The sequence below is a fragment of the Schistocerca nitens genome, chromosome 12 (assembly GCF_023898315.1).
Source record: "Schistocerca nitens isolate TAMUIC-IGC-003100 chromosome 12, iqSchNite1.1, whole genome shotgun sequence".
Classification (NCBI taxonomy): domain Eukaryota; kingdom Metazoa; phylum Arthropoda; class Insecta; order Orthoptera; family Acrididae; genus Schistocerca; species Schistocerca nitens.
In genome coordinates this window covers 97,851,128-97,995,306 of record NC_064625.1, presented here as the reverse complement: position 1 = coordinate 97,995,306, position 144,179 = coordinate 97,851,128, and the positions used below count along the sequence as shown (strand labels likewise).

Genomic DNA, 144,179 nt, shown 5'->3' with positions numbered 1-144,179 from the left:
TGGTCCCCGTATTCTCACGGGGAAAATAAGATAGGGTTAAGTAGAAACCGACGATATTCTCGGAATAATAATGTTTCAAACATTGTATTGTAGATTGCCGTACTGATAGCTTACTTCAAAATATTTTGAACAATCATGAAGATGACACCAGACACAAACCCAGTGTTAAATTTCCAAGTAAACTATGTATTGTTGAATTTCGTTCTTAAGGCTTATTTGAACTAGCAAGTTGTTTAACAATATTAAAAATTTTGTCGTTTGTAGGCGCAGGTATTTTAAAATGTAAAAGGTAAAAATGCGTACAGAGCAAAAAATGCCGCCTCCCGTAAGGTGGCGCCCCTACGACCGTCCCTAGTGGGCCTATATGTAAATCCGCCAATGAGTAAGCGAGAAACTTTTTCATCATTTTATGGGAAGTGTCAGCAAGGAAAAGTTTCGATAAGGTTTGTACCTAAGTGTAAAGTTTGTTGGAAGCCGCTAAGTGCTCTCAATCTCAAATATTGCTGGCCGGTGTGGCAGGCCGGTCCTAGTCGCTTCAGTCTGGACCCGCGCTATCGCTACAGTCGCAGGTTCGAATCCTGCCTCAGGCATGGATGTATGTGATGTCCTTAGGTTAGTTAGGTTTAATAAGTTCTAACTGCTAGGGGACTGATGACATGTGCAGTCCCATAGTGCACAGAGCCATTTTAACCATTTTGAGTTAAATGGTACGTGTTTATATAGAAAAATTGGAAAAGGAATATCCATGGCTAACATACGTCAATAACAATTCAGTCGAGGCGAAATGCATAAGTTGCAGCTATAATTACAGCTGTCACTACATATATTTATTTATTTATTGTTAAGAATGACACGAAACTGTTGACTAATGACAAAGAAATACGATTTCGTCAGATTTCGTCAGAGATTAGTATCAGGATGGAAACATACGAGGGTGAGTCAAATGAAAACCTTAAATTTGTAATAACAAATCGAAATTTGAGGCCCTTATCCTGTAAGTTGGTAAGCGTGCTACAAACAGCGTACAGAATGGCTTGTAGGTGGCAGCATAGTGCAGATGCACACATACCGTCGCAGTATCAGTATAAAGATGGCCGCCCCACTTGCGACTTGCACCAGGGAAGAACAGCGTTTTGTTAACCGGTTTTTGCGTAGTGAAGGTGCGAAACCTACTGAAATTCATCGACGAATGAAGGTTCAGTGCGGTGATACTCGTTTGTCACAGCAGCAAATCTACGAATGGAGTAGGAAGTTCGCAAATGGTGTGACTTCAGTGGAAGATGTTCCTCGTCCAGGTCAGGCACAACGAGTTGTGACTCCACAGAACATTGCAGCAGTTGAAGCCATACTGAAGGAAAACCGCCGAGTGACACTAAATGACATTGCAGCATGTTTACAGATTAGTCATGGGTCAGCACACCACATTGTGCACGATGTGCTCCAGTTTCACAAAGCGTCTGTAAGATGGGTGCCACGGCAGCTGACTCCTGGAATGAGAGAACGACGTGTTGATGCTTGTGATGAACTTCTTCGGCGCTTTGAACGAGAAGGTGATGGCTTCCTTGCAAGAATCATTACAGGGGAAGAAACCTGGGTTCACTTCCACCAACCGGAAGCGAAGAGGGCCAGCAAGGAATGGCGCCATTCCTCATCACCAAAACCAAAGAAGTTTCGAACAGGACCATCAGCAGGGAAGGTTATGCTGACTCTCTTTTGGGGCGAAAAAGGCATCATATCAGAGCATTACATGCCTAGAGGGACCACTGTCACCAGTGCATCATACACAGATCTCCTAAAAAATCATCTGCGGCCTGCAATCAAATCAAAGCGACGTGGATTGCTGTCAGCAGGTGTCCTTTTGCAATGTGACAATGCAAGGCCCCACACTGCCCGTACAACAGTTGCAACAATCACAGGCCTGCATTTTGAGTGTCTTCCTCATCCACCATACTGAGCAGACCTTGCCCCAAGTGATTTTCATATGTTTGGACCACTCAAAGACGCAGTGGGAGGAAAGAAGTTCCGTTCTGATGAAGAGGTACACAATGCGGTGCATGAGTGGTTACCTGAACTACCAAAAGAATTTTTTTCTAAAGGAATTTATGCACTTTGTAAGCGCTGGAGGACTTGCATTGAGCGTGGGGGAGATTATGTTGAAAAGTGATACAGCTTTGTACTACTTCTGCACAATGAATAACATTTAAAAAGACATTTAAGGTTTTCATTTGACTCACCCTCGTACAATTACACCCAGGGTCTGTTCCAGAATATTTTTCCACAGTGGAGACCTTTTATGTTTCGTCCCCCTTCCGTCCCTACACTTTCAACCCTGTCAGTTTCCACTGCTAATCGTGATACGCCTGTATAGAAATCTTAGAGTCGTGGCGCTTATGGCACCACCCTCAGCTTGGCGCCGCAAGCGACGTCTTATGTCACTTGCACTTCAACCCGGCACTGATTATACTTTTAAATGAAGAATTTCAAATTCCATCATTAATTATCAATATGAAACAAGGCAACATTGCTTTAATTTATTTTTGGAATAATGTTGTTGTTGTGGTCTTCAGTCCAGAGACTAGTTTGATGCAGCTCTCCATGTTACTCTATCTATCCATGGTCCCCAAATAGCAAAACTCATTTACTACTTTAAGCGTCTCATTTCCTTATCTAATTCCCGCAGAATCACCCGATTTAATTCGACTACATTCCATTATCCTCGTTTTGCTTTTGTTGATGTTCATCTTATATCCTCCTTTCAAGAGACTGTCCATTCCGTTCCGCTGCTCTTCCAGGTCCTTTGCTGTCTCTGACAGAATTACAATGTCATCGACAAACCTGAAAGTTTTTATTTCTTCCCATGGATTTTAATTCCTACTCCGAATTTTTCTTTTGTTTACTGCTTGCTCAATATACAGACTGAATAATATCGGGGATAGGCTACAACCTTGTTTCACACTCTTCCCAACCACTGCTTCCCTTTCATGCACCTCGACTCTTATAACTGCCATCTGGTTTCTGTACAAATTGTAAATAGCCTTTCGCTCCCTTTATTTTACACCTGCCAGCTTTAGAATTTGAAAGAGAGTATTCCAGTCAACATTGTCAAAAGCTTTCTCTAAGTCTACAATGGTAGGAACGTAGGTTTGCCATTCCTTAATCTTTCTTCTAAGGTGATCCGTAAGGTAAGTATTGCCTCACGTGTTCCAATATTTCCACGGAATCCAAACTGATCTTCCCCGAGGTCGGCTTCTACCAGTTTTTCCATTCGTCTGTAAAGAATTCGTGTTAGTATTCTGCACCCGTGGCTTATTAAACTGATAGTTCAGTAATTTTCACATCTGTCAACACCTGCTTTCTTTGGGATTGGAATTATTATATTCTTGTTGAAGTCTGAGGGTATTTCGCCTGTCTCATACATCTTGCTCACCAGATGGTAGAGTTTTGTCAGGGCTGGCTCGCCCAAGGCTGTCAGTAGTTCTAATGGAATATTGTCTACTCCCGGGGCCTTTTTTCGGCTTAGGTCTTTCAGTGCTCTGCCAAACCCTTCACTGCAGTATTATATCCCCCATTTCATCTTCATCTACACCCTCGTCATCTTGGATTAATATATTTTAATTATTGTAACTTTCTTTGTTACTTGTTTGTAGTTTCTTCTCCGTCCTTTGTATATATCATTTATACTGCGGTGACAGAAGTCGTGGGACACCTCCTGATATCGTGTCGGATCTCCTTTTGCCCAGCGTAGTGCACCAACTCCACTTAGCATGAACTCAAAAGGTGGCTGGAAGTGCCTTGTAGAAATACTTCACATCCATGCATAACTGCAAAACTGTTTTCGGGGCAGGATGTTGTGCACGGACTCACCTGTCAATTATGTGCCATAAATGTTCGATGGGATTCATGTTGGGCGACCTAGGCCGGCCGCAGTGGCCGTGCGGTTAAAGGCGCTGCAGTCTGGAACCGCAAGACCGCTACGGTCGCAGGTTCGAATCCTGCCTCGGGCATGGATGTTTGTGATGTCCTTAGGTTAGTTAGGTTTAACTAGTTCTAAGTTCTAGGGGACTAATGACCTCAGCAGTTGAGTCCCATAGTGCTCAGAGCCATTTGAACCATTTGGGCGACCTAGATGGCCAAATCATCCGCTCGAGTTGTCAAGAATGCAAACCAGTTGCGAACAATTGTAGTGGCATGGTGCATTGTCATCTATAAATATTGCACCATTGTTTGGGAACATGAATGGCTGAAAATGTTTCCATTCAGTTGAATCAGAGGACCCAGTCTGTTCCATGTAAACATAATCCACACCATTATGGGAACCACGACCAGCTTGCTCAGTGCCTTGTTGACAACTAGGGTCCATGGTGACACACTCGAACCCTACCATCAGCTCTTACGAACTCAAATCGGAACTTACCTGACCAGACCACGGTTTTCCCATCGTCTAGGGTCCATTCGATATCGTCATCAGCCCAGGAGAGGCGCTGCAGGCTTGTCTTGCTATTAGGCCGGTATTACACTATCAAATTTCTTTGTCAAAGATTTGATCAAAGTTGTGTCAAATATGCGTCAAATATATTTGACAAAGATCTTTGACGTGGCGCTAAAAAGGGGTATTACACTGTCATCATATTTTTCGTCAGAGTTCAAGATGGCTGACAACAGCAATTTATTAACCATAGCAGTTGCATGTACCACAATTGCACACTGTGCGCACATGCGGAAGAGAAGTGGGAGGGGGGGGGGCGGAAGGAAGGAAACGTACCTGGGTGAAGCCGTGAGTCTTACTACGACACGATAAAAGCATTCGACAAAACTTGTTACATGAGCTTATAGTGGAGGACGTCAAGTCATACATCAAATACTTAAGAATGGATGAGCATAGATTTCTGTGTGTGCTCAGTGAAGTGTGTCCTCATATCACAAAGCACAATACTCACTTAAGAACTGCTATATCTGCAGAAGACAGGCTCGGTGTAACACTCCGATTCCTTGCTACAGGTGAGAGTTGGGTTAGGTCAGGTCAGGTCAGGTCAGGTCAGGTCAGGTCTCCAATCTTCTTAATCTGTTTTTGTATTCAGGGTGCCTCACGTTGTAAAGCGCCTCATCAGCTCAAACATCTCTATTAATTTTGTAGTTGTCAGTACACACCAATTGTATTTACCGGCAATATTCATAAAAACACTACAGATGGCAGAACGGTGCAACGATGCTAGCGCTCCTCGTGGTAACATGTCACATTGCAGTGAACAGAAGACAAGCGACTTCTTTGATCAAATCTACAGCGAGGCCCAAGATTTGATCAAATATTTGACGACATTTGACAAAGTTCTCTATTACGCCATCAAATTTCTTTGACAAAGATATTGGACAAAGAAATTTGATAGTGTAATGCCGGCCTTAGCAAGGGCGCACGCAATGGTAGTCTGCTGCCGTAGCCCCCAAATTTCGGCGCCCTGTCCTAACGGATACGTTCGTCGTACGTCTCACGTTGATTTCTGCGATTATTTCACGCAGTGTTTCTTGTATGTTAGCACAGACAACTCTGCGCGAACATCGTTGCTCTAGGTCGTTAAGTGAAATTTGGTATTCTCAGCACACTCGTAACACTGTGGATCTCGGAATACTGACTTCCTTAACGAATTTCAAAATGGAATGTCCAATGCATCTAGCTCCAACTACTATTTCGCGTTCAAAGTGCATTAATTTCCGTCGTGCGGCGATAATCTCGTCAGAAACCTCTTCACATGAATCACTCGAGTACAAATGACTGCTCGCCAAAGCACTGACCCTTTATTGTTTGTGTGCGCTATACTACCGCCATTTGTACAGGGTGTTCAAAAAGTCTCTCCACAGTGCCGTATGATTGATAGCCGAGCGTGCCGTATGATTGTTCGCCTGCCTGGGTTAATTCCCTTCAAGTGGACTCTCCCAACATTCCACTGTTTCATTTATCTCAGCCAGCGTCAGTAGTATCGTTGGTGTGTGTCGTTACGTGTTGACGTAAACGTTTTAAGTTTAGTTCCTATGTTCATTTGTTTCGTTTTCGTCACGGTTAAAATGCTAACCATTGAAGAACGTGTGTTTTTAGTCTAACAAGTGTCGTCAAACATTTAATTCAGTTTTCCCGGAGACAATACTCCCATATCGCGATACTGTGCGAGATTTGACTAACAAATTTCGGGTCTAGTGCAGCAGGGGATACAACCCGTCGGCTTTGAACAATGACGTCACAAGTCGCCAGAGACCATGTATTACAAAGATGAAACAGCTGAGGAAATGTTGAGAAACAAAGGAATGCGAGAGAGATAAACATTGATCTTGTCAAAAGCCGAGAAGCGATTCTTCTTAGTGTTGTAGCTCTCTTCAGTAGCTGATAAGTGTTTTTTGGCTTTAAAAAAAAATCTCACGAGATAGAATAAACTGATCCTACTTTATTAAGCAATCAATAAAAAAACTAAACTAAAACATAACAGCAAAAGCTGTTATGTTTCAGTTTAGTTTCTTTATTGATTGCTTAATAAAGTGGGATCAGTTTATTCTATCTTGTGAGATTTTTTTTTAAAAAAAGCCAAAAAACACTTATCAGCTACTGAAGCATCTGTATCTTAGGATCAGTTTATTCTATCTAGTGAGATTTTTTTTTAAAAGCCAAAAAACACTTATCAGCTACTGAAGCATGTGTATATTCTAATGGGTGCGGGAGTTCCGACTCCTGGGGAGGTGGGTGGGTGTTATGCATGGCTAATCTATTCTATTTGCAGTTTACCATTTTCGCTTTTGCTGTTATGTTTCAGATTCGTTTTTTTTTATTGATTGCTTAATAAAGTAGGATCAGTTTATTCTATCTCGTGAGATTTTTTTTTAAAAAAGCCAAAAAACACTTATCAGCTACTGTGCCTTGGACGCTAATATTATCCCATTCGTTAGTTGAGCTATATAGCTATACGCAACATTTTTATCTTGCTCGCGAATTGACATATATAGTGTCAGTGTAAAGGCGAAGTGAAGTACGGGATACAAATTGTAGTTGTGTCGTCAGTGTAAAGGCGAAGTGAAGGATGTTGTTGTGATGGGGTTTCGGAAGTACACATTCGAAAATGTCATGCTTATACTAGAGCTGGAAAACGAAAAAAGATCGCCAGCTCCCAAATTTCTGTTACGTACTTCGCAACACGGAAATACACATATTGGTGGAATAAGAAAGTGAAGTATGGCAAAATAGTGAAATATAGATAAATAAGGAAATGGAAAAGAGAACTTACCACACGGAAATATCGACGAATAACGGAAGCTCGCCTAAACAGACAGTAATGAAAATCACATACCCACACTCACAACAAACACATTACGAAATCTCTCTCTCTCTCCCACACACACACGCACACACACACACGCACACGCACACGCGCACACACACACACACACACACACACACACACACACACAGACATTCACCAACCCCCTTCCCCCCCCCCCCCTCCTCCCTCCTGAAATTAACTGAGATGTTTGGGACGGTACATTTTGCCCACATGTTTAATGAAACATTTAAACGGGCAATGTGTCCGCGGAATGCTTTGTCTCCAAGAATACTCATCTAGATGGCTTTGAAGAGTTGAAATTTGGCGTTTCCCTTTCCCTATGAGTGATTTTACCGCTGACCAGTACCCCTCTATGCTGTTAGTACAGGCGCCTGTCGATAGAGATCTAAATTCAATACACTACAAATTGTTCTATAATAAAAAATTAATAATCCACATTACCTCAATATCATTACGAAAAATATTAAGTACCGTCCGAATAAAAAACAAACAATTAAGTTAATTAAATCACACGTTTAATGATGTACCGAATATCAAGCGATCGCTTTTAGATTAACATTCAATTATTTTAATGATAGTGCTTATTAGAACACAGAACTGCTTTTTTATCTATGCCTCGAAGTGAAGACATTACGATCTATGACTAAGGAATGACGTCATTGTTCAAAGCCGATGGGTTGTATCCCCTGCTGCACTAGACCCCAAATTTCGAAGTACCGGTTCAAGTGACAGATGCACCGAGAAGTGGTCGTCCTAGCGTTTTATCTGACGATAAAGCACTCGATATTTATTATAAAATGTCCATGAGTCCGAACAAGTCAGGAAGAAAACTCGCCCAGGAAATCGATGTTAGTGCCGGAACGACCCACACAGCTGTAAGCAAAAAATTAGAACTTTTCCCATACAAAGTGACAATGCAAGAACTGAAAAATACTGTAAAATACTGTTCATGGCAAGAGACTGCATTATTGTTAATGGTTCAAAAATTTCTTTCAACAGAATGGAAGGGATATTCTTAATGAAACGTTTTTCACTGATGAGGCGTGGTTTCATTCATTCGGCTACATGAACTCGCAAAATACTCGTATGCGGAGTACTGCAAATCCATTGTGTATTCATGAGGAACCACTTCATTCTGTGAAAATAGGAGTCTGGATTGCAATTTTTAGACGTCGGATTGTGGGTCCCACATTTTTGGACGAAACAATCAACCCACAACGATACTGCAGTGATATTCTGTGCCCATTCATAGCTGAACTTATGTTTAGTGAAATAGTGAACGGTAACTTTCAACAGATGGTGCAAGCACATATAGCTCGTGTTTCAATGTCACTTCTTGCTGATGTTTTTGGTGATCACGTAATTACACAGTGACTTTGGCCTCAACGGTCGCCTGACCTAAAACCACCTGACATTTTCCTTCTTGGGTGCAGCGAAAGCAACTGTCTATAAAAGCCGTCCAAAATCCATCGAAAACTGCAATATCCACTTTCACTGCTTCTTTTACAGAAGAAATGTTCAAATGGTTCAAATGGCTCTGAGCACTATGGGACTTAACATCTGAGGTCAGCAGTTCCCTAGAACTTAGTAGTCCTAAGGACATCACACACATCCATGCCTGAGACAGGATTCGAACCTGCGACCGTAGTGGTCGCGCGGTTCCAGACGGAAGCGCCTAGAACCGCTCGGCCACAACGGCTGGCTGAAGAAATGTTACAGCTTGTGTTTGGAAACATGATTAGACGAATTGAATTTTGTATTTTCTACAACAGGAGGGATACTTTCAACATTTAATGTGACAATTTGTAAGTGAATATATTGAATATATTGAATATTCATTGAATTACTCACAAGGGAACCTCCCCATCGCACCCCCCTCAGATTTAGTTATAAGGTGGCACAGTGGATAGACCTTGAAAAACTGAACACAGATCAATCGAGAAAACAGGAAGAAGTTGTGTGGAACTATGAAAAAAATAAGCAAAATATACAAACTGAGTAGTCCATGAGAAGATAGGCAACATCAAGAAGGATAATGTGAGCTCAGGAGCGCCGTGGTCCCGTGGTTAGCGTGAGCAGCTGCGAAACGAAAGGTCCTTGGTTCAAGTCTTCCCTCGAGTGAAAAGTTTTAAGTTTTTATTTTCAGACAATTATTATCTGTCCGTCCGTCCGTCCGATGCGATCACTTTTTTGGGAGTGATTATCACATCGACAAGAAAACCTAAATCGGGCAAGGTAGAAGAATCTTTTTACCCATTCGCCAAGTGTAGTGGTGGTGGTGGTTAGTGTTTAACGTCCCGTCGACAACGAGGTCATTAGAGACGGAGCGCAAGCTCGCGTTAGGGAAGGATTGAGAAGGAAATCGGCCGCGCCCTTTCAAAGAAACCATACCGGCATTTGCCTGAAACGATTTAGGGAAATCACGGAAAACCTAAATCAGGATGGCTGGAGACGGGATTGAATCGTCGTCCTCCCGAATGCGAGTTCAGTGTGCTAACCACTGCGCCACCTCGCGCGGTTCGCCAAGTGTACAAGTTAGGTGGGTCGACAACATATTCCTGTCATGTGACGCACATGCCGTCACCAGTGTCGTGTAGAATATATCAGACGTGTTTTCCTGTGGAGAAATCGGTTGACCTATGACCTTGCGATCAAATGTTTTCGGTTCCCATTGGAGAGGCACGTCCTTTCGTCTACTAATCGCACGGTTTTGCGGCGCGGTCGCAAAACACAGACACTAAACTTATTACAGTGGGCAGAGACGTCAATGAACGAACGGACAGATCATAACTTTGCGAAAATAAAGAAAGTAAAATTTTCACTCGAGGGAAGACTTGAACCAAGGACCTCTCATTTCGCAGCTGTTCACGCTAACCACGGGACCACGGCACTCTTGATCTAACATTGTCCTTGTATTGCTTATGTTGCACATGGACTACTCAGTTTGTATATTTTGCTTTTTTTTTTTCATAGTTCCACACAACTTCTTCCTGTTTTCTCGATTGATCTGTGTTCAGTTTTTCAAGGCCTATCCACTGTGCCAACTTATAACTAAATCTGACAGGGGTGCGATGGGGAGGTTCCCTTGTCAGTCAATTATCCTCGCTGTTATCATTTCCGTATCAGCAAGCAAAAGAAACACTAACTACAAATCTTCTGTCTGCTGATCGTAGAGACATCCGACAATAAATTGAAAATTAATAACCTGTATTTCACTGAGTTTCATTTTGGTATATTCACTGGGGCATACGGCACGCGCGGCTAACAATGACAGGGCACTGCGGAGAGAGTTTTTGATCACCCCGTGTATGTGCGCGTTGTTTTCCCATTACTTGTATCACTTCAGTATATTGTGGCACCAGAGGATCTGCAGTAAGAGAAGCAGTCGGATGTCTCTACGATCAGCAGACAGAAGATTTGTAGTTAGCGTTTCTTTTGCTTGCTGATACGGAAATGATAACAGCGAGGATAATTGACTGAGTAATTTATTTGCATCTCAGTCACAGTAGGTGAATCATAACCATTACATGTCTTTTATTGTTCTCTGAGATGTTTATGGTAACTCTTTCGTATTCCGTGAATGAGGGGAATTTGTAGGTGAAGCTAATCGGTACTATTTCCTATAACAAGATTCATAATTTTTTTTCTTGAACAATTCCTAATCTCAGAGATTTCTCGACACACTTCTTCTTGTCGATAGCAAAATGGCAGACCAGTGGCGAGGTCTCCAATAAGAAGCATAACCGCATACCTTCAGTTCGCAATATGGAAGCAGTTGCAGACATTTGCAGAGAATTGCTACTAGCCCGAAAAATTCTTTCGCAACAGATGTTACACCTTCATTTTGTCATTCTGTGCATAATTTCTCATACGAACGTTGCCGCATTTCTCGTGTTCGGACATTCCTTCCAGCTGATATGAATTCCAAGGTTATGTATTGTTAGTGGTTACTTAAAAAGAACTTTTACTGGCACTGTATTTTATGTGGTGAAAAATTGGGGAGATATTTCACCTTGTGCAAGACATTGTTTTACTTTTTCCGAACGTGTTTAGCACTTTTTGTGCTATCTACAGTGGGAGTTTTTATATTTCAATCTGAATATTATGTACACCATTTCACACAAAACCTGGCCGGTGGCCGGCCACCGCGAAGTCGCAAGACCACGCTGATCGCGACAAGGGACAAATACCCTGCCCTTGATGATAAGCCTCTAAGATTGGCTATCTGCACAAACAGGGAACAATGTAGACTGCGGCAGTTCCTGGAGGAAGTCTTGTCTTCTGGCCGAAGCATTCTGCAATGTCTACGGCCAGTATTACACTAACAAATATCTTTGTCTAATATCTTTGTCAAAGAAATTTGATGGTGTAATAGGGAACTTTGTCAAATATTTGATCAAATCTGGGGCCTCGCTGTAGATTTGATCAAAGATGTTGCTTGTCTTCTGTTCATTGCAGTGTGACATGTTACCACATGGAGCATTAGCATTGGTACAGCGTTCTGTCACCTGTAGTGTTTTTATAAACATTGCTGGTAAATACATTTGGTGTGCACCAACAACTACAGAATTAATAGAGATGTATGAAGCTGCTGAGGCACTTTACAATGTGAGGCACTCTGAATATAAAAACAGATTAAGAAGATTGGAGACCTAACCTGAGCTAACCTAACCTAACCCTCTCCTGTAACAAGGAATCAGAGTGTTACAGTGGGCCTGTCTTCTGCAGATATAGCAGTTCTTAAGTGAATATTGTGCTTTGTGATATGAGGATACACTTCACTGAGCACATACAGAAATGTATGCTCATCCATTCTTAAGTAATTGATGTACAACTTGGCGTCCTCCACTATAAGCTCACGTAACAAGTTTTGTTGAATGCTCTTATCGTGTCGTCGTAAAGCCCACGGCTCCACCCAGGTACGTTTCCTTTTTTCCCCCTCGCTTCTCTTCCGCATGTGCACACAGTGCAATTGTGGTACACGCAACTGCTGTGATTAATAACAAGTTGTTGTTGTCAGCCATCTTGAATTTTGACGAAAAATATGATGACAGTGTAATACCGCTTTTTAGCGCCACGTCAAAGATCTTTGTCAAATATATTTGACGAATATTTGATCACATCTTTGACAAAGAAATTTGATAGTGTAATACCAGCCTACGGCTGGATCAAGCAGTAAACTGCGTATAATGTGAGTCCAACGTCTGGCGGTTGAGACCACTTGTCATCTAAATTTTTCTAGGACATTTCGTCTGAATGCTGTAGTTATGAGTGTAATGGGAGAGAGCCACTTAGAGCAGTCTGTGCGAAAAGCAGCTGGCTCTAATGTCCACATCAGTAACACGCATTGTCTGGCTTTGTGCTTTGTTTATGGTCATGAAATGACATAACATAAAGCTCACCAGGAACTGTACATGTTTAAAGCGAAATGGTAAATTGTTAAGAATAAGCGCCGGCCGGTGTGGCCGTGCGGTTCTAGGCGCTACAGTCTGGAGCCGAGCGACCGCTACGGTCGCAGGTTCGAATCCTGCCTCGGGCATGGATGTGTGTGATGTCCTTAGGTTAGTTAGGTTTAAGTAGTTCTAAGTTCTAGGGGACTGATGACCTCAGATGCTAAGTTCCATAGTGCTCAGAGCTTTTTTTTTTTTTTTTTTTTTACTTTCGTAAACATATCTGTCTCTGTTTTTTTTTTTTTTAATTCAGACTAGCAACCTTGATGATAACTTCCACCCTCGCAGGCATACGTTCAATCAGATGCTGGAAGGTTTCTTTGGGAATGGCAGTCCATTCTTCACGGAGTGTTGCACTGAGGAGAGGCCTGGCACGATGTCGGCGTTCCAAAACATCTCAAAGGTGTTCTGTAGGACTAAGATCAGGATTCTGTGCAGGCCAGTCTATTACAGGGATGTTATTGTCGTGTAACCACTCTGCCACAGGCCGTGAATTATGAACAGGTGCTCGATCGTGTTGAAAGATACAATCGCCATTCAGAATTGCTCTTCAACAGTGGGAAGCAAGAAGGTGCTAATCAGTGTAGGCCTGTGCTTTGATAGTGCCACGCAAAACAACAAGGGGTGCAAGCCCCCTCCATGAAAACACAACTACACCATAACACCACCGCCTCCAAGTTTTACTGATGGCACTACGCATGCCGGCAGATGACGTTCACTGGGCATTCGCCATAACCACACCCTGTCATCGGATAGCCACATTGAGTACCGTGATTCATCACTCCACACAATGTTTTTCCACTGTTCAATCGTCCAATGTTTACTCTCCTTACACCAAGCGAGGAGTCGTTTGGCATTTACCGGCGTGATGTGTAGCTTATGAACAGCCACTCGACTATGAAATCCAAGTATTCTCACCTCCTGCCTAAATGTCATAGTACTTGCAGTGGATCCTGATGCAGTTCGGAATTCCTGTGTGATGGTTTGGATAGCTGTCTGCCTATTACACATTACGACCCTCTTCAACTGTCGGCGGTCTCTGTCAGTCAACAGACGAGGTCGGCCTATATGCTTTTGTGCCGTATGTGTCCCTTCACGTTTCCACTTCATATCACATCGGAAACAGTTCAGGAGTGTGGAAATCACGCATACAGACGTATGAAACCCAATCACGTGACCACGTTTGAAGTCCGTGAGTTCCGCGGAGCGCCCCATTCTACTCTCTTACGATGTCTGTTGACTACTGAGGTCTCTGATATCGAGTACTTGGCATTAGGTGGCTGGACAACGCACCTAGTATGAAAAACGTATTTTTCTGGGAGCGTCTGGATACTTTTGATCACATAGTGTACGCACCTCAACATAGAATGTTGAGGTCGGTGGCCTGCCAGTTGTGTAAAATAGGGTAGGCGATCTCTGACGGATATGATGACAGAGTATAAAGCTTGTGCAGACTCAAGTGTTTCAAAGCACAGTGCTCAGTGGGCAGGGCTGACATAGGGTTGTGCAGCAGACAATGCCTACGTGTTCCCATCTCAACCTAACAAAACTCAATTACTTCGATAAGGATAGAAGCTGAAGTAATGATAAAATTGAGACTCGGTATGTTTGCAAGAAAATTTAGTTTCATCGAGTCAATAGACCACCTAGCCTGAGGTACAGGCAGGATTTCCCCATTACCTACCTACAAAAGCTGGGGTGCCATTCCAATATCAGAGAGCCTCGACAATACTGACAGTTTAAGAAGGAGAAAGTAAAGGTGGGCTGAGGTATGACTTGAAGTTCGTGTTAGGGAGGGCATTGGACTACTGTAGCCCGTGCCAGGGAGGTGTAGTTGATAGCACATCCACCTAGCAAGCAGGAGAACTGTGTTCAGGTCTCAGTCTTGGCACAAATTTTGATTCATTACTTTACCTTCTATCCTTATCAAGAATGAAGTTGAGACTCATTATGTCACCAGGAAAATACACTCCTGGAAATGGAAAAAAGAACACATTGACACCGGTGTGTCAGACCCACCATACTTGCTCCGGACACTGCGAGAGGGCTGTACAAGCAATGATCACACGCACGGCACAGCGGACACACCAGGAACCGCGGTGTTGGCCGTCGAATGGCGCTAGCTGCGCAGCATTTGTGCACCGCCGCCGTCAGTGTCAGCCAGTTTGCCGTGGCATACGGAGCTCCATCGCAGTCTTTAACACTGGTAGCATGCCGCGACAGCGTGGACGTGAACCGTATGTGCAGTTGACGGACTTTGAGCGAGGGCGTATAGTGGGCATGCGGGAGGCCGGGTGGACGTACCGCCGAATTGCTCAACACGTGGGGCGTGAGGTCTCCACAGTACATCGATGTTGTCGCCAGTGGTCGGCGGAAGGTGCACGTGCCCGTCGACCTGGGACCGGACCGCAGCGACGCACGGATGCACGCCAAGACCGTAGGATCCTACGCAGTGCCGTAGGGGACCGCACCGCCACTTCCCAGCAAATTAGGGACACTGTTGCTCCTGGGGTATCGGCGAGGACCATTCGCAACCGTCTCCATGAAGCTGGGCTACGGTCCCGCACACCGTTAGGCCGTCTTCCGCTCACGCCCCAACATCGTGCAGTCCGCCTCCAGTGGTGTCGCGACAGGCGTGAATGGAGGGACGAATGGAGACGTGTCGTCTTCAGCGATGAGAGTCGCTTCTGCCTTGGTGCCAATGATGGTCGTATGCGTGTTTGGCGCCGTGCAGGTGAGCGCCACAATCAGGACTGCATACGACCGAGGCACACAGGGCCAACACCCGGCATCATGGTGTGGGGAGCGATCTCCTACACTGGCCGTACACCACTGGTGATCGTCGAGGGGACACTGAATAGTGCACGGTACATCCAAACCGTCATCGAACCCATCGTTCTACCATTCCTAGACCGGCAAGGGAACTTGCTGTTCCAACAGGACAATGCACGTCCGCATGTATCCCGTGCCACCCAACGTGCTCTAGAAGGTGTAAGTCAACTACCCTGGCCAGCAAGATCTCCGGATCTGTCCCCCATTGAGCATGTTTGGGACTGGATGAAGCGTCGTCTCATGCGGTCTGCACGTCCAGCACGAACGCTGGTCCAACTGAGGCGCCAGGTGGAAATGGCATGGCAAGCCGTTCCACAGGATTACATCCAGCATCTCTACGATCGTCTCCATGGGAGAATAGCAGCCTGCATTGCTGCGAAAGGTGGATATACACTGTACTAGTGCCGACATTGTGCATGCTCTGTTGCCTGTGTCTATGTGCCTGTGGTTCTGTCAGTGTGATCATGTGATGTATCTGACCCCAGGAATGTGTCAATAAAGTTTCCCCTTCCTGGGACAATGAATTCACGGTGTTCTTATTTCAATTTCCAGGAGTGTATAATTCCATCAGACTGTCAATTAAGATTGCAATGGACACTGCATTATGAGGATTGGACAGTGGATCGATAGAAATGCATCCTCTTGTCGAATTAATCATATTTTTTGTCAAATCAGGTCAATGTTCATGTCCAGATAATGCCTCGTCAAGAAGGATGGCTGCTCAAAACGAGCACTGTGTCACGCACACAGGCAATTGAAGACAATATAATGCTATGGGGGCATTCAGCTGTGATTCCATGGGACATATACTGGTAATCAAAGGCACCATTACAGCTGTGGACTATGTGAACATTATTGCAGAACACCTATGTCCTTTTGTGACTGATGTCTTCCCCAGTGGCAATGGTATCTTCCAGGAGTATAACGGCCCTTGTCAGAAGTCCAGAATCGTGCTACAGTAGTTTCAGGAGCACAATAGTGACCTTACGTTGACGCCTTGGTGACGAAATTTGCTTAATCAAAACCCTGTGGATATATCTGGGACATCATCGGGTGACAGCTCCGCATACATAAACCACCAACCTGTAATTTAGGGAACTGTTTCATTTGTGCGTAGACGTCTAGTGCCATTTGCCTCCGGTAATCTTCTAAGGATCTGTTGAATCCGTGCACACAACCACTGCTGTACTGCATTCTGGAGGTGGACCAACGCGTTGTTAAGCGGGTGGCCATAATGTTTCGACATAACAGTGTATCTCAGTATAAGTGAGTTAGTCCAGTACACGGAACATAATAGTTATCTTTGAATCAAATGGCTTTTGACTATGTAGATAAAGTGTATCATTAATTCTCATATGCATGTAAATCTGGAAGTGGAAACATATTCTGTTGCTGCAGATAATTCAAAACATACATGAAATGCTAGTTTTCATTAAATTCATATTCAGATTCTTTATTTACTATTCACCACATGTGGTGGAATAGGATTTACTTTGATGACAAGATACAATAGCAATCACTATATTAATTAATGTTCAGATGACATGTACAATTACTTATCCTACATTAACTAGTTGTACAGAATTGCAATCATAATCTTGTGATTCAATTTCTGCAACAAAATATCCAAGAATTCATCTTAAGCTGCAGAATGGATTGTCTATGAACCACTTATATAACTTATTTTTATAATTATTCAGAGGTGTATTCAGTGCAGTTTATTAAATAATTTCAAACAGTTCACTTTGTAAGAGTTGCTTGTTTTTGTCAGACTATGCCTAGGAATGTCAATACTCTATTTCTTTCTGATGTCATGACAGTGCTTATTCACTCTAGTGTTAAACTCGTTGTTTTTAGCATACATCTGAGATACATAGATATAAAGCTTTACTGCTGTCAGTATTTTGATCTTAGTCAATAAAAAAACGGCAGTGTTCCCTTGGACCAACTTGACACATTAATCATAATACCATTTTCAGAATCAGTAGCACATCACTACGTGACACAAATGACCCTAGCAACAGCCCATAAGATATGAGAGATTGAAAAATTCCAAAGACGTGCTTGATGTGGGGTTGCCAGTTTAGTTTGGAGGCAGTATGTATTCCAAGCAGTTTTAGAGATTTTGATTCTATGTCTTTAGCTATTCACATCTGCACTGCCGAGTTTTTTCTGCATAACATAGTAGTTTGTTAGATAACAACCAGTGTAGTGTTACAGAGAGTGCATCCTGTGATTTTCAGCATAACCTTGACATATGTTGATCTGTGGTGATTAAAATTGTATCATCAGTATAGCAGATAGCTGACTGAGCCTGACATAATGTGGCAAATTGGTGATTGCAACAGTGAAGAAAAATAGTGAAAGAACTGAGCCCTGAGGCACACCTGATGTAACTTTCTTCAAGGAAGAATGCCTATTTTGAATTGACACGAATTGCCTCCTATTATTTGGATACAAATTAATTATTTTTACTGCTGTGTCATTTGTTCCATAACACTGTAGTTTGGTTAGTAAGATGTCAAAGGGGATACAGTCAAATGCCTTATTCAAATCACATAGCTCAAGAGACTGTATTCTTATTTTCAAATTCAGTTAGTGTCAAATTAACAATTTCAAGGAGAACTACACAGTAATTCTGATGATGAGCCAGATGAGATCTTTAATTGAGGATTAATGAAGAAGAGACATCTCATGTATTCACAATCACTTTATTTATCTAAAATTGACATTTTATTTGTAGCTTATAAGAAACATGTACTAGACAGTAAAATATCTTAAGAAAACAATTTACTAAAATACGAAATTCAGTATTGGCCTTTAAAGTTACTGACACTGTTTAGCAAACACTGTGCTGAAAATAAGTTATTTTACAGGTAAAATCTCACAGATAATAAAAGAAACAGCCAATCACTGTAAATAATGCTAGTTATTAAGAACAGATAACTTTTTTGCAAAATAGTTATCTTACTCATTAGGTATTAACTTTTTGAGAGAAAAATTTCATGGTTGTACGCATTTTGTGTGTAGTGTAATCACTCTAACCCCCTGTGTTGCAGCCGGTTACCTGTGGTTCTCCTTCCGGGCAACTATGTAACTTCCTACAACACTGGTGAGTATGCTGTATGTGAACATACTCTCCTTTATTTGTGAGCTGGAGAATTTTGTCTGAGTATATCAAGAATTACATGATGTCTTGAGTATTAAATTTCAATTGATAACGCGGTCTTAGAGTCTGTACATTCGAGCAGGTGTTATAATCTTTTTACAACAAAAAATTTTCCCCACTCGCTTGTCTCTTATTGCAGTCAGTTGTCTGTCTAGCTCTAGTGTCATTAGTAATCTATGTTAAAGGTTCATAGCTCATAGAACACACAATAGCACTCACATTTTCTGATATCCCTCAGAAACAGGAAACAAAGTAGATCCCTGTCCTTCATAAGCTACCAAAAATTTTGCAACTTGTCCTGTAAACGTAATGTACACTCACACCTGATTTGGAGAAAGGAAGCCATATGAGGCACAAATACTTGTTACTACCCATCTAACCTCTGTCTCTTTCTTGAACATTTATGCATCATTTATCATATGTGTTAGCATATCTAACATAAAGGTTACACTTTGAATACAGTGTGTTGATTCCAGATAGAAAATGAGTTACCAGAAAATCAGTAAATCAGTGGCAAACTTTTTGAGAAGTACTTGCTCTCGTAGCAGTGATAACGTTGATCAACATAATGCCAGTTACACTGAACATGAAATTTTTGGTGCTTCCCACCTTCATTCACAAATGCTGCAAATGTATGACGGTTAGAAACACAAATAGAAAAGTTCTTCACCAATGTGACAGTCATCTTTTGATAGACATTGCTACCAGCAAGTTCATGAGGTTTGTCCTCTCAAAATAGTTTTATCCACTAAGAAAGCTAAATAAACCTATAATAATTGTTGACTTCGGAGTGTCCAAGAATATATTGTCACAACTTTATGTTAATTTTACATTAATATTGTCCTGGGTTGCAGTCTTTGTGTTGAACACCCACACCCATCATCATGCAAGTGTCAGTATCCTGTGTATAAAGCAAATAGATGAGTGTGTACTCCTGCATTGGTGGATCCTACAGAATCCTGAGTATCTCCGCATAATAGTCACCCTGTGAAAATAAAATTTGTGTTATGGTATTTAGAAAACAATAAAGACAATAGCAATATACACATGCACACCTGGGTTTGCTCCTTCAGGCATCATGATGTCTTCCTCTGTGTGTTTTGCGCATTAGTGTCTGGATATTCTTTTGGGATATTATTCAAAAATATTCTCATCAAACAACCATATTGTAGCATCCATCTGAGGTCTAATGCAAATTTCACACTTATTCCCAGCTGAAGTACAGTTTTATATCCTTCATCCTTGTTTTTTTTATACTTCTATGAAAGGAAGAGTGGAGAAACTTCATAGCTGCCGGCCGGAGTGGTCGAGCGGTTCCAGGCGCTACAGTCTGGAACCGCGCGACCGCTACGGTCGCAGGTTCGAATCCTGCCTTGGGCATGGATGTGTGTTATGTCCTTAGGTTAGTTAGGTTTAAGTAGTTCTAAGTTCTAGGGGACTGATGACCACAGATGTTAAGTCCCATAGTGCTCAGAGCCATTTGAACCATTTTTGAACTTCACAGCTTCTTTGAGAAGATGAAAGACTTAGAAAGGCCCACTGGTTCTGAGTGTAGTGTAAGGCTTTAACCAGAGACACTGGAAATTCTATAGCATGTTAGGCTGTGATTTTCTAGACTTGTGCCATAGGATTGAGAACTGCAGGGCATGGGATATGCAACTCACTGAAGCAGTGCCCAACTGAGACTTGCACCAGGCCATTTGGCCACACAAAATTATTATTATCCAGGTATTGAGGAGAACCTTCCATGTATTATTTTTTTTCACAAGAAATTTTAGCTCATATGTACAAGATAAACATCATAAATGAGTTTTAGTTTCCTTTTACTCCTTTTTTATGATGTCCTACTTACTTTTTCTAGTACAAGAAAGGTTCAAACATTTCACCTTAGAGTTTAACCTTTGAGCTGGTATCAGTTAATGTTTGTTTAATCAACTGCCTTGTCTTTCTATCCACTTTAACTCTTCTATCATATTAAACAATGGGCGTATATTTATTGAATCACATGATTTTTTTTTAAGTATACAAAGATGATCACGATTTGCCTGCCTTTGTGGTTTTGTAAGACCATCTTGAGATAAAGACTTTGTTCCAAACGGGATCTATCTTTTCTAAGACAGCTCGATATTTGCTAATTAAATGGTCCGTTTGAGGTTCCAACTTTTCAAATATTATTTGGAAATGATTGTGTAAGTAACTGGCACCTATGAAATCTGTCTGTAGTTATTTTATATCAGTTCTATCACCTTTCTTGTGTAACACAGGCGAAAGAAAAAATTTTTTTGAAAAACTTTTTTGCTTTCATAGCTGATCTTTATAGATTTTTATGAGCTGAATCCAAATCTAGCCTTAGCTTTTTGTATCACCCATAGTTTTCAAGCAATATGGTTAGTATATAGTATAAAAATCCTGTCCTATACAGTAAATGGGGAAATTAATGAAACGCTTTGTTACAAAATAAGCATGGTTTGTATTTACATTAAGCTACTTAAAACAATTATATGTGTTAATAGAGGTTTCATTTGTCAGCTGGGTTTGTATTTTCTTTCTCTTCTTTCTTTGAAGCGTTTTTTGTAGCTTTTTCTATGATGAGTTGCTTGCTGAACTTCTTGGTGAAGTGACCAACAGTAGTCCCCCATCATGTTGGTGTTCCAGCGGCCTTAGTAGCTTTATTCCATCACTTTAATGTCCTAGTTAAAAACGTTCTCCTTGCTCCTCACTAACATCTCTTATTTTCCACATTCTGCTAGTATTCGAACTTTCTCTGGGGCTTTATTGTTTTTATCTTCAAGCATTGGTTCATCAACTTCTTCTGGGGCTCTGATTTGCATTTGGTCCTGGTTTTTCAAATGTCGATTATTAATACCAATAATATTAGTTCATCTGAAAACTTTTTCTTTAAAGATATATTAGTGATTACTGTACTTGCAAACCACATGAAGGCAATATTTTCAGTGAACAAATAGTTGTTATTTCTAAGTTGGTATAGTTCTTTGGCAAGCCCTGTTCTCCTCTTTCCAATAGATGTTTTATTTTTTCCAAAAACCTTAAAGTTTAAAAGTTACACATATTAAAAATTATCATGCTCCAGAAAGTTCTAATCTTAATTGATGCTTATTTCCCAAATTCAGTACCATGGCTTTGCAATCCTTATTTTTCTGATTCCAAAAATGCCTACTTTTATTAAAATAAGTTGTTAGTGTGCTAATTATTCCAATTAGACAATTTCACTTCCTCAAAACTTTTTGGTGGGCTTTGACAATTCCTGTGTACCTTACAAAATAGTAACTATTATATTTGCCATTTTCTGGTTATGCTGATCTTTTGTCATTGTCTATTGTGTCTTTGACTCTTAATTTTCCTGTTTTTATGTCATTACTTAACATATAATAAGAAATAAATTTTACCATTTTGTGATTTCTCATCCAAAAAATGGGCATGTCACACCATGCCACAGTCAGTACATTTAGATATCAAAATGTAAGCATCATGCAAATTGTAGTTCAGTAGTCATTATGCCAATGTCACGTTCGCAGTCTTTATTTAGCTATCAAAATGTGGAATCCATATCCAGATCGTGTAAATTAATGTGTCTGTTTGCCGTTAGAGAACTTTGTGATGTGATGCTTATTATGTAACTTGCTAAACTGATTGCAGTATTTAGACCCTAGCTTGTTACATAGCTGATCACCTGACAGACAACATTGTTTGTAAATAAATAAAAAAAGATAAACGATCAGCTACTGCAATTCAATGTACTTTATTTAACATATGTTTGTCAAATCCATTAATCAAATCCATTAACAACTGGAGGGTAACAGCAAGAGGCCGAGAGAGGACTGAGGCTAAGTGCCAGGTTATGTAACTTACAATGTTCATTCAGCGAGGCTCGAACTGTGCCCAAAATGCAGGAGCCGTCTCAATGATGCCAGGAACGTTGCTGTCTGGCAGGGGCACACCATCTGACTTGATTGAGAAGTTCTGCATGAGTGTCGAGAACGTGAGGAACAAGTTCTGCCGGGCAAAAGTCTCTCCTGCACACAGCCGCTTACCTGCAACATGAGGGGACGTGTGGACATACTCTTCTTCCATTGTGGGCGAATGTCTAGCATGTCTCAGATGACATACACTAAGGTACAGATCAAAAGTTGCGGTGTCACTGTGACAGATTTTGCGGGCGAGAACTTAAATTTAAAGTACAACTAAAGCTAAAGCTCATTTTGCAATACAGAATCTCTAAGGAGTGATGCATATGCTTGCAACTATCATAAAATGCATCAATGTTACATTAACTTCAGTGTTATAATTTATTAGTTAGGTGAACCACAGGCCCAAGAGCACCAGAACATGATATTTTTGTCCATTGTTTTCTTTTGACTGCGTTAACTTAGAAGCTGAACTTTTTTTACACCACAAATGGACCATAGACCTAAGTGTGTGTCATAAATTTCAATGTGATACCTCCACCCATTCCTGAGTGAAAGGCATCTTAATAGATGTACAGACACTCAGAGTCAGACAACAAATGACAAAAGAAATATTCTCTTTTGTGTGGTATTATTACAAATTAATACTTCCAGATCTCTTCCTTTACTTTCACTGTGAAACCTTCTTGCCAATTTTTATGATTCTAGCTCAACGGAAAGAACACCGTAGGTTTAGATAAGTGAGTTTTCAAGTATGAAAATATGACATAAATGGCCATAAGTTTTGATTGCATTGACTTAGAAGCTTCAATTTTTTACACCAGCAAAGGACCATAGACCTTAGTATGTGGCATACATTTCAACATAATATGTTTACCTGTTCCTGAGGAAAAGGATTTTTACAGTCAGACAGATAGACGGACAATGAAGTGAAGTGATTCTGTAAGAGTTCTGTTTTTACCAATTGAGGTACAGAATGCTAAAAAACTTTGAGATTTAACAAAATATGAGAAATGTCATACTGAATTTTGAGGTATGAACAAACTTAGTGTTGAAGTTTGTACTAATATGACATCCACTATTTACTATGATTAAATACATGCTGAACAAAGTTGTAGGTTATTGTTCACAATTAGTGATTGCAATGGGATAATTTTTTACCAGAGGCAGTGTACTTTAGTTCTTTGCTTGTCTATAGATTTAATTTGGGCCAGTTTGTTGTGACATAAACATCTTTAGTGGTAATGAGTGATCACTCTCTCTTAAACAGAGCTTGTAATACCTTTCTTGCTCTGCTGCTTTCGTCAATGGGTAGCAGTTGTACTGTATCATATTCTTGAAAAATCTAAAAAAAAAGTAGGACTAAAGAAGCAGTATACACACCAGCCCCAAATGGCAAAGTAAAGTCTTTCTTGCTGAGTTTTCCATCACCGTCCAAAAACCTCTCAGGCCTGAAGGTCTTCGGGTCACCCCATAGATCTCCGTCCATGTGCATGCTATATAAGCAGGTTATCACAACGGTACCCTGCAACAAGAAAATCACATGTTCAGTTTCTTCACACTGTTTATTAATGTGTACCTTGTATACAAGTGAGAAATTAGTATTTTGACATAAAAGTCACTCTCAAATGAAGGTGAGGCACCATCAGGCTCTTGCTATACACACAAGCTTGTAATGTAATTCCTTGGGTCATGTTAGTTACTATAAAAGACTGTTGTTCCAAGAATGTCATAAAAAGGGCCAAAAACAACAATATACCAATTTATACAAAATGCACTGGATCAGCAAGTAAACTAACCCATGATGACCACAAGTACATTATTCTGATATTGAAATACACAAATGTTTCTTATATAAAAAAGGTGCAGCCATGTGTGCAGTACTACAAAAATTTGGCCCTTCATTGTTCATGATATAACTGATATTAGAATCCTGACAGCAAGATCTTTCCCATACATCCTCCCACCACCACCTACTCCAGTCCGGTTACTAACATCACCTGTCTCATCAAAGGCAGGGCTACCTGTGGTCTACAAGCTGAGCTGCAACCACTGTGCTGCAATGTATGTAGGCATGATAACCAACAAGCTGTCTATCTGCATGAATGGTCTCTGACAAACTGTAGCCAAGAAACGAGTTGACCACCTGTTGCTGAATACACTGCCAAACATGATATCTTTCATTTCAGTGATTGCTTCACAGCCTGTGCCAAATGGATCCTTCCCACCAACACCAGATTTTCTGAATTGCGCAGGTGGGAACTTTCCTTGCTATGCATCCTATGTTCCCATAACCCTCCTGGCCCCATCCTTCATTGCTTACTGTCATCACCCATCCAGCCCCTTCCCTGTTCCCATTACAGCACTACACAACCATCATTCCACCTCCACACCCAGTCTCTTTATTTCTCTCCTTTTCCACTACTTCCCCCGCTCCCCCTTCCCACCACTCCCTTGCCCTCCATCTAACCTGCAGCAAGCACTCCACTATCCACCACCCCCACCATACTATCCCTCCCCCTCTCTGCCCCAGCCTCCTCCTTACCCCCCTCCCCCACCGGCTTCCCCGTTGCCACTCCCATCATGCACTGGTGCTGCTGCTCACATTGTGGTTTCAGTTGCCTAAGTCTTCAGTCGTATGTATGAGTTGCGTTTGCATGAGTGTTTGTGTGTGCATACGTGTGTCTATTGTTGACGAAGGCCAGTGGCCGAAAGCTTTAATTGTGTGAGTCTGTTTGTAAGTGCCTATCTGGGACTCGGCATTTCCGCTATATGGTGAGTAGCAACTTTCCTTCTCCATAATATTGTTACATTCCAACCTGGATTTGCCATTGTTTGATGATGAGTAATTTGTTTAGAAACAATGTAAAATCTGTTATGGAGTAACAACAGCATGAATGAGGATAGATTACTACACAGCATATAAAAGAAACATTGATTGGCAGACAGACACTTTTAAAAGTAGATTCAGCTACCAGAGAAAGATCTTGGTCAAATTTAGTAATGCACAACTTGCGCACACACACACACACACACGGCAACCATCATCTCAAGGCACTGAGGCTCCTCTTCAGGGAGTAGTGATCTCCATTGGGGTGGGCAGTAGCCTTACAGAGGAGGTGTGGAGTGGTCTCTGAGACGACAGTCATCATATGAAAGTGAGTTGTGCATGTATGAATACATGTGTGTTTCTCTAAATCTAATGGCGGACTTTGTCCAATAGCGTAGTGCACTTTCAAATGTGCCTGTCTGCTGCTCAACAATTCCTCTGTGGGACTATTAACAATCTATCCTAATTCATATTGTTGATAATAAATTGTTAAGGAAATATTTATAAATGAAGACTCACATAAACTTTGTGTACGTAAAAATCTGATCCCAGAAATAATTTTTTGTTTTGGGACTGATATATCCTATTTAAAAGTTTTGAATTCCTTCTTTATAAAGGAAAAAAATCTTTTCTTTGGTGTGCCCTGTGTAATTTAAGAAACATATTTATTCAAAATTATTGTTGCAGTAAGAATTCAAGAGTGTCTGACTATTAAGGAATGTAATTGTTCCAAAAATTCAGTGTTACTGTTTTGTAGCCCTAATCTGTCTGTTTGCAACAATGCAACATTTTACTGCAAAACATATTAGTCAATGAAATATTTCAAATATAAAATTTGGGTTTCTGGAAATTTGAGGAGAAAAGAGTGCCCCCAGAATTCATTCATAAAAATAGAGCCTACTGTAAAAGCCATTTCTAGAACGTAATGGCACTTATCACTCAAAATAACTTAATGACCTAATGTGTAAAAGTATTACTAAAGTTTTCTATCTTTTATGTCGCTCCTGAATATGTAACTCTGTATATTGTAATTTTGGTACAGACTTTCCTATGCCAACTTTTAACTAGGCATGGTATACAGTGCCACAAGCTGTCTTCATAGTTAGGCATGGTACATGGTGCCAAAGGCTATCTTCATAGTTACCAAATGTAATAGTCAACCTCAGAATAGGTGTTTAGCATTCAATTAGAAGTGTTTTGTAAAGTCAGTCTCGGTTTAGCCTGCAATGAGTAATAAGCTGTATAGTCAGTCTGTAAAGATAGTTCTCGAGAAATTTTCAATAGCATTTAATCTGTGAAGCTGACCTCTTATTAGAATGACTCTGAATAAATCAAAAATATCAATGGATACAGAATAGGTGAATTCATTTAAATATTATCCTAATTATTAATATTTGTATACACAATTTGATTACTCAGAATTCAAAAATGAAAGTACTAACTCCAACAATGAGTGTGGCTAATTTACATCAAGAGTATCTTTGAAAAGGTAATTATACTTTCTTACATTAGGATTATGCTACTTCGTTGTTGTTGTTGTTGTTGTGGTTTTCAGCCTCAAGGTTAGTTTCCTGCAGCTCACCTTACTAGTCTACTCTATGCAAGTCTCTTCATCTCTATATAACTAATGCAACCTGTATGCACTTGAACATACTTACTCTATTCATGCCTTGGTCTCCTTCTACAATTTTGCTCTCCACACTTCCTTCTATTACCACACTGATAGTTCCTTGATGCCACAGGATGTATTCTGTCAACTGATCCCTTCTTTTAGTCAATTTGTGCCATAAATTTCTTTTTTCCCAGTCCTATTCAGTACCTCTTCATTAGTTAGGTGATCTGCCCATCTAACCTTCAGCATTATTCTGTAGCACCACGTTTCAATATCTTCATCTTCTTGTCTGAACTGCTTTAGACAGACATTTTACTTCTGTACAAACTACACTCCACACATAATACCTAAAAATATCGCTAAAACTTAAATTTGTATTGGAAGTCAACAAATTTCTCTTTTACAGAAATGCTTGTCTTGCTATTACTAATGTGTTCTTTATATTCCCTCTGTTTTAGTCGTCTTGCATTATTTTGCAGCTTAAACATCATAATTCATTTACTACTTTTAGTGGCTCATTTTCTAACCCAATTCTCTTAATGCCATTTTATTTAATTTGACTCCATTCCATTAACCTTGTTTTACTTTTATTGGTGCTCATCTTATAACCTTTTCTTAAGACACTATCCATTCAGTTCAACTGCTTTTTCAAGTACTTTGACCTCTTTGACAGAACTGCAATGTCATTGGCAACCTTAAGGTTTTTGAAACAGCCTCAAATTTTTTGAAACTTCCTGACAGATTAAAACTGTACTCGAACTCGGGACCTTTGCCTTCTGCAGGCAAAATCTATTAATAGAAAGGGAAACTGTTTTTTAGCCTCATGTAGGGCAGAGTACTTTCCCATGAAAAGCAATGGTCCTGAGTTCGAGTCTTGGTCTAGCACACAGTTTTAATCTGTCAGTTAGTTTCATATCAGAGTGAAAATTTCACTCTCGATTTTTTTTATTAATCACACTGAACTTTTATTCCCTTTACATACTTAATTACATAAGAATGAAGACTGCCACCTGATTTGACTGACGACTTGCTGTACTCCAGTAGTTTTGTGTTAAAAAAATTTCTGCCCTGCTTGAGGCTAACAAAAGAACAATTTGCCTCTCTGCTTAACAATGCCAACATATCAAAAAATGATCTTTACTGTGCTTTGCACATCAAGTCCCTATTGCAGTCTGTTATTAAATATCAAATCGAGATAGAATAAGTTGTGAAATGTTACGTACAATATTAAATTATGAGATATGTTTGAACACGAAGGGTGTATTTCAATAGATTACTCCATAGAGGAATTTCCATTATTGGTAGTCAAATACATATTACAGTTAGAGCTGAACTGTGTTTTAGGCAACCGATCTGTACCATCTCAGTATTTCATTAGTTCACCACATAAATTAGTGAATTAATTTTGAGAAATATTCAGTATTATACACATGTGTGATTTTAAAGTACATTTTGTTATATTTATCTAAAATTGTAAAATTTCAGCTGACATGTAGTTTTTTGTTCAACATACTCTCTGCAAAATTAAACAAACAAGAAAGACTTACTTTGGGCACACTGTAACCCTGTAGAGTAGTGTCTTCCATGGCCTTATGGGGAATAGAGATGGGAGTGAGGGTCCGGATCCTCATCACCTCCCGTATCGTCGCTTCTGTGTAGGGCAGACTGCAGGAAGAAAGAAGCTTTTTGTTTTCATGTGACATCATTTAAAAGGAATTTCAAATTTTGTAACTGATGGTAAACTTAAAGAAATCTAACAAGTTCACTGAGATCACTGGAGTATTGCCACAATGTATGAGATCTATTCGTATTATACCAGATTTAGATCTGTAGGGTGTACAAGGAAGGCTAGGAATATTTGTCTGTGGAAAGTTTGAGCAATGCAGTAGTGTCACAGCTACGATAAAGGAGCAGAAATGGAACTCAATTGAAGGTCTGGGGTTAAGTCATGGATAAGATAACATGTAAAGGGTTGTGGCCATTGAATGTTTTTCACCCTTAACAGTGATGCTACATGCTCAGAGGTGCTCAAAGTAGTTCTGGTATACACCGTTATTGTTGTCAGTGACTTTGACAGAGGAAGCTTGTTCCGTTGTTCTTTAGTAGAAACTACTCTGATTTCCAGTCATCTGACGTAAAGTAAGTCATTTATATTATTCAAGTTAGTTCAGTGATAAGTAGAGTAACACTTCTTTTGCAACTGGAATATCGGAGTATTGTGTCTCACTGTTAGAGGCACAAAATGCGTGGGTGTTTTCAGCTCGTTACTAAATGCAAATAAGTAGGAGGCCGAGTTGATAGGAGCTGAAGGAGTCCGGGTTGCAATAATATGCGGTACGGCACACAGTTAGAGAGAAGGATTATTATTAAAGAAACACATAGTACAATGGAAATTACTTATCTTCAGTAGTTTGTAGGACTGCAGCACAAAACATGGAATACCATGAACTAATACAACATATTCTCAGGGACTAAGCCTGATGGGCTCTCCTCAGAGAATCAATGGAAACATTACAGAATTATGAAAGTGCGTCTGTCTAGGCTGAAATCTAGCTAAGAAGTGAACGAGGCACACTCCAGTTCCGTCGAGCTGCACAGCCCGCTAGAGTGCGCTGTGCTCGGCAGACGACGGGCTGCCAACCTTGTTTTGGCGCAGCATTGTAGTAGTATCTGTGGCAATGATACTACACAGAGTTAAAACAATGTCTTTTGCCCACCCACCAGATATACACTCCTGGAAATGGAAAAAAGAACACATTGACACCGGTGTGTCAGACCCACCATACTTGCTCCGGACACTGCGAGAGGGCTGTACAAGCAATGATCACACGCACGGCACAGCGGACACACCAGGAACCGCGGTGTTGGCCGTCGAATGGCGCTAGCTGCGCAGCATTTGTGCACCGCCGCCGTCAGTGTCAGCCAGTTTGCCGTGGCATACGGAGCTCCATCGCAGTCTATAACACTGGTAGCATGCCGCGACAGCGTGGACGTGAACCGTATGTGCAGTTGACAGACTTTGAGCGAGGGCGTATAGTGGGCATGCGGGAGGCCGGGTGGACGTACCGCCGAATTGCTCAACACGTGGGGCGTGAGGTCTCCACAGTACATCGATGTTGTCGCCAGTGGTCGGCGGAAGGTGCACGTGCCCGTCGACCTGGGACCGGACCGCAGCGACGCACGGATGCACGCCAAGACCGTTGGATCCTACGCAGTGCCGTAGGGGACCGCACCGCCACTTCCCAGCAAATTAGGGACACTGTTGCTCCTGGGGTATCGGCGAGGACCATTCGCAACCGTCTCCATGAAGCTGGGCTACGGTCCCGCACACCGTTAGGCCGTCTTCCGCTCACGCCCCAACATCGTGCAGCCCGCCTCCAGTGGTGTCGCGACAGGCGTGAATGGAGGGACGAATGGAGACGTGTCGTCTTCAGCGATGAGAGTCGCTTCTGCCTTGGTGCCAATGATGGTCGTATGCGTGTTTGGCGCCGTGCAGGTGAACGCCACAATCAGGACTGCATACGACCGAGGCACACAGGGCCAACACCCGGCATCATGGTGTGGGGAGCGATCTCCTACACTGGCCGTACACCACTGGTGATCGTCGAGGGGACACTGAATAGTGCACGGTACATCCAAACCGTCATCGAACCCATCGTTCTACCATTCCTAGACCGGCAAGGGAACTTGCTGTTCCAACAGGACAATGCACGTCCGCATGTATCCCGTGCCACCCAACGTGCTCTAGAAGGTGTAAGTCAACTACCCTGGCCAGCAAGATCTCCGGATCTGTCCCCCATTGAGCATGTTTGGGACTGGATGAAGTGTCGTCTCACGCGGTCTGCACGTCCAGCACGAACGCTGGTCCAACTGAGGCGCCAGGTGGAAATGGCATGGCAAGCCGTTCCACAGGACTACATCCAGCATCTCTACGATCGTCTCCATGGGAGAATAGCAGCCTGCATTGCTGCGAAAGGTGGATATACACTGTACTAGTGCCGACATTGTGCATGCTCTGTTGCCTGTGTCTATGTGCCTGTGGTTCTGTCAGTGTGATCATGTGATGTATCTGACCCCAGGAATGTGTCAATAAAGTTTCCCCTTCCTGGGACAATGAATTCACGGTGTTCTTATTTCAATTTCCAGGAGTGTAGTTCCTTCTTGTTGTTTTTTTGATCTCATAGTTCCATCTGTGAACCATTAATGCCAGCATGGTGTCCAGTGGGGATAAGTGGCCACACAACTATTCAGGAAAAGTGACCAAAGTGTTTACCTGCATTAGAGTTACTTACTTGCAGATATAATGTGTAATACTACAGATCAGATCGACTTCTAAACTCTTTCATACATAAAGCTATCATCCATCACTCTACCCATTTGTTATGATATTGAATTAATTTATATTATTTAAAGCTGTCACTGTTCTATTATATTTGGCCTAGTGCAAAACTCAGATAGTAAATGGCCCGCTGCAGGCACTTGTTATTGATTTAGATACCAGGACAACAAGATGCATAGGAAATATGTTTGTAATTCAGAATAATTAAACATGGGGTCCTGCTGTGATGGCACTGACGACATAATCCCCTTGCTAGGAAAAAGCAGCTACTTTGTAAGTCTTTACAAAAATGCGTATGGTTCCTGTGTATTATTTTCTCTATCAGTTGAAAATATTTGATATGACATGCAGATTTAAAATGTGTAAGTTGCAATGTTCTACCAATAACTATGGTTTAGTGAAAACTCAGTTTCTCATTGCGTCCACTTTACTCCACTTTCCCCTAAAGAAGAGCTTCGAAATAACCAGAAACACAAGATTCTTCAGAGAATCAAATGCGCTTGTGTAAAACAGGTTCACTTCTGACTGATTTACAAATGAGTTGTAATGCGTTAAATACAATCTGAGATAAAAAAATAAAAAAATACGCATCATGAAGAAGTTGCGCAGATGGGTCACAAATATTCATAAGGTATCGATGGAGAATGCAAAATTGTAAACTTTGGCGGCCAATCGATGTATGTGTAATGCTGCAGTGCAATTTCACTGCACAGCTGACAAGGATAGTAAATAGGGGACATGTCGATTAAGTCTCTTCGAATGCTGGGCAAATTTGGCCTGCAATCTCACTGACTGACGTATAATTGTCTTGAATGATGAGTCATACTTCGAACTGAGCCCTGATGAACAGCAGACAGCCTGGAGATGCCCCGGACACTGATGGGCCACGAACCTGACCGTTGCCCGCCGTATGGCCTGACATCCAGAAGCCACGGTCTGGGATGCCATTTCTTTTCATAGCAAGACTCCTTTGGTTTTCATCCGCAGCATCCTTACAGCACAGCAGTACGTCGAAGATATTCTACGCCCCGGACCAGTGGATACGTTAAAACCAAAAGGTGTACTGCGTTCGTGATGTGTTTCCTGTCTTCCCAGTTGTTAATCAATTATTCAATGGCATTTGTGATAATTACTTTCAGCGTGAAGATACACTATAAGATAAACAACACACCACGAAAGCATTAACCGAATGGGATGGAAATCGGTAGAAGTGATGCAAGTGTACAGACAAACAAATGCTTAAAATACCTTCAGAGAAATTGGATGACTTATTCAAGAGAGAGAGCTTCACAAATTGAGCAAGTCAATAATGCATTGATGCACCTCTGGCCCTTAGGCAAGCAATTATTCAGCTTGGCATTGATTCATAGAGTTGTTGGATATCCTCCTGAGGAATAACGTGCCAAAACCTATCCAATTAGAGCGTTAGACCGTCAAAATCACGAGCTGGCTGGGGAGACCCTGCCCATAATACTCCAAACGAATGGAAAGGGACCCAGCGACCTTGCTGGCCATGGTAGGATTTGACAAGCATGAAGACAAGCAGTAGAAACTCTCGCCGTGTGTGGGCGGGCACTATCTTGCTGAAATGTAAGCCCAGGATGGCTTGCCGTGAAGAGAAACGAAACGAGGTGTCGGATTGACATTCTATTGCTATTCAAGATGTCTCCATACACATCTTCGGCCTGGAACCTCATTGACTGGAGTAGAATTGTCTTTAGTGCTGAGTCCCACTTCAAATTCAACCTCGATGACCAGCGACGGACAGCGGTGGGGTAGAAAATGCACTGTCACCCGCCATACAGGCCGACAACCAGCAGTGATAGACAGGTGTACCATTTCTTTGATCTAACACGCCAACTGGACGCAATTTAGCATAATACCTCTTAGGTGGACATCAAACAACTTGGTTAATCAATGCCGAGTAACTACTTGTATAAGGGCAATTGGTGGACGAACGCGTTATTGACTGCTCAATTTGTGAAGCTCTTTTTCTTGAATAAATCATCCATTTTTTCTGAAATTATAATCATTTATTCACATACAGATAAACATAACATCCACTGATTTAGAGCCCATTTGGACAATTCCTTTGGGGCGTGACTCCTTTTTTACTTCAGAGTGCATATGCGATACCACTGACAGTGTCGATCTGTAGCAATGATCTGTAACAACAGTGTTAACTGATGAGAACAAAATCCAAAAGCGTCCATTCACAGCCCAACTGGTCCGCTGACTCGCTTGCTGACCTGTCTGACAGTGTGGACACAGGGACTGGTAGGTAGCGGTCGGGGCAAGCAGGTAGAGGTCGCCAGTCGAACCGACGGACCTTGTTCATGGACTCGACAGTGAGTCCATTCCCTCCCCCCCCCCTCCCCCCCGACACACAAGTGAATGGGTTGAGACAGACTCATTTGTTGGATTGATCAGCAGACTCATCCACCTCTGTATGTGGGCCTTTACTGTATACTTCTAGCTAACATTGATAATTCTATTCGAGTTGAAGAACATTGGGGTACGTGGTATGAGATGTGTTGATTTGCTTTATGACTTCTATTGGTCAGTAATTTTCCTTACATGAACAGTTATGGACTACTGTATCGATATTGAGTTACTACACTTGGACTGCATTTATAGAAATGCTATCTGAATACCTGGCATTGCCAAGGATGTATTTATTTCTTTAGTCCATCTCCCCCTAACCCTCCCTGTCTCCATCTCCACCACCTTCTTCTCTGTCCATCGTCTTCTCCCCCTCTCTTTATCCACCTCCTTCACCCTCACTCTCTATCTCCTCTAGTATCTCTCTCTCTCCGTCCGTCTGCTCCTGTCCCACTCTCTTTACATCTGCTATTCTCTCCTCTCTCTGTCCATCCGCATCTCCCCACTCACTCTGTCTCTGTCTCTCTTTCTCTCTCTCTCTCTCTCTCTCTGTCCATCTGCTGCAACCTGCTTTTTTTCTTAGAAAAAAAGAAAAACTATTAGACCTTCATGATGATGTAGCATTTTTTCATTTTTTCAAGCATCCCATTGTTTTACATCGTAATCTCTTCAACTATGTGTTGTACAACGATATATTTGTGTAGGTGCATTCAGCGAAATATGTAGATCCCCCTGCCGGCAGGGGTGGCGGAGCGGTTCTAGGCGCTACAGTCTGGAACCGCGCGACCGCTATGGTCGCAGGTTCGAATCCTGCCTCGGGCATGGATGTGTGTGATGTCCTTAGGTTAGTTAGGTTTAAGCAGTTCTAAGATCTAGGGAACTGATGACCTCAGCTGTTAAGTCCCATAGTGCTCAAAGCCATTTGAACTATTTTTGTAGATCCCGTCAGTGAAATATGTTGTGAATGAATAGCAAAGAAGTAATAAATTTAAACCCTATGCATGATGGGGTAGCTTTTCATGCATCTCGGTGTTTGTTTTCATATCGCCTGAGCTAGGATAGGTGGGTGATACTTACCCAAACAGCGATCGTTACCTGACAGTGGTATGTGTAACGAGTTTGGTTGAAAACAGGCCAGTGGTTTAGGAGGAGGCGTGGAAGATACACACATACGTACGTACATCCATTTTTATAATATTTATGGATTATCGAGCGTCGTCTGTTGCTGCCTGTTTATCTGTATCGAATTTCAGTATATGAGACCTGAAGTGGCCATAAAGAATAGTTCAGATAACATAGTATTTAAGTTGCCTGAGCTTGAAGTAATGGTGTGGATTTCATTATTCAAAATATCCTACAACCACCACCAAAATTTCAGCCACTTTTCGATGGTAACGCAGGCCACCGAGTGTTCAAACAATGGCTCTGAGCACTATGGGACTTAACATCTATGGTCATCAGTCCCCTAGAACTTAGAACTACTTAAACCTAACTAACCTAAGGACATCACACAGATCCATGCCCGAGGCAGGATTCGAACCTGCGACCGTAGCAGTCGCGCGGCTCCAGACTGAGCGCCTAGAACCGTTAGACCACCGCGGCCGGCCACACCGAGTGTTCAATGGTGATTCAAATGAAAACCTTGAAAGTGGTATAATATTTGTAATTGCAACAGTGAATGAAAAACTTACATGTCATTTTTCGACTTGCTCTCCCTGACAAAAAAATGGTTAAAATGGCTCTGAGCACTATGGGACTTAACTGTTGAAGTCATCAGTCCCCTTGAACTTACAACTACTTAAACCTAACTAACCTAAGGACATCACCCACATCCATGCCCGAGGCAGGATTCGAACCTGCGACCGTAGCGGCCACGCGGGGTCAGACTCAAGCGCCTAGAACCGCTCGGCCACAGGGGCCGGCACTCCCTGACACTGAATGCACATACAGCTTCGGAACTTGTTAGATACCTTGATGAAAGAATTCTTTTGGTATAGTATGTAACCAGTCGTGCTTTGTCACTTCTGAAACGCCTGCCTTCCATTACTTCTTTAAGTGCACCGAATAGAAGATAGTCAGTAAAAGCGATATCTGATAAATGAGGAGGATGTACAAGATATTAAAATTTAATTTCCTGAGTAGTTTCAGCTGTCTTACAGGCAGTAAGTGGTCGGGCGTTGTCATGCTGTGACAAAACCCTTGAATGAGATTTTCACTCTGCAGCGGAGTGTGCGCTGATATGAAACTTCCTGGCAGATTAAAACTGTGTGCCCGACCGAGACTCGAACTCGGGACCTTTGCCTTTCGCGGACAAGTGCTCTACCAACTGAGCTACCGAAGCACGACTCACGCCCGGTACTCACAGCTTTACTTCTGCCAGTAACTCGTCTCCTACCTGGCAGAAGTAAAGCTGTGAGTACCGGGCGTGAGTCGTGCTTCGGTAGCTCAGTTGGTAGAGCACTTGCCCGCGAAAGGCAAAGATCCCGAGTTCGAGTCTCGGTCGGGCACACAGTTTTAATCTGCCAGGAAGTTTCAAAACCCTTGAAGTCAGAAGTCATTGTCGTTTACTCATGATTGCAGGGGAAAGTTGATTTTTCAACACGTGTGAATAAGAATTACTGGTTGCTGTCACTTCCCTGTCTGTGTTATGCCCCAAAATTGCTTCATTTGCATCCCAGCAGATGGCTGAGTGTGGAAATTTTCTGGTTTCAGCGATGAGCTGTGGTACCATTCCTTGCTTGACCTTTTTGTTTGTAGCTGGTGATAATCTCAGTGCCCGTAACAGCTTTTTCCAGAAACGCAAGACCATCAACATGGAAAGTTCTTCACAGGTGTCGATGCAATGGTCCTCCAACTAGGCAGTCAACTGACATGGCATCCATCTCGCAGACACCTTATTGAAGTGCAATACATTGTGATCAGTATTCTGTCCTGAACCGGTACTAATCTTCAAGCTTGTGACTATTCCATTCAGAGTTTTGCGTCTGTTCTCCTTTATAAGCTCCTCCACTTACGCAGTGTTCTCGTCTGTCACTACTCAGTGAGCCTGCCCTGGCCTTAGAACATCATCCTCAGAAGTTACATTGCTTTTAAACTTCCTACACTACTCGTACACTTGGTGCAACGACAGACACGAATCACTGTTCTGCGATGAATTTCTACTGGTTTGACACATTCACGGCACAAAAAACGCATCACAGATCGCTGCTCAATCGTGGTGCATGTTAACAGCAGGGCGGCCATCTTGCCATGGACGCTACTGCCTTCTGGTCGTAGCATCACTGTGACACCTGCCAGTCTACTTGCTGAACCTCAAAGAACACTGCTGCCCCCTACCAACTCCACCACACAACTTTTCGAAATTTTGTGGAACTCTTGAAGTTATTTTTTTAATCACCCCCGCACTTTCTTTACTGTGTCTAATGCCTGCAACACCACCGGATTGCGTACACTGTGTGATCAGAAGTATCTGGACACCCCCAATGACATACTTTTTTCATATTAGGTGCAGTGTGCTGCCACCTACTGCTAGGTACTCCATATCAGCGATCTCTGTAGTCATTAGACATCATGAGAGAGCAGAATGGGGTGCTCTGCGGAACTCACAGACTTCGAACATGGCCAAGTGATTGGGTGCCACTTGTGCCATACGTCTGTACGCGAGATTTCCACATTACTAAACATCCCTAGGCTCAATCAGCATTTAATCTGTATAATCTGTGTAAACATACATTAGCGCAAACCATTTCAGATGAGAATAGCTCCAGCTTGTACCTAGACCTTCACATCTGAAATAGAAATAGGCCATTTCTAACCAACATGCTACTTAGACTGTATTACTCATCCAAATACAGCATATCACTTCCCTCTATATTTTAGAAATTATTCTTAACCACGCTCATTGTGTTACATTTTTTTTTCTTTGACATTTGGATTGTATAAATTGTATTGTCATCAACTATGTAGTAACAAATTATATAGAACCATTTTAACAATTGTTAAGCATTAATCTTTATATATTATGTTCTTTAAATTATTTAAAAAAAAGCATTAACAACTATATACCAATAAGCCTGTAACAATGAGAAGTCTTTGCTATTAGATTCAGAATTACACAACCCACCCTACATTTCAAGGTGGTGTGTTACTCTGTACTGTTAAATAAATAAATAAATAAATAAATAAATAATCCCTGGGCCCACTGTTTCCGATGTGATAGTGAAGTGGAAACGTGAAGGGACACTTACAGCACAAAAGCGTACAGGCCGACCTCGTTTGTTGGCTGACAGAGACCGCCGACAGTTGAAAAGGGTCGTAATGTGTAATAGGCAGACATCTAGCCAGACCATCACACAGGAATTCCAAACTGCATCAGGATCCATTGCAAGTACTATGACAGTTAGGCGGGAGGTGAGAAAACTTATATTTCATGGTCGAGCGGCTGCTCATGGACCACACATCACGCCAGTAAACGCCAAACGACGCCACGCATGGTGTGAGGAGCGTAAACATTGGACGACTGAACAGTGGAAAAAACGTTGTGTGGAGTGACGGATCACGGTACACAATGTGGCGATCCGATGGCAGGGTGTGGGTACGGCGAATGCCAGGTGAACGTCATCTGCCAGCGTGTGTAGTACCAACAGTAAAATTCGCAGGCGGTGGTGTTACGGTGTGGTCGTGTTTTTGATGGAGGGGGCTTCCACCCCTTGTTGTTTTGGGTGGCACGATCACAGCTCAGGCCTACATTGATGTTTTAAGCACATTCTTGCTTCCCACTGAAGAGAATTCGGGGTTGGCGATTGAATCTTTCAACACGATCGAGCACCTGTTCATAATGCACGGCCTGTGGCGGAGTGGTTACAGGACAATAACATCCCTGTAATGGACTGGCGTGCACAGAGTCCTGACATGAATCCTGTAGAACACTTTTGGGATGTTTTGGAGCGCCGACTTCGTGCCAGGCCTCACCGACCGACATCAATACCTCTCCTCAGTGTAGCACTCTTTGAAGGACGGGCTGCCATTCCCCAAGGAACCACCCAACACCTGATTGAACGCATTTCTGCGAGAGTGGAAGCTGTCGTCAAGGCTAAGGGTGGGCCAGCACCATATTGAATTCCAGCATTACCGATTGAGGGCGCCACGAACTTGTAAATCCCTTTCAGCCAAGTGTCCAGATCACTTAGTGTACAGTGTTTCAGTGGCAATGATCAATCTCTTGAATCAAAAGTGTATGTCCAATTGTTTGATTATGGGTTGACTCTCGTGAATACAAAGTGCTCAACCTCACTCACTTGGGACGGTCATCCAGCGTGGGGAGCCTCCCGCGGCCCACGACTGCGTCCAGCTCCTCCTGCACCCTTTTCCGCACCTCCGGGTGGTGGACCATGTAGATCAGCGTCCAGGTGAGGGTGGCCGACAGTGCGGAGGCCGCCGGGAAGAAGAAGTCCAGCAGGATCAGGGACAGCTGCTCCACTGCAACAGCCCGCCACACGGGTATACGTTAACGGCACCATACGAGGTGTGGCTAGAAAAAAACCGGACTAGTACTGGTGAAACAATAAAACGAATGCAATAAGGCTGAAAGTCGCGTGGCCTGTCACGTGACTCTCGCTCCGCCTACTGCTCGAGTTTCATCTGCCTCCTGCACTCAGTCTGCCCGTGGCGTCTGTTTCAAGTAGTTGACGTTTTGTCTGTGTGTCGGAAAATGTTGAGTGTACAGAAAGAACAGCGTGTTAACATCAAATTTTGTTTCAAACTAGGAAAATCTGCAAGTGAAACGTTTGTAATGTTACAACAAGTGTACGGCGATGATTGTTTATCGCGAACACAAGTGTTTGAGTGGTTTAAACGATTTAAAGATGGCCGCGAAGACACCAGTGATGACACTCGCACTGGCAGACCATTGTCAGCAAAAACTGATGCAAACATTGAAAAAATCGGTAAACTTGTTCGACAAGATCGCCGTTTAACAATCAGAGCAGTGTCTGAGTTAACAGGAGTTGACAAGGAAAGTGTTAGGCAGATTCTTCATGAAAGTTTCAACATGAACAAAGTGTCTTTACTTAAAACTTCCGGGCTGATAGGCCGTGGTCGAAGTATAAAACTGTCTCCTAACGTTTCGTCTCCGACTGCGGGAGACATCTTCGGAGGTAAAGCGGCGAACTGCAGCAGACAGTTTTATACTTCGACCACGGCCTATCAGCCCGGAAGTTTTAAGTAAAGACAATACCGGCCGTGAAAGTTTACATTGTATGATGAACAAAGTGTGTTCAAAAATGGTTCCAAAGTGTCTCACAATTGAACAGAAGGAACGCCGAAGAATGATTTGTTCTGACATCCTGGAAAACATTGAAAGTGATCCCACCTTCTTACAAAATGTTATTACTTGCGATGAATCGTGGTTTTTTACTTACGATCCCGAAACTAAACGCCAATCGATGCATTGGAAAACTCCTGGTTCTCCACGACAAAAAAAAGCACGAATGTCAAAATCGAAATTCAAGGCAAAGATGATTGTTTTTTTTTTGACATCAAAGGGATTGTGCACATTGATTGGGTACCAGAGGGACAAACAGTGGATCAGCATTACTACATTAGCGTCCTGGCTACCCTACGTGAGCGAGTACGGAGAAAACGGAACGATTTGTGGAGAAAAAAGTCATGGATCCTTCACCGAGACAATGCCCCAGCTCACAGTGCGTTGTCAGTGAAGAAGTTTTTGGCAAAACACAACATTCCCATCTTAGATCATCCACCCTACTCACCTGATTTGGCCCCCTGTGACTTTTTTCTTTTCCCTAAAGTCAAGTCAGCTTTGAAAGGAACTAGATTTGAGACTGTTGAAGCAGTAAAAGAAAAAGCGACGGAAGTAATGTATGGACTTACCGAAAATGATCTGCAGCATTGCTATGAACAGTGGAAAATTCGTATGGAGCGGTGTAGAGACCGAGGAGGAGAGTACATTGAAGGAGATAACATGAAATTGTAAATAATTGTAAATAAATATTTTTTCCAGCATCAGTCCGGTTTTTTTCTAGCCGCACCTCGTATCCTTGACTCGATGCAGCTGACACCATATTTATTTTGGCGTATTTAGCTGTTTTGTATTATAATCTGCAGTTGCCATTTCAAACAACAGTACATTCTTATAAATAAATATCAGTTAATGACACACAACACTATAAGCCTTCAACAGATACTATGACATCCGACTCAAAAGACGAAAATTAGAAGTCTTTGCATTGCTGGACATTCTTATGAATGCAATACATGTACGTTCTGTAATTTTCGATGTTATTTACATTTCCCTCTGTTTAGAAAACGAAAGACGAAATAAATGTTAGGCTTCTTATTTCCAAATACAGTAGAGTCTAGATTATCTCTGATAGCTGGGGACTTGATAACCACAGATAATGGAATTCTGTGGATAAACCACAGTTCAAGTACACTGTAACATATTACTGTTATTCAAAAACAAAAATTAATCACAACGTCATAATTAGAATCGCTTAACTAATCTTTATAATACATTCTACTTTAATCATCATACACTGAAGAGCCAAAGAAACTGTTACACTTGCCTAATATTGTGTATGGCCCCCAAGAGCACGCAGAAGAGCCTCACTATGAAGCAGTATGGACTCGACTAATGTCTGAAGTAGTGCTGGAGGGAACTGAGACAATGAATCCTGCAGGGTTGTTCATAAATCCGTAAGAGTACGATGGGGTGGAGATCTCTTCGGAACAGCACATTGCAAGGCATCCCAGATATGCTCAATGTCTGGGAAGTTTAGTGGCGAGCGAAAGTGTTTAAACTCAGAAGAGTGTTACTGGAGCCACTCTATAGCAATTCTCGACGCGTGGGTTGTCGTATTGTTCTGCTGGAACTGCCCAAGTCCGTCGGAATGCACAATAGACATGAATGGATGCACGTGATCAGACAGGATGCTTACGTACGTGTCTGCTGTCAGAGTCGTATCAGGGGTCCCATATCACTCCAACCGCACACGCCCCACACCATTACGGAGCCTCCACCAGCTTGAATAGTCCCCCGCTGACCAGCAGGATCCTTGGATTCATGAAGTTGTCTCCATACCCTTACACGTCCATCTGATCGATACAATATGAAACGAAACTTCTCCGACCAGGCAACATGTTTCCAACAGTCCAATGTCGGTGCTGACGGGCCCAAGCGAGACTTAAAGCTTTGTGTCGTGCATGCAGCCATCTAGGATACACGAATGAGCCTTCGGTTCCGGAATAGCATATCGGTGATATTTTGTTGGATGGTTCGCACGTTGACGCTTTTTGATTGCCCTGTATTGAAATCTGCAGCAATCTAGCAATCTGCGGAAGGGTTGCACTTCTGTCACATTGAACGATTCTCTTCAATCGTCGTCATTCCCATTCTTGATGGTTCTTTTTCTGGCTGGAGTGATGTCGCAGATGCGATGTTTCATCTAATTCCTGATATTCACGGTACACACGAGAAATGGTGGTACGGGAAAATCCCCACTTCATCGCTACCTCGGAGATGCCGTGCCCCATCGCTCGTGCGCCGACTATGACAGCCGGCCGCGGTGGCCGAGCGGTTCTAGGCGTTTCAGTCCGGAACCGCGCGACTGCTACGGTCGCAGGTTCGAATCCTGCCTCGGGCATGGATGTGTGTGATGTCCTTAGGTTAGTTAGGTTTAAATAGTTGTAAGTTCGAGGGGACTGATGACCTCAGATGTTAAGTCCCATAGTGCTCAGAGCCATTTTAACCATTTTGAGTTAAATGGTACGTGTTTATATAGAATAATTGGAAAAGAAATATCCATGGCTAACATATGTCAATAACGATTCAGTCGAGGCGAGATGCATAAGTTGCAGCTATAATTACAGCTGTCACTATATATATTTATTTATTGTTAAGAATGAGTCGAAACCGTTGATTAAAGAAAAAGAAATACGATTTAGTCAGAGATTAGTATCAGGATGGAAACATACGAGGGTGAGTCAAATGAAAACCTTAAATTTGTAATAATGTGGTGTGCGTACTGTAAGACCTTCAGTACACACACAATCAGATTATTTGACTTGTCGCTCTAATGAAGGAGGCGAGTGTCAGCATTATGTCTCGTGGTCTTATCGTGGCGTGTTTATCTTCTGCCGTTAGGTCAGACAATAGAAACGCCAGTTGCACGCTTAGAGTAGCAGATTGACGGTACCAACTTTAAACAGAACTTGATTAATTTTCACACACATTTATTAAAATAATATAAAGCATAAAAATTACTTAACTTGGTTCTGAATGCTATTTACAATTGACAATCTGAAGTTCCTTTGGTATTGGTACGTTAATCTTATTCTCACATATATCTCTGATACTTGACAAAAGTGTCCATACATTTATCTTCGTGGCTATGTACAGGAATATGGTAATCTTATTAGGCGCAGACTGAAACTTGACTATATACTGGTACAGACTAATGTAGAACTCGTACAGACTGGTGCAGACAAATGCAGACTGACTAATCGGAAGTCTGTACACTCGTTATAATACCTCGCGCGTTCAAGTATCACTGTAAGAGTGTGATCCACGAGGAGAAGGGGTTCTACGTTAGCAGCAATCTCATTGGCTGTGTTACATATTAATACGCGGATCGGCGGAAGCAGAATTTGGTCCGTCTCTATGGCAGCGCCATCTCGTAGTGCGGAGACGGACGAGCGCTGTGCCTGCGCTGTTGTGCTAAGCGGGGCGCGCTCTAGTGGGAAAGTTGTGTACGCACTGACTACGCAGAACTATGTACACAAGAAATAACAAATTGAAATTTCGCGCTGTTATCCTCTAAGTTGGTAAGCGTGCTACAAACAATGTGCAGAATGGCCTTGCTACAAACAATGTACAGAATGGCCTGTAGGTGGCAGCATAGGGCCGGGGCAGTATCAGTACAAAGATGGCCACCCCACTTGCGACTTGCACCAGGGAAGAACAGCGTTCTGTTACTCGGTTTTTGCGTAGTGAAGGTGTGAAACCTATTGAAATTCATCGACGAATGAAGGTTCAGTACAGTGATGCATGTTTGTCACAGCTGCAAGTCTACGAATAGAGTAGGAAGTTCGAAAATGGTGTGACGTCAGTCGAAGATGCTCCTCGTCCAGGTCAGGCACAACGAGTTGTGACTCCACAGAACATTGCAGCAGTTGAAGCCATAGTGAAGGAAAACCGCCGAGTGACACTGAATGACACTGCAGCATGTTTACTGATTAGTCATGGGTCATCATATTGTGCATTGTGCACAATGTGCTCCAGTTTCACAAAGTGTCTGCAAGATGGGTGCCACGGCAGCTGACTCCTGAAATGAGAGAACGACATGTTGATGCTTCTGAAGAACTTCTTCGGCACTTTGAACGAGAAGGTAATGGCTTCCTTGCAAGAATCGTTACTGGGGACGAAACCTGGGTTCACTTCCACCAACCGGAAACGAAGAGAGCGAGCAAGGAATGATGTCATTCCTCATCGCCAAAACCAAAGAAGTTTGGAACAGAACCATCAGTAGGGAAGGCTTAGCTGACACTCTTTTGGGACGAAAAAAGCGTCAATTTGGAGCATTACATGCCCAGAGGGACCACTGTCACCAGTGCATCATACACAGATCTCCTAAAAAATCATCTGCGGCCTGCAATCAAATCAAAGCGACGTGGATTGCTGTCAGCAGGTGTCGTTTTGCAACATGACAATGCAAGGCCCCACACTGCCCGTACAACAGTTGCAACAATCACAGACCTGCATTTTGATTTCCATATGTTTGGACCATTCAAAGACGCAATGGGAGGAAAGAAGTTCCGTTCTGATGAAGAGGTACGCCACACGGCGCATGAGTGGTTGCGCGGACTACCTAAAGAATTTTTTTCTAAAGGAATTTATGCACTTTGTAAGCGCTGGAGGACTCGCATTGAGTGTGGGGGAGATTATGTTGAAAAGTGATACAGCTTTGTACCACTTCTACACAATAAATAATATTTTTAAAAAATATTTAAGGTTTTCATTTGACTCACCCTCGTATGTTAGTGTTCTACGTTCAACTTTTTGAATGTTTTGCAAGTGTTTAAACATGCTGTGTACTGCTAACGTTCAAAACTATTAATACAGTATTTCACAGTAAATTGATTACATGCATTTTCTGGTTACTACATATTGCGTGTCCTTCGCTCAATAATAAGAAGTTGGCCAGGTGGGTGTGAGTAAGACTCGCGCACAGACGGTCTGTGTTCTGTACGAACTTAGTCGTGTATATACACAGTCCATCCATTCTGGGATTCGAGGATGGCCGGCAGGTGTGGCCGAGCGGTTCTAGGCGCTTCAGTCTGGAACCTCGCGACCGCTTCGGTCACAGGTTCGAATCCTGCCTCGGGCATGGATGTGTGTGATGTCCTTAGGTTAGTTAGGTTTAAGTAGTTCTAAGTTCTAGGGGACTCATGACCTCAGAAGTTAAGTCCCACAGTGCTCAGAGCCATTTGAACCATTTGAACTCGGTTGCAGTCATCCTCTGTCCAGTGGCGTTGCGCGCGGAATGCTCCCACGCGGTTAGAGGCGCCTTGCCTCGGTTCGCCGCCCCCCCCCCCCCCCCCGCCCCGGTCGGAGGTTCGAGTCCTTAGCGTAAGTTAGTTTATGTAGTGTGTAAGTCTAGGGACTGATACCAATTATTTGATTCCTTAGGAGTTGAGATGCACGACCATTGTACCCCAATACTTTTTTATCTCCTTTCACAGTAAGTAGTTCTAAGTTCTAGGGGACTGATGACCTCAGATGTTGAGTCCCATAGAACTCAGAGCCATTTGAACCAATGGAGGATGTTGATGTTTTTGCCTGTTGTCGGCACTGATACGGCAAGATATCGGTCCCAGGTTTCCAAAACTTTCGAGAATGTTTCGATTTTAAGTTTGAAATCGGGTAGTAACAAATGAGAGTAAAATATTTTTTTCGTGTTATATAATTACAAATTCACTATTATATGTTTTTTTCCTATACTTTTACTCTGAAACCTTTCTACTTGTCAAATTTAATAATTCTATGTCAACGAGAAGGACCCTATAGGTTTTAAAGAGTGAGTTTAGGAGTATCAAAATATGACATAAATGACCATATTTTTTGATGGTACTGTCTTAAAAGCTTCACTTTCCTACATCGTCAACTTGATATGTCTACCTCTTCCTAATAAGAAGAGCTCTTAACAGATGGGCGGACAGGCAGATAGACTGATAAAAAAAATGACTATCTTTTTCGTGTGAAATTTGCCGAACTATCAGTTCAATAATCCGCGGTTGCAAAATACTAACAAGAATTCTTTACAGACGAATGGAAAAACTGGTAGAAGCCGACCTCGAGGAAGATCGGGTTGGATTCCGTAGAAATGTTGGAACACGTGAGGCAATACTGACCCTACGACTTATGTTAGAAAATAGATTAAGGAAAGACAAACCTACTTTTCTAGCATTTGTAGACTTAGAGAAAGCTTTTGACAGTGTTGACTGGAATACTGTCTTTCATATTCTGAAGGTGGCAGGGGTCAAACACAGAGAACGAAAGGCTATTTACGATTTGGACAGAAAACAGATGGCAGTTATATGAGTCGAGGGTTATGAAAGGGAAGCAGTGGTTGGGAAGGGAGTGAGACAGGGTTGTAGATTCTCCCCGATGTTATTTAATCTGTATGTTGAGCAAGCAGTGAAGGAGACAAAATAAAAATTCGGAGTAGGAATTAAAATCCACGGAGAAGAAATAAAGCTTTGAGGTTCGCCGATGACATTGTAATTCTGTCAGAGACAGCAAAGAACCGGGAAGAGCAGCTGAACGGAATGGACAATGCCTTGAAAGGAGGATATGAGATGAACACCTGCAAAAGCAAAACGAGGATAATGGAATTTAGTCGAATTAAATCGGGTGATGTTGCGGGAATTAGATTAGGAAATGAGACACTTAAAGTAGTAAATGTGTTTTGCTATTTGGGGAGCAAAATAACTGATGATGGTCGAAGTAGAGAGGATGTAAAATGTAGACTGGCAATGGCAAGGAAAGCGTTTCTGAAGAAGAGTAATTTGTTAACATCGAGTATAGATTTAAATGTCAGGAAGTCGTTTCTGAAAGTATTTGTATGGAGTGTAGCCATATATGGAAGTGAAACGTGGACGATAAATAGTTTAGACAAGAAGAGAAAAGCAGCTTTCGAAATGTGGTGCTACAGAAGAATGCTGAAGATTAGATGGGTAGATTACATAAATAATGAGGAGGTACTGAATGGAATTGGGAAGAAGAGAAATTTGTGGCACAACCCGAGTAGAAGAAGGGATCGCTTGTTAGGACATATTCTGAGGCATCAAGGGATCACTAATTTAGTACTGGAGGGCAGCGTGGAGGGTAAAAATCGTAGAGGGAGACCAAGAGATGAATACACTAAGCAGATTCAGAAGGATGTAGTTTGCAGTAGGCACTGGGAGATGAAGAATCTTGCACAGGATAAAGTAGCATGGAGAGCTGCATCAAACCAGTCTTAGGACTGAAGACAACAACAACAACAACAACATAAACAACTGGTAACTGTGGCGCAAAGAAAGCACTGTTTGTGTGAAACCCTGGTCCGATGTAAGAGAGCCTGATGGCCCTAATAAGATCACATCAACAATTTCGAAATTTTTCTTTTGATTGTAGTGTGAAACCTTGCTTCTTGATAAATTTCATGATACTAAGTCAACGTGAAGTACCCTGTCGGTTTTGATGAAGGAGCTTGCGAGTATCAAAATACACTCCTGGAAATGGAAAAAAGAACACATTGACACCGGTGTGTCAGACCCACCATACTTGCTCCGGACACTGCGACAGGGCTGTACAAGCAATGATCACACGCACGGCACAGCGGACACACCAGGAACCGCGGTGTTGGCCGTCGAATGGCGCTAGCTGCGCAGCATTTGTGCACCGCCGCCGTCAGTGTCAGCCAGTTTGCCGTGGCATACGGAGCTCCATCGCAGTCTTTAACACTGGTAGCATGCCGCGACAGCGTGGACGTGAACCGTATGTGCAGTTGACGGACTTTGAGCGAGGGCGTATAGTGGGCATGCGGGAGGCCGGGTGGACGTACCGCCGAATTGCTCAACACGTGGGGCGTGAGGTCTCCACAGTACATCGATGTTGTCGCCAGTGGTCGGCGGAAGGTGCACGTGCCCGTCGACCTGGGACCGGACCGCAGCGACGCACGGATGCACGCCAAGACCGTAGGATCCTACGCAGTGCCGTAGGGGACCGCACCGCCACTTCCCAGCAAATTAGGGACACTGTTGCTCCTGGGGTATCGGCGAGGACCATTCGCAACCGTCTCCATGAAGCTAGGCTACGGTCCCGCACACCGTTAGGCCGTCTTCCGCTCACGCCCCAACATCGTGCAGCCCGCCTCCAGTGGTGTCGCGACAGGCGTGAATGGAGGGACGAATGGAGACGTGTCGTCTTCAGCGATGAGAGTCGCTTCTGCCTTGGTGCCAATGATGGTCGTATGCGTGTTTGGCGCCGTGCAGGTGAGCGCCACAATCAGGACTGCATACGACCGAGGCACACAGGGCCAACACCCGGCATCATGGTGTGGGGAGCGATCTCCTACACTGGCCGTACACCACTGGTGATCGTCGAGGGGACACTGAATAGTGCACGGTACATCCAAACCGTCATCGAACCCATCGTTCTACCATTCCTAGACCGTCAAGGGAACTTGCTGTTCCAACAGGACAATGCACGTCCGCATGTATCCCGTGCCACCCAACGTGCTCTAGAAGGTGTAAGTCAACTACCCTGGCCAGCAAGATCTCCGGATCTGTCTCCCATTGAGCATGTTTGGGACTGGATGAAGCGTCGTCTCACGCGGTCTGCACGTCCAGCACGAACGCTGGTCCAACTGAGGCGCCAGGTGGAAATGGCATGGCAAGCCGTTCCACAGGATTACATCCAGCGTCTCTACGATCGTCTCCATGGGAGAATAGCAGCCTGCATTGCTGCGAAAGGTGGATATACACTGTACTAGTGCCGACATTGTGCATGCTCTGTTGCCTGTGTCTATGTGCCTGTGGTTCTGTCAGTGTGATCATGTGATGTATCTGACCCCAGGAAGGTGTCAATAAAGTTTCCCCTTCCTGGGACAATGAATTCACGGTGTTCTTATTTCAATTTCCAGGAGTGTATGTTGCTTAAATGGTTGTATGTTTTGAATACATTGACTGAGATGCTTCACTTCTTTACATCGCTAAGACACTGTAGGCGTTAATATGTGACATAATTATGAACTTGATCCGTCTACTCGTTCCTGAGAGGAAGGTCTTTGAAAAGACAAACGCTCAACATTGTGATTCTATAAGGGCTCCGTTTTTTCCGGTTGTGGTACGGTACCCTAATAGCAAATCATCGGCATAAAAATTTGGAGTTATCGATGGTGTCCAGTACTGATTTACTGTAGAAGCTGGCAGTCCTAAGCTGCATACTCCTGTGAAATTTTTCGTGAAAAAGGAGTGAGATATATGTCGTGCACGTCATCAAGCAGCGAGGTGTCAAAGTGTTCTGAACTTACTGGTAAACGTTGTCGGTTCTCCGGTTTTCTCCCGCTCCCCAATTTCGCGCAGGTAGGAGTCGATGAAGTCTCGCATGTAGTCGTCGGAGTAGGTCTTCTTGTGCTCCTCAATATATGGCTGCGAAAAATCGAAACATATAAATTCTGCCATAAGCAAGAGTTAGAAAAGGGAAAAAATGAAAGCAGGCTCTATCAGAAGATTAAATATCGCATGCATGAAGATATAGTAGTAGTAGCAGTAGTAGTAGTTTATTCATTTAGAAACAATACACATTGCACGGATCCCTTCATACTATACAGTGAATAAAAAATACAACTGTGAACAGTACCCTACACAATATCCATTCAAGATTTCATATGCATCCTGATTAATTACAAAAAATGTGTGAATAATTTGACATTTATCTACAAATAAAATCTGAGTTCTGACAGTTCTGTTCAAAATATCTGTTCACGTTACTGAAAGCACTTGATTGCAAATACTGTTGACTTATGAAGACCTCCGCTTTAAACAGTAAGGGACAAGTTAGTTGTTTTTAGAAATTGTGAAGCAAAGTTTCAATAAAATATCATGAGTAAGATATTTCAAGTACTTCTACTGTGGTTTCATTACCGCAATCGAGGCTGACAGTTTCTTGTATATTACACTACTGGCCATTAAAATTGCTACACCTAGAAGAAATGCAGTTGATAAACGGATATTCATTGGACAAATATACTAGAACGCAATATTATACTAGAACGCATTTGGGTGCATAGATCCTGGAAATCAGTACCCAGAACAATCACCTCTGGCAGTAATAACGGGCTTGATACGCCAGGGCATTGAGTCAAACAGAGCTTGGATGGCGTGTACAGGTACAGCTGCCCATGCAGCTTCAATACAATACCACAGTTCATCAAGAGTAGTGACTCGCGTATTGTGACGAGCCAGTTGCTCGGCCACCATTCACCAGACGTTTTCAATTGGTGAGAGATCTGGAGAATGTGCTGGCCAGGGCAGCAGTCGAACATTGTCTGTATCCAGAAAGGCCCGTACAGGACTTGCAACATGCGGTCGTGCATTATCCTGCTGAAATATAGCGTTTCGCAGGGATCGAATGAAGGGTAGAGCCACTGGTGGTAACACATCTGAAAGCGACCGAGACGTGTAACCCTTTACCAGCACGCCGGGTGATACGCCAGTATGGCGATGACGAATACACGCTGATGCTGTAAACAGGACCTGGATTCATCCGAAAAAACGACGTTTTGCAATTCGCGCACACAGGCTTGTCGTTGAGTACACCATCGCAGGCGCTCCTGTCTGTGATGCAGCGTCAAGGGTAACCGCAGCCACGGTCTCCGAGCTGATAGTGCATGATACTGCAAACGTCGTCGAACTGTTCGTGCAGATTGTTGTTGTCTTGCAAACGTCCCCATCTGTTGACTCAGGGATCGAGACGTGGCTGCACGATCCATTACAACCATGCGGATAAGATGCCTGTCATCTCCACTGCTAGTGATACGAGGCCGTTGGGATCCAGCACAGCGTTCCATATTACCCTCCTGAACCCATCGATTCCATATTCTGCTAACACTCATTGGATCTCGACCAACGCGACCAGCAATGTCGCGATACGATAAACCGCAATCGCGATAGGCTACAATCCGACCTTTATCAAAGTCGGAAACGTGATGGTACGCATTTCTCCTCCTTACACGAGGCATTACAACACCGTTTCACCAGGCAATGCCCGTCAACTGCTGTTTGTGTGTGAGAAATCGGTTGGAACCGTTCCTCATGTCAGCACGTTGTAGGTACCGCTACCGGCGCCAACCTTGTGTGAATGCTCTGTGAAGCTAATCATTTGCATATCACAGCATCTTTTCCCTGTCGGTTAAATTTCGCGTCTGTAGCACGTCATCTTCGTGGTGTAGCAATTTTAATGGCCAGTAGTGTAGATTATCACGATTTCTGACTGTTCTGCAATGTTGAAAGTACAAAAATATGACTATATTGCCATTTATTTCATTAATTATATCATCAGCAAAAAAGAAGTCTGTGCTTAGCAATATAACTGATGAGAAATCATTAATATACGCAAGAAAAGGAATGGCTAAGATGGTCTCTCGTGAGACAACACATAAAATTAATTTTATGAAATGCATTTTAATTACCAGCTGTTTATTTGTCCATCTACCGGTTTTCGTTATTACCCATCATCCAGATTAGCCCAGTTTCGATTTTTAACCATTATTATGGATGTAGGGTACAACAGATTAGTTAAAAGCATCCCATATTCTTTGAAGTTGAATAATATGGAATTTATCCACTGAAATTCTACAAACACCTGACATAATTGGTCTTAGAATACCGGCAGTCATATCTCATGTCAAATAGACAGACATCACGGGTATATGGGATGATTTTAACTAACCTGTTATACCCTACATCCTGGATGACCATTAATAACCGAAGCCGGTAGATGACTAATGGAACAAATAAACAGCTGATGGTTAAAATGCATTTTATAAAATACTTCACGGTTGTTGAACCTCGCCTTATGGAAACATTACATAAAATTAATCTCCAATCTGACTGATAACTTGACTCACTGGGCTCTTGTACTGACATTCTTCGTTTCCTTTTTGTGAGGTACAGCTTGAACCATATTGTGGCATTGCCAGTCATTCCCAAGCATTTAATTTACTTAAAAGTATGTTATCTTTCATAGAGTCAAATGCCTCTGACAAATCACGAAAAACACTTGCAGCTTGTAATTTACTGTATGTAAGTTCAAATGGCTCTGAGAACTATGGGACTTAAACTGCTGTGGTCATCAGTTCCCTGGAACTTAGAACTACTTAAACGTAACTAACGTAAGGACGTCACAAACATCCATGACCGAGGCACCGAGCGAGATGGCGCAGTGGCTAGCACACTGGACTCGCATTCGGCCAGACATGGTTGTTCTGGGTACTGATTTCTCAGGATCTATGCACCCAAATTGCGTGAAAATGTAATCAGATGTCAGTTCTAGTATAATATATTTGTCCAATGAATACCTGTTTATCATCTACATTTCTTCTTGGTGTAGCAATTTTAATGGCCAGTAGTGTAGCTTCTTCAAGGATGGTATCGAGCGGCTAGTGTCGCAATGGAATGAATGGACCAACAGTTTTAGCAACTATTTTTGAGTGTGTGTACTGTGTATAACTATATTTTTGAGTTAATAAAATGGTTACCGTTACTTTACACTAGCGAACGGGTTTTATTTGGATGCCCCTCATAATTTGATGACATTTCTTCATCTCCATTATAATTATCCAGGCTGTTATGCTGTGGTCGGTTGATGAATTCTGTGTCAGTTCCCAACGTTTCGTCCCAGTCTGCTGAGGACATCTTCAAGGGGGTCTGTAGCTCGATGGATGGTCCAACACACCCACTGGCTCGCTACTGACTGTAGCATCAGACCCCCCTGAAGATGTCTCCCGCAGTCGGAGACGAAACGTTGGGAATTGACACAGAATTCATCAACCGACCACGGCATAACAGCCCGGATAATTATAATGGACATGACATTTCCGGCCTTGAAAGTCTACATTTTAGTATTTCTTCATTTATTTTTTCTGGAAAAAAGAGTTTTATGTCAGCATATTTCAGCCAACGGTTAATTTTCGTCTTGGGCAAAGTGATAATCTGGTGCGGGACGCTTATCAGCGGCCAGAGGGGTTAAAACGGTCCCGGGAGGAGCCGCACTCACCTCGAGGAAGCGGCGCATCTTGTCGGAGCCCTCGGTGTGGTCGAGGTATCCGGAGAGGCGGGGCGCGAGCCACGCCAGCCAGGGGTGCAGCGTGAGGAAGCCGCCCGTGGTGTCGCTGGACTTCTGGAACTGGAGCGCGGCGCGGCCCATCTGGCGCGCCGTCTCGTCGGCCGAGCGCGGCAGCCGCGACCCCGCGTACACCGGCAGCAGGCCGTTGATGAAGACCGGCGTCAGCACCTCCGGCAGCAGCACGCTGCTCGCGCCTGACGACGGCCGCACCACCGCCTGCCGAAACGCCACACAGCGCCGCTTGTAGCGCAGTCGCACACACGCCCGGCGCGTTTCATTCGATAGCACCGCGTATAAGACAGATCTGGCCTTGTAACACCAGCCAACACGGCTGCTGACATCAGTCATAGGATAAACGTTTTTTTCATTTTGGGAAATGCACACTTTTACATTTCTGAACATTTAAAACTAGTTGCCTATATTTATAGCACTTTCAAATCTTATCAAGATCCCTCCGAATCCAGAATGAGATTTTCACTCTGCAGCGGATTGTGCGCTGATACGAAACTTCCTGCCAGATTAAAACTAAAAAATGTGTGTGAAATCTTATTGGACTTAACTGCTAAGGTCATCACTCCCTAAGCTTACACACTCCTTAACCTAAATTATCCTAACGACAAAGACATACACCCATGCCCGAGGGAGGACTCGATCCTCCGCCGGGACCAGCCCCACAGTCCATGACTGCAGCGCCCATCAGACCGCTCGGCTGATCCCGCGCGGGCAGATTAAAACTGTGTGCCGGACCGAGACTCGAACTCGGGACCTTTGCCTTTCGCAGGCAAGTGCCCTACCATCTGAGCTACCCAAGCACGACTCACGCCCCGTCCTCACAGGTTTGCTCCCGGCAGGACCTCGTCTCCTACTTTCCAAACTTCGCAGAAGCTCTCCTGCGAACCTTGCAGAAGTAGCACTAGATTTTTCACTGTGCAGCGGAGTGTGCGCTGATTCTGGAAACATCCCCCAGGCTGTGGCTAAGCCATGTCTCCGCAATATCCTTTCTTCCAGGAGTGCTAGTTCTGCAAGGTCTGAGGACATCACACACATCCATGCCCGAGGCAGGTTCAAATCAAATGGCTCTGAGCACTATGGGACTTAACATCTGAGGTCATCAGTCCTCTAGAACTAAGGACTACTGAACCTAACTAACCTAAGGACATCACACACATCCATGCCCGAGGCAGGATTTGAACCTGCGACCATAGCGGTCGCGCAGTCCAGACTGCAGCGCCTAGAACCGCTCGGCCAACCCTGGCCGGCCCCGACGCAGGATTCGAACCTGCGACCGTAGCGGTCAGGGGCTTGCCCACTCCGCGAAGCAGGACTGTGCAGATGTGACAGCGAGTTTTGGAGACTGTGTTCAGCGAACATGGCCTCCACAGCAGTCGACCCCAATGTGTTCACATATTGACCTAACTCCGTCATCAATTACGACTGAAAGTGGGTACGGAACCGAGACTGGAGCATGGATCAGTGGAAACGCATCGCCTAGTCGAATGAATCACATTTTTTGCAGCACCAGGTCGATGATCATGTCCGGATACGCTGTCATCCAGGCGAAATGGTGCTCAAAACATGCACTGCATTACAGATGCAGGTCGTTGAGGTGAGTATTATTCTGTTACGGACATTCACCTGAGCTTCCATGGGGCCCGTGATAGAAGGCACCACCGTAGCTGTCGACTTCGTGAACATTATTGGAAAACAGCTGCATCGCTTCACACTTCATGTTTTCCTCGACGGTGGTGGCATCTTTCAGCAGGATAAGCGTCCGTGTCAGAAGGCGAGAATCTTGCTACAGAGCTTTTAGGAGCTTGATGTCTTTACCACCAAATACGCCTGATCTGAACCCGGTGACAAACTCTTGGAATGCTACTGGTTCCCATCTCTGCGCCCTTAAGCACTGGGGAAGTTCTTGATCTGCATAGACACATAGTGCTGCACACCTCTGGAAATCTACAGAGGACTTACCGAATCAATGCCACGCATATTCGTTGATGTATTGCGTTCCAAATGTGAACCAAGAGACTATTAAGCAAATGATTGTAATCATTCGTCTCATTAATGTATCAATGATGGCAGTTTTAGAACAATCTCTTGGAAAAATTTCTGCATACGCTTCAGCTTATGCCTGAAATCGAATATACCATATTTTTGGATCTGACCGCAAAGCAACATGAAACACTTTAGGCACCGCAACAGAGGGACACTGCTGAGTAGCTTGGCAACCAGACGGGCAGGCTGGACTCTAGACAGACGCACCTGGTCCTCGCGGCCTCCACGGATCAGCTCCACCAGATCCCGCAGCTCCGCCGCGATCTCCGCCTCCAGTTTCTCAGAGCGGCGGCCGAACCCGAAGTCCCTCATGTTCCTCAGTGAGAAGCGCTTCTGCTCCAGCCAGCGAGGGCCCTCCGTGAAGAAGATGCCTGCGGAAAGGCGACAAACGTGCTTGTAACCGGCGCCCTGGTAATTAGTTGTCACTAAAAAGAAAAGAGCTTCAAACATTTTAGACTACACGCTTACAAGCATCGAAGGATGTAATAAGAAAGAATTGGTTGAGAAGGTACTGAGCCGGAGTTGTAGCCTGTCCCCAACTTTGTTCACTATGTCCATTGGGCAAGCAGTAAACAAAACCACAGAGAAACTTGGAAAGTTGATTCAAGCGCAGGGAGAAGAAGTTAAAACTCCGAAGCTTGTCTGTGACACTGAAACTCTGTCAGAGAAGCAAATGAGTTGGAATACCACTTGAGTAGACTGTATAGTGTCTTAAAAATAGGTTATAAGATGGGCATCAGCAGTGACCGAGCGGTTCTAGGCGCTTCAGTCTGGAACCACACGACCGCTACGGTCGTAGGTTCGAATCCTGCCTCGGGCATGGATGTGTATGATGTCCTTAGGTTAGTTAGGTTTAAGTAGCTCTAACGTCTAGGGGACTGATGACCTCAGATGTTAAGTCCCACAGTGCTCAGAGCCATTTGAACCATTTTTGAACATCAGCAAAAGTAAAACGACCATAATAAAATGTAGTTCAATTAAATGAAATGAAGTTTGGGAAAAGGGATAATAGAAGTAGTACACGAAGTTTATTTCAATAGAAAAAATAACAGACAGTGACCGAAATAAAGACATCAAACATAGTTTGACAATAGCAAGAAAAGCATTTCTGAAAAAGAGAAATTTGTCAACACTGAATATGAATTTACGAGAGACTTTCGATAATTAATGCAACACTTTTTCTTCTCGGCCAGTTTCGCCTGCAAAAGTTGTAATTCAGCCCGGATCTCGCACCTTCCGATTTCTATCTGTTTTGCCCAATGAAGGTTGCACTCTGTGGAAAGCAGAACATCGAAAAAAAATGGTGCAAATGGCTCTGAGCACTATGGGACTTAACATCTGAGGTCATCAGTCCCCTAGAACTTACAACTACTTAAACCTAACTAACCTAAGGACATCACACACATCCAAGCCCAAGGCAGGATTCGAACCTGCGACGTAGCGGTCGCACGGTTCCACACTGAAGCGCCTAGAACCGCTCGGCCACATCGGCCGGCGCAGAACATCGATGCAGGGTGGTTATTGATGCAGCAAGATGTTTGACTCTGACGTGGACCAGTAGGGTACCATCATGCAGGCAGTAGGCCCTCCCAATAAAGTGGCGTTAGACAGTCGCATTGGACGGAGATTATATTGAAATTGTTGGACATCGTGGAATATTTCCCCTTCAGTACCTGTAGTTTTATGAAGTTCCGGTAGGTAGTCGCGCTATAGGTAGCCTTCAAAATGCCGTCTGCAACGGAGGTGCGTTCCAAGCAGAGAGCTGTCATCGAGTTTCTTTGGGCGGAAAACCAGAGAATCGTATTCATAGGCGTTTGAAGAATGTCTGCAGAGACCTGGCACTGAACAGCAGTCGCTGGGCCAGGCGACTGTCATCATCGTAACAGGGTCGTGCGAACCTGTCCGATCTCCAGCGTAACGGCCGGCCTCACGCAGCTGTTACTCCTGCAATGTTGAAACGTGTGGACACTCTCATTTGAGGTGGTCAGCGGTTTAGAATGAGAGACCCCAATACTCAACTGGACGTCTCTGTTGGCAGGGCTGACAAACTCCTCACAAGTTGGAGTACTGAAAGGACTTTACTTCCTCATCCTCCCTGCAGCCCGGATCTCGCACCTTCCGATTTCTGTTTGGCCCAATGATGGATGCACTCTGTGGAAGCAGAACGTCGATGTGGGGTGGTTATTGATGCAGCAAGATGTTGACTCTGACGTGGACCAGTAGGGTACCATCATGCAGGCACGTAGGCCCTCCCAATAAAGTGGCGTAAGGCAGTCGCATTGGACGGAGATTATATTGCAAAATAAGGTTTTGTAGCCAAAAGATTGGGGAATAATATGGTGAAGCCTGAATAAAGCCAACGTGCTTTCGGAAACAGATGCGTTGCATTATTTATTGCACGCCCTTTGCAGCTACGAGGGTAACCCCAGAAGTAAGGTCTCCTATTTTTTTATAAGTACATAGACCTGTTTATTCCTACAATGGTTTACATCAGTTTACAGCTTGAACATTTAGCTATATTTCGACAGAATCACCATTTCTGTCAGTGCATTTTTGTAGACGCTGTGGCAGTTTTTGTATGTCCATGTCATACCAGCTCGCCGCCATGCTTTTCAGAAAGTTATGAATCTCCGTTAAAATTCTGTGAGCGGTGCTTTGCGAAACCTCAGGAACCAACGTTCAGAGATCATCCAGGGCCATCCGCCGATCTTCACGCATGATTTGCTCAACCTTCAACACTGCCTCCTCAGAAGTTGACTGTCTCCCGCTCCTTTGTTCGTCGTGCATTTCGGTCCGACCTGCTGCAAACTCTTTACACCACTTACGAACATTTTTGACATCCATGCACGACTCACCATACAATTTTGTCAGTTGGTGATGGATTTCAATCGGCGCAGTGCCCTTTGCGTTCCAAAACCGAATAACTGCGCGCAATTCGCGCTTGGTGGTAACATCCAACGGGAGCTCCATTCTCAACGGCTGCCAAGCCAAGACAGCGTCTCAGCGCGGTGTGCGCATGTTTACAAACAGCGCGTGAAGCACTTTTCATAACAGTGTGACCAACTGCCACACAAACAGAGTTCTGTACTTATTTTTGGGATTACCCTCGTACTAGGAAGTCTTTTCTGAAGGTATTTGTAAGAAGTGAGGACTTATATGGAAATGAAATGTCTCCGATAAACAGAAGACAAGAAGAAAAATGTGCTGCTGTCGAAGAATGCTGGAGACTAGATGGGTGGATTGAATCGAATTGGGAATAAAAGAAATTAAGACCCAAATTGATTAAAAGAAGAGGTTGAGAGGGTACTCGATGAGGCATCAGAAAATAGATAGTTTGGTAAGGGATGTGGATGGGGCTATAACTGTGGATCCCTTGATTACATTAATCAGGTTCAAATGGATGTAGGTTGCAAAACTTATGCAGAGATGTAAAGTTGGACAGAGTATAGACTTGCTTGGAGGGATGCATCAAACGAATTTTCAGACTGAAGAGCGCAACAGGAAGCAACATATAAAAATGCGCTATTTACCTTTAGAGCAGACATATTTCAACAACTGATGGCAGGACATAGTAGATGAAATTTAGTAGTAGGGTTGAAAATCAATTACGATAGTGAATGATCTACAAATATAAATGAAAATAGCACAAATTAACTGTACATTAATATAAATTGTATTATATTTTGGGCAACTGAAGACAGTGACAAGATGGGCTACAAACTAAATAAACAGAGTAGTAAATTTGATCTGTAGTGCCTTTTTTAAAACTGATTTCAGGTGTGTTTGAAAAGCAAATCTTTCAAGCAGTGTACATTACGAGTTTTGATTTGTGGTTGTGAGAAATGAAGATTTAATACATAAACTATTTAAAAAACTGAGAGTTGGAAACTTCCTGGCAGATTAAAACAGCTGCCCGAACCTGGATTTGAACCTGGAACCTTCCTTTTTGCGAGGACGCCAGTACTTCTATGTTCCAGACTTCCCAAAAGCTCCTCTGAACACCTAAATGGAGTAGCACACCTTGAAGGTAGAACACATCCGGCTGCAGAGTATCTCTGAGAAGAACACGCATTAGATGAACACCAGGTAACATGCACCGTTCAGATGGGGTGTCGGCAAGTGATCTCCTGTTAGCTTGTTGATGAAATCTCCTTGGATTACCAGCCAAAGTGTGGTGTTGTGTTGTCGCAACATTTCGACGAATTTCCTGCTAGTCTTCTTCAGATAAAGTGTCCTCTGCTGACGGCCCAACGGGTGGACCAGTTACGTGACTCCAGGAGAGATGTCAAGGCTGGTAGCGGTAAGGGGATGGCGGGTGGAGGGGATCTGGGCCTGCGTGATTGCTGGTACTGCCTGCCTATTCCACACCAAGACTCGACACGCATACATCCTCCATAAGCCACTCCCCACACTGTTCCAGAGGCACGCAACTGTCCCATCTGTTGGACCTTTGCAGAGGAGTCTGTGGTCCAGTGACTATATGGAAACGAACTGGACACGAACCCAACACTTTGCCTGAAGGTGGTGTGGAGGAAACTCATCGAAACGTTGCGACGAAAGCGGTAAGAAAGCAGGCATTGCTAATCCTATTACTTGCTCGTGTACAGTCCCAGTCCACAAGTCAATAAATAACTGTTGCAGGTGATCTGTGAGGATTACAGCATATGAATTTTTGTCACTCCAGACATGGGTGTAATGATAGTAGAAAGCACTATCTCATCTGAGAGAGGTCTCATCTGTGAACGTGGGGAACTGTGTGAAATCTGGCAGTGCTGTCATGAGCCTGACAGTCTCTTGACAGAACTGGTCTCTGGATTCAAAATCATTTGGCTCCATTTCTTGCAAACAATGCTTATGATAGGGATGTCATTGCTGCCCCACCAGTGCTCTCCATATTTATACATACACTATCTGATCAAAAGTATTCGACACGTACTAGTGGACATTAATGTGGACTGTGTCCAACCATCGCCTTTTAGGATGGCTTGAACTCTGCTGAGGTGTCTAAAAGTCTCTGTAAGAATGGTAGGCCTTTATTTCTGAAGAGTCTTTCTCATCCCAAAGCTGTTCCATTGTATTCGGGTAGGAAATCTGGCCAGGCCATCCATTTGAGAAATGTCATTATCCATAAACCGTTGGCTCACAGATGCTGCTTTATAACGGGGTGCATTGTCATGCTAACACGAGGGTGAATCAAATGAAAACGTTAAATATTTTTTAAAATATTATTTATTGTGCAGAAGTGGTACAAAGCTATATCACTTTACAACATAATCTCCCCAATGCTCAATGCAAGTCCTCCAGCACTTACAAAGTGCATAAATTCCTTTAGAAAAAAATTCTTTTGATAGTCCGTGCAACCACTCATGCACCGCGTGGCGTACCTCTTCATCAGAAAGGCACTTCTTTCCTCCCATTGCGTCTTTGAGTGGTCCAAACATATGCAAATCACTTGGGGCAAGGTCTGGGGGTATGGTAGATGAGGAAGACACTCAAAATTCAGGTGGGTGACTGTTGCAAATGTTGTACGGGCAGTGTGCGGCCTTGCATTGTCATGTTGCAAAAGGACACCTACTGACAGCAATCCAAGCTGATTTGATTGAAGGTCGCAGATGATTTTTTAGGAGATCTGTGTATGTGGTCCGTCTAGGCATGTAATGCTCCAAAATGACGCCTTTTTCGATCCAAAGGAGAGTCAGCATAACCTTCCCTGCTGATGGTTCTGTTCGAAACTTCTTTGGTTTTGGTGATGAGGAATGGCGCCATTCCTTGCTCGCTCTCTTCGTTCCTGGTTGGTGGTCGTGAACCCAGGTTTCGTCCTCGGTAACGATTCTTGCAAGGAAGCCATCACCTTCTCGTTCAAAGCGCCGTAGAAGTTCTTCACAAGCATCAACACGTCGTTCTCTCATTTCAGGAGTCAGCTGCCGTGGCACCCATCTTGCAGACACTTTGTGAAACTGGAGCACATCGTGCACAGTGTGGTGTGCTGACCCACGACAAATCTGTAAACATGCTGCAATGTCATTCAGTGTCACTCGGTGGTTTTCCTTCACTATGCCTTCAACTGATGCAATGTTCTGTGGAAGCACAACTCGTTGTGCCTGACCTGGACGAGGAGCATCTTCCACTGAAGTCACACCATTTGCGAACTTCCTACTCTATTCGTAGACTTGCTGCTGTGACAGACATGCATCACCGTACTCAACCTTTATTCGTCGATGAATTCCAATAGGTTTCACACCTTCACTACGCAAAAACCGAATAACAGAACGCTGCTCTTCCCTGGTGCACGTCGCAAGTGGGGCGGCCATCCTTACACTGATACTGCGACGGTATGTGTGCATCTGCACTATGCTGCCACCTACAGGCCATTCTGCATGCTGTTTGTAGCACGCTTACCAACTTACAGGATAACGGGGCGAAATTTCGATTTGTTATTACAAATTTAAGGTTTTCATTTGACTCAACCTCGTACAAACAATAACCGTCTCCGAACAGTTCCTCTGCTACACACAGTACATAATACTGCAAGATGAGTTCTTAAGAGAAATAAGGTGACTACATCAACTGCCGGCCGCGGTGGCCGTGCGGTTCTAGGCGCTGCAGTCCGGAACCGTAGGACTGCTACGGTCGCAGGTTCGAATCCTGCCTCGGGCATGGATGTGTGTGATGTCCTTAGGTTAGTTAGGTTTAAGTAGTTGTAAGTTCTAGGGGACTGATGACCTTAGACGTTAAGTCCCATAGTGCTCAGAGCCATTTGAACCATTTTGAACATCCTAACCATGGAAAACACTTCTATACGGTAACACTACACTACACCGATGCCAGGTAACGTTCTTCAGGAATTCGTCAGACCAAACCCTTACGTCGGATTTCCACGGGGTATAGCGTGATATATCACCTCAAATCATTAGTTTCCAATCATCCACTGTCCAGTGGCGTCTCGTTTTACACTACCGTAAGTCACGACTAGCAGTGACTGCAGAAATGTGTGGCTTATGAGGAAACCCTTGACCATTGTACCCCATTGTTTTTAATTCCCAATGCACAGTCATTGTGCTAGGTGGACTGCTGGTAGCACTTCGGAACTTAAAAATCATTCCTTCCGTTGATTTCATGCGATTTTCTACAACTACTCTTGACGGTCCCTATCCATCAGTACATGAGGTCTGCCCGGTCTTCTACAACTACATCTACATCTACATGGACACTCTGCAAATCACATTTAAGTGCCTGGCGGAGGGTTCATCAAACCACCTTCAAAATTCTCTATTATTCAAATCTCGTATAGCACGCGGAAACAGTGAACATCTATGTCTTTCCGTACGAGCTCTGATTTCCCTTATTTTATCGTGGTGATCGTCCCTCCGGTGTCAACAAAATATTTTCGCATTCGGAGGAGAAAGTTGGTGATTGGATTTTCGTGAGAAGATTCCGTCGCAACGAAAAACTCTTCTCATTTAATGGTGTCCATCCCAAATCCTGTATGATTTCTGTGACATTCTCTCCCATATTTCGCCATAATACAAAACGTACTGCCTTTCTTTGAATTGTTTCGGTGTACTCCGTCAGTCCTATCTGGTAAGGATCCCACACCGCGCAGCAGTATTCTAGAAGAGGACGGACAAGCGTAGTCTAGGCAGTCTCCTTGGTAGGTCTGTTACATTTTCTAAGTGTCCTGGCAATAAAACGGAGTCTTTGGTTAGCCTTCCCCACAACATTTTCTATGTGTTCCTTCCAATATTAGTTCGTAAGTGTAATACCTACGTATTTAGTTGAATTTACGGCTTTTAGATTAGACTGATTTATCGTGTAACCGAAGTTTAACGAGTTCCTTTTAGCACTCATGTGGATGACCTCACAGTTTTCGTTATTTAGGGTCAACTGTCACTTTTCGCACCATTCCGATATTTCTTCTAAATCGTTATGCAGTTTGTTTTTATCTTCTGATGACTATATTAGTCGATAAACGACAGCGTCATGTGCAAACAACCGAAGACGGCTGCTCAGATTGTCTCCCAAATCGTTTATATAGATAAGGAACAGCAAAGCGCCTATAACACTACCTTGGGGAACGCCAGGAATCACTTCTTTTTTACTCGATGACTTTCTATCAGTTACTACGAACAGTGACCTCTCTGACAGGAAATCACGAATCCAGTCACATAACTGAGACGATATTCCGTAAGCACGCAATTTCACTACAAGACGCTTGTGTGGTGCAGTGTAAAAAGCCTTCCGGAAATCGAGAAATACGGACTCGATCTGAAATCCATTGTCAATAGCACTCAACACTTCATGTGAATAAAGAGCTTGTTCTGTTTCACAGGAACGATGTTTTCTAAATCCACGTTGACTGTGTGTCAATAGACCGTTTTCTTCGAGGTAAATCATAATGTTCGAACTCAATATATGTTCTAAAATTGTGCTGCATATCGACGTTAACGATATGGGCCTGTAATTTAGTGGATTACTCCTACTACCTTTCTTGACTATTGGTGTGACCTGTGCAACTTTCCAGTCTTTGGGTATGGATCTTTCGACGAGCGAACGGTTGTACAGTCTGGCCATTAAAATTGCTACACCAAGAAGAAATGCAGATGATAAAAGGGGATTCATTGGACAAATATATTATACTAGAACTCACATGTGATTACATTTTCACGCAGTTTGGGTGCATAGATCCTGAGAAATCAGTACCCAGAACAACCACCTCTGGCCGTAATAACGGCCTTGATACGCCTGGGCATTGAGTGAAACAGAGCTTGGATGGCGTGTACAGGTACAGCTGCCCATGCAGCTTCAACACGATACCACAGTTCATCAAGAGTAGTGACTGGCGTATTGTGACGAGCCAGTTGCTAGGCCACCATTGACCAGACGTTCTCAGTTGGTGAGAGATCTGGAGAATGTGCTGACCATGGCAGCAGTCGAACATTTTCTGTATCCAGAAAGGCCCCTACAGGACCTGCAACGTGCGGTCGTGCATTATCCTGCTGAAATGTAGGGTTTCGCAGGGATCGAATGAAGCTTAGAGCCACGGGTCGTAACACATCTGAAATGTAACGTCCACTGTTGAGAGTGCCGTCAATGCGAAGAAGACATAACTGAGACGTGTAACCAGTGGCACCCCATACCATCACGCCGGGTGATAGGCCAGTATGACGATGACGAATACACGCTTCCAATCTGCGTTCACCACGTTGTCGCCAAAAACGGATGCGACCATCATTATGCTGTAAACAGAACCTGGTTTCATCCGAAAAATTGACGTTTTGCCATTCGTGCACCCAGGTTCGTCGTCGAGTACACCATCGCAGGCGCCCCTGTCTGTGATGCAGCGTCAAGGGTAACCGCAGTCACGGTCACCGAGCTGATTGTTCATGCTGCTGCAAACGTCGTCGAACTGTTCGTGCAGATGGTTGTTGTCTTGCAAACGTCCCCATCTGTTGCCTCAGGGATCGAGACGTGGCTGCACCATCCGTTACAGCCATGCGGATAAGATGCCTGTCATCTCGACTGCTAGTGATACGACGCCGTTGGGATCCAGCACGGCGTTTTGTATTACCCTCCTGAACCCAACGATTCCATATTCTGCTAACAGGCATTGGATCTCGACCAACGCGAGCAGCAATGTCGCGATTCGATAAACCGCAATCGCCATAGGCTACAATCCGATCTTCATCCAAGTCGGAAACGTGATGGTACGCATTTCTCCTCCTTACACGAGGCATCAAACAACGTTTCACCAGGCAACGCCGGTGAACTGCTGTTTGTGTATGAGAAATCGGTTGGAAACTCCTCATGTCAGGACGTCGTAGGTGTCGCCACCGGCGCTAACCTTGTGTGAATGCTCTGAAAATCTATTCATTTGCATATCACAGCATCTTCTTCCTGTCGGTTAAATTTCGCGTCTGTAGCACGTCATCTTCGTGGTGTAGTAATTTTAATGTCCAGTTGTGTATATGATTGTTATGTATGGAGCTAATGCAGCAGCATACTCCGAAAGGAACCTAATTGGTTAAGCTTTGGTTGTTGCTTCGTGTTTCCACTTCACAATCGCTTCGCCAACAGTCGACTTTGGGAGCTTTAGCGGAATTGAAATGCCTAATGTCATTCTGGTGGCATCCACAGACTAGTCCACATTCGAAGTAACTGGGCTCTCGTGACTGCCCCATTCTGCTGTTATAGCTTCTCTACTGACAACTGTGCGTCCTCATTCTCGTAACGCGAGAGGAGTTCCTGGCAAATTTCATGTCTGTGCGCTTTCATTTCAGGAGTCAGCATGCGGGGTGCCCATCGTGCACAGATCTTCCGATACCCAAACAAAGCAATAATATGATCCACACGTTCTTGTGAAATGCCATGGAGCAATTACAGCTGATGTTTTGAGTCACAGATGTAATGCATCATTAACTCAAGGTATTTTCCCAGACAGGTTAAAATATGCCATTGTCAGGCCGCTCTACAAAAAGGGGACACCACAGATGTCAATAATTTATCGGCCAGTATCCTTGCTTACAGCATCTTCAAAAATCTTCGAGAAAGTAATGTACTCAAGAGTGATTAGCCGTCTCAACAGTAATGGGATACTTAGTAAATCACAGTTCGGATTTCAAAAATGCTGTTCCACTGAGACAGCAATATACAATTTCACTGTCCACATAATAGAGTCTTTAAATAGTAAAATGTCACCAATAGGAATTTTCTGTGACGTTTGCAAAGCACTTGATTGTATGAACCATGACATTATGTTACAAAAATTACAGTTCTATGGTATAAATGGAATAGCGTATGAATGGTTTAAGTCATACCTACAGAACAGGAAGCAAAAAGTTTCCTTATATGGATCAAGTGCTTTAAATAAGTTTGCCACTTCATCTAACTGGGGTGATATTATATTAGGTGCTCCACAGGGTTCAATCATGGGTCCCTTTCTGTTCTTGATGTATGTGAACGACCTCCCTTCCTATGTGAAACAGGAAGCTGAACTGACACTGTTTGCTGATGATACAAGCATCATTATTAATCCGGTTAAAGAAACTCCAATTGAAAATGATACAAATAAGGTCTTTGGAAAAGTCATTAATTGGTTTTCTGCAAATGTACTTGCTCTAAACTTTGAAAAAACACAGTACATCCAATTTTTGCTGCTAGAAGTACAGTTCCTTCAATAAATATAACACATCAAGAGAAGTCAGTAGACGGGGTAGAGCATGCTAAGTTTTTGAGTGTACACATAGATGAGAATCTTAATTGGAAAATTCATATTTTGGATGTTCTAAAGCGACTAGGTTCAGCAACTTTTGCAATCAGAATAATTGCCAATTTTGAGGATATAGAAATTAGTAAGCTAACATACTTTGCATACTTTCACTCTCTGATGTCATACGGAATAATATTTTGGGGTAACTCAACATTTACACAAAAAGTATTCACTGCTCAAAAGAAAGTGGTTAGAATAATCTGTGGGGTTCATAGTCGCGCATCTTGTAGGCATCTTTTTAAAATATTTGGAATTCTTACAAGAGCCTTACAGTACTTTTACTCACTAATGAAATTTGTTCTCAGCAACACGGACCAGTTTAAAAACAACAGTGACATTCATGATTATAATACCAGAAAACAGACTTACACTATCCTTTACTCAACCCATCTTTGTCACAGAAAGCTGTAAAATATGCTGCTATAAAAATTTTCGACAAATTACCAGATGAAATAAAATGTGACAGATAGCAGTAATAGCTTCAAAAATAAATTGAAATCGTATCTCCTTGACAACTCCTTCTATACCGTAGATGAATTCTTGAAAAGGAATAAATAAATCTATACATATAGTATATGCATTTTGTGCCATTTGAGGGAATGGGATAAATAATATAAATATTAATCCTTAACTCTGTATATATATATATATATATATATATATATATATATATATATATATATATATATATATATATATATATATAATGTTCAAAAATCTTGTTTCATATGTGCATTTCTTGTGCACTTGACACGTTATATATCATAACGGGTACTGTACCATGCGATTGATCAATGGAACACGCAACCAGCTAACTAACCGATTGTGCTCGCAATTTCTCTGTGAGTGATACGACGATCGTCCTGAATCTATCTGTCAACATTTTGCTTGTGAAACTCGGTGGTTGCTGTCACAGGACGTTCAACTCTTTGTCACGTAGGTCAGATGTTCCGCCTCAACATCTTTAATCTTACTCGCCCAATGACGCACAGTACTCACATCAAAACAGTCACCCTAAACTGCTTTCATCCTCTGATGAATCTCCTTTGGAATGACACCTTCTGCTGTCAAGAATTCAATGACTCCACGTTGCTTAAATAGCAGTAACCGACCGTCTGCGCAGGGTTCCATACTTTACACTGTAACAACACAACCGTTCAATGCTAAGGCTTCACGCCAACTGTAGCTGTAGAGAAGAGGCTACTGAGCAAGGTAGTACCTGTCGCATACCAAAGCTGCCAACTGTTGAAAAGTTACGAAGGTGGAGGCACTATTTCTCAGTCAACCCTCGTAAATTCGCTTATTCCCTCAGTTGTTTCATTTTTCAACCTTACCGCTGTCTTGTTTTCTCTGTTTATACTGCAGACTAGAACTTTTGCTTTATGCGGGTTTATCGTCATATGGAATTCCTCCTCCGTTATTCTATCCATTGTGTTTGGGATTTATTGCGGGTGTCCTTCACTTTCTGCAGTTAGTGCTCGTATATCATCGGCAAATCCCAGCATTTTTACCGTATCTCCATGAATTGTTTCTCCTATGTTTACTTCTTCTCTCACCCTGTCGATTGCCTTCTGTATGTACAGATTAAATAAGTATGGGAAGTTTGGGAGTAGGTAGCAACCTTGCTGTATCCCCTTTTGAATGCTAGCTGGTTCTTCTTTATCACGACAGCCAACTATTCCGATTTGACGTTTGTAGCTATCTCCGCACCAAATTTCATTGAAATCGGTTCAGCAGTTTAGTCAGGAAAACGTAAGAGATTGAGTTACTTTCACATTTATGCTATTAGTATGGAAGTATTGATTACCGATACACGTGACAAGTCGTCGTGCTATAGATACTGAGTATTGCCTGTGCAAACCCAGGGAAGGTGGCTAGAAAGATCAACAGGTGCTTATTTACGCATGTTCTTCCACGCATTCCAACAGCGTCTAGTCAAAGTACTATGCAGACAATCCATTTTAGTAAACCCTCCACTCATGTCTGTCTGTGACTGTCTGCGTCACAGATACCCTCAAGAACCTGCAGTGATTGAAAAAGACAGGCCGTGTGCACCATGGAGACCTCACTCTCAAAATCCAGAGTGCCCACATTCGAGAGGAGATAAGGAAAATGTTCAGAATGAGATTTTCACTCTACAGCGGAGTATGCGCTGTTATGAAACTTCCTGGCAGATTAAAACTGTGTGCCGGACCGAGACTCGAACTCTACAAGGTTCGCAGGAGAGCTTCTGTAAAGTTTGGAAGGTAGGAGGCGAGGTACGGGCAGAAGTAAAGCTGTGAGGACGGGGCGTGAGTCGTGCGTGGGTAGCTCAGTTGGTAGAGCACTTGCTCGCGAAAGGCATAGGTCCCAAGTTCGAGTCTCGGTCCGGCACACAGTTTTAATCTGCCAGGAAGTTTCATATTAGCGCACACTCCGCTGCAGAATGAAAATCTCATTCTGGAAACATCCCCCAGGCTGTGGCAAAGCCATGTATCCGAATTATCCTTTCTTTCAGGTGTGCTACTTCTGCAAGGTTCGCAGGAAAGCTTCTGTAAAGTTTGGAAGGTAGGAGGCGAGGTACTGGCAGAAGTAAAGCTGTGAGTCGTGCTTGGGTAGCTCAGTTGGTAGAGCACTTGCCCACGAAAGGCAAAGGTCCCGAGTCCGAGTCTCGGTCCGGCACACAGTTTTAATCTGCCAGGAAGTTTCAAGGAAAGTGTTACTTCCGACGACATTCGCGTTGCTGTATCCACAGGGGCAGAGGCTGCAGACGGTACAGCAGAGGCAGAGGGGTTGCCTAAGCAGCAGGGGTCAAGCGAGTAGACGCCGGTGCTCTTCAAACGAGAGTTTGATACTGTGTACAATTTAGTCAGTAATAAATGTAAACTTTTATTCAGAATCACCTCTCAGCATCTGTGTTAGCTACCTTTTTAGAACTGATATAATAGTTTTATGCGTGCTCAGTACAGGATATCTCGCTACTCTTCCATCATGATAAACCTAGACGATTTCATTGCATCAAATAACGGTGGGAAGGAATTAATAAAGAAGACAGTGCACGTGGGAAATTTTACTCTTTCTTAAATACGTCCTACAGCAGGTTTAGTCTCATGTTCTTCTAAAACAAATAACGGTAAAACCGAACAGAAGCGAGGGTAAGAGATGGATAATTCCTACGATTACTGTAGCTTGTGCTAGTCAGAGACAGCTTGCTCTCTGTTACTCAGAGTCGAGATTCGAAACTCCATTACCGCAGATACTTTCAAACCCTTTGCTGTCAGAAACATCGAAGTCGCGTACTACGAGGGTCAGTCAAACGAAAACCTTAAATATTTTTTAAAATATTATTTATTGTGCAGAAGTGGTACAAAGCTGTATCACTTTTGAACATAATCTTCCCCACGGTCAGTGCAAGTCCTCCTGCGCTTACAACGTGCTTAAATTCCTTTAGAAAAATATTCTTTGGTAGTCCGCGCAACCACTCATGCACCGTGTGGCGTACCTCTTCATCAGAACGGAACTTCTTTCCTCCCATTGCGTCTTTGAATGGTCCAAACATATGGAAATCAAAATGCAGGTCTGTGATTGTTGCAACTGTTGTACGGGCAGTGTGGGGCCTTGCATTGTCATGTTGCAAAAGGACACCTGCTGACGGCAATCCACGTAGCTTTGATTTGATTACAGGCCGCAGATGATTTTTTAGGAGATCTGTGTATGATGCACTGGTGACAGTGGTCCCTCTAGGCACGTAATGCTCCAAAATGATGCCTTTTTCATCCCAGAAGAGAGTCAGCATAACCTTCCCTGCTGCTGGTTCTGTTCGAAAATTCTTTGGTTTTGGTGATGAAGAATGGCGCCATTCCTTGCTCGCTCTCTTCGTTTCCGGTTGGTGGAAGTGAACCCAGGTTTCGTCCCCAGTGACGATTCTTGCAAGGAAGCCATCACCTCCTCTTTCAAAGCGCCGAAGAAGTTCTTCACAAGCACCAACACGTCGTTCTCTCATTTCAGGAGTCAGCTGCCGTGGCACCCATCTTGCAGACACTTTGTGAAACTGGAGCACATCATGCACAGTGTGGTGTGCTGACCCACGACTAATCTGTAAACATGATGCAATGCCATTCAGTGTCACTCGGCGGTTTTCCTTCACTACGGCTTCAACTGCTGCAATGTTCTGTGGAGTCACAACTCGTTGTGCCTGACCTGGACGAGGAGCATCTTCCGCTGAAGTCACACCATTTGCGAACTTCCTACTCCATTCATAGACTTGTTGCTGTGACAAACATGCATCACTGTACTGAACCTTCATTCGTCGATGAATTTCAATAGGTTTCACATCTTCACTACGCAAAAACCGAATAACAGAACGCTGTTCTTCCCTGGTGCAAGTCGCAAGTGATGCGGCCATCTTTATACCGATATTGCGACGGTATGTGTGCATTTGCACTATGCTGCCACGTACAGGCCATTGTGCATGCTGTTTGTAGCACGTTTGCCAACCTACAGGATAACGGCGCGAAATTTCGGTTTGTTATTTCAAATTTAAGGTTTTCATTTGACTCACCCTCGTATATTTGAAAAATAAAACACTGCAAGTACAAAACAAAAAGATATGCTTGGCCAACTGAAGTGTTACGGCATTAAAAATATCCCTGTGACATTTCGTTAGGAAGCACTGAAAAATTCTGCGTTCAGCCTGGATCATTCATAGTGTAATTCTCAAATTTGGCGACGTGAAGAAAGACATACGTGAACATCGGTTTTAGTCGAATGAGGAAGTGCAAGAGTGGACCGGCCGATGTGACCGAGTGGTTCTCGGCGCTTCAGTCTGGAACTGTGCGACCGCTACGGTCGCAGTTTCGAATCCTGTCTCGGGCATGGATGTGCGTGATGTCCTTAGGTTAGTTAGGTTTAAGTCGTTCTAAGTTCTAAGGGGCTGATGACCTCAGATGTTAAGTCCCATAGTGCTCAGAGCCACTTGAACCATTTTTTGCAAGAGTGGGTGCCATTGTGGATTCGTCAGCGGCCGGCCGCGTTCTACGAAGACGAATTGATCGTCTCTTCTCCCAATGGGGACATGAGTTAACGCGTGTGACGATTACTTTTGAATGGAATCTCGATTGGTCGTGTTGTCACCGATTTTGGGTTTTCATTTGTCTGTCTCTTATAGATCCAAAAATTGCAAAGTTCATTTAGTTACTTGGCAATATCAGTGTTTGTTACGAAGTAGCATGAGAAATGTTAATGCACCATAAACAGAATTTCATATTTAACGATGTAGATAACCACTTTCGTTGAAATATGCCGTTGTAACCAAGTAATTGTTAAGTTGCCAATAGCAAACAAGCAACAGCCATGTTTTCTAACTGAAGTCAGCTGATTTTCCGAAGTGGGAGCTTTCTTACTAATTTACTCGATTAAATTTTGCCGACGTAAGAATTAATAACACTAAGCAGCATGTTGACGGTTTGTGATTTGCTTGTCTGTCGCTGATGTATACCTTGATTTGTTTAATAGCCTAGAGGTTCTTCTTCTACATCCAGATCTATTCGCTGGAAGCCACCTTGCGGTGTATAGCGGAGGGTACCTTGTGTACCAGTGAAACTTTCTTCTGACGCTGTTTAAGTCGCGAATGGTTCACGGGAAGAAATGCTGTTGTTAAGCCTCTATGTGAATTTGAATCTCTCATTTTATCTTCGTGGTCTTCTCGCGAGCTGCACTTAGGAGGCAACAATGCATTTCTTGACTCTTTTACTAACGTAAGCTCTCGGATTTTTAACAGTGAATCACTCGGTGATACAGATCGTCTCCGTCGCAAGCGCCTTGATGTTCTCTGGATCTTGTCAATTTCCTCTATCAGTCCTATCTGGACCGGCCGCGGAGGTCGATCTGTTCTAGGCGCTTCAGTCCGGAACCGCGCTGCTGCTACGGGCCCTTAGTTCCAATTCTGCCTCGGGCATGGATGTGTATAATGTCCTTAGGCTTAAGTAGTTTTAAGTCTAGGAGATTGATGACCTGAGATGTTAAATCACATAGTCCTATCTGGTACGGATCCCAGCCTGACGAGCAATATTCAAGTATTGGTCGAACAGGATATTGTAAGCTAACTCCTTTGTGGTCGTTTTACATTTCCTGACGACTCTTCCAATGAATCTAAGGATAGCATCTGCATTACCTGTGATTAATTTTTAGTACCCGTTCCACTTAAAACGCTCCGTATACATAATCCTCGATATTTTACGGATTTGACAGCTTCCAGTCGTTGTCCTGCAATCGTGCAACCACCCAGAAATGTGTTATTCTATGTAATATATTTGTTTACATTGAGTATCATTTGCCAGTCCTTGTGCCAAGCGTCGCTCTTTTGCAGCTCCTCCAGCATTTCGCTACAATTGTCTAGCGTTGCGGCTTCTATGTACACAACAGCATCATCCGAGAAAAGCCTCATGGGATTTCAGACGTTATCCACTAGGTCATTTATATACCACACTGAAGGGTCAAATAAACTGGTACACCTGCCTAATATCATGTAAGGCCCCCGTGAGCACGCAGAAGTGCCGCAACACGACGTGACATGGTCTCGACTAACGCCTGAAGTAGTGCTGGAGGGAACTGACACCATGAATGGGATGGCCGTTGTGGCCGAGCGGTTCTAGGCGCTTCAGTCTGGAACCGCGCGACCGCTACGGTCGCAGGTTCGAATCCTGCCTCGGGCATGGATGTGTGTGATGTCCTTAGGTTAGTTAAGTTTAAGTAGTTCTAAGTTCTAGGAGACTGACGACCTCAGATGTTAAGTCCCATAGTGCTCAGAGCCATTTGAACCATTAGTTAGACAGGCAAGGTACAACTCCCACCGTGCCTTGTGTTATCCGTTTAGTAATATAGACAGTAAAAAGCGACATGAGTACGTAAAATCCATAGTAGGGGAGCAGACTAGTGGACTTGGATTAACTGGAAGCATTCTGGAAAAATACAGTGCGAATGTCAAGGAAACCTCATAGGACACGCAAGTGTCACTAATTCAAGGGGTCGCCGGAGGAACGTACCGATCTACAAGGGCGTATGTTGAGTTGCTGTGTGTGATACGCTAGATTAAATTCGAAGACAAGAACAAAAGTACAAAACAATTGATATGGTACACAGTGCTCTACATCGGTATATACAAATCAACTAGATCCCAGCATGTGGTGCATTCTGAAATACACTGAAGAGCTAAAGAAACTGGTACACCTGTCTAATATTGTGTTGGGGCCTACGAGTGCCGCAACACGACGTTGCATGGATTCGACTAATGTCTGAAATATTGCTGGAGGGAACTGACACCATGAATCCTGCAGGGCTGTCCACAAATCCGTAAGAGTACGAAGGTGTGGAGATCTCTTCTGAACTACACGTTGCAAGGCATTTCAGATATGCTCAATATTGTTCATGTCGGGGGAACTATTTAAACTCACAAGAGTGTTCCTGGAGCGACTCTATAGCAATGCCGCATTGTCCTACTGCAATTGCGCAAGTACGTCGGAATGCACAATGGACATGAATGGATGCAGGTGATCATGCAGGATGCTTACGTATGCGTCACCTGTCAGAGTCGTAACTAGACGTATCAGGGGTCCAAATGGTTCAAATGGCTCTAAGCACAATGGGACTTAACATCTGAGGCCATCAGTCCCTTAAACTTAGAACTACTTAAACCTAACTGACCTAAGGACATCACACAGCCGGCCGGGGTGGCCGTGCGGTTCGAGGCGCTACAGTCTGGAACCGCGTGACCGCTACGGTCGCGGGTTCGAATCCTGCCTCGGGCATGGATGTGTGTGATGTCCTTAGGTTAGGTTTAAGCAGTTCTAAGTTCTAGGGGACTGATGCCCTCAGATGTTAAGTCCCATAGTGCTCAGAGCCATTTGAATTTGATATTGTCTGAATCCGTGCTATGTTTCAGCAGACCGTTACCTCCGAGGTAACTCATAATATTCGCACACAGTATACGAGAGTGGTTTGAAAACATCTCGGAACGGAATAGAAAAAAAGTACTTACATCACGGAAACTTTTTTTATTTTCCAACGTAGTTTCCTTGTACATTAATGCACTTGGTTCCAGTACCGTGATCCCATCTCGAAAATGAGTTTCCTCCAAGCCTGCACAATAGTTGACAACTCCGGCTATCAATTCTTCATTTGAAGTGAATCTTCGTCCGCCAAGAAAAATTTTCAGTTTTGAGAAGAGATGGAAGTCTGACGGAGCCATATCAACTGAATAAGGCAACAATTCATACCTTAGTTCGTGTAATTTTGGCAGGGCGACGGCACTTGTGTGCGGGCGCGCATTGATGAAAGATGACTTTCTTCCTTGCTAAACCTGGCCTTTTTTCGCGTATCTTTTGTTGCAATTTGTCCAGGAGGTTAGCATAGTTTTCTCCAGTAAGTTTTTGCCCAGTGGGGAGGTAATCTACCAACAGAATCCCCCTCACATCCCAGAACACTGATGCCATGACCTTTCCCGCCGAAGGAATTGTCTTTGCTTTCTGTGGTGGCGGAGAATCAGCATGTTTCCACTACTTTGACTGTTTTTTTATCTCTGGGGTGCAGTAGTGCACCAAAGATTCATCTGTGGTCACAAACCGGCGCAAAAATCTTGTTCGTTTCGGCTAAAACGGGCCAAACATTGTTCCGATATGTCCATTCCCATGCGTTTTTAATACAGCATCAAGAGTAGCGGCACCCATCTTGCAGATAATTTTTTCATTTCTGATTCTTCAGTTAAAATGTGATATACCCTTTCAGATGACATCTGGCAAGCGTGAGTAATTTCAATCGGCGATCCTCCGTAACCATTTTGTGCACTTTTTCAGTGATTTCTGGAGTAGTGACAGATCTTGGCTGACCACTGTGCGGATCATCATCTAAGCTCTCCCCACCAAATTTAAATTCATTTGTCCACTTTGCAACAGCTGAAGGAGCAGAGTCCCGCAGTGTATTCTGGAAATCGGTATGAATATCCTTTGCTTTCATAGCTTTCTTTACTAAGTACTTAATCACTGCTCGAATCTCGATTTTTTTCCATCTTCGGAAATCACTACGCGGGAACAAAAACAGAGCCACGTCACCTCCACAGCTCTCTTCCAAGAGCACTGACGTGGCACGTGTTTACGGGCAACAGTCCAATGAATATCACGTGAACAACTCGTTGCGCTAGCGCTGACCTCTCGTGGTGATTGCTAGAACTTTTCAAACCACCCTCATATGTTCCAAATCCTACTGCAAATCGACATTAGTGATGTGTGTGTGTGTGTGTGTGTGTGTGTGTGTGTGTAATTAACCGGATTACTCCTATTTTATTTCTTGAGTATTGGTATTACCCGCGCAACTTACCAGTCTTTTGCTATGCATCTTTCGTCGATCGAGCGGTTGTACATGATTGCTAAGTATGGGGCTGCTGTATTAGCATACTCTCAAAGGAACCTAAGTGGTATGCAACGTGGAATAAAGTCAAATCTTTATTAAGGGCTTTAAGCTGCTTCGGTACACCATGGGTATCAACTTCTAAGTTACTTAGTTGGTAGTTGTTCTTGACTGGAATTCTGGAATATTTATGTCGTCTTCTTTTATGAAGTAATTGTACAAAATTGTTCAGTAACTCTTCTTTAGTGGTGTTGTCATGAGTAGTACTACCATTGGTATTACTCAGTGAAGGTGATGCTTGTGTTTTGCCACTGGCGTAGTTTACATACGACCAAGGCAGGATTCGAACCTGCGACCGTAGCGGTCGCGCGGTTCCGGACTGAAGCCCCCCCCCCCCCCACCCCCCCAGGCGCACAGGCGATTCCGTGGGCGCGTGATTGGCCGGCTGTGGGAAGCGGAGAGGGGTCCAGCAGAAATATAAGCCTGCGACCGACGATATCCCGACACTTCGCCTGAAGATGATGGAGACGCATTCCATCGAAACGTTGCAACGAGACGACGATGCTACTCGGCTGACACGCCACGAAGACTTCATATATGAAGTTCGCTGAGAAAGCCTGTACTCGCATATAACGTATAGGACGTTGGTGCGACCTACTCTTGAATACCGCTCGAGTGTTTGGGATCCGTGCTGGGTCGGATTGAAGGACATCAAAATGGTTCAGAGACGGGCTGCTAGATTTGTTACCGGTAGGAGTGTAGCCATGTACGGAAGTGAAACATGGACGATAAATAATTTAGACAAGAAGAGAATAGAAGCTTTTGAAATGTGGTGCTACGGAAGAATAGCGAAGGTTAACTGGCGTTACTAGTGAGGAGGCGCTGAATAGAAATGGGGAGAAAAGAAGGGATCGGCTGGTAGGACACGTCCTGAGGCATCAAGGGATCATCAATTTAGTATTGGAGGGAAGCGCGGAGGGTAAAAATCGTGAAGGAAGACCACGGCAAGAATACACTAAACAGGTTAAGAAGGATGTAGGTTGCAGTACTCGGAGATAAAGGAGCTTGCGCAGGATAGAGCAGCATGGAGAGCTAGCTGCATCACACCACTCTCTAGACTGAAGATCACAACAACAACAACAGGTTCGAACAACATGCAAGTCTTACGGAAATGGTTCAGCAACTCAAATGGGAATCGCTGGAGGGAAGACGACGTTCTTTTCAATCAACACTTCAAAAAATTAGAGAACTGGCATTTGAAGCTGTCTGAAGAAAGATTCTACATATACAGAGGGGTCCAAAAAAATGTATCCACTGTTTAAAAGTCAATAACTGGCAAACTAATTGACCGGGGCTGTCTCATCTTTGGTAGTGTAGTAGTTCGTAGCTCCGGTAATCGCCACACAAGCTTTGTATTGCGTTGTTTTGTTTTGTCAGATGACAGTCGCCAGATAGTCAGTGTTTTGTTATTAGCTGCTCCTAGTTACGCGAGTAAACATGGCTGACGCAAGTCTTACATTCGATGAAAGGAAGTCAGTTTTGAAGTAGTATTTTAAGTACGAAAACATTAATGAAGTTCAACGGCAATGGCAAAATGAGTATCAAACAGAGCCACCGACAAGTTTAACGATTCCTCGCATTCGAGACAAATTTGAAGCCGAAGGCTTTGTTAAAGATGTACATAAACAACGATCTGGACGACCTGTAACAGTAACAAGTCCAGCTAACTCCCGTCGTGTGTTACAACAATTCACTCGCTCACCACAGAAGTCTGTGAGACAGTGTGCCCGTGCAACTGGAGTGAGTCGCTCAAGTGTTCGGCGAATTTTGAAGAGAGTAAAGTGGAAGTGCTACATCCCACGACTGCTACACGCAATGAACGAGGACGAGCCAGATCGTAGAGTGGAGTACTGCGAGTGGTTTACTAACATGGTGCGTAACGATGAAGAGTTTGCAGAGATTTTTGTGTGGTCTGATGAGGCACAGTTCAAACTCAGTGGTACAGTAAATCGCCACAATTGTATCTACTGAGCCGCCGAAAATCCGAACGTCCATGTAGACAAAGCCGTGAATTTGCCAGGAGTAAATGTGTGGTGTGGGTTGTCTTACCGGGGCTTGATTGGGCCATTCTTCTTTGCCAGCACAGTTACCGGTGAGGTGTACCTTCAGAAGCTTCAGACATCCATTTTACCTGCCATCCGAGACTTGTATGGAGACGGAAGATCTTACTTTCAACAAGATGGTGCCCCAGCCCACTACCAAAATCGTGTTAGGGCGTATCTCGACGAAAATCTACCAGGAAGATGGATAGGCCGTAGAGGTGCTGTGGAGTATCCACCACTTTCCCCAGACCTAACTCCTCTGGACTTTTACCTGTGGGGACGTCGTTTATCGACAAAAGCCACGCACATTGGATGAACTTCGAGAATCCATGGTACATTCATGTGCAAATATCCAACTGAACACGTTGCAATCAGTAGTTCGTGCTGCAGTTCGGCGGCAACGTTTGTGTGTAGATGTTAATGGTTACCATTTCGAACACCTACAGTGATATCTTTAAGTTGGACTTTAAGCTACACTTTCACCAAAAATGAGACAACTCCGTCAATTAGTTTGCAAGTTACGGACTTTTAAACAGTGGATACATTTTTTTGGACCCCTCTGTATTTCACGCAAGGACGACTAAGAAGAAATTAGGGTTCATACACAGGCGTGTAGACAGTCGTTTTTCCCTCGCGCTATTTTCGAGTGGAACAGGAAGAGAAATGAGTGGTAGTGGTACAGGGCACTCTGCGCTACGCATTGTACGTTGTCTTGCGGAGTATATATACGCCGATGCAGATGTAGGGGGTGGGGTTATGAAAATCTACTTACCGAGTTCCTTGCCGAACATGCGGTGCTTGAGCCCGATGTTAACGACGCGTCCCTGGAGGTGCGGGTTGTTGAGCGCCTCCTTCACCGACTGGTAATCGCAGGCGGCGATGGCGGGCGAGTCCCCGAAGTAGAAGCCGATCACTTTGCTCTTGTAGAAGCGCGTCATCAGGTCCAGCACCTTGTACGGGTACTTGTAGTTGATCAGCAGCATCTGCACGTAGTTGCCCCATATCGGCATCGGGGGCGGACCTGCAAAATGGGGGCAGAACGTCAGCACACACTCTCGTCTCAAAAAATCGCCAGAAGGCATCTGGATAGCAGCTGGTACCCACACTCTTCACGGAAGTTAGTCAGTCAGTCATACACTCTAACGACTAGAACACGGGAAGAGTCGTAACCCAATTTCCCACGAACTATGCTCAGCGGAAGAGGAGACACAATAAGCGATCACCTGTCTCGGCTTATTCTTAGATACTCGATCGTTTCTGAAAAAACGACGGTCAAAGTTTTCGAAGTATTTTTCCAGGTACTTTGTGCTTTTTACACCACGATTTCCTGAGACGAAATGCTGGCACAGTGTTTACCGTTACAGTTTGTTAATTTTCGTCCCGTGCCCGAAACTCGATTATTACTTTTATTCTTTTGTTTTTTCGACGCGCCCTCCATCGGTAATGCTGGAATTCAGTGTGGCGTTGACCCACCCATAGCCTTGATCACCGCTTCCACTCTCGCAGGCATACGTTCAATCAGGTGCGGGAAGGTTTCTTGGGGAATGGCAGCCCATTCTTCACGGAGTGCTGCACTGAGGAGAGGTATCGTTGTCGGTCGGTGAGGCCTGCCACGAAGTCGGCGTTCCAAAACACCCCAAAGGTGTTCTATAGGATTCAGGTCAGGACTCTGTGCAGGCCAGTCCATTACAGGGATGTTATTGTCGTGTAACCACTCCGCCCCAGGCCGCGCATTATGAACAGGTGCTCGATCGTGTTGAAAGATGCAGTCTCCATCCCCCAATTGCTCTTCTACAGTAGGAAGCAAAAAGGTGCTTAAAACATCAATGCAGGCCTGTGGTAGTGCCACGCAAAACAACAAGGGGTGCAAGCCCCCTCCATCAAAAACACGACCACATCATTACACCACCGCTTCCAAATTTTACTGCTGGCACTACACTCGCTGGTTCAAATGGTTCAAATGGCTCTGAGCACTATGCGATTTAACTTCTGAGGTCATCAATCACCTAGAACTTAGAACTAATTAAACCTAACTATCCCAAGGACATCACACACATCCATGCCCGAGGCAGGATTCGAACCTGCGACCGTAGCGGTCGCTCGGTTCCAGACTGTAGCATCTAGAACCGCACGGCCACTCCGGCCGGCACACTCGCTGGCAGATGACGTTCACTGGGTATTCTCCATGCCCACACCCTGCCATCGGATCACCACATTGTGTACCGTTATTCGTCACTTCACACAACGTTTTTCCACTGTTCAATCGTCCAACGTTTACGCTCCTTACACCAAGCGAGGCGTCGTTTGGCATTTACCGGCGTGATGTGTGGCTTGTGAGCAGCTACTCGACCATTAAATCCAAGTTTTCTCACCTCCCGCCCAACTGTCATAGTACTTTCAGTGAATCCTGATGCAGTTTGGAATTCTTGTGTGATGGTCTGGATAGATGTCTGCCTATTACACATTACGACACTCTTCAACTGTCGGCGGTCTCTGTCAGTCGACAGACGAGGTCAGTTTGCACGCTTTTGTGCTGCACGTGTCTCTTCACGTTTCCACTTCACTATTACATCGGAAACAGTGGACCTAGGGATGTTTAGGAGTGTGGAAATCTCGCCTACAGACGTGTGACACAAGTGATACACAATCACCTGACCTCGTTCGAAGTCCGTGAATTAAGGGAGGAAACTTGATTTACTAGAGGAATTCGAGATAGCTATCCTTGAAAAGAAACAAAGCAATATTCTAAATGCACAAGATTAATTTTAAAGAAATGAGATTTTTTTAGCGGGTTTTTAGAATTATTTCAGGGTAGGTATGCGACTTTAAACTTGTAGCATGTCACTGACGCAGTGGTGAGAGGCTAACAATGGCAGACCAATGCAATAAGGAAATAATGCGCCCAATAGCATAGCGTTACCGTCAAGCACACGGCTGTAACCACGCCACGCCACGCCACAACACCTAGGCACGTCAGTCTACAACAGCTCCCGAGCCGGCGCAGTCGACAGCGTATTTGGTAGCTATGGGACGGCCATTGACTTGTGTCAATAACTTCAATGTAAGACGAGGACCCACAGTCCAATATACTTTTAATTCTGTTTTACTCTATGGACTTCCCAACTATTGGTGATGATATTTTGTCTTTTTAGTCCGTTTAATTTCATGACATAGATTTTACAACCTGATGATGAGAGCATTGTCTCTTGAAACGCGTTGTTAAAATATGTATAAGAATCGCGGTTGAATGCTAACAGTGACAACCAATATAACGACAACTGCTACCTCGACTCCATAATGGATTATATAAAATTAATTCCGTGTATTCGGCTGGACTACGCCTCGCAGACAGGCGCGTGGACAATTCACGGAGCTGTCAGCATTTGAGAGAGGACGTGTAGTTGAGCTCAAACAAGCTGGCTGCAGTAATCAAGGAGTCGCTCGACGATGTTGGCAGCGATGGGCGAGCCGTGACCGAACACAGCGTCAAGAAGTAAGCAGACGACCTAGAGAGGACAGAACGTGAGGACCAAGCAATCGTCAGAGAGGCACTCAGAGCCTCGGGTTCACCAGTGTCATCGATCCGATGTTCAGCTGGCGCTTCACTGACCACAAGGACCACTAAAAGGCGGCTCACAGAGAGGGGGCTGAGCGCACGGCGCCCCCCCCCCCCCCCCGACTAACATTGGCCTCTGTACACCAACAACTCCTTACAGTAGTTGTGTCGGATACATTAGGCCTGCTATCTCATTGACTGGTCTTCAGTGATGAGCCCCGCTTCGAAGTGAATCCCGATGACCAGCGATTTGCCTGAAGACCCTCTTAGAGAGCGGTGGGATACCAACCTGTCGCCCGCCATACGGTCCGACAGCCTGGAGTGATGGTTTGAGGTGCCTCTTCATTTCATAGCAGGGCCGCTTCGGTTGTCATCCTCGGCAGCCGTACAGCACAGCGGTACGATATTCTACGCCCCGTTTTGTTGCCCTTCACGGCAAGTCATCCTGGGCGTGCATTCCAGTAACATAATCCTCCCCGCACAGGACGGAAGTCCTACTGCTTGTCTTCGTGCATGCCAAACACTATCTTGGCCACCAAGGTGGCTGGAGCTCTCCCCAATTAAGAACGTTTGGACCATTATGGGCAGGGCCCTACAACCAACACGGGATTTTGACGATCTAACGCGCCAGTTCGGCAGAATTTGGCTCTCTATCTCTCAGTGAAGAGTTTGACAGAGCATTCAAAGACCTAAGTCGCAACAAGGCCCCGGAAGTAGACAACATTCCACTAGAACTACTGATGGCCTTGGGAGAGCCAGCCCTGACAAAACTCTACCATCCGATGAACAATATGCATGAGACAGGCGAAAGACTTCAAGAAGAATATAATAATTCCAATCCCAAAGAAAGCAGGTGTTGACAGATTGGAAAATTACCGAACTATCAGTTTAATAAGCCACGGCTGCAAAATACTAACACGAATTCTTTACAGACGAATGGAAAAACTGGTAGAAGCCGACCTCGGGGAAGATCAGTTTGGATTCCGTAGAAATGTTGGAACACATGAGGCAATACTGACCCTACGACTTATCTTAGAAAATAGATTAAGGAAAGGCAAAACTATGTTTCTAGCATTTGTAGACTTAGAGAAAGCTTTTGACAATGTTCACTGGAATACTCTCTTTCAAATTCTGAAGGTGGCAGGGGTAAAATACAGGGAGCGAAAGGCTATTTACAATTTGTACAGAAACCAGATGGCAGTTATAAGAGTTGAGGGGCATGAAAGGGAAGCAGTGGTTGGGAAGGGAGTGAGACAGGATTGTAGCATATCCCCGATGTTATTCAATATGTGTCTTTAGCAAGCAGTAAAGGAAACAAAAGAAATATTTGGTGTAGGAATTGAAATCCATGGAGAAGAAATAAAAACTTTGAGGTTCGCCGATGACATTGTAATTCTGTCAGAGGCAGCAAAGGATCTAGAAGAGCAGTTGAACGGAATGGACAGGGTCTTGAGAGGAGGATATAAGATGAACATCAACAAAAGCAAAACGAGGATAATGGAATGTAGTCGAATTAAGTCAGGTGATGCTGAGGGTATTAGATTAGGAAATGAGACGCTTAAAGTAGTAAAGGAGTTTTGCTATTTGGGGACCAAAATAAATGATGATGGTCGAAGTAGAGAGGATATAAAATGTAGACTGCCAATGTCAAGGAAAGAGTTTCTGAAGAAGAGAAATTTCTTAACATAGATACATCAAGTATACATTTAAGTGTCAGGAAGTCGTTTTTGAAAGTATTTGTATGGAGTGTAGCCATGTATGGAAGTGAAACGTGGACGATAAATAGTTTAAACAAAAAGAGAATAGAAGCTTTCGAAGTGTGGTGCTACAGAAGAATGCTGAAGGTTAGATGGGTAGATCACATAACTAATCAGGAGGTATTGACTAGAATTTGGGAGAAGATAAATCTGTGGCACAACTTGACTAGAAGAAGGGATCGATTGGTAGGACATATTCTGAGGCATCAAGGGATCACCAGTTTAATATTGGAGGGCAGCGTGGAGGGTATAAATCGTAGAGGGAGACCTAGAGATGAATACACTAAGCAGATTCAGAAGGATGTAAGTTGCAGTAGGTACTGGGAAATGAAGAAGCTTGCACAGGATAGAGTAGCACCGAGAGTTGCATCAAACCAGTCTCTGGAATGAAAACCACAACAACAACAACATCTCTCAGTAGGACATCCAACAACTCGATCAATCAGTGCTAAGCCGAATAACTGCTTGCATAAGAGAAGTTATTTCTGCTGAATAAATCATCTTTTTTATTTTTTTTTTAACTGTAATCATATAAGTGACTGTTCATTGGCACCGACTGCCATGCCATTAGGATAATTCCTTTATGATGGATCGTTACTCTTTTTTCTGTTAGAGTGTAATTATCTGATCAAAGTTAACCGGGCACCGTTATAAAGAGGGGTCCAGAGAAATGTACAGATTTTTTGATAGCTAATATCTTTGATCAAGCTGACCTATAGTTGCAATTTCTCGCGACAGCGTAGTCCATTGTTTTCTCAACAGATCTTGGAGCGCATTTCCCAGAACCGAATGAAGTATGATTGTCCTTCGAGGAACGCGAGGCTGTATTGAAGTGGTACTGGAAGTACGAAAACGTGATGGAGGTCCAACGGCAATGGCGCAATGCGTACGGAACTCAGTGATTTGGAGTGATGAATCATGCTGTACCCTGTGGTGTGGCAATCCTATGGAAGGGTTTGTCTTTGCCGAATGCCCAGAGAACATTACCTGGTATCAAGAGTTAAGCGCGGAGGAAGCGGTGTTACGGTAACGGGGCACATTTCGTGGGTCGGTCTGGGTGGGTTTTAGTTCAATTATAGCGCTTAAGAATTTACAGTTTTGTGTACTGCTTACAACAGCAGTGTTTGGGGAATGTGACTGTATCGGCATGATAGTCTAACCTGTCATAAAACTATAACTGGGAGGCAACAGTTTGTGGACAATAACATTACTGAAATGGACGGACTACCACCTTTCTTTCCCGCTCTTGCGGATGTATCGGCTGTCACTCGTCCACAGATATTCAGACACCTCACTGCAAATGTCCCAGCAGAGTTAAAGCAGTTGTAAAGGACAATGGTGGACACATACCATATTATCTGCTTGTAGGTGTCGGAATACTTTGATCAGATAGTATGTGGATCATAGAATCCTGTTGCTGTCCTGGTAGCATGACTCTAAATGCGGTCTGTCTCTTCCATTATTATTAGATAATAATTTCAAGTCCGCCCTCTTAGCTGAGGGGTCAGTGTTTCTGCCTGTTTGCAGCAGGCCGAGGTTCGATTCCCGACCGCTCGTGGACTGCGTGTACTGTAGTCTTCGTCATCATTTCATCATCATCATCTACACGCAAGTAGTCCCATGTGCCGTCAGCTGAAAAGATTTGCAACTTCGGCCGAGCTGCCCCCAGGTGGGGACTCCCGGACATCTGTGCCATACGATCATTTCATTTCAATAATTTCATACTTCCGAACAGTACTCTAGAATTGAATGGGGACGGTGGAAGAAAGTGTTATGCCTCAGTTTTGTAAGAGTTAGTCAGATTACGTTATCTGCTGTATACTGAAGCGCAAAGAAGCTGGTAAAGACGTGCGTATTCAAATAAGAGATATGTAAATAGGCAGAATACGGTGCTGCTGTCGGCAACGCCTATGTAAGACAACAAGGGTGTGGCGCAGTTGTTAGATCGGTTACTGCTGCTACAGTGACAGGTTATCACGATTTAAGTGAGAGGTAGCGATGAAGTGTGGATTTTCCCGTACGACCATTTCACGAGTGTAGCGTGAATATCAGGAACCCGGTAAAACATCAAATCTCCGACATCGCTGCGGACGGAAAGACACGCTCCAAGAACGGGACCAACGACGACTGAAGAGAATCATTCAACGTGACAGAAGTGCAACCCTTCCGCAAGCCGCTGCAGATTTCTATGCTGGGCCATCAGCAAGTGTTAGCGTGCGAACCACTCAACGAAACATCATCGATATGGGCTTTCGGAGCGGAACGCCCACTTGTGTACTCTTGATGGCTGCACTAAGCTTTACAACTCGCTTGGGTTCGTTAGTGACAGTATCAGTTTATCAAGATTTAAGTGAGTCTGAACGGCGCGCGAGCGATGGGACACAGCATGAGGTAGCTATGAAGTGGGGATTTTCCCGTACGATCGTTTCAGGAGTGTCCTGTTTATATCAGGAATCCGATAAAAAATCAAATCTCCGACATCGCTGCTACCGGAAAAAGATGTTTCGTTTTAAATTGTATCGAACGGATGGACGTATACGGGCCCGGAGACAAACTCATGAATCCATGGATCCTGCATGTTAGCAGGGGACTGTTCAAGCTGATGGAGGCTCAGTAATGGTGTGGGTCGTGTGCAGCCATGATAGCCGGTCGCTGTGGCCGAGCGGTTCTAGGCGCTTCAGTCCGGAACCGCACTGCTGCTATGGTCGCAGGTTCAAATCCTGCCTCGGGCGTGGATGTGTGTGATGTCCTTAGGTCAGTTAGGTTTAAGTAGTTCTAAGTTTAAGGGACTGATGGCCTCAGATGTTAAGTCCCATTGTGCTTAGAGCCATTTGAACCATTTGGACCCCTGATACGTCTAGTTACGACTCTGACAGGTGACGCATACGTAAGCATCCTGCCTGATCACCTGCATCCATTCATGTCCATTGTGCATTCCGACGTACTTGCGCAATTGCAGTAGAACAATGCGGCATTGCTATAGAGTCGCTCCAGGAACACTCTTGTGAGTTTAAATAGTTCCCCCGACATGAACAATATTGAGCATATCTGAAATGCCTTGCAACGTGTTGTTCAGAAGAGATCTCCACACCTTCGTACTCTTACGGATTTGTGGACAGCCCTGCAGGATTCATGGTGTCAGTTCCCTCCAGCAATATTTCAGACATTAGTCGAATCCATGCAACGTCGTGTTGCGGCACTCGTAGGCCCCAACACAATATTAGACAGGTGTACCAGTTTCTTTAGCTCTTCAGTGTATTTCAGAATGCACCACATGCTGGGATCTAGTTGATTTGTATATACCGATGTAGAGCACTGTGTACCATATCAATTGTTTTGTACTTTTGTTCTTGTCTTCGAATGTAATCTAACGTATCACACACAGCAACTCAAAATACGCCCTTGTAGATCGGTACGTTCCTCCGCCGACCCCTTGAATTAGTGACACTTGCGTGTCCTATGAGGTTTCCTTGACATTCGCACTGTATTTTTCCAGAATGCTTCCCGTTAATCCAAGTCCACCAGTCTGCTCCCCTACTATGGATTTTACGTACTCATGCCGCTTTTTACTGTCTATATTACTAAACGGATAACACAAGGCACGGTGGGAGTTGTACCTTGCCTGTCTAACAAATGGTTCAAATGGCTCTGAGCACTATGGGACTTAACAACTGAGGTCGTCAGTCCCCTAGAACTTAGAACTACTTAAACCTAACTAACCTAAGGACATCACACACATCCATGCCCGAGGCAGGATTCGAACCTGCGACCGTAGCGGTCGCGCGGTTCCAGACTGAAGCGCCTAGAACCGCTCGGCCACTTCAGAAGGCATTGATTGTTTCTTGCCGCTAACATATTTCACATACGACCAGAATCTCTTTGGATTTTCTGCCAGGTTTCGTGACAAAGTTTCGTTGTCGAAACTGTTTAGGAATCTCGCGTTGAAGTCCGCGCTAAATTTCGAGCTTCTGTAAAAGATCGCCAATCTTGGGGGTTTTGCGTTTGTTTAAATTTGGCATGTTTGTTTCGTTGTTTCTGCAACAGTGTTCTAAGCCGTTTTGTGTACCAAGGAGGATCAGCTGCGTCGTTTGTTAATTTATTTGGTATAAATCTCTCAATTGCTGCCGATCCCATTTCTTTAAATTCAAGATACATCTCGTCTACACTTCTATTATTAATTTGGAATGAGTGGAGATTGTCTCTCAAGAAGGTGTTTGCTTGAATCTTATTGGAATTCGTTTCACGTGGAGCGGAAGCGAAGTTCTGACGAATACAGTCAAGTACGATTATAAGGATACGTTTTATGCTGTCTCACACGCACATAGACTGAGCGGTAATGTGCGGGAGAACAGCTTTACTGGCGCATTAAACTTGGACAGGACCGGCCAACCAGCGGTCCGACTAGCCTTCAATGATGTGAGTAGTTGTAGTTCAGACATAAAAAGAGACGGGCAAAGAAACAATATGGCTTCGAATGTCATTTAATTTTTAAAGAGAATGAAATAATATTCGGCAAAACTCTAGCACTACTGCGCGCTTCTTAGGGGACGAGACGGAAAGCACAAAATGCTCTCGTTCTCACGTGACATAGTATTCTAATTACAAACAAGAGTGATGAAAATTCCTAAACACAGAGTAATTTTTCTGAGAGAGCTATGCGACGATCCTGGTGCCACCTACTAACCACCTTCGTGCGTGTTTATCACGAAGGGTGTGCCAATAGTTAAAGTATTTAAGAAAAGAGCAATAGAACGGGACGAATTGTAAATTTATTTGTACGAGGTGCATTCAAGTTCTAAGGCCTCCGATTTTTTTTCTAATTAACTACTCACCCGAAATCGATGAAACTGGCGTTACTTCTCGACGTAATCGCCCTGCAGACGTACACATTTTTCACAACGCTGACGCCAAGATTCCATGGCAGCGGCGAAGGCTTCTTTAGGAGTCTGTTTTGACCACTGGATAAGCGCTGAGGCAATAGCAGCACGGCTGGTGAATGTGCGGCCACAGAGAGTGTCTTTCATTGTTGGGAAAAGCCAAAAGTCACTAGGAGCCAGGTCAGGTGAGTAGGGAGCATGAGGAATCACTTCAAAGTTGTTATCACGAAGAAACTGTTCCGTAACGTTAGCTCGATGTGCGGGTGCGTTGTCTTGGTGAAACAGCACACGCGCAGCCCTTCCCGGACGTTTTTGTTGCAGTGCAGGAAGGAATTTGTTCTTCAAAACATTTTCGTAGGATGCACCTGTTACCGTAGTGCCCTTTGGAACGCAATGGGTAAGGATTACGCCCTCGCTGTCCCTGAACATGGACACCATCATTTTTTCAGCACTGGCGGTTACCCGAAATTTTTTTGGTGGCGGTGAATCTGTGTGCTTCCATTGAGCAGACTGGCGCTTTGTTTCTGGATTGAAAAATGGCATCCACGTCTCATCCATTGTCACAACTGATGAAAAGAAAGTCCCATTCATGCTGTCGTTGCGCGTCAACATTGCTTGGCAACATGCCACACGGGCAGCCATGTGGTCGTCCGTCAGCATTCGTGGCACCCACCTGGATGACACTTTTCGCATTTTCAGGTCGTCATGCAGGATTGTGTGCACAGAACCCACAGAAATGCCAACTCTGGAGGCGATCTGTTCAACAGTCAGTCGGCGATCCCCCAAAAAAACTCTCTCCACTTTCTCGATCATGTCGTCAGACCGGCTTGTGCGAGCCCGAGGTTGTTTCGGTTTGTTGTCACACGATGTTCTGCCTTCATTAAACTGTCGCACCCACGAACGCACTTTCGACACATCCATAACTCCATCACCACATGTCTCCTTCAACTGTCGATGAATTTCAATTGGTTTCACACCACGCAAATTCAGAAAACGAATGATTGCACGCTGTTCAAGTAAGAAAACGTCGCCATTTTAAGTATTTAAAACAGTTCTCATTCTCGCCGCTGGCGGTAAAATTCCATCTGCTGTACGGTGCTGCCATCTCTGGGACGTATTGACATTGAACACGGCCTCATTTTAAAACAGTGCACATGTTTCTATCTCTTTCCAGTCCGGAAAAAAAAATCGGAGGCCTTAGAACTTGAATGCACCTCGTATTACGCTCAACTTTGCAAAAAAACCAGGCACTGTAAAAATCCGCCCGGACCCTAGACGAAGAGTTAAAATGGAGGACACGTCTGGATTAAGAATGAGATTTTCACTCTGCGGCGGAGTGTGCGCTGATATGAAACTTTCTGGCAGATTAAAACTGTGTGCCCGACCGAGACTCGAACTCGGGACCTTTGCCTTTTGCGGGCAAGTGCTCTACCATCTGAGCTACCGATGCACGACTCACGGCCGGTACTCGCAGCTTTAGTTCTGCCAGTATCTCGTCTCCTACCTTCCAAACTTTACAGAAGCTCTCCTGCGAACCTTGCAGAACTAGCACTCCTGAAAGAAAGGATATAGCGGAGACATGGCTTAGCCACAGCCTGGGGGATGTTTCCAGAATGAGATTTTCACTCTGAAGCGGAGTGTGCGCTGATATGAAACTTCCTGGCAGATTAAAACTGTGTGCCCGACCGAGACTCGAACTCGGGACCTTTGCCTTTTGCGGGCAAGTGCTCTACCATCTGAGCTGCCGAAGCACGACTCACGGCCGGTACTCACAGCTTTAGTTCTGCCAGTATCTCGTCTCCTACCTTCCAAACTTTACAGAAGCTCTCCTGCGAACCTTGCAGAACCTAGCACTCCTGAAAGAAAGGATATAGCGGAGACATGGCTTAGCCACAGCCTGGGGGATGTTTCCAGAATGAGATTTTCACTCTGCAGCGGAGTGTGCGCTGATATGAAACTTCCTGGCAGATTAAAACTGTGTGCCCGACCGAGACTCGAACTCGGGACCTTTGCCTTTCGCGGGCAAGTGCTCTACCATCTGAGCTACCGAAGCACGACTCACGGCCGGTACTCACAGCTTTAGTTCTGCCAGTATCTCGTCTCCTACCTTCCAAACTTTACAGAAGCTCTCCTGCGAACCTTGCAGAACTAGCACTCCTGAAAGAAAGGATATAGCGGAGACATGGCTTGGCCACAGCCTGGGGGATGTTTCCAGAATGAGATTTTCACTCTGCAGCGGAGTGTGCGCTGATATGAAACTTCCTGGCAGATTAAAACTGTGTGCCCGACCGAGACTCGAACTCGGGTCCCGAGTTCGATTCTCGGTCGGGCACACAGTTTTAATCTGCCAGGAAGTTTCACGTCTGGATTAATCCGGACGTCTGGTCACCCTACGTTTGTGGCACATCTAATACATTCCCATGGCCGGCCGATGTGACCGAGCGGTTCTAGGCGCTTCAGTCTGGAACCGCGCGACCGCTACGGTCGCAAGTTCGAATCCTGCCTCGTCATGGATGTGTGTGATGTCCTTAGGTTAGTTAGGTTTAAGTAGTTCTACGTGTTGGGGACTGATGATCTCAGATGTTAAGTCCCATAGTATTCAGAGCCTTTTGAACCATTTGAGCAGTCCCATGAAAAACTTTGTGTAGAGGCTGTGACTATACACGATTTTTAAAATAAGAACTGTATAACTAAAGCTTGGGTAAGAAAAACATTGATGGCTGCTAATACATTTGAATATCTTAAAGTTTCATTTAACTTCACTAAGTAATAATATATGTGATACATAAGTAGGACCTACTTCCAAGAGCGTAACAGCAGTGTACGTGTGCTACGGCTTCTGACCAATCATTGCCTTTGTGTTTGTTTACATCAGGTTTATTGTTATGATGAACGTAGTATAGTTTGGAATATAGGACGTTTTATACATGGGTGTTCGATTCTTGAAAGAATAGTGGATGGTGATATCTGATAGCTCATAAATACAGACACGTTACGCAGGCACGGTAGCTCAGCGTGTTCGGTCAGAGAGCTGGTTGACTTCTGTAATAAAAAAACTGAGTGAAAGGATCAACAACGAACTTGAACGGATGTCATGTGACGTCCGCAACGACCAAACACAACGATCAACAACGAACAAAATGCAAAAAAAAAGAAAAAAATGATTCTAGGCCCGTCAGTCCGAAAAAAAATGATTCTAGGCCCTTCAGTCCGGAACCGCTCTGGTGCTACGGTCGCAGGTTCGAATCCTGCTTCGAGCATGGATGTGTGTGATGTCAGTAGGTTAGTTAGGTTTAGGTAGTTCTACGTCTAGGCGACTGATGACCTCAGATGTTAAGTCCCATAGTGTTTAGAGCCATTTGAAGCATTGTGAACAGAATGGCTCTGAGCACTATGGGACAACTTCTGAGTCACCAGTCCCCCAGAACTTAGAACTACTTAAACCTAACTAACCTAAGGACATAGAAAAAAATGGTTCAAATGGCTCTGAGCACTATGGGACTTAACTTCTGAGGTCGTCAGTCCCCTAGAACTTAAAACTACTTAAACCTAATTAACCTAAGGACATCACACACATCCATGCCCGAGGCAGGATTCGAACCTGCGACTGTAGCGGTCGCGCGGTTCCAGACTGTAGCGCCTAGAACCGCTCGGCCACTCTGGCCGGCGTGAACAGAATGCATGTCGCTTAAATGTATCTTCATTCTGCTACTCTTTTCAGTGCTATAGGGGTGTTATTGTTTTGTAAGTCAAGCGCACTACCATTAAAAAAATGTAAAGCCTCGTGTGCACGGAGAATCAACTATAATCCTCTCTTTAGGCTTCCGTCCCTCAGTCTGTAAAAGCGGAACCCTTGTAGATTTGCATTGTTGTCCGTCCGTCAGTCTCTGTATCTGTCTGGCCTTCCGTTGAGTAGATGTATGAAGTTGAAATTTATGTCACATATTGAGATCTATGGTCTGTTGGCAATGTAACAATTTCAAACTTTTGAGGCAAATCAATCAAAAGCTACGGCCGTTTATGTCACATATTTAGATACTTGAATACTCACTCATCAAAACATACAGGGTGCATTTCATTGAAATCAGATATTGTTAATTTGTAATTACACTACACGAAAATATATTTTAATGTCCTTTGGCATGAGACTTCTGACGTACAGCCTCGAAAGTATTGGTATCCATGAAACCGATGTCTTGCCCGTATCTATGTCGATAACAGGCAAAAATCCTCAGTTTACTCGATTCCCGGAATGGATAAACTGTAATTGTACGGAACACAAAACCTCAGTGTGAGAGTCCTACTCGCGCATGACCAGTTTTTTGTTTTACCCTGTGTTTATTACACTGTCTCATCTTCTGCTTTCACCGTCCTTTTTCCCTTGATTCTGATGCTACCCTTTTTTCTGTTTAACTATCATTCTACATTTATATATCATTCTTAAAATTTATCTCTGATGTTTCCGATTCTAGGACATTGAAGCGTTACGGAATTCTTTCTTATTTCTCTGGTACAAGCTGCAGTCGATTTCTTTTCCCAATTTAGTAAAATGTTTGTTTAGTTAATCTGTGTTCACTCAAGAATTCAAACATTTAGCTACAGTCTCTGTAGGGCAATATGTTAATTTCGCATGTCTATAGATGCGTAATCTGTCATACATAATTTCAGTTAAAACATAGCCTCCGTTTCTCATGTTATCTCTTTCTACCGTTGTCGATCTGACTGATGTTGTCAGAATGCTGTACGACCGTGATATGCATAGCTCTCATTTTAAGATCGGTAATTAGTATTCACAGCTTTCCCAAGGATCGGACGATTACAGAACAACGTTCATGGGACAGAGGTCCATGTATTTATCTGCCCGTATCATCGGCGCCTACCTCCTGCAGATAAAAAAGAAACAGAAAAATACAGCCGCGTGGCGTGATAATCTCTCCGACTGCGTAACAGAATTTTCTGTTCTTTATCTTTTAAGCATTTATGACGTAATTTATCCTAAAGTTTTGTACTATGATATAATTCTGCAGGTACATTTAGCGGCATATACGGTTACTGTCCACGAAACGTATTGCGAATAGAGTTAATAGCACAGAAGCAATAAATTTAAACGGCATGCTTGATGCATCGGTTTTTCACTTATATCATTGTTTATGACGTCATATCTCCTGAACTGTAACGGGGAAGGTGGTTCCTACCCATACATCGATCGTTGCCTGACGGTAAGTGATGTGTGTACCAAGTGTGGTTGAAATCGGTGCAGTTGTGTAGGAGCAGGTGTGGAACGTAAGACATACAGGCTGACTATTATTGAACCATGTGAAACAAAAACGTAATTTAGTTACACAAAAAAGGCGCGCACACACTTTATTCAACGTGTAAACGTCACTACAGATATTCGGATTTAGGTTATGACATGTTGGACCCACCTGCCATCATTGCCGATGATGTGGTTCAGATGGCTCTGAGCACTATGGTACTTAACATCTGAGGTCCTCAGTGCCCTAGAACTTAGAACTACTTAAACCTAGAATGAGATTTTCACTCTGCAGCGAAGTGTGCGCTAATATGAAACTTCCTGACAGATTAAAACTGTGTTCCGGACCGAAACTCGAACTCGGGACCTTTGCCTTTCGCGGCCAAGTGCTCTACCATCCGAGCTACCCAAGCACGACTCACGCCCCGTCCTCACAGCTTTACTTCTGCCAGTGCTTCGCCTCCTACCTTCCAGACTTTAGAGAAGCTCTCCTGCGAAGCTTGCAGAACTAGCACTCCTGAAAGAAAGGATATTGCGGAGACATGGCTTAGCCACAGCCTGGGGGATGTTTCCGGAATGAGATTTTCACTCTGCAGCGGAGTGTGCGCTGATTTCCTGGCAGATTAAAATTGTGTGCCGGACCGAGACTCGAATTCGGGACCGCAATATCCTTTCTTTCAGAAGTGTTAGTTCTGCAAGGTTCGCAGGAGAGCTTCTGTAAAGTCTGGAAGGTAGGAGACGAGGTACTGGCAGAAGTAAAGCTGTGAGGACGGGGCGTGAGTCTTGCTTGGGTAGCTCAGATGGTAGAGCACTTGCCCGCGAAAGCAAAGGTCCCGAGTTCGCGTCTCGGTCTGGCACACAGTTTTAATCTGCCAGGAAGTTACTTAAACCTAACTAAGGACATCACACACATCCATGGCCGAGGCAGGATTCGAACCTGCGACGGTAGCGGTCGCGCGGTTCCAGACTGAAGCGCCTAGAACCGCTCGGCCACGATGATGTGGTGCACACGAATTCTGAAATATTGCCTGACCGCCGAAGTGTGGGAACATCGATGCTGCCGATGACCTCCTGAAGGGCTGTTTTCGGCTCAGCGATGGTTTTGGGGTTATTACTGTACAGCCTCACAAAAAGGAGTCGCATATGTTCAGGTCTGGAGTATATGGCGGCGAGTCGAGGCCCATGGCAGTGGTCTCTGGGTACCCCAGAGCCAGAATGCGGTCCTCAAAGTGCTCCACCAGGATATCAAACATTCTCCTGCTTCGCCGGTCGGGGTGCCCGAGCGGTTCTAGGCGCTACAGTCTGGAACCGCGCGACCGCTACGGTCGCAGGTTCGAATCCTGCCTCGGGCATGGATGTGTGTGATGTCCTTAGGTTAGTTATGTTTAAGTATTTCTAAGTTCTAGGGGACTGATGACCTCAGAAGTTGTCCCATAGTGCTCAGAGCCATTTGAACCATTCTCATGCTTCGATGGGGTCGAGCTCGGTCTTGCATGAACCACATCTTGTCGAAATCAGGGTCACTTTCGATAATGGGGATGAAATCATATTCCAAAACCTTCACGTACCGTTCGGTAGTCCCCGTGCCATCAAGGAATATCGCACCGATTATTCCGTGACTGGACACTGCGCAGCACATAGTCACTCGTTGAGGGTGAAGACGCTTCTCGATCGCGAAATGCGGATTCTCTGTCCCCAAGATGCGCCAATTTTGCTTATTAAGGAACCCATCCAAATGAAGGTGAGCTTCGTCGCTAAACCAAATTATGCATACGCGTACTAATTCCCATCATTTTAATTTTATCCGTATTTTGCAGCTTCAAACGTGACTGTACTCAATACACTCGAGATATAAATTAAAAAACGCCTTCAGTCACAATTTTTCGTGTTTTATTTAGTACACGGTGCATTTCGGACCATGTGGGTCCATCTTCAGGTGTAATTCGTCTTAATATATAATTTATTTGTTCTCTTGAATGAGATGAAATGTATGTTCCTGCTACGAAAAGGTTTTATGTTAGGTTACGAACTTCGTAAGCGTCTGACTTACGAAGTTCGTAAGTTTGGGTAGATCGCGTAACTAATGAGGAGGTACTGAATAGGATTGGGGGGAAGAGAAGTTTGTGGCACTTGACTCGAAGAAGAGATCGGTTGGTAGGATATGTCCTGAGGCATCAAGGGATCACCAATTTAGTATTGGAGGGCAGCGTGGAGGGTAAAAATCGTAGAGGGAGGCCAAGAGATGAATACACTAAGCAGATTCAGAAGGATGTAGGTTGCAGTAGGTACTGGGAGATGAAGAAGCTTGCACAGGATAGATTAGCATGGAGAGCTGCATCAAACCAGTCTCAGGACTGAAGACCACAAAAACAACAACAACAACAAAAACAACAACAACTAAATAAAACACGAAAAATTGTGATTGAAGGCGTTTTTTAATTCCCATCATGCCCCGCGGCCAACCGTGTAGTTTGAACGTCCTAACGCAAACCGTTCTGACATTATGAGGCTTTTATTTCATACAGTCCAGTGACTGTCACCCTATACGTACATCCAATTTGTTATATGTGTGGATTAACAGATCTTTTGTACAAATGCAAAGTAAATCATGAGAGGTCACAGTTCGTAGTAACTGACGGAAAGTCATCGACTAAAACATTAGTGATTTCTGGCTTTCCCCAAAGTAGTGTTACAGACCCTTTGCTGTTCTTTATCTATATAAACGATTCGGGAGACAATCTGAGCAGCCGTCTTTGTTTGTTTGCAGATGACGCTGTCGTTTATCGACTAATAAAGCCATCAGAAGATCAAAACAAACTGCAAAACGATTTAGAAAAGATATCTAAATGGTGCGAAAAGTGGCAGTTGACCTTAAATAACTAAAAGTGTGAGGTCATCCACATGAGTGCTAAAAGGAACTCGTTAAACTTCGGTTACACGATAAATCAGTCTAATCTAAAAGCCGTAAATTCAACTAAATACGTAGGTATTACAATTACGAACAACTTAAATTGGAAGGAACACGTAGAAAATGTTGTGGGGAAAGCTAAATAAAGACTGAGTTTTATTGGCAGGACACTAAGAACATGTAACGCACATACTAAGGAGACTGCCTACACTACGCTTGTCCGTCCTCTTCTAGAATACTGCTGCGCGGTGTGGGATCCTTACCAGATAGGACTGACGGAGTAAATCGAAAAAGTTCAAAGAAAGGCAGCACGTTTTGTATTATCGCGAAATATGGGAAAGTGAGTCACAGTAATGATATAGGATGCGACGGAATCTTCTCACGAAATCCCAATCACCAACTTTCTTCTCCGAATGCGAAAATATTTTGTTGACACCGACCTCTATAGGGAAGAACGATCACCACGATAAAGTAAGGGAAATCAGAGCTCGTACGGAAAGATATAGGTGTTCATCCTTTCCGCGCGCTATACGAGATCGGAATAATAGAAAATTGTGAAGGTTGTTCGATGAACCCTCTGCCAGACACTTAAATGTGATTTGCAGAGTATGAATGTAGATTTAGATGTGGATGTAGTATCACATGACATAGTCTTTAATCAGTCACGCACTGTCTGATGAGAAGTAACCACACGCCATTACGTAATACGGACCTAACCGCTAGGTGTTACGGGAAATTGTCCGCCATTATACAGGATGTTACAAAAAGGTACGGCCAAACTTTCAGGAAACATTCCTCACACACAAATAAAGAAAAAATGTTATGTGGATGTGTCCGGAAACGCTTAATTTCCGTGTTATAGCTCATTTTAGTTTCGTCAGTATGTACTGTACTTCCTCGATTCACCGACAGTTGGCCAATTGAAGGAAGGTAATGTTGACTTTGGTGCTTGTGTTGACATGCGACTCATTGCTCTACAGTACTAGCATCAAGCACATCAGTACGTAGTATCAACAGGTTACTGTTCATCACGAACGATGTTTTGCAGTCTGTGCAATGTTTACAAATGCGGAGTTGGCAGATGCCCATTTGATGTATGGATTAGCACGGGGCAATAGCCGTGGCGCGGTACGTTTGTATCGAGACAGATTTCCAGAACGAAGGTGTCCCGACATGAGTTCGAAGCAATTGATCGGCGTCTTAGGGAGCACGGAACATTCCAGCCTATGACTCGCGACTGGGGAAGACCTATAACGACGAAGACACCTGCAATGGACGAGGCAATTCTTCGTGCAGTTGACGATAACCCTAATGTCAGCGTCAGAGAAGTTGCTGCTGTACAAGGTAACGTTGACCACGTCACTGTATGGAGAGTGCTACACGAGAACCAGTTGTTTCCGTACCATGTACGGCGTGTGCAGGCACTATCAGCAGCTGATTGGCCTCCACGGGTACAGTTCTGCGAATGGTTCATCCAACAATGTGTCAATTCTCATTTCAGTGCAAATGTTCTCTTTACGGATGAGGCTTCATTCCAACGTGTGTGGGCTGACGAGAATCCGCACGCAATTGTGCAATCACGTCATCAACACTGATTTTCTGTGAACGTTTGGGCAGGCATTGTTGGTGATGTCTTGATTGGGCCCCATGTTCTTCCACCGACGCTCAGTGGAGCACGTTATCATGATTTCATACGGGATACTCTACCTGTGCTGATAGAACATGTGCCTTTACAAGTACGACGCATGTGGTTCATGCACGATGGAGCTCCTGCACATTACAGTCGAAGTGCTCGTACGCTTCTCAACAACAGATTCGGTGACCGATGGATTGGTAGAGGCGGAACAATTCCATGGCCTCCACGCTCTCCTGACCTCAACCCTCTTGACTTTCATTTATGGGGGCATTTGAAAGCTCTTGTCTACGCAACCCCGGTGCCAAATGTAGAGACTCTTCGTGCTCGTATTGTGGACGGCTGTGGTACAATACGCCATTCTCCAGGGCTGTATCAGCGCATCAGGGATTCCATGCGACGGAGGGTGGATGCATGTATCCTCGGTAACGGTGGACATTTTGAACATTTCCTGTAACAAAGTGTTTGAAGTCACGCTGGTACGTTCTGTTGCTGTGTGTTTCCATTCCACGATTAATGTGATTTGAAGAGAAGTAATAAAATGAGCTCTAACATGGAAAGTAAGCGTTTCCGGACACATGTCCACGTAACAAATTTTCTTTCTTTGTGTGTGAGGAATGTTTCCTGAAAGTTTGGCCGTACCTTTTTGTAACACCCTGTAATTGAAGGCAAGGGGGATTGTATGTCAGTAGAGAAGCCGCAACCGCGGAATTGGTTCGTCAGCGGAACACAGTGACTTCGATCGTGGACTAGTCATTGTATGTCACCTGAGTAACACATCCATCGGAGACATTTCGAACTTTCTAAAACTGTCCAAGTCTATTGTTGGTGATGTGATTTTGTAAAATGGAAACGAAGAGGAACAACCACAGCCGAGCGAGGCTACGCCCACCTTTTCTACTAACGGACAGGGACCGTCGAGCATTGTCGAGACTGTTTGTTAAAGTTGCATGAAATCAGCGGAAGCAAATCATTTCTGAGCTCCAGATTGCTACCAGCTGTCCAGATAGCGCAATGACTGTGAAAGGAGATAAAAAAGTATTGGGGTACAATGGTCGTGCATCTCAACTCCAAAGGACTCAAATAATCGGTATCAGTCCCTAGATTTACACACTACGCTAAGGACAACACTCACACCCATGCGCGAGGGGGTACTCGAACCTCCGACCGCGGGGGTGGGGGTGGGGGGGTGTCGGGAGGGGGCGGGGCGAACCGAGGCAAGGCGCCTCTAACCGCGTGGGAGCATTCCGCGCGCAACGCCACTGGACAGTGGATGACTGCAACCGAGTTCAAATGGCTCTGAGCACTGTGGGACTTCTGAGGTCATCAGTCCCCTAGAACTTAGAACTACTTAAACCTAACTAACCTAAGGACATTACACGCATCCATGCCCGAAGCAGGATTCGAACCTGCGACCGTAGCGGTCGCGCGGTTTGTGGCGCCTAGAACCGTGCGGCCACTACTGCCGGTCTGCAACCGAGTAAGTGATGAAATCATGCCCTGTACCCTGTGGCAAGCCGATGGAAGGCTTTGAGTTTGACGAATACCTGCAGGGCCTACATCTGAATCTACGTTTATACTCCGCAAGCCACCCAACGGTGTGTGACGGAGGGCACTTTACGTGCCACTGTCATTACCTCCCTTTCCTGTTCCAGTCGCGTATGGTTCGCGGGAAGAACGACTGCCGGAAAGCTTTCGTGCGCGCTCGAATCTCTATAATTTGACACTCGTGATCTCCTCGGGAGGTATAAGTATGGGGAAGCAATATATTCGATACCTCATCCAGAAACGCACCCTCTCGAAACGTGGACAGCAAGCTACACAGCTATGCAGAGCGCCTCTCTTGCAGAGTCTGCCACTTGAGTTTGCTAAACATCTCTGTATCGCTATCACGCTTACCAAATTACCCTGTGACGAAACGTGCCGCTCTTCTTTAGATCTTCTATATCTCCTCCGTCAACCCGACCTGGTACGGATCCCACACTGAGGAGCAATACTCAAGTATAGGTCGAACGAGTGTTTTGTAAGCCACCTCCGTTTTAGCTGCCATCGTGTGTTGTGCTAACAGTGCCGGCCGCTGTGGTCGAGCGGTTCTAGGCGATTCAGTCCCGAACCGCGCTGCTGCTACGGTCGCAGGTTCGAATCGTGCCTCGGGCATGGATGTTTGTGATGTCCTTAGGCTAGTTAGGTTTAAGTAGTCCTAAGTCTAGGGGACTCATGACCTAAGATGGCTCAAATGGCTCTGAGCACTATGGGACTCAACTGCTGTGGTCATAAGTCCCCTAGAACTTAGAACTACTTAAACCTAACTAACCTAAGGACAGCACACAACACCCAGCCATCACGAGGCAGAGAAAATCCCTGACCCCGCCGGGAATCGAACCCGGGAATGACCTAAGATGTTAAGTCCCATAGTGCTTAGAACCATTTGAAACTTTTTTTTTCTAACAGTGAAGTACGGAGATTAAGTTACGGTATGGGGGTAGTTTTCAGGGATAGGGTGTGATTCCCTTATTGTGCTTAAGAAAAAGCTAAATGTAGAAGGATATGAATACATTGTACGGCATTGCGTACTGCATGCATTAGGGGAAGAGTTCGGAAACGATGATTTTATTGTACCGGTATGACAATGCACTGTGTCATAAAGCAGCATATGTGGGGCTATGGTCCTGACCTGATACCAACAGAAGACCTTCCCGATAGGTCAGACCGTCATTTCGCTCCAGACCGCAGCGTCCAATATCGCTACCTTCCATGGTCTCGGAGTTGAGGAAGTATGGGCTGCCATTCCTCCACAGACATTCAGAAACCTCTCTGAAAGTATCCCCATCATAATTCAAGGCGCCGTGAAGCTGAAGAATGGACACACCCCGTACGAACATCTGAGACTTCTGATCAGATAGTGTGTGGGTATGCAAACAACGATATACGCTTGTAAAAGCGGATGGTACGTTCCACCGTAAGGACTTTGTTGTCGTGTGTAAGAAAAAATTAACTCCAACTTTTTAAGTCCATTGATATAGAAGATGTAGTGCTGTGAAACTGGGTGAAGGTTTCGGAGGCATCCTTTAGGGTGTATAATTGCAGGTTAGTGACGCAGACAGACGGCAAAAGTCGAATGTGTTTATGTGTTTTTGCATTTCTGCCTTTGAACCGATGCTAAGTTTTCCTAGGTCATCATCTAGATATACACTACGTGATCAAAAGTATCCGGACACCCCCAAAACATACGTTTTTCATACTAGGTGCATTGTGCTGCCACCTACTGCCAGGTACTCCATATCAGTGACTTCAGTAGCCACTAGACATCGTGAGTCAGGTGATTGGGTGTCACTTGCGTCATACGTCTGTACGCGAGATTTCCACACTCCTAAACATCCCTAAGTCCACTGTTTCCGATGTGATAGTGAAGTGGAAACGTGAAGGGACACGCACAGCACAAAAGCGTTCAAACTGGCCTCGTCTGTCGACTGACAGAGACCGCCGACAGTTGAAGAGGGTCGTAATGTGTAATAGGCAGACATCTATCCAGACCATCAGAAAGTAATTACAGAGGAATTAAAAACTGCATCAGGATCCACTGCAAGTACTATGACAGTTAGGCGGGAGGTGGGAAAACTTGGATTTCATGGTCGAGCGGCTGCTCATAAGCCACACATCACACCGGTAAATGCCAAACGACGCCTCGCTTGGTGTAAGGAGCGTAAACATTGGACGATTGAATAGTGGAAAAACGTGGTGCGGAGTGGCGAATCACGGTTCACAATGTAGTGATCCGATGGCAGGGTGTGGACATGGGGAATACCCGGTGAACGTGCCAACAGTAAAATTCGGAAGCGGTGGTGTTATGGTGTGGTTGTATTTTTCATGGAGGGGGTTTGCGTGGCACTATCACAGCATCGGCCTACATAGCTGTTTTAACCGCCTTCTTGCTTCCCACTCCTGAAGAGCGATGCCGATTGCACCTTTCAACGCGATCGAGCACCTGTTCATAATGCACAGCCTGTGGCGGAGTGGTTACACGACAATAACATCCCTGTAATGGACTGGCCTGCATAGAGTCTTGACCTGAAATCTGTAGAACACCTCTGTGATGTTTGGGAACGCCGACTTCGTGCCGGGCCTCACCGACCGACTTCGATACCTCTCCTCAATGCAGCACTCCTCTCCCAGCACCTGACTGAACGTACACCTGCGAGAGTGGAAGTTGTCATCAAGGCTTAGGATGGGCCAACACCATATTGAATTCCAGCATTACCGATGGATTGCGCCACGAACTTGTAAGTCATTTTCAGCCTGGTGTCCGGATACTTTTGATCACATAGTGTAGGTGAGGTAAGATGAAATTTTCCTGAAAAATGTTCGTTGGCACCCGGCGAATGGATTGTCACCGAGTGAGACACGGTACATTTGAGAATGCGTTGCGCAAAGCTTATCTCCCACTTGAAACCGTGTCTGGTAGCAAAACAACACAGCACAACAGAGTTTACAAACTTGCTGCACGCGAACGCCGATAAGAATGTCAACAGCCAAAATGTGATAGTTAGAACAAATCTGTGGTAAGTTCCCAGGGCCGATATCGCGCCACTCTGGTTAAAGTCCGCGACAACACTGCTATCATTCAATTTACGATCGACACGCCCCGGCGGTCACACGATAACTGACGGATGACCGAAGCGGTTCGTTTGTCGCAATACTTGCTTGCTGAAATAAGCAGAATTAATTTCCTTATATCTGTCGTATATTAATACACACTGTAGTCATGGTTAGGATGACACGACGCCAATAGATTACGTCCTCTCACTCTCTCTCTCTCTCTCTCTCTCTCTCTCTCTGTCTGTCTCTGTGTCTCTCTCCCTCACGCACGCGCGCGCGCGCACACACACACACACACACACACACACACACACACACACACACACACACACAGAGCGAGACAGCTAATGCTAGGTATTCTAAATATTTCCGTAACGAATGAATACCAAACAAACTAAGACCAAAAAATAAGCGCATCACAAATTATCCGAACGAGATGGAAAGCTGTAGATGTTATATACAAGTACAGACAAACAAATGATTACAGTTTTAGAAAAAAATGGATGATTTATTCAAGAGAAGAGCTCCGCACACTGAGCATGTTAATAAGGCTTTGGTCCAAATCTGGACCTTATGCGTCCAACTTGATTTTGATTGATACTGTTGTTGGATGTCGTCCTGAGGGACTTTTTTTATGGATATGTGTGCACATAATGTAAAGCAGGTTGTAATATTGCCATCTATGTCTACATACCTCCATATGATGAAACTTCTTAGTGTTTGAGTGGTGCTTTACATTATGTGCATACATATTCATAAAAAATTCATCATACAGTTTTCGCTGCTGCAAGATTATAAGCACTCTGCATTGGAACATAATGGCGCGAATATTTCATCGGCACCACCACACCAAGGAAATTCCGTCAGTTGGGGAAACGAAAGACGAAAGCTGATTGAAAATGTGAACTAGCCGTCTGAAGATGAACCTCTTGGTTCGAAAACGGTAACGACGCTATTTAAATAAATAAATAGCATTGTAAAAAGTGGCTGGTTACTGTTATCTTCTGTGTAAGAGTGAACCTAGATAAAAACATTTTTTATCGTATAGCTGATCTGTGTAAACCAACGTTGAACACACCAATTCAAATCAAAATTCTCTGAATTTGAGATCGGTATCTAGAAAGGTTCAAAGTTTTAGGTGCGACCGGATGCGCGCTGGATCTACATCCACATATATACTCCACTAGCCACCAAGCGGTGCGTGGCGGAGGGCACAATTCGCGCCAACGTCATATTCCCGCTCTGTTCCACTCGTGGTTCGCGCGAGGGAAAAACCACTGTCTGAACGCCTCAGTACGCGCTCTAATTTCCCTTATCTTTGAATGTTGATCATTGCGCGATTTGAAAGTTGGTGGTAATAATATATGCTCTACGTCCTCGGCCAAGATCGGATTTCGGAATTTAGTGAGCAGCCCCTTCCGTTTAGCGCGCCGTGTATCTGCAAGTGTGTCCCACTTCATACTTTCTATGACATTTGTAACGCTCTCGCGATGGCTAAATGTACCAGTCACGAATCTTGCCGCTTTTCTTGGGACCTTCTCAATCTCTGGAATCAGGCCCAACAGACGAACAATACTATAAGACTGGACGAACTAACGGTTTGTAAGACATTTCCTTTGTTGAAGGACTGCATCGCTTCAAGATTCTACCAATAAAACGCAATCTAGAGTTCGCCTGACCCGTTACTTGTGTAATCTGATCATTCCATTTGAGATCATTTCGAATAGTCACACCCAGATACTTGACGGATGTTACCGCTTCCAAAGACTGGGCATTTATTTTGTACTCGTACATTAATGGGGATTTTCGCCTTGTTATATGCAGTAGGTTACACTTGCTAATATTGAGAGATAACTGCCGGTCATTACATCACGCACTTATTTTTTGCAACTCCTACGGCATCATCGGCAAACAGTCTAATGCCGCTGTCAATACCATCAACCAGATCGATTATGTAAATCATAAAAAACAGCGGACCTATTACGCTGCCTTGGGGCACACCGGAAGTTGCGCTTGTTTCTGTTGAAGTCACCCCGTTCAGGACGACATACTGCTCCCTGTCTGTTAGAAAACTTTCTATCCAACCGCATATGTCATCGGATAGACCGTAATCGCGCACTTTTTGTAGCAAGCGACAGTGCGGAAATGAGTCGACCGCCTTACGAAAGTCGATAAATATGGCATCAACCTGGGAGCCGGTATCTAGAGCCTGTTGTATATCATGCACAGAGAGGGCCAGCTGTGTCTCGCATGACCGCTGTTTCCTGAAACCGTGCTGGTTTTTGCAGATGAGCTTCTCAGAGTCTAGAAAGGTCATTATGTCCGAACACTAAAAACCGTTCTATGATTGTACAACAAATCGATGCCGGCCGCGGTGGCCGTGCGGTTCTGGCGCTGCAGTCGGGAACCGCAGGACTGCTACGGTCGCAGGTTCGAATCCTGCCTCGGGCATGGGTGTGTGTGATGTCCTTAGGTTAGTTAGGTTTAAGTAGTTCTAAGTTCTAGGCGACTTATGACCTAAGATGTTGAGTCCCATGGTGCTCAGAGCCATTTGAACAAATCGATGTCAGTGAAATTGGCCGGTAATTATGTGCATCCGATTTTCTACCCTTTTTATAGATTGCTATGACCTGCGCCTGCTTCCAGTCCCATGGAATTTTCCCCTGTTCCAATGATCTCTGATAGATGATGGATAAGAATGGTGCTATATCTGTAGCATAGCCAACATATAATCTTACGGGGATGCTGTCTGGGCCAGATGCCTTCTTGGCGTCTAAGGATGTTAACTGTTTTACAATCCCAGATACACTAAACACTATGTCAGCCAACCTTGCGTTTGTTCGATAATTGAAAGGGGGAATGGTGCCGCAGTCCTCTACCGTAAACGAGTTTTTGAAAACTAGGTATAGAATTTCAGCCTTCTGTTTTTCATTATCCGTTACATTACCCGTACTGTCAGGAAGAGAAGGTATTGAATTATTTGAAGCGCGTTCATAGATTTTTACGTACGACCAAAATTTTTTGGGTTAATTTTAGAATCTGCAGATAAAATATTGCTTTCAAATTCGTTAAAAGAATCTGTCATTGGCCTTTTGACAGCTGCTTTGATTTCGCGGGGCAATGACTACGTTTAAAACGACTGTGCAAAATTCTCTGCTTACTCAACAACATTCTAATATGTTTGTTGCAGGAAGGTGGATCCTTTTCCTCCCCTAAATTTTTGCTAGGCACATGCTTCTCTAGCACATGGTGGACAATAACTTTAAATTTCGACCAAAGATGCTCAATATCTTTGTGTCCCGCGGTGAATGCTTGGAGCTGACTATGAAGATATTCATTAATGACACTTTCGTCTGCTTTCCCAAACAAGAAAACTCTACGCTGCTTCTTTGGCTTTTTTGCAACTTCCACTGACATAGAAGCCACAACAACATTATGGTCGCTAATACCTTCTTCTAGATTAACTTCCTCGAAAAGATCAGGTCTGTTTGTCGCCAAGATATCTAATATGTTCCCATCTCGAGTTGGTTTTCTAACCAATTGCTGAAAGTTGTACGTTGAGAGCTCTCGTAGAATAACTTCACATGAGTCTTTACTTCTGCCCCCTGTGATTTTCCCAGTCAATGGATGCCAGATTAAAGTCTCCACCTATAACTAATGGATAATCTGGATATTTACTTCCTATGTACTCAAGACTTTCCCTGAAACGTTCCGCAGGACGTTTGTCGCGGGGGGTGTGGGGGGGGGGGGGGGAGGGGGGGGGGAGCTAACCGTGACACCGCCCAGGCCGGCAGGCTTTTTGGAGCGACAAAACCTTAAACTTTAATATGGTTCGCAAAGGATAAATTAAACAAGACAGTGAAAAGTTTGAGATTAAATTGGAAATACAAATCATTCATAAAACTTAATGTCCTACTGGAAATTATCTACGGTATTGTAAAACAGATGACAAATGAAGCACTGGACTTGAGTGTGCGTCTTTCAAAAGACAGGAGTAAAACATGCCAGTAGTGTAGCCAGCTCAGTTTGTACCACGCGCCTGCACAATACTTGAAAAGTACGTACGTCAGCTTGGAAGGGCCTGCAGAAGCGAAAAACTTTATAATAATAAACCGCTTTCCCGGCTGTTGTCAGTTTTAGTGACGGGAACAATTACTTCTCTTTCAAGTAGCTCAGTTTGCTTCACAAGGTGAGGTGCCTGAATGCGACCCGCTTGCCAACAGCTCTCGGCAGATCGGATGGTCACCATCCAAGTGCTAGCCCAGCCCGACAGCGCTTAACTTCGGTGATCTGACGGGAACCGGTGTTACCACTACGGCATGGCCGTCACTGCCCAGCACAGACCATAGTCTGAATCGAGACATTGTGATTAAGCGGCGTATATTCATGGCATCCTTCCCCCACCACTTCCTCTCTTTTGGATTTGCCATCAATGCTTACATTTGTCTTCTTCTCGCCACCCTCCTCTAAATTAGTTTTTCTGCCTCGTCTGTGACTCTTTTTAAGGTTTCTTTCATTCGCTTCCCCTTCCCCACACTGAAACCATAATTAATAGATATTGATATTAACATAGTACGGAAAATATCTATCACACCTTATTTTAGAGCTGAAGGAACTAAATTGATTGCACGGACTCTTTCTCCAGTTTAGACGTATTTCGCACTGCGTTCCAACAATTTCATTTACGATTTAACTGTTACATTTCGCAATAATAGGTCAAAGTTCTTTCAGAACTACTTGTTTTGAGCCATAAATAGTAGTCGTGACATGCCACAAAGCACGCCTTCTCGATATCTAACCATAGGCGTTTTTCCGTTACGTACTACGGATACTAAATAGACACTAGCCAATTATACACTTTTTTCTGTTTAATCAAAAAAAGCATTTACATGTAAGTGACTCGCGGTCCTATGACCTACCATTTCGTACAACAGAAGCTCCGTGCAGTAAGCCGCGCGTAATAACTGGCGGTGCTCAGCTGCGTAATCTGGTGCCAGAATGTACAGGGTGTTACAAAAAGGTACGGCCAAACTTTCAGGAAACATTCCTCACACACAAATAAAGAAAATATGTTATGTGGACATGTGTCCGGAAACGCTTAATTTCCATGTTAGGGCTCATTTTAGTTTCGTCAGTATGTACTGTACTTCCTCGATTCACCGACAGTTGGCCCAATTGAAGGAAGGTAATGTTGACTTCGGTGCTTGTGTTGATATGCGACCCTTGGCTCTACAGTACTAACATCAAGCACATCAGTACGTAGTATCAACAGGTTAGTGTTCATCACGAACGTGGTTTTGCAGTCAGTGCAATGTTTACAAACGCGGAGTTGACAGATGCCCATTTGATGTATGGATTAGCACGGGGCAATAGCCGTGGCGAGGTACGTTTGTATCGAGACAGATTTCCAGAACGAAGGTGTCCCGACAGGCAGACGTTCGAAGCAATTGATCGGCGTCTTAGGGAGCACGGAACATTCCAGCCTAAGACTCGCGACTGGAGAAGACCTAGAACGACGAGGACACCTGCAATGGACGAGGCAATTCTTCGTGCAGTTGACGATAACCTTAATGTCAGCGTCAGATAAGTTGCTGCTGTACAAGGTAACGTTGACCACGTCACTGTATGGAGAGTGCTACGGGAGAACCAATTGTTTCCGTACCATGTACAGCATGTGCAGGCACTATTAGCAGCTGATTGGCCTCCACGGGTACACTTCTGCGAATGGTTCATCCAACAATGTGTCAATCCTCATTTCAGTGCAAATGTTCTCTTTACGGATGAGGCTTCATTCCAACGTGATCAAATTGTAAATTTTCACAATCAACATGTGTGGGCTGACGAGAATCCGCACGCAATTGTGCAATCACGTCATCGACATAGATTTTCTGTGAACGTTTGGGCAGGCATTGTTGGTGATGTCTTGATTGGGCCCCATGTTCTTCCACCTACGCTCGATGGAGCACGTTATCATGATTTCATACGGGATACTCTACCTGTGCTGCTAGAACATGTGCCTTTACAAGTACGACACAACATGTGGTTCATGCACGATGGAGCTCGTGCACATTTCAGTCGAAGTGTTCGTACGCTTCTCAACAACAGATTCGGTGACCGATGGATTGGTAGAGGCGGACCAATTCCATGGCCTCCACGCTCTCCTGACCTTAACCCTCTTGACTTTCATTTATGGGGGCATTTGAAAGCTCTTTTCTACGCAACCCCGGTACCAAATGTAGAGACTCTTCGTGCTCGTAGTGTAGACGGCTGTGATACAATACGCCAATCTCCAGGGCTGCATCAGCGCATCAGGGATTCCATGCGACGGAGGGTGGTTGCATGTATCCTCGCTAACGGAGGACATTTTGAACATTTCCTGTAACAAAGTGAAGTCACGCAGGTACGTTCTGTTGCTGTGTGTTTCCATTCCACGATTAATGTGATTTGAAGAGAAGTAATAAAATGAGCTCTAACATGGAAAGTAAGCGTTTCCGGACACATGTCTACATAACATATTTTATTTCTTTGTGTGTGAGGAATGATTCCTGAAAGTTTGGCCGTACCTTTTTGTAACACCCTGTATATGAAGGTAGTATCCGTTCCCGAAAGAATACCATTGGTGACCGTGCAGCGTCTCTAGAAAGAAATAATAATTAAATCGGGCACAGATACTACCTTCATATATAGTTAAAAAAGGCTACCCAGCCATTGGCCTTCTTGTGCGAACGTACACGCTATGCCCCAACTCATACGGGACTTGGTAGATTAATCTGCCACGAGCAATGAGTGTGATGGGCGAACATCTATTAGGAGCACTACAAATGTAGCGGTGTGGACATGTTGGGAATGTCTGTCTCGCGGGGAGCGTGCGAGGGATAGGGATAAGTCCCTGCAGGCGCACTATCCTCTGTGCCCTCGTTGGCTCAGGTGGACAGAGCGACTGGCATGTAAGCAGGAGATCCCGGGTTCGAGAGAAACATCTGGAAAACACTGATAAGAGAAGGGACAGGATAATAGGACATGGGCGGCCGGGGTGGCCGAGCGGTTCTAGGTGCTTCAGTCTGGAACCGCACGACTGCTACGGTCGCACGTTCGAATCCTGCCTCGGGCATGGATGTGTGTGTGTGGTGTCCTTAGTTATGTTTAAGCAGTTCTAAGTTCTAGGGGACTGATGACCACAGATGTTAAGTCCCATAGTGCTCAGAGCCATTTGAACCTTGTCGTACTGTGTTTGTTAAGTCCGTGACGCCTAAGGTCATACATCTTAATGAGTTAGTTATGACAGAATTTTAAATTTTTAAGTTGGTTCAATAACTATATGAAAAGTTTCTACGTAGGTCTGAAGACGATCATCACCTACCGCAACTAATTATCTGATTACAAGTAAACATTGTGCTCCAAAATGGGAATTATAATAAAGCAAATATTTTCCTGGAACGCTGAAAACTTTTTCGTGAATATGTCACAACTTGTAAAATCATATGAAATACTGAAAATCGAATTACCCCTGGAAGCCGTGAAACGGGCACCCTGCCGAGTGTCATGAACCGAATTTTCTAAACATAGTTTGTAAATTGGCTTCTTTTTATGGACTACAATAACTAATTACGAAATATTCTCTGTTGAGGTAAACAGGATGGCCCATTGATCGTGACCGGGCCAAATATCTCACGAAATAAGAATCAAATGAACAAACTACAAAGAACGAAACTTGTCTAGCTTGAAGGTGGAAACCAGATGGCTCTATGGTTGGCCCGCTAGATGGGCGCTGCTATAGGTCAAACGGATATCAACTGCGTTTTTTTTAAATAGAAACCCCCATTTTTATTACATATTCGTGTAGTACGTAAATAAATATGAATGTTTTAGCTGGACCACTTTTTTCGCTTTGTGATAGATGGCGCTGTGATAGTCACAAACATATGGCTCACAATTTTAGACCAACAGTTGGTAACAGAAAGGTTTTTTAAATTAAAATACAGAACATAGGTACGTTTGAACAATTTATTTCTGTTGTTGCGATGTGATACATGTACCTTTGTGAACTTATCATTTCTGAGAACGCATGCTGTTACAGCTTGATTACCTTTAAATACCACATTAATGCAATAAATGCTCAAAATGATGTCCGTCAACCTCAATGCATTTGGCAATACGTGTAAAGACATTCCTCTCAACAGCGAGTAGTTCGCCTTCCGTAATGTTCGCACATGCATTGACAATGCGCTGACGCATGTTGTCAGGCGTTGTCGGTGGACCACTATAGCAAATATCCTTCAACATTCCTCACAGAAAGAAATCCGCGGACGTCAGATCCGGTGAACGTGCGGGCCACGGTATGGTGCTTCGACGACCAATCCACCTGTCATGAAATATGCTGTTCGATACCGCATCAACAGCACGCGAGCTATGTGCCGGACATCCATCATGTTGGAAGTACATCGGCATTGTGTCATGCAGTGAAACATCTTGTAGTAACATCGGTAGAACATTACGTAGGAAATCAGCATACGTTGTACCATTTAGATTGCCATCGATAAAATAGGGGCCAATTATCCTTCCACCCATAATGCCGCACCATACATTAACCCGCCAAGGTCGCTGATGTTCCACTTGTCGCAGCCATCGTGGAATTTCCGTTGCCCAATAGCGCATAATATGCAGGTTCACGTTACCGCTGTTGGTGAATGACGCTTCGTCGCTAAATAGAACGCGTGCAAAAAAAATCTGTCATCGTCCCGTAATTTCTCTTGTGCCCAGTGGCAGAACTGTACACGACGTTCAAAGTCGTCGCCGTGCAATTCCTGGTGCATAGAAATATGGTACGGGTGCAATCGATGTTGATGTAGCATTCTCAACACCAATGTTTTCGAGATTGCCGATTCTCGCGCAATTTGTCTGCTACTGATGTGCGGATTAGCCGCGACAGCAGCTAAAACGCCTACTTGGGCATCATTATTTGTTGCAGGCCGTGGTTGATGTTTCACATGTGGCTGAACACTTCTTGTTTCCATAAATAACTATCCGACGAACGGTCCGGACACTTGGATGATGTCGTCAAGGATACCGAGCAGCATACATAGCACACGCCCGTTCGGCATTTTGATCACAATAGCCATACATCAATACGATATCGACCTTTTCCGCAACTGGTAAAGGGCCCATTTTAACACGGGTAATGTATCACGAGGCAAATACCTTTCACACTGGCGGAATGTTAAGTGATACCATGTACTTATACGTTTGTGACTATTACCGTGCCATCCATTACAAAGCGAAAAAAGTGGTCGAACTAAAACATTCGTATTTCTTCACGTACTACACGAATATGTAATAAAAAATGGGGTTGTTTATAAAAAAAAACGCAGTTGATATTTCTTTGACCTATGGCAGCGCCATCTAGCGGGCCAACCGTAGCGCCATCTGGTTTCCCCCTTCTAGCTAGACGAGTTTCGTTCTTTGTAGTTGTTTCGTTTGACGCTTATTTCGTGAGATATTTGGCCCGGTCACTATCAATGGACCACCCTGTATAAGCATTGCCGACCGCAGCGCCGTATTTTGCCTGACTGCCTATTTGTGTATGTGAATACGCACGTCTATACCCTGTATAGTAAAATGATCATTCAGTAACTGACATGCAAAATAACAATAACAATATTTAATTACACAGTACAATATTGCGAACCAACCACACCCGTCTATTCTGGTGGCCAGGAGCTGCTTCGCACTGCTGCATTGACTTGCTGATATTTTCATAGTGGTGGCCAACAGTTTGACAGCACTTTCGCATGATGGAAAGGCTGATCATTCACGAATGTGACCTCAGGTTTCCATTGCGAAAAAAAAGACTTCTGTTGCAGCTGAGACACAGTAAAAGTTAATGTACAGAATTGTAGCCAGAGGGTCTGAAAGGGTTAAATAACGGAATCCTACGAAAGCCTCGAGTTCGTACTGCAGTGTTGTATAGGTAAGAAAAGTAGCCCTTTTAGAATTGTCAGACGAGTGGTGGTGTTTCCCAAAATTCACTAATTATTATTTATTACGGTATTACTGTGTCTGTGTTGTTCCAAAAGCCGGCCGAAGTGGCCGTGCGGTTAAAGGCGCTGCAGTCTGGAACCGCAAGACCGCTACGGTCGCAGGTTCGAATCCTGCCTCGGGCATGGATGTTTGTGATGTCCTTAGGTTAGTTAGGTTTAACTAGTTCTAAGTTCTAGGGGACTAATGACCTCAGCAGTTGAGTCCCATAGTGCTCAGAGCCATTTTTTTGTTCCAAAATACGATGCGGTATTCCTTCGGATGTGCATACACGTCCGAAGGAGCAGCCACTGCGGCTACTGCAGCCATTATGAAATGTATTCGCAGTTGTGAATATGGACGGCCATCAGTTGTGTAATGGAATGACGGCAGTGAAAATTTATGCCAAACCGGGACTCGAACCTGGATTTTCTTCTTATTGCGGTCGCTTTACCACTTGTTTTAACCATTAGCTGTCCGAGCATGACTGAACACCAGACCCAAACATCCATATGTCTCCAACCATTATACAGCTGATGGTTGCGCATGTTCGCAACTCCGAATACTTTTCATGTATTATTAATTTGTTCATAGGCGTTTTTCTGTTCCTTATTTGTTCCGCATTCCTGGATTTCCGGAAGACTTTTGACACTGTACCAAACAAGCGGCTCGTAGTAAAATTGCGTGCTTATGGAATATCGTCTCAGTTATGTGACTGGATTTGCGATTTCCTGTCACAGAGGTCACAGTTCGTAGTAATTGACGGAAAGTCACGGAATAAAACAGAAGTGATTTCTGGCGTTCCCCTCGGTAGTGTTACAGGCCCTTTGCTGTTCCTTATCTATATAAACGATTTAGGAGACAATCTGAGCAACCGTCTTCGGTTGTTTGCAGGTGACGCTGTCGTTTGTCGACTAATAAAGTCATCAGACGGTCAAAACAAACTGCAAAACGATTTTAAAAAATATCGGAATGGTGCGAAAAGTGGCAGTTGACCCCAAATAACGAAAAGTATGAGGTCATCCATATGAGTGCTAAAAGGAACTCAAACTTCGGTTACACGATAAATCAGTCTAATCTAAAAGCCGCAAATTCAACTAAACACCTAGGTATTACAATTACGAAGAACTTAAATTGGAAAGAACACGTAGAAAATGTTGTGGGGAAGGCTAACCAAAGACTGCGTTTTATTGGCGGGACACTTAGAAAATGTAGCAGACCTACTAAGGAGACTGCCTACACTACGCTTTTTGAATACTGCTGTGCGGTGTGGGATCCTTACCAGGTAGGACTGACGGAGTACATCGAAAAAGTCCAAAGAAAGGCAGCACGTTTTGTATTATCGCGAAATATGAGAGAGAGTGTCACAGAAAAGATATAGGATTTGGGCAGGACATCATTAAATGAAAGGCGTTTTTCGTTGCGACAAAATCGTCTCACGAAATTCCAACCACCAACTTTCTCCTCCGAATGCGAAAATATTTTGTTGACACCGACTTACGTAGGGAGGAACGATCACCACGATAAAATAAGGGGAATCAGAGCTCGTACGGAAAGATATAGGTGTTCATTCTTTCCGCGCGCTGTACGAGATTGGAGTAATAGAGAATTCTGATGGTGGTTCGACGAACCTTCTGCCAGGCACTTAAATGTGATTTGCAGAGTATCCATGTAGATTGTAGATGTCTTTCGACTGGAAACATCGGATGTTCGCCGTGCGGAACATTCGTGTTTACCTGAGGTATTTATGTTCAGAGCAACGGCAGAATAGCCAGTCTGACAATCTAACAGCAAATAGCCGGTTAATATACTGGCTGATTCCGTGATAATGTTACAGACTTTCAGGATTTGTGGAGAAGAATAAATGTATCAGTTTGAGGTAAGTAAACCTGGTCCAGAAGTGGCCGAGTCGAAAACCATAAGGGAAAATCGGTCTGATACCTCTGACCAAAATAAGGAAAGCAATCTAGTAACTATGGGCTATAAAATGCGTAACTTAAAAGCTATGAGCACTTGTTAATCCTCGACACTGCGAAAGACATCTCTTCTACTGAACAAGCTCCCACGACTTCTAGGGGATGCACTTTGAAGCTCACATTTATCGGACTTTTTTTCTTGTTTTGCTCCGTACTACGTTCTACAGAAACATGGACACCAAAGAGCCTGCAGCAAAAGAGACGCATTTCAAAGGAACGAAGATGAACAAGTGCTCTTCAGTCTCAAGGTATGCATTTTAGAGGCCGTGTTTACTCCACTTCTTTTCCTTGTTTTGATGTAATACTATCACGTCTGAAAATTGCCTGCCCTACAATCTTAGCAACAACAGTACAGGTACCCGCATTGTACTGTCAGAGGTATCAGAACGATTTTCGCTTTTCATTCTCGACTCGATCGTTACCGGGTAAATTCCAAGAATGATTACCTATCGAAGTCGCAGTGTCCAAACGATACATATCGAACGTGCGATCGTAAATCGATCATGCAGCTCTGGCGGCTGGCGTTGTCATCAGTTACTTGTGATCGTTATTTTTATCTGTTTTCCGTCGTTCCCTCAATTTCTCTACATTACATACCTCCGCCAATTATTTGTGAGTTTCCATGGAATCCCAGACGACTTATGTAGTTAGTGAGTGGGATGTCTGGTGTTCTTGACGCTTCTTCGGCGGATTCTCTTACATGGGAAAATGTAATTCCATGTTTATCCAGCATAGAAAATTGATCGACATTTTGTCGCAAATATGAAGTACCACCGGACGAGGAAAGAAGGGGCTGTGTGGTGCGAAGTGTGTAAAACTTCGTAAGAACAGTTTCGATGCTGAAATACCGTTTACAATTTCATTGCGGACAGTGCGGAAAACGAACGAGTATCAGGAAGAATACATGGTTCGACTCTTCCAAATTGTCCATCCAGACCACCGTAATGGACTTTCGCGTGATGACAACACCAATGACGAGTAAGGTAAGTCGTCTCCTTCGCAATTACAAGTATTTTTGTGACGCTTTTCTTTTGTCGTTGCTGTACCGACCACCGTAAACATACAACGCCCGCCATCGGAGTCGCATGATCGATTTACGATCGTACGTTCGACATGTATCGTTTGGACACCGCGGCTTCGATAGGCAATCAATCTTGGAAATTACCCGTTTCCGGACCAGGGACCCTCCCTACAACTGATACATTTACCCTTCTCTATCATTTCTCACAGTTTGTGACATTATCACGGAGTCAACCAGTAGATCACACAGAGTCCAGCCGCTTGCAACCGCATGTTTTTCACTTCGCAACGCGGACCCACCTGGCGGGAAGTTGTCAGGCCTGGAGATGGCGACGAGCAGCAGGTAGAGCAGCAGGCCCACGGCCAGGGCTGCCAACAGAACGCCGACGAGAGCCATGGTGAGCGTCCAGTTGCTAAGTGTGAGCGGCTCTGAGTGCCTTGGCCGCGCGCGGGGCTCTTTAGGGGATTCCCCCACCACCATGCTCCGGCCCCACCATGTCGCCTGCGTTCTCTGACTTGCGGCTCTCGATAACAAGAGACCTGCTGCTAGATAGCGGCGTCGTCTGCTACGGTCGCAAGCATCTTAAGGCCCTTGTACACGATCAAATGCCGGCCGGAGTGGCCGAGCGGTTCTAGGCACTTCAGTCTGGAACCGCGCGACCGTTACGGTCGCAGGTTCGAATCCTGCCTCGGGCATGGATGTGTGTGATGTCCTTAGGTTAGGTAGGTTAAATTGTTCTAATTTCTGGGGGACTGATGACCTCAGATGTTAAGTCCCATAGTGCTCAGAGCCATTTGAACCGTTTTAACACGATTAAATAATTTGTCAAACTGTACTATGTCTGCCAAATATTTGACTGTGCATGATGCTGTTTGACAAGTTTGTCAAGCATAGATTATGTTTCATGTGTTTTCGGAAAATTTTGATTGACATAATGTTTGACAAGATGGCGGGCGTTGTAAAAATAGTTTTATTACAATTTATCTCACTGTGTCGTGTGTTTTCACAACTATGATAGCTACGATCGAGGATAAATACAAAGTAGCACTGCAGTTACCAAAATGATTGAGCTGAACATCTTTCCCAGCCATACATTACGCCCTAAGAGGTCTGCTTCAAAGTGAGGTTAAAGTGACAACCTCTGTACGTGTACAGCCATATTTCACAAATCCGCAATAGCGAATTTGACAAACAAGTTTGCCTTTGAGGCCCCCATACACGAACAAACAGTTTCTCAAATGCTACTATGTTTACCAACTATTTGATTGTGAACGATGCTGTTTTACGTGATTGTCAATCACAGAGTGTTCGATAGATTTGGTAAATTTTAATTGACAGAAATTTTGCCATGATACATGATAGCGGACGTTGTTTGTGTTAACGTTTTGCCGCATGTGTTTAGCGAAGAATAATTTTCTCACAATTTTTCTCACTGTGAAATTATGATCAAGTATAAATACAAAATAGCATTTACAATTACCAAAATGGCTGATGCGTCACATCTTTCCCAGCCATGTATTGGTTCAGATGGCTCTGAGGACTATGGGACTTAACTTCCGAGGTCATCAGTCCCCTAGAACTTAGAACTACTTACACCTAACTAACCTAAGGACATCACACACATCCATGCCCGAGGCTGCGTTCGAACCTGCGACCCTAGCGGTCGCGCGGTTCCAGACTGTAGTGCCTAGAACCGCTTGGCCACCACGGCCGGCAGACATGTATTACTCAGAAAGAGTTTAAGAAAAATTCAATATTCCGCCGGGTGCAATAAAGCGAAAAAAGTCGAAGTTTTTCGATTGTTTCACGGACGGTGTAGGCCATAAATTCCCACGTTATTTTAATGAACTGTCATTTGAGAACCATGCAGACGAAAATAAATTTTCGCACACTGTACTTGAGTCTTCTGTTTCAATGTGTGAGCGAAGTAACTCTGAACAAGTTATAAAAAGTTGGTGGAATTATCAGGTCCGAGTATAAACATTACCATTAACAGGTTTTCATGTCTATATTTTTGTCTCATTTTAAACCATTCCTTGGATCAACGTCTTCCTGTCTTCTTATTCTTTAAACACAGTGCCAGAGTAAATGTTAGAAGTATTTTATCCGCATTTGTAGCCATTCCCACTTGTGTCAGAATACAGCATACATGAACAGCCTCTGCTTTGAAAGTGAGCTTAAATTGACAAACTTTGTTTGTTCGTGTGCAGTACTGTTTGACAACTCAGTTATTATATAAGAACGAATTTAGCAAACAAGTTTAATTGTTTACGAGTGGCTTTTAAGACCGCTGTAAACTATCACACAATTTGTGAAACTTCACTCTGACCGTGTACGGTGCAATATGACGTGTTTGTCGAACGTACGTTGTGTGTGAGAGAATTTTTGATTGACCTCAAATTGACAAGGTGACGGACGTTATTCGCGTTGATATTTCGCTACGCATGTTTGTTTAGTGATAATGTTTTTGTCCGCTGGGAAGCTACTATCTAAAGAGTATTTTATCCATATAAAAGAGCATAGGAATTTATCAAAATGATGTGTTTCGTCGTTTGCAGGCACATATTACGCAGGAAAATTTTATGAGGAAAAACAGTGTTTTACCCTCAACATATAAGCGCGAGTTCAATTTAAAAAAAAAAATGGAAGGGCCTGGGTTCTTCCACAGACGATGTTAATGTTCGCAGTAAAGTATGTCACTGCTTATTTTACGAACGGAGAGTGCAAGTGCAATATTCGCACGTCTCGCGTGGTCTCCGCAGTAACTGATTAGGAATCTCTTTGTTCGACAATACTACCGGACAAAAAATCAGAAAAATAGAAGTATTCGTTCTAACTACAGTATATCGCTAATTATTACGAACACTACAGTTCGTCACTACAATTGATACCAGACCAGATAATATACAGTATCTGCTTTAATATTTATATGCCACAGACAGATATTTAGCTTACGTATTTCGGTCGTGCAGTAATAAGGATTGCTACGTTTCATAAATAACTAATTACGTCTCATAGGATCCAACTAAGCTTTATGGGCTACTGGAATGAAAGCAGGAATTACGTAATATGATATTTATCGCAGCATATGATTACATCGTACCTTTCTAATCGAGCACCAGAAAAAGTGAGTATTTTATGATACAGATCACTATAACACATCTTAAGATAGGCCGTTGAGTGCATAGTGTTAATACGAGATCGTAGTTATACATTCCATGATTCTTCGCCATATGCAGCAAAGATCGTAATTATTGCACACAGCACGTCAACGTACAAAATATAGATAATATTCTCACATGACAAGGGGCATTACTGCACGTTGTAGTATTTTAATGAACTCAATATTTCGTTTAGCAGATTTTTAGGACGTACTTGTCTGAGTTTCAACCATTTCCTGAAGCAGCGACTTGTTTTATTTTTTGTTCTTTACACACAGTGTAAAGACAGGGCAAGAAATGCTTTGTCTGCATGAACAGCCTTTCCCGCGAGTGTCAAAATACTTTGCGACACAGTGAGAGTGCGTCAATAGTGAGGTTAAATTTGACAAAGTTTGTTGATTCATCTGCGTGCGTGTTTAAATGGTTCAAAGGGCTCTGAGCACTATGGGACTTAACATCTATGGTCATCAGTCCCCTAGAACTTAGAACTACTTAAACCTAAGGACGTCACACAACACCCAGTCATCACGAGCAGGGAAAATCCCTGACCCCGCCGGGAATCGAACCCGGGAACCCGGGCGCGGGAAGCGAGAACGCTACCGCACGACCACGAGCTGCGGACGTGCTTGTTTAAGAAACCTATGGACGGGAAACAGCAAATTTGACCAACAAGTCTGATCGTTACTGGGGCTGTCTCCCTCTACATTGGAAGCATAGGAGTAGCATTTCGAAGAAACAGATACACAGTCCACTCACATTAATGTAACCAGCACTTATTTTAGACATAAACGTACAATAATTACTGAGGGCCAATGGCAGGATTAGCAATGGACGTTATACTATGAAGAGCCAAAGAAACTGGTACACCTGCCTAATTTCGTCTAGGGCCTCCGTGAGCACGCAGAAGTTCCGCAGCACGGCATCGCACGGACTTCACTAATGTCTGGAGTAGTGGTGGAGAGAACTGACACCATGAATCCTGCAGGGCTGTCCATAAATTCGTAAGAGTACGAGGGGGTGGAGATCTCTTCTGAAAGCTCGTTGCAAGGCATCCCAGATATGCTCAATAATGTTCATGTCTCGGGAGTTTGGTGGCCAGCGAAAATGTTTAAACTCGGAAGAGGTTTCCTGGAGCCACTCTGTAGCCATTCTGGACTTGTGGGGTGTCACATTGTCCTGCTGGAATTGCCCAAATCCGTTGGAATGGCTCTGAGCACTATGGGACTTAACTACTGTGGTCATCAGTCCCCTAGAACTTAGAACTACTTAAACCTAACTAACCTAAGGACATAACACACATCCATGCCCGAGGCAGGATTCGAACCTGCGACCGTAGCAGTCGCGCGGTTCCGGACTGCGCGCCTAGAACCGCTAGACCACCGCGGCCGGCTGCGTTGGAATGCACAATAGAAATGAATGGATGCAGGTGATCGGGAATCTTACGTATGTGTCACCTGTTAGAGACGTAACAGGGGTCCCATATTACTCCAACTGAACACGCCCCCAAACCATTACAGCGTCTCGACCGGCTTGAACAGTCCCCTGCTGACATGCAGGGTCGATGGATTCATGATGTTGTCTCCATATCCGTACACGACCGTCCACTCGCACAGTTTCAAACGAAACGCATCCGAGCAGTCACGTGTTTCCGGTCATCAACAGTCCAATGGCGGTGTTGACGGGCCCAGGCGAGGCGTAAAGCTTTGTGTCGTGCAGTCATCAAGGATACAAGAGTGGGCGTTGGGCTCCGAAAGCCCATATCGATGATGTTTCGTTGAATGGTTCGCACGCTGACACTTGTTGATGGCCCAGCATTGACATCTGCAGCAATTTGCGGAAGGGTTGCACTTCTGCCAGTTGAATGAATCTCTTCAGTCGTTGTTGGTCCCGTTTTTGCAGCATCTTTTTCCGGCAGCAGCGATGTCAGAGATTTGATGTTTTATCGGATTCCTGATATTCATAGGACACCATATTTAAGTTGTAGCAAACAAAGGCATCATAGGAAAAGTGTCCCATTTCTGCAAGAGGCAGTAAGTCTAATGATCCCAAGCACACCGTCTTTACCTCCGGATGAAAATGACAGCGACGAAATTATACAGGAAGGCAAAGATGACGAAGAAAACGACAAACAACGGAGACAGAATAAAGGTATATTGTAATAGTCTGTATTTACATTTTGTAAATAATAATATAATTCAGGTTAAACAATGTATTTCATTTGATCTCATTGCGAAAAAAAGAGCATAAAATAATTCTGACCGATTTTTGAGTGAAAATACTCCTACAGATTTGCTTGACAGCAAAACAGTAATAATCCCAAAAAAAGGAAATGCTCTGGACTGTAAGAACTATAGAACTATCTCCTTACTATCCCACAATTATAATGTTAAACATAATAAAAAATCGAATAAAAAAGAAAATTGAGGCAAACCTAGGAGAAGATCAATTTGGTTTCAGATCCGGAAAAGGAACTAGAGAGGCAATACTAGCTCTGAGGATGGTATTAGAAAGACGAATTGGAGTTAATAGGAGAACCTACTTGACTTTTATAGATTTACAAAAAGCATTTGACATGGTTAATTGGAAATTGTTATTCCGAAGAATGAAGGAAATAAATCTTGATTGGAGGTACAGAAGATTAACCTGGAACCTGTGTAAAAGGCAGGAAGCAGAGATAGAAGTGAATGGTGTGAAGAAGAAAGCAAAAATAAGGAGGGGAGTAAGGCAAGGATGCACATTACCACCATATTTTTTCAACTTATTTACTGAAAAAACCATTGAAAAATCGAAAAGAATAACCAAAGGAATTAAAATTAACGGGGAACGAATATACTGTATGCGTTCTGCAGATGATATAGTAGTACTTGCTGCCTCAGTAAAGGAAATGGAGTTTATGTTGCTAAAATTTGCCAAAATGCTAAGATAATTTAATCCAAAAATAAATAAGGAGAATATGGTAGTAGGGAAGACAAAAGAAAATGGTCAAGTTAATATTAAACTAGAAGATGATGTTCTAGAGCAGGTTGAGAACTTCTGTTATTTGGGGAGCACAATCACTGACAACAATAAATGTATCACAGACATAAGGAGAAGTATAGCCGTGGCAAAGCAAGCTTTCCAAAATAAAAGGAATTTACTAACAGACAATCATATAAGCCTAGAAAGTAGGAAAAAGTTTGCCAAAACTTTTGTCTGGAGGGTCTTAATATACGAATGCGAAGCGTGGACTCTGGGAAAGGTAGAGAAAAAGAGACTGGAAGCAACGAAAATGTGGATATGGAGAAGAATGACGAAAACAAGCTCGATAGATAGAAAAAGTAATGAACAGGTCTGCAGAGAAGTGAATGAGAACAGAACGCTGCTAAATTATATAGGCAGAAGATAATCAAAAATGATATTGCACATAATGAGGACACAACCAGTTCCTAAAGAATGTATTTGAAGGAAAAGTTTTAGGGAAAAAACTAAGAGGCAGGCCAAGTGCAACGTATTTTAATAACATCAAAGAAGATATGGCGATAAGATCGTATGAAGAATTGAAGAGGATGACAGTGGAGAGAGGGACGTGGCTAAATCGACAAGGCACAGCCTTTAGTTTATGATGATGAAAACTCTCGCGTGTATCCCCAGTTGGACCTTTGGCTGCTTTGGCAAATTTCTGACAATCGCATTTCTTTTCCTTCGGCATTTGTACTGCAGATCTCTTGGATTCCGCAAGCATCTATGATATCTGTATTATTATACCATCAATATCAGACAAATTCATCGCTTATGCAACTCATGTGAGCGCAAAGGCAGTTCACAAACGAGATAACAGATGAACGCTCTATCTACTGCTAACGCCGAAGCGGAGAGCACGCTAACTTCCCCTGATGATTCACTGAAAGACCGACAGGCAGCGTAACACGGGCGAGCACCAACGAATGCGAACAAAACACGACCGAATGCAATCCGCTAGCGCTCGGAAACAGTTTAAATCAGACAGAATTCTCGTTCGTATGTGTTCGCTCCGGCGTAAGCTAAACTTCGGAATATATTCTGAACCCAGAGGCAATGTGATGTCTCGAACAGAATTACCTCCTCCTTGCCAATCCGCATGCACTACGAGGTACTACACTACTCGCCATCAAAATTGCTACACCACGAAGATGAAGTGCTACAGACGCGAAATTTAACCGACAGTAAGAAGATGCTGGGATATGCAAACGATTATCTTTTCAGAGCATTCACAGGAGGTTGGCGCCGGTGGCGACACATACAACGTGCTGCCATGAGGAAAGTTTCCAACCGATTTCTCATACACAAACAGCAGTTGACCGGCGTTGCCTGCTGAAACGTTGTTGTGATGCCTCGTGTAAGGAGGAGAAATGCGTACCATCACGTTTCCGACTCTGATAAAGGTCGAATTGTAGTCTATCGCGATTTCGGTTTATCGTATCGCGACATTGTTGCTCGCGTTGATCGAGATCCAATGACTGTTAGCAGAATATGGAATCAGTGGGTTCAGGAGGGTAATACGGAACGCCGTGCTGGATCTCAACGCCTTCGTATCACTAACAGTCGAGATGACAGGCATCTTATCCGCATGGCTGTAACGGATCGTGCAGCCATGTCTTGATCCCCGAGTCAACAGATGGAGACATTTGCAAGACAACAACCATCTGCACGAACAGTTCGACGATGTTTGCAGCAGCTTTCTCTAAGTCTACAAATGCTAGAAACGTGGGTTTGCCTTTCCTTAATCTAGCTTCTAAGATAAGTCGTAGGGTCAGTATTGCCTCACGTGTTCCAACATTTCTACGGAATCCAAACTGATCTTTCCCGAGGTTGGCTTCTACTAGTTTTTCCATTCGTCTGTAAAGAATTCGCGTTAGTATTTTGTAGCCGTGACTTATTAAACTGATAGTTCGGTAATTTTCGCATCTGTCAACACCTGCTTTCTTTGGGATTGGAATAATTATATTCTTCTTGAAGTCTGTGGGTATTTCGCCTGTTTCATACATCTTGCTCACCAGATGGTAGAGTTTTGTCAGGACTGGCTCTCCCAAGGCTGTCAGTAGTTCTAATGGAATGTGGCTGGTCCCGGCGGAGGTTCGAGTCCTCCCTCGGGCATGGATGTGTGTGTTTGTCCTTAGGATAATTTAGGCTCTGAGCACTATAAAAGGTGTAGGATAATTTAGGTTAAGTGGTGTGTAAGCTTAGGGACTGATTACCTTAGCAGTTAAGTCCCATAAGATTTCACGCACATTTGAACATTTCTAATGGAATGTTGTCTACTCCTGGGGCCTTGTTTCGACTCAGGTCTTTCAGTGCTCTGTCAAACTCTTCACGCAGTATGGTATCTCCCATTTCATCTTCATCTACATCCTCTTCCATTTCCATAATATTGTCCTCAATTACATCGCCGTTGTATAGACCCTCTATATACTCCTTCCACCTTTCTGCTTTCCCTTCTTTGCTTAGAACTGGGTTTCCATCTGAGCTCTTGATATTCATACAAGTGGTTCTCTTTTCTGCAAAGGTCTCTTTAATTTTCCTGTAGGCAGTATCTATCTTACCCCTAGTGAGATAAGCCTCTACATCCTTCCATTTGTCCTCTAGCCATCCCTGCTTAGCCATTTTGCACTTCCTGTCGATCTCAGTTTTCAGACATTTGTATTCCCTTTTGCCCGCTTCATTTACTGCGTTTTTATATTTTCTCCTTTCATCAATTAAATTCAATATTTCTTCTGTTACCCAAGGATTTCTACTAGCCCTCGTCTTTTTACCTACTTGATCCTCTGCTGCCTTCACTACTTGATCCCTCAGAGCTACCCATTCTTCTTCTACTGCACTTCTTTCCCCCATTCTTGTCAAATGTTCCCTTATGCTCTCCCTGAAACTCTGTACAACCTCTGGTTCTTTCAGTTTATCCAGGTCCCATCTCCTTAAATTCCCACCTTTTTGCAGTTTCTTCAGTTTTAATCTACAGTTCATAACCAATAGATTGTGATCAGAGTCCACATCTGCCCCTGGAAATGTCTTACAATTTAAAACCTGGTTCCTAAATCTGTCTTACCATTATATAATCTATCTGACACCTTCTAGTATCTCCAGGGCTCTTCCATGTATACAACCTTCTTTTATGATTCTTGAACCAAGTGTTAGCTATGATTAAGTTGTGCTCTGCGCAAAATTCTACCAGGCGGCTTCCTCTTTCATTTCTTATCCCCAATCCATATTCACCTACTACGTTTCCTTCTCTCCCTTTTCCTACTACCGAATTCCAGTCACCCATGACTATTAAATTTTATCCTCTTGATTAGTCCCCGCCCGGAGATCCGAATGGGGGACTATTTTACCTCCGGAATATTTTACCCAAGAGGACGCCATCATCATTTTCTTTTATTTCATCATACATTTCTTCAATTTCTTCGTCATCTGCAGAGCTAGTTGGCATATAAACTTGTACTGCTGTAGTAGGCGTGGGCTTCGTATCTACGAGTATCTTGGCCACAATAATGCGTTCACTATGCTATTTTCCTATTCATTATTAATCCTACTCCTGCATTACCCCTATTTGATTTTGTGTTTATAACTCTGTAGTCACCTGACCAAAATCTTGTTCCTCTTTCCACCGAACTTCACTAATTCCCACTATATCTAACTTTAACCTATCCATTTCCCTTTTTAAATTTTCTAACCTACCTGCCGATTACGGGACCTGACATTCCACGCTCCAACCCGTAGAACGCCAGTTTTCTTTCTCCTGATAACGACGTCCTCTTGAGTAGTCCACGCCCAGAGATCCGAATGGGGGACTATTTTACCTCCGGAATATTTAACCCAAGAGGACGCCATCATCATTTAACCATACAGTAAAGCTGCATGCCCTCGGGAAAAATTACGGCTGTAGGTTCCCCTTGCTTTCAGCCGTTCACAGTACCATCACAACAAGGCCGTTTTGGTTAGTGTTACAAGGCCATATAAGTCAATGATCCAGACTGTTGCCCCTGAAACTACTAAAAAGGCTGATGCCCCTCTTCAGGAACCATACGTTTGTCTGGCCTCTCAACAGATACCCCTCTGTTATGATTGCACCTACGGTACTGCTATCTGTATCGTTGAGGCACGCAAGCCTCCCCACCAACGGCTAGGTCCATGGTCCATGGGGTGGAGGTATTGACTAGAATTGGAGAGAAGTTTGCGGCACAACTTGACTAGAAGAAGGGAGCGGTTGGTAGGACATGTTACAAGGCATCAAGGGATCACCAATTTACAATTTAGTATTGGAGGGCAACGTGGAAGGTAAAAATCGTAGAGGGAGACCAAGAGATGAATACACTAAACAGATTCAGAAGGATGTAGGTTGCAGTAGGTACTGGGAGATGAAGTAGCTTGCACAGGATAGAGTAGCATGGAGAGCTGCATTAAACCAGTCTCAGGACTGAAGACCACAACAACACATGTTGCAAGTTAAGTTTGGTTTTTCAAAAGCATTTGACAACTTAAGTTACATTGGTCAAAAAACAGAATATATCATATTTACCAATTGCCCCATAAACAATGAGATTTTTACAGCAAGTATTATCTAACGTCGCTAATCCAGCATAAATGCAAATCATGAAATTACATATATCTCTGTTGACAAGTCTTAGAACCATCACAAAAGTGAAATATCTAATTAGCTTTTTTATCAATCAGTTTACGTACATTTGGGGTTATCAACAATTACAAATTATCAGCCAACTCATCTATACTAACGCGTTGGCAAAACGAAAATCATAATTATTTAACATCTTTTCCTTCATTGCATGAAGACTTCTGCTTCCATGTTTTCGTAATGCCTACGTTAATCTAACATTTGGTGGCTTCACAGAGCACACCACAAAAACTGCCTACACCATCCCCTTTCACTCACAGACAGGTGTCAACCACCATGCGTGCAGTGCTCTCTTACTTCAACACTACTATCTCAGACCAGAAGCAGCATCTTTGGCTCTGCGGTCGCGCACAGTCAGCGATAAACAATATAAAGCCTATCAGAGAATCCATCGTTTGTATGAGGGTCACTCCAAAAAGAAATGCACACTATTTTTTAATCCATCTTTTATTCTACATGTTTGAAAGTTTTACAGTGTGTAGTTACATCCTTTACGAACAATATTTTCATTTTTCCACATAATTTCCATCCCTCTCAACTGCCTTACGCCATCTTGGAACCGTCGCCTGTATACTCGCACGGTAAAATTCTGGACCAACCTGTTGGAGCCACTGTTTGGCAGAGTGTCATCATCTACAAACTTTGTTCCAGGAAGAGAGTCTTTCAGTTTCCTAAAGAGATGATACTCACATGGAGCCAGGTCAGGACTGTAAGGCGGGTGTTTCAGTGTTGTCCATCCGAGTTTTGTGATCGCTTCCACGGTTTTTTGACTGACATGTGGCCGTGCATTGTCGTGCAACAGCAAAACATCCTGCTTTTGCCGATGTGGTCAAACACAACTCAGTCGAGCTTGAAGTTTCTTTTGTTTCATCACATATGCATCAGAATTTATGATGATTCCACTTGGCATGATGTCCACAAGCAAGAGTCCTTCGGAATCTAAAAACACCATAGCCTTAACTTTTCCAGCAGAAGGTGTGGTTTTGAATTTTTTTCTTCAGTGAATTTGCATGATGCCACTCCGTTGATTGCCTCTTTGTCTCTGGTGAAAAATGATGGAGCCATGTACTGTTCCAAAAGTTCGCTGCTTACCGTTTTTTCTTGTTTCTTTGTGAGCCACTGTGAACATCCTGGGAGCCCACCTGGCACAAACCTTTTGAACGCCAACACTTTCAGTATTCTGCAAACACTTCCTTCCCCTATCCCAACGTAGCGTGACAATTCGTTCACTGTGGTGCGTGTGTCAGCAGTCACCAATTCGTTAACTCTCTGCTTATTGTCTGGAGTATGTGCAGTACGAGGCCTGCCGCTGCGAGGACAATCCTGAATATTACTGTGCCCACTTTCATCACATAACCTGCTTGCCCAGTGAGTAACTGTACTGCGCTCGGCAGCAGCACCTCCATACACATTTTTCAACCTCTTGTGGATGTTTCCCACTGTCTCGTTTTCACAGCACAAGAATCCTATGACAGCACGTTGCTTCTGACGAACGTCAAGTGTAGCAGCCATCTTGAAGTAGTAGTGGCTCTGAGCACTATGGGACTTAACATCTATGGTCATCAGTCCCCTAGAACTTAGAACTACTTAAACCTAACTAACCTAAGGACATCACACAACACCCAGTCATCACGAGGCAGAGAAAATACCTGACCCCGCCGGGAATCGAACCCGGGAACCCGGGCGTGGGAAGCGAGAACGCTACCGCACGACCACGAGCTGCGGACCAGCCATCCTGAAGACATGCTGTGACGGCGCCACTCACGGGAACAGGTTGAACCAAGTTTGAAAACAAGCGGGAAGGATGTATCTACACACTGTAAAACTTTCACACATGCAGAATGAAAACTGTATTTTTACAAAAATAGTGTGCATTTCTTTTGGAGTGACCCTCGTAATGCACTAGCTTTATTTTAGTTTACATTAATATTATTATCGTGCTTGGGTGCTACATACAGGTGTGCTCTAGTAGAGTCCCTTCAACTTTTATTGAAAGACAATAATTACGCTGAAGTCACCGCGATTCATGATGGTCCCCTGGATATTACAAGAGGCGGGACGTGGTCCTCAATAGGACATGTGGTCGAGGACGGCATTGTTAGCTCTGCAACGAGCTCACTTCCTGGCTGTAGGAGCTCTGGCGGTAGAATGTTCCAGTCCTGCAGTGCGGCTGACAGCTGGTGTGCGGTTGTTGGTGCGTGTGGGCAGCCCGCAGTACATCTCCCCAATCCATCCGAGACGTGCTCGGTTGGATTTAAGTCGGGGGAATGGACAGGTCAGTCCATTCGCCGAATATCCTCACCACCCAACAGCTCCTCCACCTACGCTGTTCAAAGTGATCGTGCATTGTCATCCATTAAAATTAACTCAGGGCCGAATGCATCCCTCAAAGCTGCACACACGAAGGACTACAGTGCGACAATACCACTGACTGGTGAGTGTGCCTTGTTCAAAGATTTTGAGGTCACTATGTCCAGGCCACGTTATGCCTCTGAGCTGTGCTGGCCATGTTTATACATTGGTTTAAACCTTGGCTGTTACTCTGCGTTTGGTTTCCCGCTGTGGTTCTTCCTCTTTCTACGTGTGGCAGCAGCGGTGTGTATTGATATTCGCACTTTTTAATATCTTTGGTCTGGTGCTCATACACTCCTGGAAATTGAAATAAGAACACCGTGAATTCATTGTCCCGGGAAGGGGAAACTTTATTGACACATTCCTGGGGTCAGATACATCACATGATCACACTGACAGAACCACACGCACATAGACACAGGCAACAGAGCATGCACAATGTCGGCACTAGTACAGTGTATATCCACCTTTCGCAGCAATGCAGGCTGCTATTCTCCCATGGAGACGATCGTAGAGATGCTGGATGTAGTCCTGTGGAACGGCTTGCCATGCCATTCCCACCTGGCGCCTCAGTTGGACCAGCGTTCGTGCTGGACGTGCAGACCGCGTGAGACGACGCTTCATCCAGTCCCAAACATGCTCAATGGGGGACAGATCCGGAGATCTTGCTGGCCAGGGTAGTTGACTTACACCTTCTAGAGCACGTTGGGTGGCACGGGATACATGCGGACGTGCATTGTCCTGTTGGAACAGCAAGTTCCCTTGCCGGTCTAGGAATGGTAGAACGATGGGTTCGATGACGGTTTGGATGTACCGTGCACTATTCAGTGTCCCCTCGACGATCACCAGTGGTGTACGGCCAGTGTAGGAGATCGCTCCCCACACCATGATGCCGGGTGTTGGCCCTGTGTGCCTTGGTCGTATGCAGTCCTGATTGTGGCGCTCACCTGCACGGCGCCAAACACGCATACGACCATCATTGGCACCAAGGCAGAAGCGACTCTCATCGCTGAAGACGACACGTCTCCATTCGTACCTCCATTCACGCCTGTCGCGACACCACTGGAGGCGGGCTGCACGATGTTGGGGCGTGAGCGGAAGACGGCCTAACGGTGTGCGGGACCGTAGCCCAGCTTCATGGAGACGGTTGCGAATGGTCCTCGCCGATACCCCAGGAGCAACAGTGTCCCTAATTTGCTGGGAAGTGGCGGTGCGGTCCCCTACGGCACTGCGTAGGATCCTACGGTCTTGGCGTGCATCCGTGCGTCGCTGCGGTCTGGTCCCAGGTCGACGGGCACGTGCACCTTCCGCCGACCACTGGCGACAACATCGATGTACTGTGGAGACCTCACGCCCCACGTGTTGAGCAATTCGGCGGTACGTCCACCCGGCCTCCCGCATGCCCACTATACGCCCTCGCTCAAAGTCCGTCAACTGCACGTACAGTTCACGTCCACGCTGTCGCGGCATGCTACCAGTGTTAAAGACTGCGATGGAGCTCCGTATGCCACGGCAAACTGGCGGACACTGACGGCGGCGGTGCACAAATGCTGCGCAGCTAGCGCCATTCGACGGCCAACACCGCGGTTCCTGGTGTGTCCGCTGTGCCGTGCGTGTGATCATTGCTTGTACAGCCCTCTCGCAGTGTCCGGAGCAAGTATGGTGGGTCTGACACACCGGTGTCAATGTGTTCTTTTTTCCATTTCCAGGAGTGTAGTTTCCGGCTAGCCGGTGTGCGGCAGTCGGTCGGTTGGTGTGGATCAGCCAGGAAATCTCCGCGCGGCGCAGTGGGCCGGGCCCGCTGGCGGTCTCTACGCAGTGTCGGAGCGTGTGGGAGCTGTTCCGACTGCTACGAGGTTCGTGGCTCACAGACACAGGACATCAAAGTTGAGAGGTGATTTAATTACCGAAGACAGTCTTTTCACATTGTGCCGTTGGTTTTCATGGTTGGCTGTTGGGGGTATCCCTGGTGAGCAACAGCGAATGTTCGAGTTGGCAAAAGTTTGGCCATCATCCGGTGGAGTTTAACTGTATTTTGGTTATTTGAAGTCCAAGTGTACCAACGGAATTTTCTGCCTTGTAGCCATTAGCATTCCGGTTACCTGCCCTGGCTGCTGATGTAAAACTCAGGCAGTGTCCTTTCCTCACCGTGTTGCCGCTGTCCAACACATGTGTGTGGTTTTGACACTTTATGCATACTTAGTTGTGGGCAGCTATGCCTTTTACGTTTTAGCTTTGGAGTTCTTTGTATACTGGTCGGGTGGAAAGCAAGTCATCTTGTCACTGGGTCCGTTGACTGTCTTCTTTGTTGGGTTGCCGGCGTATCGGATATAGTTGGGCCGACTACCTGTCTCCCCTAAGCGAACGTTAATATTTCAACTGCAGACCGACCCCCGGAAACTTCTGAGCGCTGCTGGCTGTACTGCCTTTTCTTATTGATGTTTGATTGTGTATTTTAATGGCTCATTGCCGATGGTTTGAATTTGTATGCTTTTGATTGGGTTTTAAATAATGGGCCTTCAGCCGTTTTAAAATTGGAAGTTCCTTACTTGTCAAGTCTTGCATTGTTTGGGCCTTCAGCCTCATTCAAAATATTTTCTTGGATAAAGCTTTGGGCCCTCTGCCTTTTGAAAATTCATTGTAGTTGTGTTTTTCAATCCTGGGCCTTCAGCCATCTTAAAATTTAAATTCCTTACTTGTTAAATGTTAGATTGTTTGGTCCTTCAGACTCATTTACAAAAAATTATTTAAGGACAAAGCCTTGGGCTTCTGCCTTGTAAAAATTTATTGTAGTTATGTTTTGAATCATGGGCCTTCAGCCGTTTTAAAAGTAAAATTCCTTTTTGGTTCAAATGGCTCTGAGCACTATGGGACTCAACTGCTGTGGTTATCAGTCCCCTAGAACTTAGAACTAATTAAACCTAACTAACCTAAGGACATCACACACATCCATGCCCGAGGCAGGATTCGAACCTGCGACCGTAGCAGTCCCACGGTTCCGGACTGCGCGCCTAGAACCGCGAGACCACCGCGGCCGGCAAAATTCCTTTTTGTTAAGTCTTAGATTGTTTGGGCCTTCAGCCTCCTTTTTAAAACTATTTAAAGAGAAAGCTTTGGGCCTTCTGCCTGAAAATTCATTGTAGTTGTGTTTTTAAATCATGGGCCTTCAGCCGTTTTAAAATTAAAATTACTTACGTGTCAAGTCTTAGATTGTTTGGGCCTTCAGCCTCATTTGGAATATTATCTAAGGATAAAACCTTGCACTTTCTGGGTTTTGAACATATATTGTATGTAGTTGTGTTTTAAATCATGGGCCTTCAACCGTTTTAAAAATTAAACAGGTTGTACCCTTAAACCAAAAGATTGTGTGACATATTCAGTCGATAGTTAAGCTCGGAAATTTGCGCTGTAATGTTTGGGCAACTAAATAAAGTTCTATGTGTTCGAGTGTAACTCACAGCAGCTCGTTTTTGGCCCCTTTCCACAATTACAACTACCAGTTCTGTCCTGCGGATTTAACCCGGCGTTTCAGCCTCCCCACACCTGGACCACCAAAATGATTATGTACGACAATGCTGGACGTATCGTCATATGCCTAGAGCTGGGACCACGTAATGCACACAGGAACTTGGTCGAGCACGGTCGTTTTGCTGGTACAGATGCCAGTATGTGCGGAGGCACAATGTTTCGTGGAAGTACTGATCTCCTAATCGCCAAACACGACACACCTACCCGTCAGCGTTATTGTGATACTGTACTGCTTCCCCGTGCGCGTCTTTTCAGGGGCGCATGCTGCCCTAACATCAGTGTTATAGACGACAATCCACCACCGCATCAAACAGCACAGGTAGAGGAGCTTTTGGAACGAGAGGATATTAGGCAAAAGGACTTGCCCGCCCGTTCCGCCGACTTAAAACCCGTCGAGGACATGTGGGATACATTGAAGCAGTTGTCAAGCGCACTGGTGGAGGAATGGATCGCCCTGCCACAACAGCTCCTTACCAGCATGGGAGCACGTTGCAGGGCATGTGTTGCCATACATGGTGATCACACACCCGATTAAAAACCATCAAAGCCGGCCGGTGTGGCCGTGCGGCTCTAGGCACTTCAGTCTGGAACCGCGTGACCGCTACGGTTGCGGGTTCGAATCCTGCCTCGGGCATGGGTGTGTGTGATGTCCTTAGGTTAGTTAGGTTTAAGTAGTTCTAAGTTCTAGGGGACTGATGACCACAGATGTTAAGTCCCATGGTGCTCAGAGCCATTTGAAACCATCAAAAATGGTTCAAATTGGTCTGGGCACTATGGACTTAACATCTGAGGTCATCAGTCCCCTAGAAAGAACTACTTAAACCTAACTAAGGACATCACACACATCCATGCCCGAGGCAGGATTCGAACCTGCGATCGCAGCAGCAGTGCGGTTCCGGACTGAAGCACGTAGAAGCACTCGGCCACATCGGCCGGCTAAGAACCATCTTCTCCTACCTTTTGTAATATCCAGCCGGCCATAATGAATAGCGCTGACGTCAGTGCAATTATTTTCTAATTTCTGTTCATCTCGCCGCGCGGGGTAGCCGCACGGTATCGGGCGCCTTGCCACGGTTCGCGTGGCTCCGCCCGGTCGGAGGTTCGAGTTCTCCCTCGGGCATGTGTGTTTGCTGTCCTAAGCGTAAGGTAGTTTAAGTTATATTAAGTAGTGTGTAAGCCTAGGAACCGATGACCTCAGCAGTTTGGTTCCTTAAGATCTACCACAAATTTTCCAAGTTTTTCTGTTTGTCTCATTGTATATTTTCCACCAATTACCTTCAGTGGTATGGTGTAGCAGTTCTTTCCGTGTAATGTTCAAGTTTCATCTTGCTATTACTTGGCAGTGACACGTCATGCGAAGGTTACTTTCGTCTTTAAATTTTGCACTGCCGTGGAAGTGCTACATCCCACGATTGCTACACGCAATGAACGAGGACGACCCAGATCGTAGAATGGAGTACTGCGAGTGGCTTACTAACATGGTGCGCAACGATGAAGAGTTTGCAGAGATGATTGTGTGGTCTGATGAGGCACAGTTCAAACTCAGTGGTACAGTAAATCGCCACAATTGTATCTACTGGGCCGCCGAAAATCCGAACGTCCATGTAGACAAAGCCGTGAATTTGCCAGGAGTAAATGTGTGGTGTGGGTTGTCTTACCGGGGCTTGTTTGGGCCATTCTTCTTTGACAGCACAGTTACCGGTGAGGTGTACCTTCAGAAGCTTCAGACACCTGCCATCCGAGACTTGTATGGAGACGGAAGAGTTTACTTTCAACAAGATGGTACCCCAGCCCACTACCAAAATCGTGTTAGGGCGTATCTCGACGAAAATGTACCAGGAAGATGGATAGGCCGTAGAGGTGCTGTGGAGTACCCACCACGTTCCCCAAACCTAACTCCTCTGGACTTTTACCTGTGGGGAACACTAAAGGACGTCGTTTATCGACAAAAGCCACGCACATTGGATGAACTTCGTGAATCCATTGTACATTCGTGTGCAAATATCCAACTGAACACGTTGCAGTCAGTAGTTCGTGCTGCAGTTCGGCGGCATCGTTTGTGTGTGGATGTTAATGGTGACCATTTCGAACACCTGCAGTGATAGCTTTAAGTTGGACTTTATGCTACACTTTCACCAAAAATGAGACAACTCCGTCTATTAGTTTGCAAGTTATGGACTTTTAAACAGTGGATACATTTTTTGGACCCTTCTGTGTATCCTTACATTCACGAAGTACAGTGTATTGCACTAAATTTAAATGCTGAGAAGTACTTTCCGAACGTTTTTGCGTTGTGTGTAGCCCTGTACGGAAATGAAATGCGGACAATAAGAAGTTCAGACAAGCAGTAAACATAAACTGAAATGTGATGCTTCAGAAGAATATTGAGGATTAGATTTATAAATCGAGCAACTAATGAAGAGGTCCTAATTCGCATTAAGGAAAAAAGAAATTTATGGCACAGGCTGACTAAAAGAAGAGATCGGTTGATAGGACACGTCCATTAGTAATGGCAAGAAGTGTGTATGTGTGTGCGTGTGTGTGGGTGCATGCGTGCGTGCGTGTGTGTGTTGTAATATTTCGGGCTTATTCAGCCATCATATTAGGCTCCAGGAAGCTATTCCCAGGGCAGTGGAGATGCAAGAAGCAGAGAGATGACGCAATGTGGGATGAGGTACCCGTGACAGATGTTAGATTCGGTACCATTCCCGTGAGAAAGACCGCCTGCATGATGGCTGCTGTGTTCGGTGGTAGGGCGCCAAAACGTTAAACTTTAGTTGCTATTTTTAATTAAACCTGTAATCCAAATTACTTCATTTTTTTAAATAAACATCTCTCAACAGCTAGCTATCAATAAGTCATTTCAAAATTATTAAAATCAAAGTATTAATAAAACAAAAGACTGGCCGTATTACTGCCGATGCACCTCCGTGGCGTTCGGGTCACGCCTTGCTGGCTTGGCGCGCGAAGTGTCTCGGGCAGTCCGGCTCTCCAGTTCTGACCGTTCCAGTAGACAGACATGTTGTCTGTTATAGCAGTATTTGTTTCATTAAATTTTATTTACTACAGTTCCGACCGTCGCTAGGTACAGACATGTTGTCTGTAATAGTAGTATTTGATTCATGTAATTTTATTCTCCAGTTGTGACGGTTCCAGTAGACAGACATGTTGTCTGTGGCAGGATGTATTTCATGTTATTTTACCCAGATATAATGGCTGTGGAAATACGTTGTGATCAAGAATAGTTTCTCGTGTCTATATCAATAAAAACGCGTGTGGCATCCCAAATGAGTTATAGTTTATTCGTAGCAGCTGTCCCTTGCGAAGTTAATTTCAGCCTCAATAAAAAGAATCCACGACCTGCGTGCTGTTTACTGCGCTGGGAACATCATCATCATCATGAAGACTGCAGGTTAGTGAAGTGTACAAGAACTTATGTATTCCACACAGGGCAGTGGGAACAACTAGGCACCTCACGTGTACTGCATGCACAGTACAAATGTGCTCAGTGACACGTCATCTGCGGTAATGCAGACGAGGTAAAGAAGGATGAAAGTATTAACACTATCTCACTTTTATACCTTTTTTCTTGCCGTAGTGTGTGTGTGTGTGTGTGTGTGTGTGTGTGTGTGTGTGTGTGTGTGTGTGAGTGAGTGTGGGTGGGTAGGTGGGTGGGTGGGTGGGTAGGTGGGTGGGTGGGTGTGTGGGTGGGTGTGTGGGTGGGTGGGTGGATGTGCGTGGGTGGATGGGGAGGTGGTTGTAGGAAAGTGGAACTCAAAGTTGTGATTGCATGAATATAGAGGGTGACATTTATTGAACTATATGAAATAAAATGGCCATTCGTTATGAACGGTTTGCGTTAGGACGTTAAAACTGCACGGTTGGCCACGGGGTATGATGGGAATTAGTTTGGCTGGATGGTTTCATTTAGCGACGAAGCCCACTTTCATTTGGATGGGTTTATCAATAAGCAAAATTGGCCCATTTGGGGGACTGAGGAACCGCATTTCGCGATCGAGCAGTCTCTTCACGCTCACCGGGTGACGGTGTGGGGGTGCAATACCCGGTCACGGAATAATCGGTACAATATTCCTTGATGGCAAGGTGACTACCGAAAGGTACATTTTGGAAGATGGTTTCATTGGCATTATCCAAAGTGATCCTGATTTCGACAAGATGTGCTTCACTCAAGACGGAGCTCGATCCCATTGAAGCAGGAGAGTGTTTGATGTACTGGAAAGCACTCTGGGTACCGCATTCTGACTCTGGCAAGGGCCTCGATTGGCCTCCATATTCTCCGGATCTGAACACATGCAACTTCTTTTTGTGGGGCTACAGTAAAGACAAGGTATATACACTCCTGGAAATTGAAATAAGAACACCGTGAATTCATTGTCCCAGGAAGGGGAAACTTTATTGACTCATTCCTGGGGTCAGATACATCACATGATCACACTGACAGAACCACAGGCACATAGACACAGGCAACAGAGCATGCACAATGTCGGCACTAGTACAGTGTATATCCACCTTTCGCAGCAATGCAGGCTGCTATTCTCCCATGGAGACGATCGTAGAGATGCTGGATGTAGTCCTGTGGAACGGCTTGCCATGCCATTTCCACCTGGCGCCTCAGTTGGACCAGCGTTCGTGCTGGACGTGCAGACCGCGTGAGACGACGCTTCATCCAGTCCCAAACATGCTCAATGGGGGACAGATCCGGAGATCTTGCTGGCCAGGGTAGTTGACTTACACCTTCTAGAGCACGTTGGGTGGCACGGGATACATGCGGACGTGCATTGTCCTGTTGGAACAGCAAGTTCCCTTGCCGGTCTAGGAATGGTAGAACGATGGGTTCGATGACGGTTTGGATGTACCGTGCACTATTCAGTGTCCCCTCGACGATCACCAGTGGTGTACGGCCAGTGTAGGAGATCGCTCCCCACACCATGATGCCGGGTGTTGGCCCTGTGTGCCTCGGTCGTATGCAGTCCTGATTGTGGCGCTCACCTGCACGGCGCCAAACACGCATACGACCATCATTGGCACCAAGGCAGAAGCGACTCTCATCGCTGAAGACGACACGTCTCCATTCGTCCCTCCATTCACGCCTGTCGCGACACCACTGGAGGCGGGCTGCACGATGTTGGGGCGTGAGCGGAAGACGGCCTAACGGTGTGCGGGACCGTAGCCCAGCTTCATGGAGACGGTTGCGAATGGTCCTCGCCGATACCCCAGGAGCAACAGTGTCCCTAATTTGCTGGGAAGTGGCGGTGCGGTCCCCTACGGCACTGCGTAGGATCCTACGGTCTTGGCGTGCATCCGTGCGTCGCTGCGGTCCGGTCCCACGTCGACGGGCACATGCACCTTCCGCCGACCACTGGCGACAACATCGATGTACTGTGGAGACCTCACGCCCCACGTGTTGAGCAATTCGGCGGTACGTCCACCCGGCCTCCCGCATGCCCACCATACGCCCTCGCTCAAAGTCCGTCAACTGCACATACGGTTCACGTCCACGCTGTCGCGGCATGCTACCAGTGTTAAAGACTGCGATGGAGCTCCGTATGCCACGGCAAACTGGCTGACACTGACGGCGGCGGTGCACAAATGCTGCGCAGCTAGCGCCATTCGACGGCCAGCACCGCGGTTCCTGGTGTGTCCGCTGTGCCGTGCGTGTGATCATTGCTTGTACAGCCCTCTCGCAGTGTCCGGAGCAAGTATGGTGGGTCTGACACACCGGTGTCAATGTGTTCCTTTTTCCATTTCCAGGAGTGTAGCAATAACCCCAAATCCATTGCTGAGCTAAAAACAACCATTCAGGATTTCACCGACAGCATGAATGTTCCGACACTTCAGCGGGTCATGCAGAATTTCGCTGTTCGTCTGCGCCACATCATCGCCAATGATGGCAGGCATTTAATATGTCATAACCTCAATTCAAATATCTGTACTGACGTTTTCATGTTGAATAAAGTGTGTGCAGGCCGTAGTTTGTAACTATAAGGGTGAGTCAAATGAAAACCTTAAATTTACAAATAACAAATAGAAATTTCGCGCCGTTATCCTGTAAGTAGGTAAGCGTGCTACAAACAGCGTGCAGAATGACCTGTAGGTGGCAACATAGTCCAGATGCACACATACCGTCGCATTATCAGTATAAAGATGGCCGCACCACTTGCGACTTGCACCAGGGAAGAACAGCGTTCTGTTACTCGGTTTTTGCGATGTGAAGATGTGAAACCTATTGAAGTTCATCGACGAATGAAGGTTCAGTACGGTGATCCATGTTTGTCACAGCAGCAAGTCAACGAATGGAGTAGGAAGTTCGAAAATGGTGTGACTTGAGTGAAGATGCTCCTCTTCCAGGTCAGGCACAACGAGTTGTGACTCCACAGAACATTGCAGCAGTTGAAGCCATAGTGAAGGAAAACCGCCGGGTGACACTGAATGACATTGCAGCATGTTTATGTATTAGTCATGGGTCAGCACACCACATTGTGCATGATGTGCTCCAGTTTCACAAAGTGTGTGCAAGATGGGTGCCACGGCAGCTGACCCCCGAAATGAGAGAACGTTGTGTTGATGCTTGTGAAGAACTTCTTCGGCACTTTGAACGAGAAGGTGATGGCTTCCTTGCAAGAATCGTTACTGGGGACGAAACCTGGGTTCACTTCCACCAACCGGAAACGAAGATAGCGAGCAAGGAATGGCGCCATTCCTCACCACCAAGTGATTTCCATATGTCTGGACCACTCAAAGACGCAGTTGGAGGAAAGCAGTTCCGTTCTGATGAAGAGGTACGCCACGCGCGGTGCATGAGTGGTTGCGCGGACTACCAAAAGATTTTTTTTATAAAGGAATTTATGCACTATGTAAGCGCTGGAGGACTTGCATTGAGCGTGGAGGAGATTATGTTGAAAAGTGATACAGCTTTGTACCACTTCTGCACAATAAATAATATTTAAAAATATTTAAGGTTTCCATTTGACTTACCCTCGTAATTTACGTTTTGTTTCATATAGTTCAGTTTTTGTCACCCTGTAGTAGTCAGGTTAAAATGGAAACAGTTTGCAGTAGTTATTCAGTGGTGAAGAGGCTTGCGCAGAATAAAGTAGCATGAAGAGCTACATCAAACCAAATTTCGGACTAAAGACAAAAACAACAACAGCAGCTCAGGAAAGGAAGAAAAATACGCGTTGCTTTCAAATAACTTCTGAAGCTTTGGCAATTAACCACCTGCGTCAAGTGATCAGAAGCCAGGGCGAACGGCAAACAGTGAAATCACTGCGTGTTGTTTACGGAACGGGGACACTTTTATCTTGAACATACTGTACTACACGTGTCAACAGAAACCAGTGTGACATCAGACGCGTGGAATCTTTTACATCATTGTTGTTTCGCTCTCCTTTCTTAAGTGTGTTGCGTGCGCTAGAGAACAGTTCTCGACAGCTCAGAAATCTTGTTGTCGCGCATTCAGCAGCGGTTAGACGATAAATTTACCCTCGTGTTATCTGGTAGTCTTTCGAGTTTAACGTCATCCGCTGTTTGCGGGTGATTTATTCGCCAAAATCGATGGCTAGAGGAAGTGCTCGGCTTTGAAATGAACGGTACAGAATTCCTCATGTGGACATTTTACAAATTGTGTGCAATTAGTGACGCCTACGATCTCAGAGCCACAATGGAAAAGTTCTTATCTAAATTGCTTAACTGTCTTTTTGAATATTTATATTACGTCGATAGCCATGCAATCAGGGTAATCGGCTAAGACTGGCCATGTCAGACATAACCATAATAACTATATATATGACGGTAGTATCTGTTCCCGAAAGAACAGTTACCGTGGATGACCATGCAGCTTTGCTAGAAATGAATGATAATTAAATGGACACCCTAGCTGCAACCAGGCGTTGATATACTTCATTGGGGGCATGTTGACGCGGTGGCTCAGATGGATAGAGCGTCTGCTATGTAAGCAGGAGATCCCGGGTTCGAGTCCCGGTCGGGGCACACATTTTCAACATGTCCCCAATGAAGTATATCAACGCCTGGTTGCAGCTAGGGTGTCCATTTAATTATCATTCATAACCATAATAAATACAGACCATTTTCAAAAAAAAGTGGCACCTATGACTACAGGATGTATTACTGCTCAAGACTAGAAGAAAACTGCCTGTAATGATGTGCCTGGGGAAGCAATACCTGTTGAGATATGGGCAAATCTGCCGCTTCATTCCCATCTGTCAGTCGCGTAAAAGTAGACACTATAGGCAGTGCTGCATGTCGTTATCAGTCACCCTGTCGCTTCCTTCACACCTTCTTCGCAGTGAGTCACGCACTCTTTCAGATACATGTGGCCCCTCTCGAGTTGCGTCACATTCTTTGGTCACACGGTACTCTAACTTCTGCGAATTATTGATCGGTTGCGCTACATGAATGCCTACAAGGGAAGACGTAGGCCAAAATGCATGCTGTCAATGAAAATTCAATATCTGTCACAATACTATAGTTACAATGTTAACACATAAGGGTATCATGTAGAACTTGCGCATAATATTCTGCGCGATTTTTGTTTGATAGTTTTCATGGACATTTGTTTTCTACGAATTTGAATTTTTAGTTACCAGTGTACCTATAATGTACCTTTTCTCATAAATTAATCAAGCATTAAAGCTGAAACAAAGTTTATATATGCATAAGAGGCTGGTAAAACGAACAGACGTTCTACTAGAAAGGCGGCAGCCAGCAGGAGGAGGAACACCCAGCAGTGCGAAGGCGCCAAGTCGTCCTCAACCCAGGCGATTGCCTGCCGCCACTGGAGACGAAACCCTCAGTAGATGACTGGATACTTCACCTGGCTCTGCAGCAACTCTCCACCTCGAAATCAGCAGCCGATGGTGGTGGTTGGTATCACGTACACACCCAGATATGATCGTGTACGGAGAATGTTGGCGAGCACCTGAGACAACTATCAAGGCTCCCACAACCAACCTGTGTGCGGTATCAAAATGGGCACAGGATGTAGGGTTAAAATTCAACCCATCCAATACCCAAGCGGTGGTGGTTGGTCACTCTAGGCTCATCAGCCATAAATGTCGGGAGTCCCTGCCATCTTTAACCCTGAATGGGACAGATATCAACTTCTCTCCTTGAGCAAAGAGTCTGGAAGTAAAAATAGACGAAAATATAAACTGGATTGATCATGTAACTCTAATGTGCAAGGGGGCATCAGTATTTCCCTCATGAACTGAAAAAGACAGGTACAATCACTTATACTTCCAATTAATGATTACAATACCTGTCTTAGGAGAGATTACAGTGCCTTGAACTGACTACCGATGCCTGACTGCGATGTTCGGCTCTTTGATCATATTTCGGCATCATATGCAGAGCTATCCCGGCTCCGTGCAGATAAGCACACAGATGTCCGTACTAAGTCTTCTCTAGTGTCTTACAACGCTTACTGGCACTCATACCTCTCCTCGACGTTAACGCTCTTGTCTGAACAACATGCCAGAGACAACGGTTTCCATCAGTCCAAAATACTTTCCGTCCCACTCCATCGTTCAGCCAGTTTCGCGAATTCCTCCTCAGCAGCAGGAATAACCTTCCGTATTGTATTAGAGAACTGAATAACATCTCCAGGTTCAGAAGAAAATTAATGTCATACTACAGCAACAATAATGATTGCCATTGTCTCTGTATGCCCTCGTTACCTTTGAATATCCCTTTTTCCAATTAGATCCTCCTGTTTTCTCAGTGGCCTTAGCTCGTGTAGTGTCTATAAATTTCGTTTCCCGGGAACTCGTTATATCATAAAACATCTATTTTCGGCACCTATCAATTATATTTATATTATTATTATTATTATTATTATTATTATTATTATTATTGCTACAAACAAGGCCCCGGGAGTAGACAACATTCCATTAGAACTACTGATGGCCTTGGGAGAGCCAGTCATGACAAAACTCTACCATCTGGTGAGCAAGATGTATGAGACAGGCGAAATACCCACAGACTTCAAGAAGAATATAATAATTCCAATCCCAAAGAAAGCAGGTGTTCACAGATGTGAAAATTACCGAACTATCAGTTTAATAAGTCACAGCTGCAAAATACTAACGCGAATTCTTTACAGACGAATGGAAAAACTGGTAGAAGCGGACCTCGGGGAAGATCAGTTTGGATTCCGTAGAAATGTTGGAACACGTGAGGCAATACTGACCTTACAACTTATCTTAGAAGAACAATTAAGAAAAGGCAAATCTACGTTTCTAGCATTTGTAGACTTAGAGAAAGCTTTTGACAACGTTAACTGGAATACTTTCAAATTCTGAAGGTGGCAGGGATAAAATACAGGGAGCGAAAGGCTATTTACAATTTGTACAGAAACCAGATGGCAGTTATAAGAGTCGAGGGGTATGAAAGAAAAGCAGCGGTTGGAAAGGGAGTGAGACAGGGTTGTAGCCTCTCCCCCGATGTTATTCAATCTGTATATTGAACAAGCAGTAAAGGAAACAAAAGAAAAATTCGGAGTAGGTATTAAAATTCATGGAGAAGAAGTAAAAACTTTGAGGTTCACCGATGACATTGTAATTCTGTCAGAGACAGCAAAGGACTTGGAAGAGCAGTTGAACGGAATGGACAGTGTCTTGAAAGGAGGATATAAGATGAATATCAACAAAAGCAAAACGAGGATAATGGAATGTAGTCAAATTAAATCGGGTGATGCTGAGGGGATTAGATTAGGAAATGAGACAATTAAAGTAGTAAAGGAGTTTTGCTATTTAGGGAGCAAAATAACTGATGATGGTCGAAGTAGAGAGGATATAAAATGTAGACTGGCAATGGCAAGGAAATCGTTTCTGAAGAAGAGAAATTTGTTAACATCGAGTATAGATTTAAGTGTCAGGAAGTCGTTTCTGAAAGTATTTGTATGGAGTGTAGCCATGTATGGAAGTGAAACATGGACGATAACCAGTTTGGACAAGAAGAGAATAGAAGCTTTTGAAATGTGGTGCTACAGAAGAATGCTGAAGATAAGGTGGGTAGATCACGTAAGTAATGAGGAGGTATTGAATAGGATTGGGGAGAAGAGAAGTTTGTGGCACAACGTGACTAGAAGAAGGGATCGGTTGGTAGGACATGTTTTGAGGCATCAAGGGATCACAAATTTAGCATTGGAGGGCAGCGTGGAGGGTAAAAATCGTAGAGGGAGACCAAGAGATGAATACACTAAGCAGATTCAGAAGGATGTAGGCTGCAGTATGTACTGGGAGATGAAGCAGCTTGCACGGGATAGAGTGGCGTGGAGAGCTGTATCAAACCAGTCTCAGGACTGAAGACCACAACAACAACAACAACTATCACCATTACTGGCGGCAGCTCCATTAGTAAAAGTACTGCCACTATTGATTTATTTAATCACATTGCCACTTCAGACACTCAATTTTAATACTATTTGTTGTATTCACGTTTTTATTTCTTAGGTAACTATGCTCGTGAGCAAGATATGAGACAGGTGAAATTCCTTCAGATTTCAAGAAGAATATAATAATGCAATCCCAAAGACAGCAGGTGTTGACACGTGTGAAAATTACCGAACTATCAGTTTAATAAGTCGCGGCTGCAAAATACTAACACGGATTCTTTTCAGACGAACTGGTAGAAGCTGACCTCGGGGACGATCAGTTTGGATTCCGTAGAAATATTGGAACACGTGAGGCAATACTGACCCTACGACTTACTTAGAAGATAGGTTAAGGCAAACCTATGTTTCTAGCATTTGTAGACATAGAGAAACCTTTTGACAATGTCGACTGGAATACTC

At 44.2% G+C, this 144,179-nt stretch overlaps 1 protein-coding gene across 1 annotated transcript; it reads right to left on the bottom strand.

Annotated features, from left to right (window-relative positions):
* Positions 1 to 22,511: 22,511 nt before the first annotated feature.
* On the bottom strand, positions 22,512 to 116,149 carry LOC126215017 (probable cytochrome P450 304a1). Its single transcript, XM_049941640.1, has 9 exons — positions 115,963 to 116,149; positions 78,844 to 79,092; positions 55,533 to 55,696; positions 53,202 to 53,486; positions 49,456 to 49,573; positions 39,157 to 39,337; positions 28,686 to 28,803; positions 24,080 to 24,221; positions 22,512 to 22,822 (listed from the first exon to the last, which is right to left on the bottom strand). The coding sequence occupies exons 1-9, from the start codon at positions 116,141 to 116,143 to the stop codon at positions 22,650 to 22,652; spliced, it is 1,611 nt and encodes a 536-aa protein (XP_049797597.1). The 5' UTR covers positions 116,144 to 116,149; the 3' UTR covers positions 22,512 to 22,649.
* Between the last annotated feature and the right edge of the window lie 28,030 nt (positions 116,150 to 144,179).

Coding starts and splice junctions, on each gene's coding strand:
- LOC126215017 (XM_049941640.1), bottom strand. CDS start 116,143: ATGGTGGTGGGGGAATCCCCTAAAGAGCCCCGCGCGCGGCCAAGGCAC. Junction 55,697..78,843: donor CATGTTCGGCAAGGAACTCG/GTAAGTAGATTT, acceptor GCCTTTCCGCAG/GCATCTTCTTCACGGAGGGC. Junction 28,804..39,156: donor ACGCTGGATGACCGTCCCAA/GTGAGTGAGGTT, acceptor TTCTTCCTGCAG/TCTGCCCTACACAGAAGCGA.